Source organism: Anguilla anguilla, chromosome 10, assembly GCF_013347855.1.
Source record: "Anguilla anguilla isolate fAngAng1 chromosome 10, fAngAng1.pri, whole genome shotgun sequence".
NCBI lineage: Eukaryota > Metazoa > Chordata > Actinopteri > Anguilliformes > Anguillidae > Anguilla > Anguilla anguilla.
Genome location: NC_049210.1, coordinates 24,574,370 through 24,718,548, shown reverse-complemented (window position 1 = coordinate 24,718,548; position 144,179 = coordinate 24,574,370). Strand labels below are relative to the sequence as shown.

The 144,179-nt window shown below is 41.8% G+C and overlaps 1 protein-coding gene and 1 pseudogene across 1 annotated transcript; one reads left to right on the top strand and one right to left on the bottom strand.

Annotated features, from left to right (window-relative positions):
• Nucleotides 1–45,792: 45,792 nt before the first annotated feature.
• LOC118206544 lies at nucleotides 45,793–118,694 on the top strand (annotated as a pseudogene).
• Nucleotides 118,695–126,882: 8,188 nt separating this feature from the next.
• LOC118206915 (WD repeat-containing protein 5-like) lies at nucleotides 126,883–142,664 on the bottom strand. Its single transcript, XM_035380085.1, has 14 exons — nucleotides 142,472–142,664; nucleotides 140,781–140,914; nucleotides 140,419–140,527; nucleotides 139,942–140,015; nucleotides 139,682–139,771; nucleotides 138,864–138,953; nucleotides 138,632–138,715; nucleotides 135,172–135,227; nucleotides 134,861–134,907; nucleotides 133,994–134,069; nucleotides 132,569–132,602; nucleotides 129,439–129,513; nucleotides 129,130–129,217; nucleotides 126,883–128,895 (listed from the first exon to the last, which is right to left on the bottom strand). Exons 2-14 carry the CDS (start codon nucleotides 140,859–140,861, stop codon nucleotides 128,795–128,797), a joined length of 1,005 nt encoding a protein of 334 aa, XP_035235976.1. The 5' UTR covers nucleotides 140,862–140,914; nucleotides 142,472–142,664; the 3' UTR covers nucleotides 126,883–128,794.
• Nucleotides 142,665–144,179: the final 1,515 nt, after the last annotated feature.

The window sequence follows — 144,179 nt, the reverse complement described above, 5'->3', positions numbered from 1 at the left end:
CAGTCAGAAACACACAAAAGCCGCGTTTCCACCAAAAGTACTGGAACTTTTAGTCCCAGGAACTACTTTTCAAGGAACTAAAAGGTTCCTTCAGCCCATGGTTGTCTGCGTTTCCACCGCGGTCTAAAGTCCCGCGAAGATTAGGCAAATTAGCCCACTGACGTAGGAAAAGCGACATTGTGGTCGGTCCATCTGTCATATGATTTCTTCTGTAACCCCATACTACCACCGAAGTAGCCTACATTATTTTCTAATAACCGGGACAGCCCGGAGGGGTTTATTCCACTTATATACAACGGGTTACCAACAATGACTATATATGGTTACTTTTGCATTTATTGATTTCAAATATCCTCTCAAACACATTCATTATGTTTTTATGCGAACATTCGCTTTCATGTCTTGACATCCGAAGCGACAGAATGCATTCACATTTATATGTATAACTGGCAACAACAGCAGAAAACATGCACACGTTGTAAACAATTTGCTGTTTGATTACTTTCTCGTCGTCAATTCCATATAGGCTAATCGCAAAATGACAAGAATAGAACGAAAACTCGGACTTGCGTGAAAATTTAAATTAGTAGTGGTACAGCCACCGTTTGCTTTCCTTCGAAGTTACTGCTAGCCGAGCAGCGAAGTGTGCCCTCCAGATGCGAACCATGCACCATAAATTAGTCCATAGTCTTCCTGGTCTTTTCGTGGAATTGAAGAATGGCAGAGTAAAATTACAGCAGTCAGAAAAAGCTAAAGGGATGATTACTAGAATTAACCTGTTATTTTACCCTGACAAAAAGTACGGAAGGTGATTTCCAGTTTGCTTTTACTGTATCACCAATGTGAATTACGCAGAACTACCGCATACCTCACATAACTGTATCAAACGTTTTGAGTCAATTACAACGGGTTAACAAAGAAAATCCGGAAGAAAATATTCAGCAACCGAATTAATCCGTTTGAATGTTTTGGTACGTAATATGCTGTCCCAGCACGAATGCTTAGCATTTTATAAAACGAATACTAAAGCAAGAAAAGAACAGAAGAGCACACGTTATAATTCCAAGACGTTGGCAGGCTATAACCAAAACTAGGCTACTGCGCCGCATAACATACAAGTTTGATTTGAAGTTATTATGAAAATAAATCGGTTTGCGCCTGCATATTTTTAAACATGGCGGGTGAAAATAAACACAAAAAAATGCTGCGAGTACTCGACCAATCAGAAATGTTCAGCGCTGCAAGCTCCACCCAAAAGGTTCCTGTACTTTCGGAAAGTACTACCCCCCGAGCAGGAACTTTTTTGGGGGTAAAATAAAGCCCCCGGAACTAAATTTAGACTCTAGTTCCTGCGGTGGAAACACGGCTAAACACAGGCAAGCAGATACATACAAGTCACAAACAAACACAAGGAACCAGTACCTGAGTCAACGGGACAAAGAACTTAAATAGACAAGACACAGGTGAACTCAATACATAATCAAACGAGAGGGAAGGGATAACGAGAGGCAGGTGGGGATGATGATTAAATAACGAGACAGGTGGGAACAATGATTAAATAACGAGACAATAATGGAAAACAATAATACAGTTCACATGGGAAACCAATGAGGGAATGAACAGAAATACAAAAACTGAGAAGTGCCGCCAACTGGTGGCCTAAAAAGGAAAAATAGAAACAAAAAGACAGAACCATGAAAGATTAATTAGATTAACTCTGGGCTGACAATCAAGCTTAATGAAGATGAAGATCAAGAGTATGATCTTTTCACATTAGGGCACTTGCCAAGTTATATTTAATACAATGAGTAATACTCAATCGTGAAGGGCAACAGTTTTTGTAGAAAAATTGGAGATTTCTGTGTGCCCCATCTCACATTCTCTGATCCTTTTCTTGGATTTAGCCTTATTGGTAGGCTACCTTGACTAGCTGCAAACATTTATACCTGACATGATTTCAACAAGACCAAATAGTAAACAAGCATATGTAAAGATAAAAATATTTAGTTACAGTATGAATGAAATACCCCCAATCCCAGCATGCAGTTGGCAAGAGGTAGAGATACACCCTGGACAGGTTGTCAATCCATTGCAGGGTACACACACCATTCACTCACACACTCATAGACGAATAGCGTAACCTACATGTCTTTGGACTATGGGAAGAAACCAGAGTACTTGGAGGAAACCCATGCAGACACAGGGAGAACACATAAATGCCACACAGATGGTATTCAAACCAGAGACCTTTGCTGTGCAGTGACAGTGCGATCCACCACATCACCATACCATCACACTTTAGCTCCAAATGGCTGAAAATGAATGGAAGGCAAATTTAATCACAATACAAGAACAATTAGGCTGGTAGCCTATGGTTTCACAGAAGGATGTAGCTACTAATAATAAGCAGACTTACTTTTTTACCTTTCAGTCAATCTTTTCAAATTTGCAGAAATAATTTTTTGTGTCTATCATGTTAAATTATTGCATTAAATGATCATTTTAATCTAGCCAATTATTCTTCATGGAGCCCCTTTGGCTCAGGGGCCACTGGAAAAAAATTACCCCACATCAGAGAAACCATCTGTGAACTCTTAAGAACTTAAGAACATTGATGAAACATTGGTAACTAAAATAGACGACAGGTATTTTTTCACCCTGTCTGTCAGTTTGACAGGTTGAAATATATGTACTGTAAATTGACTCCCGGGTTTATATATATATAGAAGGTAAAGGTTTGCGACTGTTTGTGAGCACTCACTACACTTTAGCTCTGGATTTCAGGTTTGAACAATGTTTATAAAATATTTGTAGACAATTCCGTTGATAATTTAATAACTTGTTTTACTTTATTGTCCTGATTGATTAGATCAGATAAATGGGAGATTCTCACATTGCAGAACTATTTATTTTTCTCAAGATTACATTGTGCTGGATTCCTGTTATGGGCCTGCAGTTGGGGTTTCCCCAGCATTTGTGAAGGCAGGCCGCAGCCCCAAGGCATTAGTAGGGTGAACACCGTAGAGTTAATATTCTGAAAAATAGACTGCCCCTACATACATTACATTTGCCTTTTACCATGGTTTGGCACCAACACTTTCATAAGGAAAAGGCATTCAGAATTGTTTTGTTGTACAAAACATTTAATTTAACCCTCCTTGTCTGGTTGCATTGATTGTGTAGCCTCTATTGTTGCATCAGCAAAGCTAACACACCTGACGGAGATCTGCACTCTACTGAGTGCGCTCTTCTAGTTGAAATATGTTTAATTTTCCGAACCCAGTAGTTTTAACTTAACACCCTCGTTTGACGTCAAGTGCAACAACAGTTGAAACACCTCACTTATCTAACATGTAAAATATGTTTATTTGATTTAATTTGGTAATTATTATGAAAGATATTCATTATCAATCAAATCACTGAATTCATTAATAGGCAGAGCAAACTGTTTGTATCAACCTTTAACAAAATGTACAACTCACAATCAGATGAAAATTAAGAAATGTATTAAGTTACAACAAATATTCATGTCTAATCTAAAGACATGGTTCAACTACCTTAACCCCTTAGCGCACATGCCAAATCTTGCCAATTCTTGCCCATTTAGGGGGTACCCTATATAAAGCTTTATAACTACAGATGTGAACACCACAGAGACTTGAAAAATGGCTTAATGAAGCAAGACATTTGTACAATTTACAATACTAACGCAGATTAGTTTATATTCATAATTTTGAAAGAAATAAAGTGCCACAAATGCAATTGTCTACACAAAAAAATCAAAAATGAATTTGCACTTTTTTAGTTTGCAATGAAATACTGAGAGATCACATATATACAGAAGGTTAAACTATACATGTGCTGGATCAAAAACTTCTTGACCACAAGTTCATAAAATCTAAGGGTGGATATCAGTGGCGAACGGTGACCTTTGAAGCTGGGCATGCTACCTTGTCCCCCCTGCATGCACACACGAACGAACGAACGATCGACCACCCGCTTCAACCCCTTCCCACCACTGCAAATGACATGTTCGCACTCCTCACACACACACACTCTGATCACAGACAGCAGTACCACATAATAAACAAACATGAGGCCACAGCGGACCAGAGCACAAGTGGCGGCTGCGGCGGACCAGAACAAACCTCAGCAGCTATGTAACATGACACAAAAAATGCTCAAAAATACGTACAATTTCGTACCTTATTTGTACATGAAGTCCATCCTCCAACCCTTCTTTGTAAATTCTGCAAAGACTTTGTCATAAAAGCTGTCGGATGTCTTCATTCTGTGCAGCATTCTTCTTTCAATCGACATCATTGCCAGGCCAGTCAAACGCCGCTGTCCGACAACATTGCATTGGTAGGTCTCGATCCTTTTTAATGCCGAAAACGTTATTTCTACCGGCGCAGTGGTAGAGGGCACAGTTAGAAACAATTTGCACAGTCTGAATAGTTGGGCCATGCCATCACAAAGGCCATTTGAGCGCATGAAAGACGTCAATTCAGAAACATTTCTCTTTGCCAGTTGAGGTGATGCATACAATACTTTCAGTTCGCTGTGCAAAAGGACGTCATCGAAAAACTGTGCATAAGTTTCTATCAAAGAATTAAGTGCGCTCTCTGGAAAGGTCTGCTCATACAACTGAAATTTAGAAAAGTCCAATAGCCCAAGAAACTCCATCTTCTCCAGAGATGAAAGCCGCTTCTGCATTTGGAAATTAATAGTGTCCAACACATTGAAATAAAGATCTCGTTAAGCAGCCTTTTTGTCAGCAGAATCTCCTCTGCTTCTCTTAGCTGTGTTCTCTACCTGTTCCTCTACCTGTGCAAAAACACGGCCAAACTTTGCAATTGCTCTGTTGTTCTCTTCATTTGACTCACACAATACCCAATGTCCAAGCCCTTTGTTTGTAGGATATTGAAAAGTACGTCGGTGTGAGAAAAAACATCAGAAAAAAGCTCCAGGAGAAACTGGAATTTGGGATCTTGGAAATATTGCAAAAAACCCCCTGCTGAAAGAATGGACGTTTCATCCCAGTCCAATGGGTTGTTTTTTATGTAATTGAATAGTTCAATTAATGAATCAAGGTTCTCTTTTGCTGTGTTCACTAATCGAGACGTATAATTCCACCTTGTTGGAGCAGCTCTGCGGAATCGTCTCCTAACAATGTCATCCAGAGCCTTGGTGCGCTTCGCAGAAGTGGTAAAGAATGAGCCTAGGCCATTTAAAGCTGAAAAAAAATCTTGCAGTCTTTGATAGTGCTGCACGCTTGAGACAGCACTAAGTTAAGAACGTGCGCACAACAATGCACAAAACTGGCACAAGGGTATCGGTCCCTAACCTTGGCCTGCAAGCCATTCAGGTGGGCAAACATGACTGCGGCCCCATCATATGTTTGACCAACAAGCTTGTGGCCGCATTCCATTTCAGCTACGGTGGCAAAAACATGCTCCGCTAAGGCAGTGGCTGTTCGGTCAGCGCTGACATCTGAAAAACCCGCAAATCTCTCTTCCGCCACCCCCTCTTTGGTAACGTACCTCCAGACTGTAGAAAGCTGAGCGAAGTTGGACACATCTGTGGTTTCATCAATTAGTGTCGCGACAAAGCTTGCGTCTTTGATTTCAGATTTTATTTCATTCATTAGCACATTTCCCACAACTTCAATTAGATCAGTTTGGATGTGGCTTGACATGCCAGAGAAGACACTGCACGTCTCCAAATGATGGGCTAGCCTCTCATCATATTTCCGGAGTAGGTTGATGAGCTCAATACAATTACCACGATTGTCCGATCCTTCCCCCTATGAGTGTCCCCGGAATGCCTGCTCCTGGGTTCCGAGGTTCACAACGATGTCCACGAGTCTCTTTAACACGTCCCTGTTTTTTTATCGCGCTCGTTATGTTGCTCCGTGGCTATTTGCACGCCCTCGTTCAACTGATGATCGATTCGTGTGTTGCCAAATGTCTGAAGTTTTACTAGACAAAGTATGTGTGCAAGTGCACTTCGTGTTTTGTCATTGCTGTATGGAGATTGTTTAAATCGCCATAACCTGCCGTGGTCCAGACTGTGTGTTCTGTGGAAAAAAGGAGACATGGCCAACAGAATAGTGTGCTAACCTTTGGGCAGCCAGCTAGCCATGTATGTTTTTCATATGTGCTAGCTTGAAAGTGACGGACAAAATTTTTTGTTGTTTTTATGATGCCAAGCTTGGGAGTTGGACCTCCTTTAGCAATTATATTCCTTTTCTCTTCAAAAGTCCTCTGAGAAAAGGGCACAGAACGTAATGACTCTATGGAAAAATACGAATTGTCGCTCATATTGACAAGTTGTGTGACTGTGAGCTAACTGAACAAGACAAGCGCCAACTTACAGTAACTAGCTTAGCTAGCTAGATGGCAGTGTTGCGCATGTGTGTTGCCCGATAAGCTGGTTCACAGCCAGCTTTTCTGCCCACCAGCTCCCGCTCAGAAGATACTTTCGAATACAACTGAGAATCACAGAGCGCATGTGCGAAGTGAGCTGAACACAGCTTTGCCGTTAGTAGGATCGATATGTGGCAGACCGCAGTTGCCGTTTGAAAAGAAAATAATCGAAGACATTGAGAAACATTTAAATTACATGTCTTAATGTAAATAATGCTCATGTTACTTATAACAATGAATTGAAAATCTAATTTTAATATGTAAATTCTCTCGTAATTTTCAATGCCTTGGGCATGCGCCGCATTTATAGCTTATTATGACCGCTCGCCAATGGTGGATATGTAGAACTACTATAGATTTATGAAGCAAAACCTAAGCAGTGTACCCAGCATCTCCAAATCTATCCAAAATGTCTAAATTATGCATTGCTGTAAATCACAACATATTCACGTATTTCACTACAAATCAACTGTTTTTACTCAAACTCACTGTTGCATCATTTTCAAGTGGGAATTACAAGCTTTCAGTCAGTACAGTGGTCTAAAATATCTAGAGGTCCAGAAACATATCCAAAATCTCTCCAAAATATATAAAATGCTTTTTGTCCATTATAAAGCATATGAATGAGCCCCTTATGAAGGTTTAAGATGGAACATTGCTATCAGATTTAAAAAATAATGCAAAAATATTATCACACAATGCGGTACAGTACCTAAATGTGTAATAATTAACTCTTGTGTGTATTTCTATACTCTGCACTCTCTTGACTTAAAAAAAAAAAAAAAGTTCATTTTTATTTTTTTTAAGTGCCCTGAACTGATGTCCCCCTTACATTACTTTTGTTATGTAAGGGGGACATTAGCAGTAAGATTACATTAATTCTAGGCTGAGTTTTTCCCTATATCCTCATGCTAAAATCTACTGTAAATCCACATTTAAAGCTGATATTTAAAAAAATTTCTTCCTGGGGGTTCGCATCTTTGTCACCTTTTTCATCCCTGATGAGTTTGCAGGTCTGGATGAGACAAAGGACAACTTGTACCTGAATGATGGGAAGAGAAGAGTATGGAGAAGGGAAGGAACTGCTCATTATCCAAAGCATACCACCTCATCTGTGAAGCATGGTGGAGGTAGTGTTATGGTGTGGGCATGTATGGCTGCCATTGGAACTGGTTCCCTTGTATTTATTGATGATGTGACTGCTGAGCAGTGACTACAAAAGCAGCAGGATGAATTCTTAAGTGTATTGGGCTATATTATCTGCTCAGATTCAGCCAAATGCTTCAAAACTTCACAGTGCTTCACAGTGCAGATGGACAATGACCCAAAGCATACTGCTCACTGTCATGCTGTCTGTCTCAGATCTGCCCTGTCATCTGCTTCCAGTCTGCCTGTTCCCTCTGAGTTTCCAGGTGTTTCCGGAGTTCCCAATGAGTACCTGGACCTCAAGGAGGTATTTAACAAGGCCCGGGCTACCTCATTACCGCCGCATCGCCCATATGACTGTACCATTGACCTCCTCCCAGGCACTACCCCTCTTAAAGATCGGCTCTTCTCCTTGTCTGCTCCTGAAACCAAGACTATGGCAAAGTATATCAATGATTCCCTGGCAGCAGGGATCATTCGCCCTTCCTCGTCCCCTGCTGGAGCTGGGTTTTTCTTTGTGGGGAAGAAGGACAAATCCCTATGCCCTTGCATCAATTACAGAGGACTCAATGACATCACCACCATAAGAGCTGACTGGTACCTTGCATGGCAGCCTTGGTGTGTGAGTGTGTGAGTGTGTGAATGAGTGAATGAGAGGCATCAATTGTAAAGCGCTTTGGATAAAAGCGCTATATAATTGCACTCCATTTACCATTTACCATCAAAAACAGGTACCCACTCCCACTGATCTCATCTGCTTTTGAACTGCTACAAGGAGCTACTATCTTCTCCAAACTCGATCTCCGGAATGCTTATCAGCTGGTGAGGATCAGGGAGGGGGATGAGTGGAAGACGGCCCTTAATACTCCTAGCGGACATTATGGCTGTGTCCTAAACCGCAAACTTCCATGATCTACACTACTGTGCTCCAGAATACACACTCCAGGCAATGCTTGGGACTACGCACTCCGAACCATGGAAGTTCAGTAGCACGGAGAAACAGTTAAATGAGTGGGATGCACTTTGTGACGACATCTGACCCATAACCTTTAACCTTTGCCGTGACTATCGGTAAAATTCCGGTAATAAACCTGAGAGGAATTAAAGCCGCAAGCGGTGTTGGGAGGGGTCCAAGCATTGGCACCATCGCGCCCCCTATTGAACGATTTTAAAATGGCTTTGTCCTCATGATCATATACCTTCACCCAACATATCTACTGAACATCATGATGATTGTATAAAAAATGGATGACTTATGGCCAATTTTGTGCTAAGAGACGCTGTCGAATGACTTAGTTGCGTCGCCATGGATGTGTCCTGGTCGCTTCCCGTAAAGGCCTTTACTATGTCGTAACACTTAGATGGGATGTCGTAACACTTAGGTGGGATGTCGGGGCGACATAGCTCAGGAGGTAAGACCGATTGGCTGGCAGTCGGAGGGTTGCCGGTTCAAACCCCGCCCTGGGCGTGTCGAAGTGTCCTTGAGCAAGACACCTAACCCCTAACTGCTCTGGCGAATGAGAGGCATCAATTGTAAAGCGCTTTGGATAAAAGCGCTATATAAATGCAGTCCATTTACCCATTTACCCATGTCGTAACACATATATGGCCCGGCGTGTATGTACAGTTGCAGCGGTTCCATGCCGCAACTAAAAAAGGTGTCACACTAGTGTTGTCACGATACCAAAAGTTTGACTTTGATACCAATACCAGGTTTAGTATCACGATAATTGATACTGAAACGATACTGATTCAATACTCGGTACCTAACGATACTGAAATTACCTTAATAGATCAGAAACATAATGTCCACAACATTGGAATATTTTAGGGCTAATGTCGGGTTTATCTTGTTGCTACGAAATATTACATTACATTACATTACAGGCATTTGGCTGACGCTCTTATCCAGAGCGACGTACAACAAAGTGTATAACCATAACCAGGAACAAGTATGTCGAAAACCCTAGAGGGCAGTAGCCTACCGTTCCAAGTGCAGGGAACAACCGCATAGTTCAACTTGGACCCTGTAGGTTAAACTGATTAACACTAACACAAACAAGAACAGCAACAACGCAGTCTATGCAAAAATACAAGCAATAGTTAAGACGAGTGCATTAACTAAGTCACCCACGAAATGGATATCTAGTTACAACCCTAAGCTTACAGTCAATTTAGAGATTAAATTGAGAATACGATTTCTCTCAGCATAATGACGGATTTAAAGATTAAACGAACTCACCCGATATTGTCTTCAAATGGGTCCATGCCAAAGAAAAGTAATGATTCATCCTCTCAAAGCTTTACTGTAGCGTATTATTTATTTAGACATTGGCAGAGTACAGCATAAATTGCGTCTTTTGTGAATATTCAATGTTAGAAATTGCAGCGAGAAACTGCAGCTGTAGACACAATATAGTGTGTTATGTTATGGTAGCAACGGAACGAAGCGGACTACATATGTATTACCGTCATTGTTATATTATACCAGCATGTTTTCGCGCGTTTGCACAGAAACTCAAATACTATCAATAAAATGGTTTAGCTATTTCTCAGCATAATGACAGATTCAAAGACGAAACAAACTCACCCGATACTGTCTTCAAATGGATCCATGCTCAAGAAAAGTAATTATTCATCCTCTCAAAAAGGTTTTACTAACAAACTATTGGTAGCCTAGCATGCACTCTGGCTGGCACTGTCTTCCATTGCTTCCCTGACGTTCAGACCGTCCCCTCACTGATAAAAACTAGACCCTACAGTGTCGCATTACTTGCGTCGCCATGGATGTCGCTTGCCGTAAAGAAATTTACTAGATGTCGTAACGGTTTAGATTTGGAGCCACAGCTCTTCCGCACCCCACCTAATAAGAAAGTCCAAATGGCAGGTAAACAATATGGTGGACATATGTAGTCCCAAAAGCAAAAAAGTTGTAGAGCACATTCAGATGCATCGGTCGATGAAGTTTTGTGTTGATCTGACTTCCGGTGTGGGAGTTATGACCTTTTAAACAGGACCCTTTTGCTATAGCGCCACCATCTGGCCGACATGAGTTATTTGTAGTTCCTGAGTAGTGGGGGGCCATAGGAACCCACCCACCAAATTTGGTTGGTGTACAACTTATGGTTGCTGAGCCTCAGACATTTTAGCGGAGAAAACTTCCACGCCCCAACGAAAAGGTCAAAATGGCGGGCAAACAATATGGCGGACATAGGTGGGGCCAATGGCAAAGTTGTAGAGCACGTTCAGATGCATAGGTCGATGAAGTTTTGTGTTGAGCTAACGTATGGTGTCGGAGTTATGGCCTTAAATGCATAACCCTTTGTTATAGCGCCATCATCTGGCCGACATAGGTGATTTTTAGTGCCTGAGTAGTGGGAGGCCATAGGAACTTGGCCAAATTTGGTTGCTCTAGGACGTATGGTTGCTGAGCCTCAGACACTTTTAGCGGAGAAAAATAAGAATAATAATCCTAACAAATACAGTAGGGTTCCACCAGCTTCGCTGCTTGGACCCCTAATAATCCGAACAGATACAATAGGGTTCCACCAGCTTCGCTGCTTGGACCCCTAATAACAACACCAACCCGACCACCAGCAGCAGTGCCTCACTGGTAGAGCAGCTCAATCACTTCTTTGGCCGCCATGAAGTGGAGAGAGCAGAGACTGTCATGCCCACTGCTCCAGCTCCAGCTTCCGACAGCCAGACACTCATCATACAGACTGCTGATGTCACATGCACACTCCGTAATATCAACATACGGAAAGCAGCTGGACCGGATGGAGTTCCAGGACGGGTTCTCAGAGACTGCGCTGCTGAGTTTGCTGACGTATTCACAAATATTTTCAACCTATCCCTGGCACAGTGCACTGTCCCCACATGCCTAAAGACATCCACAATAGTGCCAGTCCCGAAGCAGACAACCATAACCTGCCTCAACGAATATAGGCCAGTCGCATTAACACCAGTAATTATGAAGTGCCTGGAGAGACTGGTCCTTAAGTACATCAAGGCTGCTCTCCCACCCACCCTGGATCCACACCAATACGCATACAGAGCCAACAGATCAACAGATGACGCCATTGCCACTGCCCTCCGCACTGTACTGCTCCACCTAGAACAACGGGGAGCTTATGCACGGCTGCTGTTTGTGGATTACAGCTCTGCATTTAACACAATCATACCGAGCAGACTGGTCTCCAAGCTGTCCAACCTAGGCTTCGAACACAACATCTGCCTTTGGATAATGGACTTCCTAGCAGACGGGCAGCAGTCAGTCCAGATGGGCCCCCACCACTCTCCCACTTTGTCACTCAGCACAGGGGCTCCACAAGGCTGTGTGTTGAGCCCCCTCCTCTACTCTCTGTACACCCATGACTGTATACCAACCCACAAAACGAACACAATCATCAAATTTGCGGACGACATGACAGTGGTGGGGCTGATCATTGAGGGCGATGAGTCAGCTTACAGAGAGGAGGTACAGACTGGTGCTCAGAAAACAACTTGGCACTCAACACCAAAAAAACAAAAGAACTTATCATTGACTTTAGAAAGAAGCAGGGTGACCATCCCCCACTGCACATAAATGGAGGAAGAGTGGACAGAGTCTCCAGTTTCAGGTTCTTGGGAACCCACATTTCAGAAGATCTCACGTGGACAACCAACACAAACACTCTGGCTAAGAAGGCATAACAGCGGCTTTACTTTCTAAGAACACTCAGGAAAGCCAACCTGCCACAACAGCTGCTAGTGTCCTTCTACCACTGCTCCATTGAGAGTGTCCTGACACATGGGATCCTAGTGTGGTATGGCAACAGTTCTGAGGCTGACAAGAAGGCTCTGCAGAGAGTTATCAACACAGCCCAGAAGATCACCAACACACATCAAGCCTGCCCTGGAAGACATCTACAGCTCCCGTTGCCTGCGGAAGGCATCCTGCATCTTAAATGACCCATATCACCCCGCCCATCACTTGTCCGTCCTTCTGCCCTCAGGAAAGCGCTACAGGTCAATCAAAGCACGCACTACAAGATTAACGAACAGGTTCTACCCCAAAGCCATCACCACACTGAACTCTGCACTGAAAGTACGCCCCCCATAGACAATATTTATTCATATTCATATTTATTTGTGCAATACCTATAATTATTCTGTGCAATCCTGGTATTTATTGTGAGCTGTATGTAGTTTTTATTATTCATTTTTTTATCTTTTATATTTTTATTACCTTGTTTTTATCTTGTATATTTGAGCTCCGCTCAGGCAGTGCGCCTGAATTTCGTTGTACACACCAGTACAATGACAATAAAGAAATTCTATTCTATATACAAACTCCTCACTGTGTACCATTTTCCTACGATATGTTTCAGTTTCCAATCCAAGAGAGTACACTAGACTACTGCCATACGCCATTACTGTTGTTTCTGGCAGTTTTCGCGAAAGGAATTGTGGGATTTTTCCCAGTCGGACCATGCACGGATGCACACTTAAATTTTTGATCAAACGGAGTGCGCATCCGGGTACTTTATCCGTGCTCCGCACTACCGAACTTTGGTTTGGACTCACACTCCAAGATGGAGGCATGCTTGCTATGCGCACTCAGAGCATGGAAGTATGCGATTTGGGACACAGCTTTCGAGTACCTAGTTATGCCTTTTGGTCTTACCAATGCCCCCGCAGTTTTCCAGGGGTTAGTCAATGATGTCCTTCGGGACCTGCTCAATGTTTGTGTTTTTGTGTACTTGGATGACATACTCATTTTTTCCAAGTCCAAACAGGAACATGCACGTATGCCGAGTCCTCCAGAGGCTCCTGGAGAACCAGCTCTTCGTAAAGGCTGAAAAATGCGAGTTTCACGCCTCAGAAGTGTCCTTCCTGGGATTTGTCATCAACGCTGGTAACATCCAGATGGATCCGGCCAAGACCAGGGTTGTCACGGACTGGCCTACTCCCCCCACTCACAAGGAGCTTCAATGCTTTCTGGGCTTCGCTAACTTCTACCAACGATTCATCCGGAACTATAGTTCGGTGGCATCTCCCCTCACCGCTCTCACCTCTCACCTCCCAGAATGTTCCATTTTGGTGGTCCTCCATGGCTGAGAGGGCTTTTAGTGAGTTAAAGTCACGTTTCACCTCTGCACCCATTTTCATCTTCCCTGATCCCTCTCTCCAGTTCATTGTGGAGGTGGATGCTTTGGACACCGGAGTGGGGGCAGTCCTGTCTCAACGGTCTGCTGAGGATCAGAAGGTTGACCCGTGTGCCTTCTTCTCCCAGAAGCTGTCCCCGGCGGAGAGGAATTACGACATTAGGAACCGGGAACTGTTGGCCGTGAAGCTTGCACTGGAGGAGTGGAGGCACTGGTTGGAGGGTGGCGTAGCAGCCACTTGTGGTCTGGACGGATCACAAAAATCTGGAGTACATCTGTTCAGCTAAACAGCTGAATTCACGTCAAGCCAGGTGGGCCCTCTTCTTTAGCCGATTTGATTTCTCTCTCTCTTATCGACGCGGTTCTAAGAATGTCAAACCCGAAACCTTGTCCCGTCAGTCCTCCATTCTTATATATTTGTATTATATAACCTTGCTTCCAGTCATCTGGTATTTCTCCAGTTTCGACAAACTGTCTGAAAATACCTGCCAGTGGTTTAAAGATGATCTCACCGAACTCTTTGTGTACCGTTGGGTATACGCCATCAGGGCCTTTGTCTTTATGTTATTTATCTAGTACTTCTTTATTCCCTATTTCAATATATGCTGAGACATTTTGAGTACAGAATATGCCTTTTGGCCTATTAGCAACCTCCTCCCAGGTAAAGCTCTCAGCAAAGTAACTATTTAACCCTCTGGGGCATGAGGGTAAAATGAGGCACACTGGTGATTGTGCCATGCTCTGACATTTGTGTAAATTTCATCAACTTTACATGCAGTTAGTGTTGTGACTACTATTTTTCAACACCAGGTGAGAATGGGAGGGCAAATAGCCTTTCTGTAATGAATATGCATTGGGTAGGAGGACCTGCCAGCTAAGTAGGCTATTCACACCTGGCCGCATGCCTCCCCACCACTCAGACAAAGACTCAGTGAGCCATTTAGAAGACGGAAACAAAGACATCTTTTGATTTTAGAACATTTATTGAAGCAAACTATAAGCATGGAAGATGAGATGAGACTGGTGTACTCTTGCAACACTTGCGTGGCCTCTTAGCTAGTGGTGAACTAGGCCGTGTTTCCTGATCAGCATCTCTGTAAATATGATAAAAACAAAATTGTTAGGAAATGTGACATCAAATCAAACTTTATTTATATAGAACATTTCCTTCAACAGGTGAAAATTAAATGTGCTTTACAAAAAAGGGGCAAACCACTAACTAATGAAAACAAAACTGAGGAAATGTGACATGGTTACATCACATACAAACAAAGAACCAAACAAACACAACCAGACGCAGAGAGGTAGCCTATAATTTTGAGAAGCAATGGATAGTATCGTTCGTAGTGTGGGAATTTACAAGCGCGCATATTAGTGAATATTCCTACAAACACGAGAATGTAATACAGCACACATTTACAAATAATGCAAGCTATCAACGAAACAACATTAGCTAAACTAAATAAACATTGATATTCCAACTCAACTACACGCAACTCATCAATAACAATGCCTCGATCTGAAGTAGGCTAGGTCTGTTTTGTCAGGGTTCTGTGTCTTCCCCCTGTCATTCCTGGTTGGGCCGCCAGATGGCGGAACCTCTGCTTTGTGTCCTGTTAATTGTTTTATTGTTTTCAATCACCCTATTATTGGTTGCGTATTGTCTCGTGTTCCCTTCCCTCTCTGTGGCCTGATTGTTCATTGTGCCCTCCTGTGTCTCGTCTGCGTCGTGTCTATTTAAGTCCCCCTTTTCCCTGACTCAGGTGCTGGATCCTTGCTTGTTTGTTGCCCGTTGCCTGCCTGTTGCTTGCTTGTTGCCTGTTTCCTTGCTTGCCTTATGCTCCTTGCCTGTTGCCTGCCCGTTGCCTGTTGCCTGTTCCTAGCCTGCTCTGTTTCCCTACGTTTTTGGGATTTTTGTATTTTTGTTTTCCTGCGTTTTTGAGGATTTTCTTTGTGTTTGTTATAACCGCCCTGCGAGGCTTTCTGTTCCCTTTGTTCCCCGTTTAAGTAAAGTCTTTGTTCTTTCTACCTTTTGGAGTTTTGTATTTTTTGAGTCCTTGAGTCATTTGAGTCCATTCCCGCGCCCCCCCTGACATGTTTAGCTAAGTGGTTATTGTATTGCTATTTCCCGAATTTACTTACAGTATGCTAATATTGATTGTGCGAGGACATCAGTTTTAAAAAACCATAGCCACGCCACTACACGCCAGGCATGGGCTATTTATTACCAATATGATCGAAAAAAATACAGTCTACCTGCTACTTCTAACACACAACCAGACGCAGAGAGCTTAGCCTAGGGGCAAACCACTAACTAATGAAAACAAAACTGAGGAAATGTGACATGGTTACATCACATACAAACAAAGAACCAAACAAACACAACCAGACGCAGAGAGGTAGCCTATAATTTTGAGATGCAATAGTTTGAATCGTTCGTAGTGTGGGAATTTACAAACGCGCATATTGCTGGATATTCCTGCAAACACAGAGATACGTTGCAATACAGTACACATATTTACCAATATGATCATAAGAAATATACTTACTCATGAAGTTGATCCTCAGCTGGATCAGTTCGCTGTTCGAAATGACACCGCTCTTCATCAATGTCGGCTTCCGGACGGACCATTTTCAAAAGAAGTGAATTAGGCTACACTTTGACATTCTATCCTGCTTTCGCAGGCTTGGCATTTCTCACATGGATCTCGCATCGCCCCTCCCCTACTCTCCTTCTATGGAGAGTAGTTATAATGTCGTTAACATGTGAATGCGATTTTGGCGGACTTCCTGCTGAGCGAAATTCACATAGTAATGAGTAAGGATTAACAAAGTATGCATGCTTTAATTAATCAAATTTAGAATTTTTAAAACAATTCATATTATTTGTCAATGGGCGCATTGGAAAGTCACGATTCTAAGGTTTCTGTCAATGTTTTTGTTGCGTCTGTATGATAACAACTCGTGAAGTTAATCATCCAAATAGAAACGAAAGTTCATTTAATCTTGTCGAGCTCCGCTGGCGGAGCTCCCGACCTCAGAGGGTTAATGCATCAACAATATCCTTATTCTTACAAAGCAATGCTCCTTCTGTATATGTACTGCACTTAACCTCCTCCTTTAATTTTCCTTCTGCAGTATTGAAAGAAACATTTAGGATTACCTTGTGCATCTTGGGCAATTTACCTTTCAAAGAGCCTTTTAAATTCTGTTACGACCTGGTCTAGGGTCAGGTCGTGACAGGGTAAAGGCTAGCCAGAGTTTGCGGTTCATCCATTTGAGAAGCAACATCTGTAAGCTCGTCTTCATGAGGTAGGATCTTCTGTGCCACCAACTCCTCATACAGCACCGACTTTATCTCCCTTTTGGTTTGCCGTGGCACCGACACACTAAAGAAGTCTGCTAAAGTAGCAGATCATCTTTCCGGCAACGGTCTAATTGTTACACAGTCGGGAAAATAACAAATTCGTCCAAATCAAATTTAGCCATGTTTTCAGTTTAGACGAGCCCCCAAATTCTGTCACGACCCAGTCTAGGGTCAGGTCGTGACAGGGTAAAGGGTAAGGAAATGGGAGTGTGGAATGGGAAGGGAAAACAAAAGCAAAACTGCCGACCGACTGGTAACTCCAGTCCTATCTGCCTAACCAAAACAAAATAACCCTCGGCTAGTCTTCGAAGGTTTACCGGGCTCGAAGCAGCGTGTAGTCCCAACAGAGATCAGATCTCCACCTAGGATCACCTTCAAAAACAATAAAGGAAAAATAACAAAACAAAATAATAAATAGTGTCTCGAGGGAAGGATACAATCCAGCTGGAACATTCTAAATAATTGGAGTCACTATACGGCGAGCAGAGGGGCAAACCAAAAGTCAAAGTCAGGGTGGGAGAACAGGGTCGAGCATGAGAGGTACACTGGGGCGAACAAAACAAAAGGGCTAGGCAATAATCAGAGTTCAATAGGACGACGAAATGGTCATACACAAAATCCGATAAACAAATCAAAAGGTCTAGACAATAATCAGAGTCGAACAGGACGAGGCAAGCGTCAGACACAAAATCCAATAGACAAACAAATCGAAAGGGGCTAAGCAAGAATCAGAAATCAAACAGAAATACGGTCATACACTGGTCAAATAAGCAATCAATAATCCACAATCCAAACAATCGAGTTCGCAGAACTAGTCTACCTCGATCAAAACAAACGACGGTCTTTTAAATAAACGAACCGAAAACGGAAATTGCCAATCTGCGGCAAACCGGAAGATAATCGAGGACAGAACAAAGATACACAAATGTAAACTAAAGTCCAATATCTTACGACAGGTGTCATAACAGATACCCTAAGTTCTTTTTGAACCTCAAGATGCATATTGTAATATTCAACCTTATTACTCTCAGCACTATCACTTTTATATGTATTATAAAGTTTATTCTTTTTTTCTCAAACTCTCTTGTATAGCTTTATTCATTCATTGCATTCACACTGCTGTCTGAAGCTTTTGGCCAGTAACATACGCTTATGTTAAGTCCTTTGTCATGCTCCCCCATCAGCTTCAGATATCCTCACTAGGCATGAGTAGGTCCATTTCTGTAATTTCCCACACATTAGGATTTTATTTTAGAGAGCTATACCCTCACTTCTCTTCTTTGATCTATCCTTCCTAATAAGTTTGTACCCCTCTATATTATATTGATGTCCATCCCTTTCCCCAAGCCATGTCTCTGTAATCCCAACTATATCATAGCTCCCTCTATTTAGAAGTTCCAAAAAATTTTTTTTTATGCTTCTGGAATTTTAACAAAAACATTTTGGGCTATTAGTTCTACACATCCTCTCCCATTATCTCTCTCCCCACTGCCCCATGCCACACTTAGTAAAAATTTGGTTTAATAAGATCTTATCTGTGCTCTCACTACTATAGGTAGCCTTGACATCTCCTGCACATCGCTACCCTTTTCACTCTCTAACCTCCCTGCCCCCCAAGTCCCTAGTTTAAATAGTGCTGTGCTACCCAAAGCATACACTGGCCCAGTGCAGTGGTAAACCCCCCCCCCCCTCCCCCCCGTCTGGTCCAGGTGCAGCCCATCACGCTTGTACAGGTCACCCCTCTCCCAAAAAGCAATCCCAGTGCCCCATAAACCTGTACTCTGGTTATAGCCACATGCTAAACCTCTAAATAAAACTGCTTCCCTCTGCTTGCATGTGGTACTAGTAGTATTCCAGAAAAAAATTACCATGGAGGTTTTTTTCCTAATCTTTTCCCCTAACTCCACAAATCTGTCCTGCAGAAACTCAAACCTACCCTTACCTATGTCACTGGCCCCTACATAAACCATGACCACTGGATCCCTCCCTGATCTGGTCAGGAGCTTGTCTGCATGCTCCGTGAGATCTTGTGACTGGGCACCAGGCAGGCAACACGCTCTACAAGACTCATTGTCCCGCGAACAGACTATGCTGTCTACCCCCCTAATAATTCAGTCCCCCACTATCACCAATTCACTTTTCTTGGAAGATATGGCCATCTGGGTGCCCTGAGGCTCATCAGTCCTCCCACTCTTGGGGTCAAGCGCCAAGTCCAATTCCTGTAAGGGCTGGAATTGTTTGGACATCACAAAGATTTTCACCTTAGGAGAAAGATTGTCTTACTTTGCTTATAATATGGATTTTGAAAACTTTAACTAATATCGAATGCACACTTAAAATCTATCGACAACCAAACTTTTCCAAACACTGGCAAACTCCTTCACTCTCCTCTCTCTCTGCCGCCAAACAGAAAGTGTGTAACAAGCAAGAGTAATGAAGCTATGACCTGTCATGGCAAAAACTGTAAGACCTTCTGCACCTTCGGTACAGGTAATTCAGCACTTCTCTGAGAGGTGCATGCTTACATGAGTGCCATGCATTGGATGGATGTTTTTCTTTTCTGTCATGCAAACATCAGATTTGATTAAAAATGACTGACTGAAATTTTAACTCAGAAAAAGTGGATTAGGACAATATAGCAATAAATATACCAATAAAAATAGTTTACTTTTTGTGTCTATTGCATGGCAAATACTAGAAAACAATTTTTTTATATTTTAAAAATGTTAAGTTCAGAAAAGTCTGTATTAAATATCTGTAATGAATCCTTTCCATTAAAGTAGTTAAATATTCAAAAAGGAATAAGCTTTGAATGGCCAGACCTGACTGTTCTGTAGGAAAATTGGGCATTAGGTAGAGAGCTTGTGAAGCTCATATTTATATGTAAAAGGGTCTCAGGACATTTGGTGTTATGTCGCCTGCCGCGCCTTCACCTTGTAGATCTTTTTATTTTGTACGAGCTTTGGAGGCGTGGTTTGTCAATCACATTTCTCAGCTGTTACCGGTTTCTCACTCAGCAGGCATTTGCACACCCTTCATTCATTACTGTTATTGTGTGCAACTGTTTTCCACTGTTTATATTCCCCGTTCACCAGTCACTCAGTGCGAGATTGTTGCCCCAGTTTACTGAGCCAATCAAGTGTTTGTTCCTGTTATTCTAATTGCCCGTTTCCCGACCGGCCTGTCTCGTTTTGACCCTGATTCTTCGCCTGCCGTTTATGTACCTTTGCCTCAGACTGCCCTGTACACCGACCTTCACCTGTTACTGGACTATGGACCTGCTTCTGCCCCTTTTGTACTATTGCTTCACTGCTTGATTTACTGGTTTACGAACTTTGCCTGGACTTTGATTACGAGACTCATTATTACTTTTTTTACTGTTGCATCGCTGATTGATTTCCTGGATCACAAACTGTTGCCTGTTATACTAACTACGAGTGTGCTTATTCCCCAAATAAATCTCCATTTTCACTGTAAACACCTCACAGCTAGACCAATGAGGGTTTGTAGCTGGAGGGGAAGGTATCGCGTGTTCTCCCTTGGCTGGTGTGATTCAAAACCGAGATGTTAGTTAGTTTTCATCTGTTCGCAAGAACAGGGCACAATTAGAATTAAGAATGCACTGGTTCCATTGCCACGGGTTAGATATGAAGGCGCTGCTTCATATCCCGCTTAAAACTGGCCTAAAACGGATCAGTAGCATTCAGGTTACTCTCCGTTCGTAAACGGGGCTATGCTGTCATCAGAGATATATCCGATCTGTCGCCGGACTGACAATATTCCAATGGGAGCATCAGAATATTCACAAATGCGCGGAACAACACATCAAATATATCAATGACCACAGCAAGAAAGCGTAAGAGTTACTAGGTTTTACCCTCGTATTAAATCTGACTCCATTTTATATGATAATTTAAAATTTGGGTTTAACTATACGTGGAACTTGGGAGTGGTTACACTCGACTCTATCTTGTGCCATTATTCCTCAATATATGCTCCCGGGTTTAGCATTATTGTTAAATCTCAGTTCGGCGAGGAATCCAGAGGGTAGGAGGCTGACCACCATAATACATGCCTTCCATGCCTGGCTTACATGGATAGTACATAGACAGTTATGAGCCCAGGACGGTGTGTATCTATCGGGCTCCTTCAGGCGAATTTGACAAGAACCGGCGTACTACGCCCATGGGTTCTCTTAAGCCAAAACACCAGAACCAATACCACCAATCCCTTAACAGGCAGATCGTGGTCACCTATCTAACTTGAAGACCCCACTACAGACGTTTACTGTACTAGACCCCTGATCAGTAGGTCCTAGTCAGAATTGCCCCCCTGAGTATTTAAACGGAATTTCGGCTGAAAAGAAGATAAAATGGATTAGAGTCATGAAGACCACGCAAGTTAAAATCAGAAGAATTTATTTAACAGGCAGGTAGGTTGTTATCTTTAAATTCAAATCAATTATAAATGTTAAACACAGAAATTCAGAGTAAAAGGGTTCTTACCAGCCTGTTTAGCTACACACAGAACATCGAGTATGCGCAGTGCGGGAAGTCGATTGCGATCTTCCATGGCTATCTCTACACAGAACACATAGCCTAGTATGTGCACTGAGGGAAGTCGAGTACGATCTTCCTTGTCTGTCTACACACAGCGCACATAGTATGTGCACGGTGGGAAGTCGATTACGATCTTCCTTGTGAATCTACACACACCACACAGATTATGTGTAACGTGGGGAAGTCGGTTACGATCTTCCTCGATTGCTTTGTCTCCCTTCCTTTTAAGCCAAATCCCGCGTTTGGTCTAGGCGGCATTGCCATAAATTAACCTGTCCGAATCATAAATCTCTAATTCCGGCCCCCACCATTTGGAGGAGGTTGTTAAAACAATTGGTGGGGAAATGGGGAAAAGGAGATGATTACCAGAGAGGACATTCCATTGTGTTAGTTTTTTCCTGAGTTATTGAAACTATGTTTTATTAAATTCTATTTGGTATGAAACATATTTCATTCAATTGCTATAATTTTCCTGAATATGTCCATACTAAACATGTCAAGTGGATGTAATATTATGGTGCAGTTGTCATGAAAATACCCTTTTGTTTAACCATTGTACATGCAATCCATGTTATTATTACATAATGCATAATACAATAATACAATGAAAACATGTGCATGGTTTGTACGGTTTTCTGGGGTTTGTAAATAGGATAAACAGATGATTTAAAGTCCAGATCCAGAAAAGAAATACAAAGTGGAATGTCAGAAGGGCCCAAATGAGGGCACTGTCCCGCCATGTGGCCGGTCATTTCACCCTTTATGACCCCAAAACACCCACACCCACAACCACAGGCAAAGAGACTAGTTCCCCTTATCTTGGTTGTGTCCAGGTGGTAACATTCCAGAGAGCCAAATGGCCTGCCCATTCAGAGGAAGTCCGAGTGACTTATTGTTTTACCACAAGGCTCTCGGGTCCTTTGAAGTACACGCTGCGTCCCAGCATGCTGGCTCGTTCAAATGTCAGCCTTTTCTGGGTCCCAGTATAATTTCCCTCTTACATCACTATGACCTCAGTTTCCGTCTGCATTTGGGTCCAAAACTCTCCAGTTCGTCACATTTGGTTTGCATCTGTGTCACAAACAATGGAATTCAGTCCATTTGTTTCCTGACAACTCTTAAGCCAGACAGTTGGTCACATCGCTGAGCCATTTCATTAATAATCACCCACAATCTCCTGCCCTCACTGACCCAGTGTCTCCATGTTTCCATGTTCACGGCGTGTCTGTGCTAGGTAAGGTCATGCTCACATGGGGTGGGAGATCTCTATCCACAGCAAGACTGCTGAAGGAGTCCTGTGGTCATGTGACCAAGTCATGTGATGTCAGCACATCATGGCATTGGCAGTTTGAAGGTTGGATGAAAAGGTTTTTTATGACATTGTGATGTGTGGAACTCCTTGCTCACCTTTGACCCTGTAAAGTGGGCTTTTCAGAGATTTAAAATTTACAATGAGAAAGAAAGAAAAAAAGGCTGGTCAATGATTTAATTCATGGAGAAGCTGGCCTCGTCATTGCCCTGCTTTGAGGTCATTTCAGTGGCACAATATCTTTGACAGCATCACTGTAGCTTTAACAAGAAAACCTGTAGAATATTCCCAATGCATCAAAAAAACAGTGGCAGTAATGAAAATACATCTTTGGAGAGTGAATGTCTCTTCCCTGACTCTGAGAGATAGAGAGAGAGAGATTTAAGTTGAATTAATTCACAGAAATCGATTATTTTCCTTTTAAATGTCTTCTCAATTTGGAATCACTCCTATGCCTTGTACAACATCATGAAGACAAACTGCAGAAATACTCCATTATGACTGTCGTACATAATATAGACCAATCAGTACTGTGGGAGAGCTTGTGCTGATTTCTGGTAAGGCACATCTGTGACTGACAACGACTAAAAGCCTGAAATCACTGGATGGAATTTACCAAAAACAAATTTCAGAGCGATAAACATCATTCCACACAGAAACATGCTACTATGACAATATGTGTATTCTGAGAATAAGAAATTATTGAAACTGTGGGGAATTTGGCTGATCACAAAGTTTATCTTTACAGATATTAAATTGCTTTCATGCGTTCTTTGCTCCTCCACAGGAGTGGGGAGTGGAGATGACATCACACAGAATCACAGATTTTGTGTGTGTGTGTGTGTGTGTGTATGTGTGGGTGTGTCACACCCACACACACACATGCGCCTTGTCTCTAAGGTATATTTATAGTCATGTTTTAAATAGTGCCTACGCCAGCTGACTCCTCCCCACTTTTGTGGCCCTACAGGGTTCCTGAGGCCTCAGTGCTCTCTAGGGTCACCTTCTCAGCGAAGCCGATCAGGGCAGGCCTGCAGCTCCCCCACAGAATGCTCCTGCTTCACTGGCATATGTCCGTTCCACCAGCACCGGCTATCCACAGGTAACCACTTCTCCCTGACCGTTGACCTTTCACCTAGTGAGCCCACTCTGAGTCCTCATGACTTACCTGTTTATTGAGTCCAGGTCTGTGCTGTAACACAGCCCACAGCTGCATGTTAACTGCAGCTTCATATGGCCAGGTAGTCCTGGTCCTTCAAAGCTGTCCAAGACATGAACTGTTGTTCCACAAGTCTGAAGCTCAGTATCTATAATTCTTTATTTATAAATTTATTTTTTATGATTCATCAATGGATCTGTCCGTGAGAGAGTTACACTTCAAAAAATAAGAGTACTTATTGGGTTGAAATTGTAAATGAAATTGAATTGTAAAATAGTTTACTGTTAGGAGGGTGCAGGGGTGATACTGGGGAGCAGCATTAATAATAACCTCATGGACTACATTAATGATAGAAATGGCAGAGACTGTATTGTATGTGGGACCACACAATCTATGAATGTTTGGCAATACAGAAAAAAGCAGCGAATACAAGATAAAGAATTTAAGACACAAAAGTGTATACTGATTTAAATACCAAACTCTCCACTATAAGGCTGTTGTAGACCATATTTCAATGTCACACAACCAAATAAAAACATTGGGTTTGTCATTCTGCTGCCAGCCAGGTATTGAAATGTCTGAAAATGCATATCTTTTTGGAGGATGAGATACGGTGAAGGGTTCAGTGACTTTGGTGATGTTCAGGACCATTTCTCCATCTGTCAGATCACCAAGAATCTTCATGTGATAAATTTAGTCTCTGCCCATTGGTGCTTTGTGGCATTCAGGGGCCTAGCATGGCTTATTTACTGATGAATAAATTAGATATTCAACAATTTTCAGAGTGATTAGACATGAGAAATAGTGCTTTAATAAAATGACAACTTAAATACATGCTGTCCCATTTAAGCCATTTGCTGAAGACAACTGCCATGCCCCAGCAGGTGAGTAGTGGGCTGATAAATGTATCATAAATCAACCAAATATTAGCCTAACTGAAATAATATTTTAGCTATAAATATGAATTATTACACAGCGTATGTTTGCATTTGTCAACACTCCCATGTAAGACAGTTAATTTTAACCTCAATATCACCGCCATCTCCAAGCCATTTCGCTGGTGGAGTACAATTGCCATGAACTCACCAAATACCAATTTTAGTTTAGCTACATTATGCCATCACTGTGTTGTGGATACGCCTAAAAAATAGCATACAAAATTAAGACCTTTTCTGCGCAAACATAATTCAATTTAAACCCATTGGATCCTGACACAAAACTCCTCATTCTATTGGTCATTTTGAGACATGCATGCTTTTTATATTTTCTTGGCTGTAGACTTTTGGATTGGAGCCCAAATTGCCCATATACTTAACATGGGGAAACACAATGATAACTTAGAAAAACTGGTTAGCTTCTCTAAGTTTGAATAATTCCACTGTTCTAAACAGAACAGTGGGAGACTGTTATGTCTAGTGCTGCAGGTTTCTGCCTTGCTACTCTCCCATGGAAGACCCTCCTGGGAAGATTCACCGCAAGTGTTCTCCATTTGGAGAGTCCCTAGATATGGTGTTATAACCCTTTCCAGACTGATATAGTGAGATTTAGATGAAACGGGGCTAGCTGCAATGAAGCCTGGCTGTGTTCAGTAAACTGAAGCTATTTATTAATTTAATTTGGTTAATTGGTTGATTGAGTAGCTAGAGGTCAGGTACTTTTTCACAGGAGTGGTATGGGTGTTTGATAACTTTTTTCATTACATAACTGAAATAATAATTTACAAAATGTGTTTTGGGTTTACTCAGTTTCCCATTTTGCCAAAAGATCTAAAATCATTCAGCGTGACAAATAAGCATCTTCACAGCACTGTTGTGTATACATACTTGGGCTATCAAAAATTGGGCTGGACTATCAGATTTGGCTCTTTGGCAGTCCAGAGGACTACCACATGCATTTATAATTCTTCCATCCCAGAATAATTCAAATAAATAGCTTCTGCTTGTATGCCAGTTAGCATCTGAACAGCATAGAATGTGAACAAAGAGGGAAATTATTATTATTGACAGAGGGTCTGAGCTTTTATCAAGCGTATAACTGTCAGGTAACCCCTGGTAATGTCTCATAGCCATCTGGTAAAAAGCCAAATTTGTAAAGCAATGATTTCATTAAAGACATGATACCCTGGGGAGAGAGATGCGACAATACCAGGGAACACCGTTGTCTGTCGCATAGAGAGAGAGAGCGCACCCCCACAAACATGAAATAAAATAAACTGACCACTTCACCCTTCCCCCTCACGGGTTCCAGGCAAAAACACTTAGCTAAAATTATAAGCTAAAATAACGAAGACAAAAGAAAGTAAAACGGCGCGTCCACTTTCCCGTGCGCCACTCTTAGCTGACCCGCCTTCCCGAACAGGTCTAGCTCCTCCAGCATCCCAGCTGAGGATTGCTTTCTTTTTCAGTGCTCAAAACAAAAACGAAACTAAAATCATAACTGGACTCTTGGCGTTAGGTCCCGGTCTTAGCCCCGAACTGTGGAGAGCAGCACACCTTTAAGCACCTGGGCTGATTAGTTAACACAGCCCAGGTGCATGTGCTCTCTCCACCAGCCGGCGCAACCGAGACCAATATGCCTCTCCGGCGGACCAACTGCCACGATAATGTAAAAATATCATATGCAGACAATACCCGGTGCGCCACCAGTGAAGGAGATGTAAGAGCACCAAATTTTAGCAGTTTTTAAAGGAATGCATGTCATTTTGCATGTGCATGCAATGTCTTCATTGGCTGATGGACTTTAAATGTCCAATGTGTGCTTGGAGCATTGCTGATGTAATCAGGCAAGAAAAAGAAGAAGTAAAAGGAGAAAATGCAAAATCCCCTAAGTTTGGAGTGTTGTGTGGATGCGTGAAGTAGTTTGTGAATTCTGTCCGTTGAAATGGGGTCAGAAGGTACAGAAATGAATGTTTTTAAGGGCTGACAGTCTGTGGTCATAGTGGTTATTTCTGTAGGGAACCCTGAAAAGTGCCAAACTCTTGGTGCTGTATAGGTATGGGGCATACCTGCCATCCCAGTCACGACTGCCGTGAAGTAAAAAAGTAAAAAAGCTCACGTGCACTGACTACTGCTTGCATATATGACTGAATGCAAGCACAATAGTGTATACTCGAATCATGGTTGGTTAAGTAGGAGTTCAGTGTTCTAGAACTCCATTACTTTCAATTACCAGTAGTGGTTTTTTATATTGGCATTACAATGTTCAATTAAGAACATTCTAATCACATTTTTGTGATCTCACACCTTTGATGAAGGAGTGTTTACAAAAGTACATGGAATTTCCTTTTTTCCCATGGTATCGAAATAGGTATCGAGAATTGTAGAATTGCGCTGGTATTGGTATCGACTACCACAATTTTGGTATCGTGACATCTTTAACGCACAGCACACATTCTGTGAAAACTGGCACATTGGACAAGGTTTTAACTCCTTTGTGCTGTGGTACACTGAGCCACACTTGGTGTCCCACTGGAGGTGCCACAGTCAGCACAAGAGCACAGTGCTGGAGAAGGCCTCTAGGCCAGGTAGTAGAGGGGAAATGTCTGCCAAGGGAAATCCTGGACAGCATTAGGACCCTGTGGGAGACGACCAGGCAAGGAGAGCACAGGTGAGGCCCCTGATACAATCATTGACAGGATTAACTCTCCAAACCTGTAGACCCTTGGCACGCCCCCACCACACCCTACGAGCAGCAGAGCAGCATTAACAGAACAAGCCAGGAGAGTTTAAAAAGGCCATATAAATCAGGAGTGAAGAGCATGAATGAGGGGACTGTACCACAAGGCAACTTTCCGTTCCTGTGTTCTCAACTACAGACCCGAAGAAGGAGAAGGACAGCTTTAGGCGAAGTTGGAAGCCGGGCACCTCCAGCATGTTTGTTTTGTTTTGTCTCTCTCACCTTGCCTCTCTCTCTCTCGCTGGTTGCCACAGAGCCAGCCCCTGAAGCCTGACGGAAGTGGTGATCCCCCAGAAGAAGTGCGACCTTAGTTTCCGTATTCCCCGTTCCTGTACCCCTACCGTTTATTAATAAATAACAACCTTGGTTTTGAGCACTAAAATTGTGTGACAGTCTGATCTGTTGGTCATTGTTGAGCTTGGGGTACCGCTGTGCACATACCAAATCTGCCAAATCCTTGCCGATTTAGGGAGTTCCTTATTAAAAGCTTTATAACTCCAGATGTGAGCATCACAGAGACTTGAAAAATGGTTTAAATGAAGCAGGACATTTGTACCATTTACAATACTATTAGATTCGTTTATATTCATAATTTAGGAAGAAATAAAGTGCCACAAATACAATTGTCTACGCAAAAAATATAAAATGAATGAGCTATTTTTTAAAACAGGTTAAACTATACATGTCATGGATGTATCTATAAAGCAAAAAGGAAGCAGTGTCTCCAAATATATCCAAAATGTCTAAATTATGCATTGCTGTAAATCACAACATAATCATGTATTTCACTACAAATCAAATGTCTTGACTCAAGAAACTCACTTTTGCATAATTTTCAAATGGGAATTACAAACTTTCCGTCAATACAGTGGTCTAAAATATCTAGGAGTCCAAAATCTCTCCAAAAAAGATTAAAATGCTTTTTTCCCCCATTATAACACATATAAATGTGCCCCTTATGAAGGTTTAAAATGAAACATTGACATCAGATTTAAACATAATGCAAAAACATTATCACACAATGTGGTACAGTACCTAAATGTGTAATCATGAATTCTCGTATGTTTTTCTGTACTCTACAGTATGTAATGTTTTCTTGTATGCGGATGGGATGACATTAAAACAATATTCAACCGTCCACCACGTTTTGGCAATGTTCCAGCTCACGTCACATCCGGTGCATTAAACATAAACCCTACTGAACTACCGACTGAGCTACCAACAGACGCTTATGTTACAGTGTGAAATATCTTCATTATAAAATACCACTAACCTATTTAAAGACACTCAATTTAAAAAATTACATATATAACCAAAATATTTTGTGCAGTAACACTTACATATTGATGAAGAAATTTTATCTGTGTTCAGTAGATAGACTAAGGCCCTCATTTATGAAACGAACGTACGACAGAACACTGGGCGTACAGTCATTTCCACGCAAAGCTCGGCATTTATCAATTTGGACGTGAGCGAAGGCTATGATCACATCTCAGGTCAAGTCTCAACTCGTGTACACAAGTTTTCATGTCAGCGTGGACTTGCGGTGCAGCATAGTAAATCTGGCTGAGTCAGAGAATTGTTATTAGACCATATTCTGACTGGCATCTAAGCATATGCAGCCACATATTCATCACTTAAAAATATGTAGCCTATGGCAAAATATTATATTTTGTAAAGGCCTACATCGACTGTGTCATATCCCTAACATAAATAGTTTTTTTCAAATTGTTTGAAATTAACGGGGTTAACAGTTTTTTGGTGTAGGCTATAAGATTAATTTCTCTTTCATTTTGAGATAGCATACTTGTTAGGCTACGCTACTGGTGACATAATTACAAGCAATTAGATTAGATGCTTATTCAGTCACCTATTTAAACAAGAGCTTTGACAGTCATCAAATCTCGGCAGTGGCAGATCTGGCTCTGTTAGAAGACCTCTACACACCCGTTATTAGTAGGCTATTAAATTTTTACCATTATCCGGCTCGGACACAGGTGTCTGTGTCTCCTCCGCCACCTGTTATGCCCGAAATGGAAGCAGACCCGATAAGCGCGGACACTCGCTCCTCAGTCTGCACCAATATAAGGCTGGAATCCAGCTGGCCTCCTCCAGTCAGCTGGGTGCTGTGCCGACGGGTTGCAACATGTTTTTTGGTGGCGAGTTTGAGGTCTGACCATTTTTTCTTCACCTAAATGTAAAGAATTAGGATATAAGCTAATTACTATATATATATATATATATATATATATATAGGCTATACATATCACGGATGTATAAATTAAATACTCCTTTTTATTTATTATTATTATTTTTTTATTAAGTAAGCAAAAACAAACAAAACAAAACGACAAAGGAGGAAACAAAGTCATAAAATAAAATGACCTAATCAAACCAGAACAAAACAGAAAAAGAGGAAAGAAAACCAATAATCAAACAAAGAAGAGAAAGAGAAAAAAAAATAAAAATAATTATATATATATATATATATATATATATATATATATATATATATATATGTATATATATATATATATATATATATATATATATATATATATATATATATATGTATATATAGTGGTTATCAATGCTATTAGCACGTGCACCCGCCAGGCCTCCCCCCCCCCCACGCACACACACGACAACCCCTCACCTCCCACCCCACAGCACAACCGCCATCCCCCCCAACACAACACCACCGGAGCCGATCGCAAACCCGCCGCCAACTCCATCACCTCCAGCTGCTTGGGCTTCATTGCCTGGGGTATTCTCAAGTTGCTATGGGGGGGACCCTGGAGAGTGGGAGCCTAGAGTCACTGGAGCCTGCGTGATTCCTGGCTTCCCAAGGGTTCGGCTGGCCTTCACAGGAGCCTGGATATAGCCGGGTACCCCAGTAGTCGGGTGCGGTGTCACGGGATCCTGAGTGATTCCTGTCTTCCCAGGGGTTGGGCAGGGCTTCACAGGAGCCTGGGTGTAGCCGGGTTCCCCAAAGGTCAGGCAGGGAGTCACGGGAGCCTGGGTGTAGCCGGGTCCCCAAAAAATCAAGCAAGGAGTCACGGGAGCCTGGGTGTAGCCGGGTCCCCCTAAGGTCGGGCGGGGAGACGAGGTAGTCTGGGTGTAACAGGGTCCCCCAAAGGTCAGGTGGGGAGTCACGGGAGCGTGGTTGTGGCAGGGTCCCCCAAAAGTCAGGTGGGGAGTCACGGGAGCATGGGTGTGGCCGGGTCGCCCAAAGGTTGGGCAGGGAGCCATGGGGGCCTGGGTGAAGCCGGATCCCCGGAAGGTCGGGCGGGGAGTCTGGGGAGATCAACAGGGAAAATCTGGGGCTCTCTTTCGATCTTCAGGTAGATCTCCTCCAAGTTTGCAATCAGCCCTGAGCGGGGTGCGCCGGAGGGGGCGGAGGCCGCACCGCGGAGAGGGTGGGGGGAGGAAGACGCAGAGCGAGCGAGCGAGAGGGAGAGGGAACGCCCGGCAGGCGCACGCGCCCACAGCACCCACAACCACCACTGCCATGTCCTCCAAAACTCTTGATAACAACAAAATAGTAATGAAAGTAATAACAATAATAGCAACAAAAGGAACAATAACAGCAACAACAGTACAAATAATAAGTAATAATGATATTGTTACAAGAAGTGATAAGAGCAGGTTATAGGGAGAGTGCATGAGGACAACAAAACAACAACACAAAAAGAAAGAGGGAAGTGATAGATTAGAGAATGCTGGGAGGGGTCTGAATGAGTGTATGTTTGTTGGGTGTAGGTGTGTGATGCCTGTATGTGTGCAAGTGTATGTCAGATTCTGGGAAACGTGTGTAGGACCAATTCAAGAGCTTATTTTTTTCATTTGCTGGTGCCCAGCTCTCTTTCATGAAGGATTAGTGGCAAACAACCTTACAGCCTCAGTTCTGCAAACACAGATTAATTGTTTTAGGCCATACTATAGGAATACTGGGACAGAACATTCATAATATATTGTGGAGAGGACACCACCAGATAAAGCCTGGGACACTGAATTTACCTGAATGTGAAGGAGGGCAGTATCTGCAGGGCTTTGGCTTTGTGACCATTAGAGTCCTAAATGCTGTTCCTGGATCAGCGAAGAAGACTGAGCTCCTGGGGACAGCTCATGTTAATGTAATATTTGGCATTAAAGAAGATAATGATCTTTTTGTGATGTCAATAAATCCCAAAATTCATAAATTGTCCATCTGCAGCTGAAGTCTGTAAGAATCAGAACAGTGGCCAGAGGGACCTGCCCCAGTCATCTGAAGAAGTGGATACTATTCTGGGGGTAAGAATACTTTCAAAGATGTTTTTAATGTTATTCCAGTGAAATTGGAAGCTGTGGTGCCTATGCTGCATCTGTACCATACATGATATTTATTGTATTAGTCTTAATTATAGTGTCTTTATGTAGTATCCTCACAGTTTGATTGTACACACAATGGCTTTGTCATAATGCACAAATGGTGACCATGGGGAGTGTGGTGGTTTATGCGGCTGGCACATTTCAGAGGTGAAGCCTCACTGGTATGACGCAAGAGGCGGACTATGGTCCTCTATCCCGGGCCAATCGGATCACACGCTTCTGTGGGGTTTTCAGCTGTGGTTTGCTGAGAAAGCAGGGCTGTGGAGAGGTGCATTGTGGGAGAAGTGTGCACAATGCAGGCCTTGTGTTGCAAAGTACAGGGAGGAATTGAAAAGATTATCCATTGGAATGTGAGGGGTGCCCTCGGAATGGAGTAGCCGCAGGGCAGCCAAATGGAAAGCAGTGCCGGGCAGACTTGATTGCACTAATGTTTTCCCGATGAACATGGTCACCTGGTTCATAACTGAGCCTGCACTTGCATTCACACTCACATATGGTGTACCTTCTTTACAATTCAAGCAACAGATGCCCCTTTTAAACATCTCCCCACAGGGTGGGCAAGTAAAGACTGTTGTTTCTTTTATAACTTTTGTTAAAGTGAAATTGTGTGTGGGTGAGGGAGGGAGTGGGTGTGGGTAGCCTGCATCCTTTTTCCTGGCCAGCCAGCACCAGTATTTTACACCTTTGTCAAACCTCATGACCACTCAAGATGTGGTCCTGGCACGATCAAGACATGTAATCGCACTGTTGATTCCAAGCTGCAATTAATTAAATCCTCCACAGGCCTGTTCACAGCAGGACAGCAGTGTATCAGTGTACTTGCATAGGGTGCTGTGCCTGAGGAGGTTGCAGGTTTGATTCCCAGGTGGGGCACTGATTACCAAACCTGCCTCAGTTCAAATGGTAAATGGACTGCATTTATATAGCGCTTTTATCCAAAGCGCTTTACAATTGATGCCTCTCATTCGCCAGAGCAGTTAGGGGTTAGGTGTCTTGCTCAAGGACACTTCGACACGCCCAGGCCGGGGTTTGAACCGGCAACCCTCCGACTGCCAGACAATCGCTCTTACCTCCTGAGCCAGTTCACACCCCTGTCACTGTGTTCCTCACTCTGCTTTGCTCACTCTGTATTTGCATATACAGGTGGTGTGTGCTGGGAAAAAGAGCGGGGACCACAACACATACGCTTGCAGGAGCTCCCAAATGTGTTAATGCATGACACACACATTACACACACCTCCAGAAATGGGAGGGCAAAGAAGTATCTGAACTATAGTATCCTAAGACCCAGCAACTGACTATTGTCTGGTGTCAGGGACATTAGACTCTGGTCTTAATCTCAAGAACCATATATTGTACTATGCTGAAACCTACACTAGAAGGGATGTCCAATAAAACAAATACCTTTTTTGAAAACATTTCTACTGCAAAATGTTTTTGTCATGCAAGACACTTGTATTATGTCAAAACATTAAAATACTCTAACTTGTTTTTCTGCTGGGTCTTATGAGATTTCACCTGGATTTACACCATAATATTTATGCCGTGAATTGAAGATTGAATTGATAGGGCATTTAAGTTTCAAGCTATAGTGCTGGAGGCTGTATAAGAGCAAAGTCAAACTAGGTTCAGTGTGCGATTTCAGTGCATCACAGATTTCTTTTTAATTAGTGCTCATATTCTGGCACAATCCTAACGACAGGGAAAGGAGCTCTTGCAATGTTTAGCAGATGCCATATGTCTGAAATATAGAAAATGATGGTTTTGGGATCAGAGAGAGCTCCCGATCAGGCCGCAGCGATCACAGGATGATGTCATTTACAAGCAACACGTTTCTAGAACAAAAACTCCTCCCGCACAGTAACCTAAATGCTGTGATTAATGATATGTTGCAGACATTAATCACAGTTTGTTCTATTTTCTTGCGAAATGTGAAGAGCAGAAGAGCATTCTGGAATGAGTTATGAAGTGCACGTGGGAGAAAGCACTGAAAATCACTGACCACCTTCCTTTGTACAAAATAAACAAACCATTTTGGAATAAAAATGTATTATTTAATTGAACCTAATACTGAATCTAATAATAGTGCTTGGGCAATCAGTCCATCGGGTAACATTCATTTAGTATAATAACCACTTATAGGGATAGTTCAGTTTCTGGAGTTATTATTTATTATATATGTGGATATTATTTCAGTTTTAGCCCAGACAGCTTTTGTGTGATGAACGATATTTAGCTTAATTATAGATGTTTCTTGAAGATCTGCCGGCTTCACAACGGCTTGTGTAGGGGCATCATTGGGGTCGATGGTGTAAAGAAAGTAAATACACATTAAATAACTCCAAAGCAACTTGTACTGTGACATATGCTATACATATCTCTTTATAATGTTTGGCCTTCAAAAATGATTTGACAAACAGCAATATGGAGCCGTCCAACCAGTACTACAGATCCAGTGTCTTTACCAGTGTGTGTGTGTATGTGTGTGTGTGTGTGTGTGTGTGTGTGTGTAAGAAAGATTGAGAGAGACAGTGTGTGTGTGCATGTGTATCAGAATCAGAGTCTGTAATCCTTTTATAACCTGCTGGGTTGTAATCCATGCAGAGAGCAGCAATTGTGAAATATCCCAGTGTTGTGGCTCAGTGCATGAGATACAGACAGGCTGTCACCTAGCTACCTTTTCAGATTCAAATTCAAATTCAAATCCATTTTATTTGCATGAAAAGAGTATTAAAATACATGATGGCAGATTGAGGATGACAACAGATAAAAGGATAAACCATGAAAGACACATAGCAGTTAACCCTAACTCTTGGCCCGGGCCTCAATTTACAAAAGCAAAATGCACCTCGATAATAGAATTATTAGAGAACATACTTATTAATTATTAGGAAACCCCAACTTATCCCTGAACTCTGATCTCATTAACCTAAGACAATGGTTGGTGTCACAGGGTTCTTACTCAGAATTTCAGTAGGCCTAAAATATTGTAAAAATATGGTTTATATATTGCACAATGTTCTGCTGAAACAGAATCATTTGTTTGTTTTGGAAATTGTTTTTTGGATATACCGTTTTTTCCCTTTCTTTTCTGGATGAAAATCTCTTTCCAATTGGCCAACTGACTAAGGAAGAGTTGTCATAAGAACATGTAGTGTATTTCATTCATTTTATTCATTTTTTGAGAGATTTTAGATATGTTTCAGGACCCGTCGATATTTTAGGCCACTGTACTGACGGAAAGCTTGTAATTCCTTGAAAACAAAAAGTGAAAATGATACAACAGTGAGTTTCTTGAGTCAAAACAGTAGATTTTTAGTTAAATACATGATTATGTTGTGATTTACAGAAATGCATAATTTAGACATGTTTGATGGATTTGGAGACACTAGGTACACTGCTTTAGTAGTTCTGCGTATCCACCCTTAGATTTTACTCACAAGGAGTTTTTGATCCAGTTATAAAGCTTTAAATAGGGTACGCCCTAAATGGGCAAGGATTGGCCAGATTTGGCATGTGTGCGAAGGGGTTAATATAAACAATAAAATATGGCAATATTAGTGGCAAGTTAGTGGCAACAGGACCAGTTTTAGCCATTTCGTGCCTTGTGTGAGACTACAATTCAGTGGCCCCCACCGCATGCATCATTTAGGTAATTAGCAAAAGGCTACATCCACTGCCAGCCCTAGCCCAACCCAACATTATAAATTATATGTATATTTTAGAAAAATTAGGGGAAACCCTGGCGGTCACAGGGCCCTAGGCAATCGCTTTTGTCACTTATTGTGTCAATCAGGCTCCAGGTACACCTGAATAAATATTTTCTAGGTAGCTACATCTTGCTAATTAATGACGTTGCTCCCAGCAAGTTACCTAACCATACTTGACCAGCTTATATTAGCTGATCAGTTGTACAAATCAAACCCACTTAACCAATAATTGAAGGACAAAACAAAATTGTGACATGAGATTTTATTGTTTTATTTTATTGTCAGTGTTGTAAAATTAACATTAGCTACAGTAGGTGCAGTGCTGACATGCTCACATGTTTCATGCCCAATGAAGCTGATATTGCATTATTTTGGGATATGGCTTATTTAGCTTCTGTGAAACATTGTTGAATGCTATAACTTTGGTGGTAGTTGGTTAAAGTTATAACTTGGCATTATTTTCATGTCAATTTGTTATGCCGAACAATTTTTAGAAATTGTGTTTTTACAGGTGTATAAAGTGTATGTACACATATGAGTAACTTGCCATTTTCTGTTAAAAAGTTTTTTTGTTGAGATATGAAGGTGCATTTATGCAGTTTTCTTCCAACAGGCTTGGTGGGAGTTAAACCAGGAAAATTAGGTCACTGTGTTTTATGCACAAGGATGGAGCAAATTAAACTTTTTTATTCTTTTGTATGTGAAAGCTGAAAAATTATAATAAATTCTATAACTGACATTGTCTGGAAGCTTCAGTGTGACTTTGGGAAACAACGGTATTGTGGTTTGAAATATGTTAGGAATTACTGTGCCATGCTAACTGTCACTGAAACATTCTCTCTGCAGGCTTTCAAATGATTCTGGCTTCTACACACTCGCTTTAGACTGGGAGTGTGTACAAAACAGTGACATGGACATACACATATCATAATATGAGTGGCAGCTCATCACCTGTCCACACATACACACACACACACACCATTAAGGCAGTCCATCGATGATCGAAGATAACAATGCTCCATAGGGTAGGGGGCAGGGTGGATGGTTTAGGGTCATCACTGCTTCTACTGACGTTGATGATATTTCATGTGGCTGTGAAGGTCGATCTGTGATTTGCAGACCTTACTGCAATGAGGGGAGGGGTGGTCTTGTCCAAATAAAACATATTAAAGAAGACTGGAGCAAGGACATGGCCCAGCTTAACTACAACTTCTGAAGGGGTCCAACTTCAGATCACCCATCACTACATGGGCTTTCATACCTACGTGAGACTGCTTAAGGTCTGTTAGGAATCTGGGCAGGAAACCCAGTCTGGTTAGCTCTATCCACTAGGGATGAGCACGAGTACCCTCGAACACTGTACAGTAATCTGGAAAAAAATTACTTGAAAATAAATTCATTCTTTATTTTTACATGGCAGCTTTAGCAATTTGTTATTTTCTGGGTAATTATGTTAGTTTCAGAAATGATTGCGATGCAGTCTTGTTATTTCAGCAGGGGTTCTGACATTAAATTGGTGGACTTTTTTTGTATCATGAGGTCAACATTTTTGACCTCATGATACAAAACCCAATCAACACTGATGGTCTTTGACCGCTGTCGATGAATCTAAGCAAGCTGGAGTGTTCATCAATGACATCAAAACAAGAGTTTAAAATAAAGTCAAAACTGTACATCACATTAAAGCTCCAGTTAAGGATTGTCTTTGGTCTGAAATACATTTATTTAAGGTTTAATTAATATTAATAATGTCGATTGCAACATTTTCCATTTTAATTACCTGCTATATAGCCTACAATAAAAACAAGAAGGGCTTTATGTTTAAGGTTGGGTGTTTGTCACAGAAAATATTGGGTAAAGTCAGTTGCAAAAAAAAAGTTGAAAAATCACAGAAAACTGAAAAAAGCAGCAGTGTTTCAAAAACAAATTTGTTAAATTAATAGATTTCATTTGGGAAACGATTTAAATAACATGCGCAACTGCAGCAACAGTAACAGTTGCGTGAAGTTTTTAAAAATCAGCATGCAGTTGCCACTATCAAAACAAATACTAGTAAGATGCATTGATAGACTGGTCCAGATTTAATCACCTTGGTCCATTACAGAAAGAAAGCATGCTTTTTTGCCTTTAACAATGTGAAACACGTGCACTAGGCCTCCTAAAATAATAAAGCATGGTTGGGCTACCGTGTGTTTGTTTCTATTTCTTTATTTCTTATTTTTAAGTTTGTTTTGGTACAACACATTGTACATTATGAAGTTTGAGTCTTTGATGAAGCATATTGTCACTGACACCAAAATGCGGGAAGGAGAGCTTGGCAACGACTCAAACATTTCATTACAACAACTAACCAGGGCTGGTTAGAATATTGCACTTTGAAATTACTCATACCCAACCGTAATAAATAGATATCCTTCATGCTTATATATTTCAGTAGGTATGCCATCAGGGCCTGTACTTTTGTTGTTCTTCAGTCTTTTGATAGCCTGGAAGATCTCAGAGAACTAGGGGAGGGAGTCAAGGAGTAAGGGAGGGAGTAAGAGGGGAAAGATTGGGTAGAGAGTCAAGTAAAGATGGGTTGCTGGAATTAAAATGGTTGAGGAGACAGTTGAAGTGCTCACCACGCCTCTCAAGGATCTTTTGACAGGAGCCATGCTTTCATCATCTTAAGCCATATAGATTTAAGTCCCTCACAGATCTCACCTCACCAACATCAGAGCAGAGATCCAAAGTGCACTCCACACCATGGAAGATAACTGGTGGCTTGGAAAGGCTAATAAAATTCAAAACCTTGCAGACTCAAACATTACATTACATTACAGGCATTTGGCAGACGCTCTTATCCAGAGCGACGTACAACAAAGTGTATAACCATAACCAGGAACAAGTATGACGAAACCCCTAGAGAGAAGTACCGGTCCAAGTACAGGGAACAACCGCATAGTTCAACTTGGACCCTGATGGTTAACTGATTAACACTAACAACGAGAACGGCAACAACGCAATCTATGGAAAAATAAAAATAAATAAAAATACAAGTAGTCGTTAAGACTGGCGCATCAACTAAGTCACCTATTAAACAGCTGCCTAGTTACACCCCTAAGTTTAGTCATTTACAGGGGGGGGAAGGGAGGGATGGGGAGAGGTGCAGCCTGAAGAGGTGGGTCTTCAGTCGTCGTTTGAAATTGTTCACAGTCTCAGCTGTTCTGACCTCCACAGGGAGGTCATTCCACCATCGTGGGGCCAGAACAGACAGGAGACGTGTTCTGGAAGTGCAGGTGCGAAGAGGGGGAGGTGCTAGGCGTCCTGAGGTAGCAGAACGGAGGGATCTGGCTGGCATGTAGGGTTTGAAAATCTTGTGAAGGTATGCTGGGGCTGATCCCTTGACTGCCTGGTATGCTAGAACCAATGTTTTGAATTTGATGCGAGCTATAACAGGCAGCCAGTGGAGGGTAGTGAGCAGGGGAGTTACGTGGGAGTGTCTGGGGAGGTTGAAGACCAGACGAGCCGCAGCATTCTGGATGAGCTGCAGGGGTCTGGTGGCAGATGCCGGTAGTCCAGCCAGAAGAGAGTTGCAGTAGTCCAGGCGGGAGAGAACCATTGCTTGGACCAGGAGCTGGGTTGAGTAGGTGGTGAGAAAGGGGCGGATTCTGCGGATGTTGTATAGGAAAAATCTGCATGCCCGGGTTACTGCTGCAATGTTGTTGGAGAGGGACAGCCTGTTGTCCATCATCACTCCGAGATTCTTGGCGCAGGGTGATGATGTCACTACGGTGTCCCCTAGGGAAATGGAAAAGTCGAGGAGGGGAGAGGATAGAGCAGGAATAAAGATTAGCTCCGTCTTTCCCGGGTTGAGCTTCAGGTGGTGATTGTCCATCCAGCTCTGTATGTCCCTCAGGCAAGCGGAGATGCGGGCGGGGACCTGTGTGTCCGATGGGGAAAAGGAGAGAAAGAGTTGCGTGTCGTCGGCATAGGAATGATACGACAAGCCATGGGCAGATATTACAGGGCCAAGGGATCTGGTGTACATGGAGAAGAGAAGGGGACCAAGGACTGAGCCCTGGGGAACTCCGGTGGTGAGGGGACGGGGTGGTGATACCTTACCCGCCCAGGCAACCTGGAAGGAGCGGTCAGAGAGGTAGGACTCAATCCAGTCAAGGACTGTGCCGCGGATCCCTGATGCTGCCAGGGAGGACAGGAGGGTAGAGTGGTCCACAGTGTCAAATGCAGCGGAGAGGTCTAGAAGAATCAGGACAGAGGAGAGGGAGGCTGCTCGTGCGGTATGGAGTGACTCACTGACCGAGAGGAGTGCAGTCTCAGTCGAGTGGCCAGGCCTGAAGCCAGACTGGTGGGGATCAAGCAGGTTATTCTCAGAGAAGAAAGCAGAGAGCTGGTTAGATGCAGCACGTTCGAGTGTTTTGGATAGGAAAGGGAGGAGAGATACCGGGCGGTAGTTCTGAATGACTGAAGGATCTAGTGTGGGTTTCTTCAGCAGCGGGGTGATGTGGGCCTTCTTGAAGGATGAGGGGAAACATCCAGAAGATAGGGATGAGTTCACGAGGGAGGCGACAAAAGGGAGGATGTCTGGTGTGATTGTTTGAAGGAGAGATGAGGGGATAGGGTCGAGGGCGCAGGTGGTAGGGCGGTGGGTGAGCAGAAGAACAACTCTCAAGCCTTCTTTGATGCTGTTAACAAAATTACAAAATTTAATCACATTTTTCAAAAATGTGAACAATGGCTAACTGATAGAAAAAAATAAAATAAGGCATATTAACACTAAACCTTAGGGGGGAGATTTGAATTCATGATCCACACACAAAAAAGCTCTGCAGGTCTGTAATTATTTGGCTTGAACAGGGTTTAGTATGAATACGTGTACTGTTTCCCCTTTAAAGCTATAGTATATCCCAACAAAAACATGGTTTAAAATACAAAAATGCCAAGTTACTCATGCATATAAAGCACTGTTCATATGTCATTAATTAAAACTTGCAAAATCTAGGCCTGCCATTAAAAGTACCGATTTCAAAATTAAGCCGTGACAACAAACATATTGACTATCTTAGATCACACAAATGAAATTCCAAAGCAAAGATACTCAATGTTTTCTACATTACAGTATTTCATGTAATTTGGGCGTGTGTTTTTTCATCTTACCATCTGAAGAGATTGTGATCATTCAAACATAATGTGCGAAATGAAAGTGTCAAATGTCAATTGTTTATAATGAAAATAATCTGCAATAAAGCTGTGATACACTTAAATGACTACACTATATGTTCAATTGTCAGTATCCAGTGCTTTTGGGTGTATGAAAAGCACATCATGAATAAAGAGCATTATTATTATTATTATTATTATTATTATGTTTATTAAATTGTGTTCACAAATATGTTTTTTTCCATTATTTTACACTATATAAGAAATTATATGAATATATAATGATACTATTGTATTTGACTAAACTTTATCTGACCCACAATCATACAGTACATTAATGGGACAAACATATGTTTTTAAGATTCAATATTTTTAATTTTTATCTGTATTTTATCTCTAGTGTAAATTATTGTATGTTTCGTTGTATAAATGTCTGTTTGTAAATGTGAATGTCATATGCTGCTGGAAAAATGTCCCCATGGGGATAATGAAGAAATCTGTTTATCTATCTACAGTATCTATTCTACAATCAGTGTTTATTTTAAGTTGTGATTCTTAGATCTTAGAATGATCTTAGATCAAAATTAAAATTTCTCTATGATCTGCCTTTACAGAAGTAAACCGTTACTAACACTGCTTCCAGATTCCATTTTACATGCCCATCCCACCCCATCACTAACAAAAGACAAACCAATAAACCAATAGTGTCATAGTACCTTTACTAGGTGGTACCTTTAGAAACACAATACTGGATTGGATACCTGTTTACATGATTGCAATTCTTTTATAATTCCCCTCTACCTTGAAAACATAGCACAGCACGGCTGACATAGACAAAGTTTAGTTTTTTTTAAGTTCCAGTTGAGTAATTTGGAACTGGTTTGGATTTGCCAAGTTCAACAGTGCTCAAGCGCAGTCATTTTCTAATAAGGTTCATAAAGTTGATACATCGAACGGCCTAGACTTTTAGACAGTGCTTTGTTTTTGTGTGTAACATGCTGTTTGTGTATGGACAAATGTGTTTTGTACTATGTTTGCTTGAGTAAATGATAATAATAATGCATCTAAATATATGAACCATAGAGAGAGACATGCATACACATGCAAACATTCAAACACATACATTCTAGCCCAAAGAAACACACAGGCATGGATTCAGTCATTTTTCCTTTACCATGAATTACAAATAAATGAAACTGTCATATTTTTAAATGAATCACGGTCACGGTACGGGTGCTGGGACCCAGGCGCAGAGTGGGGAAAAAAAACACGAAACTCAAAAAGGGAAAATTAACAAAGACTTTACTAACGACAGGTAAAAAAACAGGGAACAGACAAGGCCACAATGGGCAAAAACACAAACTCAAAAAATAATCTAATGAAACAGAAAACAACAGGAACTCAAAAACACAGGCAGGGCAGAACACGGGAAGGCAGAGCACAAGGGAAGGTCAAACAAAACACAAGTCAGGAACAAAATACAGGCAGGTACATACGGTTTGCAATAAATAGAATTCGGGAACAAACACAAGGAACCAGCACCCGAGTCAAGGGGACAAAGAACTTAAATAGACAAGGGGTAACAAGACACAGGTGAACTCAAAAAACAATCAAAGCAGAAGGAGGGGATAGCAAGACACAGGTGGGAACAATGATGGGATAACGAGACAATTGAAAACAATCATACAATTAACAGGGGGGGAGCAGGACACAACAGAAGTGCCGCCATCTGGCGGCCCAACAAGGGAAACACAGACGGGAAAACAGGACCATGACAATCACATGTTTTAATGGGTTATTGCATACACAATAGATTTACACTATATGATGAAAAGTATCTACAGTTGAGGCCAAAGGTTTACATACACCCAGGCTAAAGATATTCAAACTCAATTTTGTTGTTACCATACATGTCCTGTGTTAAGTTAATTCGGGTATCTACTTTATTTTTATAAGAGGTAATTTCAATATAATAGCTAAAAGACAGATTTATTTCAGCTTTTATGTACTATATCAGATTTTCAGTGGGTCAAAAGTTTACATACACTTTGTTAGTATTTGGTGGCATTGCCTTTTAATTGCTTAACTTGAATCAAACACTTGGGGTAGCCTTCCACAAGCTTCTCACAATACTTTGTCGGAATTTTTGCCCATTCCTCCTGACAGAAATAGTGTAACTCATGTTTGTGGGCCTCCTTGCTTGGACACACCTTTTCAGTTCAGTCCACAGATTTTCTATGGGATTCTAGTCAGGGCGGATGTGGACGCGAGGAATTGTGTGTTATGCATTCAAATGACAAAGCGCTTCTTGTCACATTAATACCAGTGGCTGCCCAAGGTTTGTAGAACGCCTAAGATCGCTGCTGTCACCAAGTTATCTAATCGCACAGATAAAGTCACTGTACGCAGTAACCAGGCTCTGCCAACTTAGCTCACCTGTGGCAACTAAGCCAAGTCCACAACAGTGGTGTAGCCAGAAATGAAATTGCAGGTGGGCCTGAATAAAAGTGGGTGGGCCACACAATTTATTCCATAAATAGCTCAATAGCATTTACAGTACATTACAAGCGTGAAAGTGTTCTGCTATGCATTGACCTGCTGTGTTACACTGCTGTTGTTTATCTATTTAGTTCTGCCTACTTATTTGGATGTTTTTTCGCCAGGTTTATTTGTAGTAATACTGATTTGTCATTACTATTAGACTTAAAGATTGTGTTAAACAACTAACATTAACGTAAACTAATCGATGTCCTCAAAACATATCGGCTTGAGAAGGTCTCAAATCAGCTGCTGAAAATGAATGAAAATTTGAGTCGAAATATAAAAGTACATGTTGCTATTTGATAGGCTATAGGCTACCGAAATTGTTACCAGAATTCCTTACCTGAAAGTTCGTTTTTTTCTTGGATCAGATAAAAGAATGTTTAAACCCACGAGAATCAATCAAAGCTCGTTGGCATTTTCATCCCTTTCACTTAGTCTTTCAATTTCATTCCCTAGTACTGTATTCATGGAATCCGCGCACTGAATTTGTATGAGCTTGATTGAATAGCTGTTGAATAGATGAAAATGCTTTCACTAGGCTAAGTAGGGGGAGGGGTATCGTATCAGCAGGGAAATTACGCTGTCAAAGTAACAACGGTGACATGTCCACGTGTCTTTTACGGAGTATTTCGTAGCTGAGGTAAGTTATATTAATTTTTATATTAATTTCCCCGACGTTACTAATTATTTGCATGTTGGTAGATGATCTACTGAGCTACCTAATATTAATTCAAAAACATGGCATTTGGAAGGTAGCTACAGTAGCTAAGTTAAAAAGTAATTAATACTAGAGACGCCACAGCAGCAATTTGACTGTTGTCACTTTAAAAAAATCAGTAAATGTGTGTGAAAACCATATGGCTTTTGGTGGCTTTTCATAAACATATGCATTGAGCATTCTGATTATAAAGTTATAAACACTTACTTATATGGCCATAAATGGTCGAATTGAACGTCATTTGTCTTGCCTGTGTGCTTATGGCAAATTCATCACTGTATATAATGGACTCCAATATTACCCAGATGCAGGCCCTCATGGCTGGGCAAAGCCTGCAATAGTAGTCTATTGTTATTATAGGTTTTAGTGCCAACTTTGTTGTCGTGTTGCTGTCTGAGTCATGAAGAGGGTTGGGTACCAAAACCCGGTTGCATTATAGCACCAGTTCCCATATGACCGGTATGTATTGGACTGAATTGCAATGCAATTTTAGTGCTGTCTTTATTCACCAACGTTACACTTGCTCTGTCGACTAAGTCAGTGACAGAAGGTAGCGTTATAAAAACTGCCAAAAGCAAAACTGTCTAAATTCTGGCAATGATGCCCTAGTAATGAAACGATATCATGTGGGATTTGCACATTTAAGATGTGCTTGGATCTGAGGATACATTTCAGAAATATAAATTAGCTTTCCACAAAGATTATACAACTGTAAAAGTAATAGTTGTAATTGTCTGGCAATTATTAGTTAGCAATCAAGCTAGTTTCCACACAGAACAAAGATGGCAACCACTAAGTTTTTAAAAACATGTTCTATTGACTGAAATGGCATCACATGTGCCCCTCATTATATTTCCATTTTGCCAGTGTATCTGAGTATCCTGAAATTGCATTCCCTCTATACTCTCTACTACCTTAGCCTGTGTTCCCTCTATACTCTTTACTACTCTAGCCCGTGTTCCCTCTATACCCCCAACTACTCTACTGTGCATTCCCTCTACCACTCTACTCTGCACTCCTTCTACACTCTCTGCCACTCTGCCCTGTATTTAATTATTTTTAGGTCAAGGCCAGTTTGGCCTTGATAAAGCAAAATCCTTATAGGGTACCAATGAATTCAGAAGGCAGCAGCATTTATATTGCATCCATTTATACAGCTGGATATACACTGAAGGAATGCAATGAAGTACCTAGCTCAAGGGTACAACGGCAGTGTCCTACTCAGAAATCAAACCTGCGCCATTTAGGTTACAAGACCAGTTCCTTACCCATTATACTACACTGCCGCCCCAGTGTTGTATATAAAGCTTACCGGAAGGATTTTTTAATGGACAATGTAGCTATACACTGGTGTATGCTTGATGTGAATATTTGAGAGCACAATGTAGAAGAGCAGGTAGACAATCATGCTACTAAGGGACAAGGATGTCATTTGGGCTATGGAAATCCTGTGAAACAACAGCACTTCGACATGCAGTGAAAAAAACACTCGAGAATTATTTTCATGAGTGGGGATCAGCAGATTCTCTTCTCCAAAAGGCACAAAGGCAATGCAGATTTAAAGGCAAGCCACAAGGTAGGTTGTTATTTTTAAAAGGGCATTAAGGCCGAAATGCAGGGCATTTACATTCTATGCCCCCTCTAGTGGTTTGGCCTACCCTGCACCACCTCTTTCCCTGCATTAATTACCTACGAACAACAAGTTAATTGAACAACAACATCATTGTGACGGTGTGGCTCTAAAAATGCATTATATTTAATTATGATTGATTCATGAAAGATGATATTCAAAAACATTATAGGATAAAACATGTTCCCTCAAGAATCACCTTGAGCCAATAATAAATAATTATTCTTTGATGTTTGTGTCTAAGGTACTCAGCACTCCACACTTTCATTGTATAAAATACTGTATATATATCCAGTGAAATGTATGGTCATGGGTATTATGATTCATGAATGTCTTTTATGTTTTCTCTATTTCATATTAAAGGAACAAGTGGAAAAAGAGGTTTGTTGATTCTGAAACAGTCTGTTCTTTTACTGTGTTTTAAAAAATAACTTGCAGTCTAAACTGCTGTCTAAATCATGTCTGTCTGCCATGGTTACACTAGAGTGGAAATTGCAAAAGCAGCAGGAAGAACAATAAAGCAAGATATAACAACAAATGACCACCAAACCCAACTGGGTTTCTCCATAAAGAGCACCCCAAGTCTCCATCGCTAAATGCTACATTGATCTCATCCAAGACCAAGCTCAGTCTCTTAGACAAACTTTGATTCACATGCGCGCGCACACACACACGTGTCTTTCTCACTGCTCCAATGGAATAAGTGCTAAGCAGCACTGTATGGGCAGTTGAATACAGGTGTCTGTGATCATTTCCCACTGATCTGGGGCCCAGAATATGAATGTAGGATCTCGCCACCACTTTTACTGACTCAGTCCCTCTGTGCACCTGATTTTATAACCATGATGGAGACAAAGATCACTTTGTGAAGCTGACACTTTATATTGTAAGTTATTTCTTGCGGACTTCCATTTGACAGGAAAATGGAGCACATGTGGCGATGCCAGCCCACTTTTACTACAGTGTAAGCCAACATTATTCATATTAAAATACCACAAATTTCATTTTTTGACCTCATCCTACTGCTGAAACATACTAACTAGGGTTCGTCCCTAGTTAGAATATTTGTATTTGGCGAACCAGAATTTGCAGAAAATTCTTTTCAGAATACTCTTTTTAAAATTTCTTAAACTCTCTGTCAGGGTTCTGTGTCCTCCCCCCTTGTTATTCTCTGTTGGGCCGCCAGATGGCGGCACCTCTGCTTTGTGTTCAGTTAATTGTTTTATTGTTTCCAATCATCTCATTATTAGTTGCGTTTTGTCTCGTGTTCCCTTCCCTCTCTGTGGCTTGATTGTTCATCGTGCCCTCCTGTGTCTCGTCTGCGTTCTTCTACTTAAGTCTCCCTCTTCCCTCACTCAGGCGCTGGATTCTTGCGGTTCTGTTCCTGCCTGTTACCTGTTTGTGGCTTTGTTACCTGCGTGCGTGTTCCTTGCCTTTCGTAGCCTGCCTGTTCCTTGTCTACTCTGTTCTCTGCATTTTTTGGGATTTTTGTATTTTTGTTTTTCTGCGTTTTTGAGGTTTTCTTTGTTTTTTCTTTACCGCCCTGCGAGGCTTTTTGTTCCCTTTGTTCCCCGTTCTTAGCATTAAAGTCTTTTGTTTTCCCCACCTTGGAGTTTTGTGTTTTTGGCACTCTGCTTTTGGGTCCATTCCCGCGCCCCGCCCTGACACACTCATTGCTCGAGCTCGACAGAGCCCACCATATTCTCACCCTGAAGCCTTGAACTGAGCAACAGCCACATCCAGTGATGGCGCGGTTTTGTAGAATCACATGGAGCAGGGAGAGAGTACAAACCCCAGAGACACAAAATTCACACCTTTCAGAATCTCTGTGCTTGTTAGCATCACCAAACCGAATTCAATGACATGTCCTTGCTTTACCATTCGTGAGTCTCTCTTGTCCTGAAGTACCCTACCTAGCTGCATGTCCTCACGCAGAAGTGTTGTTCTTGTCTTTAGGGCTTCATTTTGTTTGTTTTTCTTTTGGTGTGGATTCTTGCTTAAGTCTGAAATTTTTTTGTTGCCAAGAATCATACAGTACATTTTGGCTTGCCACTCGGACTTTGTTTTTTGTAGTTATGTGAGCTCTGGTTTTCATTTGATGGGTTTTGCTGCACTCTGAAAGGTGTCTTTCTCCAATGGTGGCCATTTACTTAGTTACTTCATCACAAATTAACCGGCAAAATAACACATAACAGAGGTAAAGGTTTTCACCTTGCCAGTTGGAATGCCCAAGGGGTATAATCATTCAGTTGAATGAATAAGGTGTTTATGTATGTCAGACAGCTAAAAAGGTCAGGGTTTGTAAGCACTCAGAGCTGGGTGGGACAGCCTTTCCATTCTGCTTTTTATGCAAAGGCATGAGGAGTGGCAATACCTTTTGTAAAGCACAGCAAACAGTCCTTCCTCCCTCCCTCCGATAGAGATCCCATTTAATACTTTTGTGGTGAAGACCCTGTGAAATTCCATTCTGGTGAAAACTCGGCTACACTTCGTTGAAAAGTGAAAGTTTTCTAGCCAACATAGGATGTAGCCACGCTATATTCAGGTAAAACCTGAGTTATATTGTACGTTAACCTAGTCTGTTTATGTCAAAACATTTCTCGACCTAGATTTTCGCCCCCCTTAGATGTCTAGATTCCGGCTTTTATCACTGGAATGGGATCTCATTGCAGGACGTGCCATAACAAAGAATAAAACCCCTGTCTGCATGGAGGTATTCATCTGTGGGTTCAGAGTTGGCCACACTATAAACTCCATCACAAGGTCTCTGCATAATAATTATAATGTTTGGTGATACCTAGTCATCAACAGTTTTGGCCATGAGACATTTCAGTTGTAGTGTTACCTTAACCACAGATACAACAACGATTGACCGCTGTGCCTCTCATAACTTTCCTTGTCCGCCTCCGTCCCCACTCCACCCCTGGTGAAATTTTAACAGTCACTGTTTTGAAATGTGGCTAAGCCTGAGAATGGCTGTGCTTTAAATTGGTCTCTTCCCTTGCATGCAGCTGTAGCCATAATTACACATCACAGTCTTTTACAGGGATACTGAAATCTGGCCCTCAAGGCCAGAAATACTGCTGGTTTTCTTTTCTACTTGATAGTGAATTGATTGATTGATGCCACTGCTTGGCCGGAGATTTAACACACATTGTGTCTCAGGTTTAAATCAGTCCTAATTAGAACAAAACAAAAAAACAAAAAACAGAAGGACAAGAACAAAAACCAGCAATACTGCTGGCTCTGCGAACCTGATTTGAGTGTCTCTGGACTAGTGGCCGACTTTTTAGCAGCTGCCACATTATTGCCTTGAGATTTGAGTGTTGAATTTTAGTACAAGAGCTTATCAGAATTAGTACATCTTTAAATGCATTCCATTTATTGAAGCACAGTTTTTTCCAAGGGGGATCTAGTTTTGGTTTGTGATATACACTGAGAGGCCAAACACACACACACACACACACAGTGTTTGCTGTGTGCTGCAGATCTGCTGTGCAACTCAGTTCCTGCTGTGCTGGTGAGCACACAGGTATGGCATGGTTTTAAGCTGCACTCCTGCTCCCTCTCTTTACCACAGAGGCTTTACCCCTCAACTTGCCCACAGATCTCCGGGGATAGACACACCCTCTCTGCAGCCGTTCCTCCTTAGCCCTGACTCCTCCTCCTACCTTTTTGCGCAAACCTAACTCAATATAAATTCAACGGATCCTGACACTACATTCTAAGATCTCATTCTGTTCTTTGAGAGAAGTTTTGAGTCTTAAGTAATCTGCCTAGTGGTGATGTTGTTTGAAGTACAGTAGACATATACTGGGCTGTAGCAGTTGTCAAAGATATATGCTGTTACACCTTGGTGGGCTGATTAATTTAATTTCCTGTCTCTTGAGGCTTTCAGCAAATGCAATCACTTCACAGAAAAATTAGTTCTTTGTGATTAATTACCATTAATGTGGTTACAGAGATACAACGAGTACCATAATTCATTGGACTGAGACACATTTTTTGTTATTTTGGTGGTTCTTTACTCTAGCACTTGGAGTTTGAAAGGACACAATGCCAATGAGGTTGAAGTGCACTGTCAGCTTTAATTTGAGGGTATTTTCATCCATATCGAATGAACCGTTTAGAAGTGACAGCACCTTTTGTACATGGTCCCTCCATTTTAAGGTACTACAAGTATTTGTTGAATTGGCTTCACAGATGTGTTTCGTTAGGCAGGTGTATTCATTTGTGTCGTTAGTGAATGCAGAAGAGAGCTGTTGATGTCTAGTCGTGATTGTAGACTTTGCAATTGCCTTTGGAGATTGTTGTTGGTGTGTGACAACATGAGGAAGACAGCAGTGTCGATGCAAATTAAGCTGGCCGTCATAAGGCTCAGAAATGAAAATCAATCAATCAGGAACATTGCAAAAACCCTGGGCATGCCCAAGTCAACAGTTTGGTTCATCATTAACAAGAAAAAAACAACTGGTGAACTCAATTATGTGAAAAGACCCAGTAGACCGAGGAAGACCACTGTAGTGGATGACCGGAGAATACTCTCTATGGTGAAGAAAACCCCCCTGACAACAGCCCAACAGATCAAAAACACTCTCCTGGGTGCAGGTGTAGATGTGTCAAAGTCTACCATACGAAGACTACACTAGCAGGACTATAGAGGGTACACTACAAGATGCAAACCACTGATAAGCCTGAAGAACAGAAAGGCGAGATTACAGTTTGCTAAAAAGCACCTAAAAGAGCCCCAAGAGTTCTGGAACAAAGTCTTGTGGACAGATGAGACAAAGATTAACATGTACCAGAGTGATGGAAAGAGGAAAGTGTGGAGAAAAAAAGGAAATGCCCATGATCCAAAGCATACCACCTCATCCATGAAACATGGTGGAGGGGGTGTTACGGCTTGGGCCTGTATGGCTGCCAGTGGAACGGGCTCACTTGTCTTCATAAATGATGTGACTGCAGACAGAAGTAGAACAATGAATTCTGAAGTCTACAGAAATATTTTATCTGCTCAGATGAAACCAAATGCCTCCAAACTCATTGGACGGCACTTCATCATGCAACAAGACAATGACCCGAAACATACTGCTAGAGCAACGAAGGGGTTTTTGACGGCCAAAAAGTGGAAAATCCTTGACTGGCCGATTCAATCACCGAATCTGAATCCAATTGAACATGCATTTTACATGCTGAAGAGGAGACTGAAGGCAAAAAGTCCCCGAAACAAGCAGGAACTGAAGATGACTGCAGTACAGGCCTGGCAGAGGATTACCAGGGAAGATACCCAGCGTCTGGTGATGTCTATGCATTGCAGACTTCAAGCAGTCATTGCATGCAAAGGATATGCGACCAAATATTAAAAATGATTACTTTATTCTACATTATGTTAAACTGTCCAATATTTTTTGATGCCCGAAAATGGGGGGGGACTATGTACGAAAGGTTCTATAATTTCTAAACAGTTCATCCGATATGCATGAAAATACCCTCAAATTAAATCTGACAGTCTGCACTTCAACCTCATTGTCATTGTATCCTTTCAAACTCAACGTGCTAGAGTACAGAACCAAAATAACAAAAAATGTGTCACTGTCCAATGAATTATGGTGCTCACTGTATTTACGGAAATTATTAGGGCTGTCAAGGTTAACGCGATAATAACGCATTAATAATAATACACTTTTTTTAACAAAATAAACAAGACAAAGTTTTCAAAAATTATACCATGTCGTTCTACAGTCAATATCTGGGACTAAATATTGAATAAATATACAACCGTACCATTGGTTTCACGCGTAGAGATGTCCCTTTTGTGACTGCAGTGGTCGCGTATTGTCTTGGACAATCCATTTGTGAAATATACGTGCATTTGTGATGCCTGGGTACCTTCCAAAATATCTGTGCGTAATACCACACCTGTTGTTTACGGCGTTGTCGCCCTTTTTAGTACAGTCTGGTTTGATTCACAATTCATTTATTCAGTTGGTGAGAGTATAAGCTTTCTAACGATGTATAACGTCTAATTTTGCTTTTGGAATAGCGTTTTATAGGTCAGCGTAACCAATTTTTTTCTCATCATCGCATTCACAATATTTCGATTAAGGTGTTTACATGAGTTGCATAATCCTGGTGCACACTAGAGGATTTTCAAATCTTAACCGATTTTAAAGACGTGGGAGACCACAGATATAACAACAGATTTAACCGATTTTTAATATTTTAATCGTTAGAACGCACACACCAGACGATTCAGTCAAGACGCAGGACCACACACTTGGCGTTTATACTAAACAATTTCACAGTGGCGATTCCAGGGACTTTTTTTTATTTCCACAAACTGATTCCCAGACCACACTGCCGGCAACGTCACAATAATTACATATATACATAATACAATAATATTGATACTTTTGTTGCTACGTGCGGTTGCCTAACCGCATCGAGTATAAAACAATTTCGTCCGCAGAGAACTTCTTCGGTTTCAGCAAGGCTAAAAAAATTTGGTTGGTGACGCTTCCCGGTCAGCTCGCTCTCATTGGCTATTGAGGGTTTCTGCTCAATATTCCATTGCTGTTCCTTTCACACTACAGGATTTCAAGTCGTAAATATCAAACATGTTTGATATTTACGATTCGAGATTGGGGAGACTCCGATCCAGTCGGTAACATTAAGATTATGTCTGTAAAGCCGTCACACTACAGGACCATTTAGGCAGATAATCGGTTCAGACTAGCCTCGGAGCAGGAACGCCCCCACGTGCTACATGCTACAGAGCATAGTCCGATTAATGGCTTACGAGACGCATGCCCACATTAGGTCCCCTACATCATACGCCCGACGTTCCCTCTGAAATTTGACCTGAAACCTGCTGCTTTTGAGCATCTTCCATTGGTTGCGAACTTGTTCAGGCAAACGCATATAACCTTCATTCAGTCAGCAGCCTTTTTGAAAACATCCCCATTGGGATGTTTGCGCCCATCCAAAAAACGTCATGATATCCATTTCCCTCAAAACACGGAGCATGATGATAGTTTCAGCCTCAACCCAAAAATGTTCTTCTGGACTTCTTTTTAACGGCGGCAGTCATGTTTTCTTCTGTAAACAAGAAAACACTCGGTGGGAGCTAGGGCATGCGTCGTCAAGCCGTTTGACTGACGTAGGTGTCGCAAAATGCTGCGAAAACTCCAATAGGACGTTATAGTGCGATTAAGGTGTATACATGTCTACAATGCACTTCAATAATGCAACTAAGATCGGAATACTCTGCATGTCTTTACATTACATTACATTATAGGCATTTAGCAGACGCTCTTATCCAGAGCGACGTACAACAAGTGCATAGGTTTCATGATGTAGAGGCGCAAAAGAAACACTAGAGTGAAGTAAGGATCGTAGTGCCAGAAGTGACCACATCGATCAGGACTCCAACCCTGTAGAGTAAGCTTGTTCAGCAAGCAAGAATCCTACCAAGTACAAACTAGCACTGGAATCACACCTAATCATACAAAAACAATCCTGCCAGATACACTAATATAATCAAATTATACTAGCTAGGTACAGTGAACTGAACTATAGGCTAGGGAGGGGTGGGGAGAGGTGCAGCCTGAAGAGATGAGTCTTCAGTCTGCGTTTGAAAGTGGTGAGATTCTCTGCTGTTCTGACCGTCACGGGGAGGTCATTCCATCAGCGAGGGGCCAGGACAGACAGCAGACGGGAGCGGGAAGTGCAGACGCGAAGAGGGGGAGGTGCCAAGCGTCCAGAGGTGGCAGAACGGAGAGGTCTGGCTGGTGTGTAGGGTCTGATGATCCTCTGAATGTACCCTGGTGCTGACCCCTTAGCTGCCTGGTATGCAAGCACCAAGGACTTAAATTTGATGCGAGCCATAACAGGCAGCCAGTGGAGGTCAGTGAGCAGGGGGGGTGACATGGGAATGTCTGGGGAGGTTGTAGACCAGACGCGCTGCAGCATTCTGGATGAGCTGCAGGGGTCTGATGGCGGATGCTGGCAGACCAGCCAGTAGCGAGTTGCAGTAGTCCAAGCGGGACAGGACCATCGCTTGAACCAGGAGCTGGGTTGCGTAGGTGGTGAGGAAGGGGCGGATTCTCCGGATGTTGTACAGGAAGAACCTGCACGTTCGACTCACCGCCGTGATGTTCTGGGAGAGGGACAGTCTGTTGTCCATCACCACTCCAAGGTTAATTCGATTATTGCTTACTCCAACTATGACCTTATTCGAGTTAAGGTAATCAGAAAATGCTGTTTTCATGGCAGTGCCTTATTCAGAGTATTGTCTTAATTGGGTTAATATCGGAATATTTCTGTCCGTGTAAACAAAGTTAGTTGGAATGTTGCCAAAACGTGGTGGACGGTTGAAAATTGTTTTCATGTCGTTCCATCTCCATACAAGAAAACATACGAGAGTACAGAAATGTATACAAGAGTTAATTCTTACACATTTAGTTACTGTACCACATTTTGTGACAATATTTTGCATTATTTTTTAATCTGATATCAGTGTTTCATCTTAAACCTTCATAACGAGCTCAAATATTCTTTATAATGGACAAAAAGCATTTTATTCATTTTTGGAGAGATTTTGGGTATGTTTCTGGACCCCTAGATATTTTAGACCACTGTACTGATGGAAAGCTTGTAATTCTCACTTGAAAATGATGCGTGAGTTTCCTGAGACAGTTGATTTGTAGTGAAATATGTGAATATCTTGTGATTTACAGCAATGCATAATTTAGACATTTTGGATAGATTTGGAGACGCTGGGTACACTGTTTAGTGAACTTGTGGTCAAGACGTTTTTGATCCACAACATGTATAGTTTAACCTGCTGTATATATGCAATCTCTCAGTATTTCATTGCAAACTAAAAACGAGCAAATTCATTTTTGATTTTTTGCCAAGACAATTGCATTTGTGGCACTTTATTTCTTCCAAAATTATGAATATAAAATAATCTGCATTTGTATTGTAAATGGTACAAATGTCTTACTTCATTTAAGCCATTTTTCAAGTCTCTGTTGAGTTCACATCTGGAGTTATAAAGCTTTAAATAGGGTACCCCCTAAATGGGCAAGGATTGGCCAGATTTGGCATGTGTGCTAAGGGGTTAAAGTATATGCGACAAAGTATATGCGACAAAGTATGAAACGTGGCTGCTTTCATTTACATAACATTAATATGTCACAAACATTATGGTGCCCTGAAATGGGGGCCTATGTAGAAAAGTGCTGTAATTTCTACATTGTGAAGCCAAAGTGTACAAAATAAAAGCTGAATATGTGCAGTTTAGCCTCATGTGAATTGTTTGATTACAAATCTAAAATTGTGGAGTACAGAGTCAAATCAAGGAACAATATATCTTTGTACCAAACAAGCTTACTGTATGCTGCAGTATATTTTTCAATATATGGCAATATGCAATGGTTCAGCTTTTTTTGTCTGGAGCCGTGGCTCATAAGGCTGGAAGTCTGGGACCCATAAATGTTTTAAATTAATTGGAAAAAAACTTTTAGAATACTCATCTGACGACAGGATAAGAATTCATGGCGTTAATGTCAAGATTTTACATGACATTGATCTTGGAATTACATTTGCTATTTTTGCCAGTTTATAGAATGCATTATTTTTCTGTATGTAATCATATTCTCTTTGAAGCACCTGTGCTTCTCTGTATTTCTTTTTCTGTCTGTGGGTGCAGATTGAAGTGTAATGTACGTAAGATTTCCAGGTGCCTGGTTTTGGACCCGTATGTCCTTTTTTCAAATTATTTCAAATGCCCAGTTTGTGGTAGTGACTGGACAGCATAAATGTCCGGTCTGAATACTTGATTGATATTTGACGGCTTGCATTAAAATTTCTTAAGTAAAGTAAAATTTAAATTAATTAAAGTAAAATCAATTTCTTTTGTCCCCCCTGTTATGCTGTTTTTCCTCCTTACTCAAACTAAATGATGTCAGAAATTACCAACCATTTGGCAGTTGCAGTATTGCCGTTGAGTATCAGTCATGTAGGCACGAGTGAGAGCCCTACTGGTGTCATAAAAGTGCTTAGATTAGTTCACCAGACTTCTTGTTTTTTGTTGAACCTTATGTTCACTTAATGTTTTAAAAACAGCATGTTAGAGACAGGAGTTACAAGCAAAACAGGGAATTTATTGCCATTATTTGCCATTTTGATAACATCTTATGAGACCCACCATTCATCATGCCAAACTAACCCATGTGGAAAAGACTCCGGTTGGCAATGAACTACATAACCTAGTCATTAATGTTGACCTTCTTTAACCCCTTTGCGCACATGCCAAATCTGGCCAATCCTTGCCCATTTAGGGGGTACCCTATTTAAAGCTTTATAACTCCAGATGTGTGCGTCACAGAGACTTGAAAAATGGCTTAAATGAAGCAAGACAGTTGTACCAATTACAATACTAACTTACATTATTTCTTCTTAAATTATGAATATAAACTAAAGTGCCACAAATGCAATTGTCTTGACAAAAAATTGAAAATCAATTTGCTGTTATTTAGTTCGAAATTAAATACTGAGAGATTGCTATAGATTGATAAACTATACATGTCCTGGATCAAAAACTCCTTGACCACAAGTGTGTCAAAGGGTGGATACACAGGACTACTAAAGAACTATGAATCAAAAAGTAAGCAGTGTACCCAGTGTCTCCACATATATCCACTACAAATCAACTGTTTGACTGAAGAAACTCACTGTTGCATCATTTTCAAGTGGGAATTACAAGCTTTCCGTCAGTACAGTGGCTTAAAATATCTAGGGGTCCTGAAACATATCCAAAATCTCTCAAAAAATAAATTAAATGCGTTTTGTCCATTATAAAGCATATAACTGTGCCCCTTGTGAATGTTTAAGGTGAAACATTGATATATGATTTTAAAAATAATGTAAAAACATTATCACACTGTGGTACAGTATCTAAATGTGTAATCATTAACGCTAGTATGTTTTTCTGCACTCTACAGTCTGTGATGTTTTCTTGTATGGGGATGGGATGACATTATGTTCAACTGTCCACCACGTTTTGTTCCAGTTGAGGTCATATACGGTACATACATTAAACACAAACTACAAGTAAACCAACGAACGCTTATGTTACAGTGTGAACTATCCTCATTCTAAAATACCACTAACCTATTTAAAGACACTTAATTTAAAAAATAATGTATATAACTTAAATATTTTCAGCAGTAACACTTTCATTTGGATGATGAAATATTTATCTGTGTTCAGTAGATACAGGCAGAGACAGAATGAATCCTGTCGCTCCCCAGTTCTAACTTAGCCCAGAAAACAGTATATCAGCTAGGTCTATCAGCAAACATATGCCTTAGCCACGCTCAGAATTTCTCAAGAATAATAGTATTTTCCAAGAAATAACGAAAGTCATCGATAAAATTTTGCCAGGTGCAGTGTCTTTTACTGCTACCACAGACTAAATGCGTAATGCAGCTGCAATGAGACTAAACCTTTGCTTACGCTGAGCTATAAAAAAACACTTTTCCAAAAGTAAAATTAGACACATTATACATCGTTAGAAAGCTTATTCTGTCACCTATTGGAATGATTGTGTTTCGATCAAGCTAGATTGTACTACAAAGGAAGGCAACACCGAAAACATCATGTGTGGTATTACACACAGCTATTTTGGAAGGTACCCCGGCGTCACAAATGAGCGTGTGTTTCACAAACGGATTGCCCAAGACAATATATGACCACTCCGTCTGGAAAGGGACAAAGGTCGTATATTTATTCCATATTTAGTCACAGATATTGACAGTAGAATGACATGGTATCATTTTTGAAAAATTCATCTTGTTTATTTCAGAGCAGCGTTTTTCACAGCTGTACTGGCATACCTTCGGGTATTGTTGGCTTTATCTTGTTACTACGATGGAATACAAATTTATAGTGGTAAAATAATGTTTTCATGTATGCCCAAATCGACACTATTGTCCAGTGTGTCATGCGTGGAAGGTGTAGTTACAGATGAGACTGTAGGGAGGGGGTGCTTGGTAAATGCACGACCAGCGTGACAATGGTGGCGCTGCGAAACTCTGTATTCGGCATAGTTGTCCTGAATTGTCTACTAATACATCTAGAACACTGAGTTTGTGTTTTCAACTCAATAATTTGGTTGCAGGAGCACAGCATGTCTGAATTGAGCAATCTAGGCACGCCGGCGTGCCGACCACTAGGGGCTTTGCACTAAGAGGTTAAGGTAAGATTTAAACTAGTCTGGCTGCAGGCCGATGAGTACATTGGGTGTTCCTTGTGATGAAATCCACAATAGGCCTAGCTATCAGTGCACAAACTCTAGTAAATATCAACATAAAAATGGCAGAATCACAGCCTAAGGAAGCCCACTGGTTCTGCTTTTTTTATTGTTACTCATACTAGCATGGGTGGATTTGACCCAGATTGTAGCCAGGTTGCTCAGCACACTCACCTGTCCCACCCTCTCTGTATCCCAGCATGCACAACTCCAGTCTTACCTCTAACCTGTAAATACACCATCTGCGTCCCCTGCACCGTCGGTTATCCCCTTTTTCCGGTTCCATTGCGATTGCAATGTATCAACTTCTTATTGGATAATTTGTGCCACATGATTGTGTACTTTGAGAGTTTTCCTCTTGAGGTAGCAGTTGTGAATTACACAGATAGCGAACATTAGCTAGTTGGTGGATATGTGTATAAACCTAGCGGTTTTTCATTAAACTCCAAAAGAAAGCCAGCTGCTATCTAGCTACAGTTCCTGTTTAGCTATTTGAGCATCCATTCAGGTTTAGATGACTACTTAGCTTGCCGTGCTATAATTTTAGCCTAAAGGCTAGTAACGGCAATAAATCACGTGATAACGTTGTATCCCGTAAGGGGTCGACACATCGCAATTGCGATGGAACCGGAAAGAAGGGTTTGCAGGGGTCGCAGATGATGCACTTAAACCTCTCACTGTGTATCCCAGTAAAAGCCACATTGCAACCTCAATTGTCCTTCTCTTTATGTTTCCTGGCATGCACCATTCCTCTCCATGTACCCCAGCATGCAGTGCACTGCAACCTTACCTGTCCCTCCCTCGCTCTGGGTTCCAGCTCAGCTCCCCCATGAACTCGGTGAGCAGCTCAGAGGACATCAAGGCACCCCTAGGTCTGAACGGGGTGAAAAAACCTTGCCCAGCCCTCCAGCAGCCCCCTCTACCTCACTAAACACATTTGTGCCATCTGCGGGGACCGCTCATCAGGTGGGTGCCATACAACTGAGCCCTAAACTCTACCTCACCTAACTACTCCCCACCAGCGCTAAACAGTACTTGTTTAGTCTAAGTCAACCCTTTCTTATGTGTGTAGGTGTGAATGTGCATGTAAAAAACACTATTGTGTGTCTAGGTAATAATTGTATTGTGTGTTTCTAAGTGTGCTGGTATGAATGGGCATGTAAACACTGTTTTCTATGGGTTTAGACAATCGTTGTTTTCTGTGTATTTAAGTTAACACTTTAGTAAGTAAGTGTGAATGCACATGAAAACACTGTTGTGTGCGTGTGCAGGTAAACACTATGGGGTGTACAGCTGTGAAGGCTGCAAGGGCTTCTTTAAGAGAACCGTGAGGAAGGACCTGAGCTACACCTGCAGGGACAATAAGGTCTGTCTGATTGACAAGCGCCAGAGAAACCGCTGCCAGTACTGCCGCTACCAGAAGTGTCTTGCCATGAGGATGAAGAGAAAAGGTACAGCTCACCACTCACTAAGCACATACCCACTTCACGAACAAACCTCACTCTCGAGATATGAAATGTGCATGTTATTCAAGAATATTGCAAATCTGAAGACACATTTTCAGCATACAAAAATGCTCACACGTACAAAGCACTGTCTATAAGTCGTTAATACAAACCTGCAAAATCTAGGCCCGCCACTTTTGGCAATCTAGTGACCACAATTTGCCATGCATAGCCCACAGCGGCAGTTCCTGTGCGCCGTGGGAAAAAGGACCTTCCCTAAACTGTGAAGGGAAGCACAGAATCATCTAGATTGATTGTATACTGTAGCATTAAGCCTAGGCAATTTGCTGGAATTAAGGAGCCTAGCCCAAACCATGAAAAGCAGCCCCAGACTAAGAGGTGTCCTGATACTTTTGGTCATTTAAGCCGCGTTTCCACCAAAAGTACTAAAAACTTTTAGTCCCAGGAACTACTTTACCAGGAACTAAAAGGTTCCTTCAGCCCATGGTTGTCTGCGTTTCCACCGCGGTCTAAAGTCCCGCGAAGATTAGGCAAATTAGCCCACTGACGTATGAAAAAGCGACGTTGTCGTCGGTCCATCTGTCCTATGATTTCTTCTGTAACCTCATACTATCACCAAAGTAGCCTGCATTATTTTCTAATAACCGGGACAGCCCAGAGTGGTTTATTCCACTTATATACAACGGGTTACCAACAATGATTATATATGGTTACTTTTGTATTTTGTATTTTTTTTTATCGATTTAATCACCTGGAATTGAAATATTCTTCTGCAGCCGTTTAGGCATATTTTACCGTTGACAAGCGAAACTGTCGTTGGTAGTTGAACTTGGACCGTTGTTATGCAACAAATAGGATATAACAGGCCAATAGTCAGATTGTAACTGTTTTATATATCCTCTCAAACACATTCATTATGTTTTTATGCGAACATTCGCTTTCATGTCTTGACATCCGAAGCGACAGAATGCATTCACATTTATATGTATAACTGGCAACAACAGCAGAACACATGCACACGTTGTAAACAATTTGCTGTTTGATTACTTTCTCATCATCAATTCCATATAGGCTAATCGCAAAATGACAAGAATAGAACGAAAACTCGGACTTGCGTGAAAATTTAAATTAGTAGTGGTACAGCCACCGTGTGCTTTCCTTCAAAGTTACTGCTAGCCGAGCAGCGAAGTGTGCCCTCCAGATGCGAACCATGCACCATAAATTAGTCCATAGTCTTCCTGGTCTTTTTGTGGAATTGAAGAATGGCAGAGTAAAATTACGGCAGTCTAAAAAAACTAAAGGGACAATTACTAGAATTAACCTGTTATTTTACCCTGACAAAAAGTGTGGAAGGTGATTTCCAGTTTGCTTTTACTGTATCACCAATGTGAATTACGCAGAACTACCGCATACCTCACATAACTGTATCAAACCTTTTGAGTCAATTACAACGGGCTAACAAAGAAAATCCGGAAGAAAATATTCAGCAACCGAATTAATCCGTTTGAATGTTTTGGTACGTAATATGCTGTCCCAGCACGAATGCTTTTTATAAAAAAAAATGTATAAAACGAATACTAAAGCAAGAAAAGAACAGAAGAGCACACGTTATAATTCCAAGATGTTGGCAGGCTATAACCAAAACTAGGCTACTGCGCCGCATAACATACAAGTTTGATTTGAAGTTATTATGAAAATAAATTGGTTTGCGGCTTAAACATGGCGGCTGAAAATAAACAAAAAAATGCTGCGAGTACTCGACCAATCAGAAATGTTCAACGCTGCAAGCTCCACCCAAAAGGTTCCTGTACTTTCGGAAAGTACTACCCCCCGAGCAGGAACTTTTTGGGGGGTAAAATAAAGCCCCCGGAACTAAATTTAGACCCTAGTTCCTGCGGTGGAAACGCACTGAGTTCCTCAAAAGGTTCCTAGTTCCGGGGTAAAGTTCCTGCGGTGGAAACGCGGCTATAGTCTATCAAAATTAGGTCAAGTTATAAGAATCAATATTGGCCATCTTAGCTCACACAAATTCAGCAAGCTGTATTTCAAAGAAGCTACCCAATGTTTACTAAATTATTTGAAGTAATAATAAGTTAAAAAGTAGTTAGTAGAAATGGCACAGCTGTCAATTTGACTGTTCTCACTTTAAATGGAAAATTTCCATTTTATTTTATATTTAACGGACAATAAAGTTTTCTATTCTATTCTATTCTATTCTAAGAAAATCATTGTACTCGCTGTGAAGAAATCCATAGCCTATGACTCCCCTTTGTGACTTTTCCTAAACATATGTATTGAACGTTGTCATATAATCTGTGATATAATTGTGATATAATCTGAACATCTTTATGTCATCATTTGCACGTTCTTTCAAAGAAGGTAGATGATAGTTTCAAGTTTTAAGAGTGCTGTTTTAGCAGCGGTATCATCAAAATGTGAACAATACCCAACCCTAATCATGAAATGCTATTATGTGGGGTTTGCATGTGAAATGCTATAGAATGGATTTCAGAAATATAAATGTGTTTCTGCAAAGATCATACAGTTGTAAAAGCAATAGCTATAATTTTTTAGGCAATTGTTAGTTAGCATGCAAGTTAGAGATTTGCTGGCGTCTGAGGTGGTGAACCCATGCCTCTCACTCATCCAAAGGTCACTATAGACAGACATGCTACCAGCGAGCTACTAGCGAACTAGCTAAGGGGACTAATTTAAAAAAAAAATTTTTTAAGTGTGATCTTCTATAAATATCTATTTTGCATGTATATTTAATGTTTTTATTGGCTGATGTAGCTAAATGGCCAATGGGAAGACATATTCTTTGTGGGCCTGGAGCATTTGTGATGGTGCAATCAGCAGGAAAAAGAAGAAGAAGAAGAAGATGAAGGACAACATGCAAAATGTGGCTTTATTGTGTGGACATGTGAAGTTGTTTGTGAATTCTGTCTGTTCACATGAGGTCAGAAGATAGAGAAATTAATATTATTAAGGACTGAGAGTCTCTGGTCATTGTGGTTATTTCTGTTGGAAACCCTGAAAAGTGCAAAACTCTTGGTGCTGTATAGGTAAGGGACATGCCACCCGGCTAAGATGTATATTATAGTATATTATAAACAATTTCAGCGTAAATTTGTAGAATAGAATCTGTATTTAAGTTGTACCTGTCCAGTGCACTTTGTGTGATACTGCTGTAGTTAGGAAGTGACAGCTGTTTTAGAACCCTACTATATGTTTTTTATTGGGTTGTTATGGATTCTTATGAATATTATTTGCTTAGTTTGTAGAATCACTGTGCATGGGTACAGGCAGGGGGGTGGGGGGGGGGGGGGGGAGGGGGGGGGGGGGGGACATCAGGCATGCTCCTGGCTTGGTGATCATGAGATCCCAGATCCAGACTATTAAATTAGTCTCTACCGGGGAATGGATGCTCAATTATCCATCCATTATCTGTACCCGCTTATCCTGAGCAGGGTCGCGGGGGGTGCTGGAGCCTATCCCAGTGTGCATTGGGCGAGAGGCAGGAATACTCTCTGGACAGGCCGCCAATCTATTGCAGACTCACACACTCATACCAATGGGAAATTAGAGTCTCCAATCGGCATACCTGCATGTCTTTGCACTGTCAGAGGAAACCAGAGTACCCGGAGGAAACCCACGTGGAGAACATGCAAGCTGCACACAGAAAGGCCCCAAGACGAGATCGAACCCACAACCGTCTTGCTGTGAGGCGACAGTGCTACCCACTGCACCACCGCGTCGCCTGGATTCTCAGTTAAAGGACTTAATCTTAGTTTTATATTCAGCTAAATTGAACAGAATCAGCTCTGCGATAGATTTGTGACCTGTCCAGGGTGTATTCCTGCCTCTCACACAATGCACACTGGGATAGGCTCCAGCACCCCCTGCGACCCGAACCAGGATAAGCAGGTATAGATGATGGATAGATGGATGGATGGACAAAATCAGTGGGTTTTCATTCTTTGCCATAATTTACATAACTTGAGTAATTTGTTCTACCATTTTCATGTAAGAATTTAATCTTTAAAGTAATTAAAAGGTTACAAAAGTTTACACTGATGTTAACAGTCTGCAGTATGAAGGCTGTAGCATGTTTGATGATGCAAATGAAAGCCAGTTATATTGTGGCTGTAGATTGTGTAAGCCAGCAGTGTGCAGGTGATAGCATTTGTGTAAACAAACAGCATGGGTCAGTAGAACAAACTGTTGATGATGTCATATATATGCAGAAGGGAAGGGCATGAATATGCATGTTGTGGGCGTGTTTAAAGACCAGCCATAACCAGTAACCATGACCAATATTGTTAACCACAGTGGTTCAGAAGGAGTGGTAGTGACCAGAATCAGTCTGGTTAATCACAGTGATTCAAAAGAAGCGGTAGTGACCGGAACCAGTCTTGTTTACCGCAGCGGTGCAGGAGGAGAGGCAGCGGGGGAAGGACCGAGGTGTTAGCGAGGTGGACTTTGGCTGCAGCGCTAACGAGGACATGCCCGTAGGGAAGATCTTGGAGGCCGAGCTGGCTGTGGAGCCGAAGACTGAAACCTACATCGAGGGCAACCTGGGGGTCCCTTCCAGCTCGGTGAGTTCCCACTGCTCCGCCCATACCCTAACCTCCTGCCCTGCCCACACCCCTGCAATATGGAAGATTCCATAGCATATCCATGTGTATGTAAAGGTACGGGATGATGCTTTGCCTGTTCAGATCTGCAGCAGAGATGAGATCCTAGAGGAACTGAGAGAGACAGAGGGAGAGGAGGTTGCTTGGCTTTTTTTTTTTGTTTTTGAAAGAAGCAGGAAGAGAAAAGTAAAGGAGGAAGAAGTAATCCCATGTGAAAAAAATAAAGTATGCGTAAATATACATAAGGTTTGTGTAAATTACAGTGAGTGATGTTTGGAGAAAAGCCATATTTTTCCTGGATTTGGCTCTGTACTCCGTAATTAAACAATTCAAGTTGTTAAAGTGTAGTTTCTTAGCTTTTATGAAATGATATTTTGGTAACAATTTATTTGACACTTCACTTATAATGCCTTCCTAACAATGTCATAAGTACTGTATGACTTGTGTTATTATGTGTCATAAGTCATTATAAGAAATTTAGACTTTGTCAACACAGTGTTTTGTCATATACATTTTTGAGTGTTATGACAAAATATTGTGATGTAATGTTACTAGTGTCATTTGGCTCTGCACGCCATAATTTTAGATTTCTAAACAAACAATTCAGATTTGGGTAAAGTGTAAGGGTATTTTTATACATTTTAGTCCACCATGTAGAAATTAGAGTACATGCTTAGTCCCCCATTTCAGGGCACCAAAAGGTTTGGGACATACAGTGGGCTCCAGAATTATTGGCACCCTTAATAAAAATGAAGAAAAAACGCTGCATATAATAAATGACACATACTAATCTGTCACGGAACAGGTAGGTGGGACCCAAACGCAGAGTAAAAAAAAAAAACACAAACTCAAAAATGGAAAATTAACAAAGACTTTACTTACACAACAGGGAACAAAAACCAGGAAACCAAAAGGCCACGCAGGGCACTTCCAAAAAAAAAAACACAAAACAGAAAACTCAAAATTCAAAACACACACAGAGCAGAACACGGGCAGGACAGAAACCAGGCAGGAACGAACAGGCAAAAATACACAGGCGGAAACAGTCAGAAACACACAAGCAGGACCAAAGCGGGCAGATACATACAGTCAGAAACAAACACATGAAACGCAAGGAACCAGCACCCGAGTCAGGAAACAAAGAACTTAAATTGACAAGGGTAACAAGACACAGGTGAACTCAAAGAACAATCAAACCAGAAAGGGAGGGGATAACAAGACACAGGTGGGAACAATAATAGAATAATGAAAACCAATAATACAAATAACTGAGGGAGGGAGAACGAACCGAAACACAAAACTGAAGTGCCGCCATCTGTCGGCCAAAAGGGGAAAAACAGAAACAGAAAATACAGAACCATGACAATAATCTATATGGTATGGTCAAACATATGGGAAAACTATATACTTTTATTTCAATACATTTACTCTCATGCCTCAAAGTTTTTTTATTAAGTAATCTATTTTTTTCTGAAAACCATAGGTGCAATAATTATTGGCACCCCTAACAATTATTTATTAAGTAAAATTAAGTAAAATCAAACAACATGAAATTGGCAATACAATTTTACTTAATTTAGTTCATCTCAGTCTAAAGGAACTATATTGTGTCATTCCATCACTTCCAGTTTCACTAGAGAATAAAAATGAAGTAACAAGCATACAAAATCCCTTTGTCATCCATCAGCATTGGAAAAGCCAAATAACTGTAAATTCAGAAGAGACCGATAGTAATTTACCGTTACAAGTCTGGTAATGGGTACAAAAAAAGACATAAACGGTTACCATTTAGCACTGTAAGGGCAATAATAAAAAGGTGTAAAACTTATGGAATGGTTGCAAATTAGCCAGGAAGAGGAAGCAAGTGCATGGTGTCCCCACGGACGGTGAGGAAGATGGTGAGGGAGGCCATTAATAACCTAAGGATCACTGTTTAAGAATTGCAGAGACTGGTTTGTTTCTTGCGGTCAACAAGTCTAAAAAAAACATAAAATGGTACCTCCATACCAGCTAACTCTTTGGAAGGGTGGCACGAAGACAGCCCTTACTGAGCACAATAAACAAAACCAAGAATCTGGAGCTTGCCAGAGTGCTATTGTCAGATGAGACCAAAAAAACGTTTTGGCCATACACACCATCGACATGTTTGTGTCATGGTTCTGTGTTTTCCTGTCTGTGTTTCCTTGTTGGGCCGCCAGATGGCGGCACTTCTGTTTTGTGTCCTGTTTAATTGTATTATTGTTTTCTATTATCCAATTATTGTTTTCTGGTTGTCTTGTTTTCATTGTGCCATCCTGTGTCTCGTCTGTGTCGTGGCCTATTTAAGTTTCCCGTCTCCTGAACTCAGTGCTGGATCCTTGTTGGTTTGTTGGTTGTTTGGTTGTGTTTCTGATCATGTTCCTGCCCTGTTCTGTTTCCACGTGCTTTTTGGATTTTTGGATTTTCTTTGTTCTATGTTTCTGAAGTTTTCCTTTATTTTTGAAGAGTTGCCCTGCAAGGCCTTTTGTTCCCTTTGTTCCCCTTTTGTTTAGTAAAGTCTTTTGTTCTTACCTTTTTTTTGGAGTTTGAGTTTTTCCCCCTCCGCATTTGGGTCCTAACCCTCCACCGCACCGTGACAGAAGGTGCGGTGGAGGGTTAGGACACTTCTGGACCCAGCGGAGTTTTTTTTTTTTTTTTCTCTTCCCCCCCCCTTTCCCGTTTCAGGGTTTTGCTTTTTAGCCATGCCACCGGTGTGGAGCAAGCCGGTGCTGGCTGGGGGGACCTCCGGGCCAAGTCCTGATGTTGGACAGGCTCCCCTGTCCAGTAGACAGTGGGCGGACAGACTCTTTGACACTTGCCAGGGGCCGCGCCCACTTTTGGACTTCACGAGGGAGTTCCGCGCTGTAGCCGCACAGGCGGACCTGCCCCAGCCTATAGTGTGCCAGTTGTTCAGGGACAACATAAGGGACCCCCTCCACGGCGGGCTAATGTACTCTGGCCTGGAGGGGTGTTGTGACTTTGAGGTCCTGCTTGCAACGGCACTCCACTGGGAGGAGTATCTCCGGGGGGCCGCGGATATGCCCCCTCTGGCGAAGAGGTACTCCCAGCCCAGCGCACCGGAGCCCGTCGTCCCGCAGGGGCCACAGCCGCCTGCTCTGCCCGTTGTTCCGCAGGGTCCGCCTGCTCCGCCCGTTGTTCCGCAGGGTCCGCCTGCCCCGCCCGTTGTTCCACAGGGGTCGCCTGCTCTGCCCGTTGTTCCGCAGGGGCCGCCTGCACCGCCCGTCGTCCCGCAGGGGCCACAGCCGCCTGCTCCGCCCGTTGTTCCACAGGTTCCGCCTGCTCCGCCCGTTGTTCCGCAGGGGCCGCCTGCCCCGCCCGTTGTTCCGCAGGGGCCACTGCCGCCTGCTACACCCGATGTTCGTGCTTCGCCCGCGCCTCGAGCCCCGGAGAGGCCTCCAGAGCCGTCCAGAGCCCTGGAGGGGCCGCCTGCTCCGTCTGTTGTCCCGCAGGCGAAGCCACCTGCCTTGCCCCCTAGTGTCCGCGCCTTGCTCCCTAGTGTCCGCGCCCCCCCTAGTGTTCTCGCTCCCCCCAGTGTCCGTTCTTCCCCTAGTGTTCTCGCTCCCCCTAGTGTCCACGCCTTGCCCCCTAGTGTCCGTGCTCCCCCTAGTGTTCTCGCGCCCCCTAGTGTGGCCAAGCCATCGCTGCCCCTACCCAGTGCCCAGAGACCTCGCCCTATCCATGTTCCTCACCGTGGGTCTGTCTGTGCACCTGCTCCCTTGTCTATTTGTCTGCCCACTTGCCTGTCTGCCTGTTTGCCCGCATGTGTGTCAGCCAGTACGTTGGCCTGTTTGTCTGCCCCCCAGGCCGTCGGCCAATCTGTTCTCCCGCCTGTCTGCCTGTCTGTCGGTGTGTCAGTCTGCCTGTTTTTTGTCATATCTGCCCATTTGTCAGGTTTTGTGTCAGAGTTCACCCCTCTCCTTCCCTCTCTGTCTGTCCCTCAGTATGTCTGTAGGTCTTGCCGTGTGCCTCCCCGCCTGCTTGTCCCTTTGTCTGTCCTTGTAGGTCTCCCGGTGTTCCTGTGTCGGTGTCAGTTTGTTTCTGTCGTGTCTTAGTCCAGTCCAGGTTTCTGTTGTGTCTTAGTCCCGTCCAAGTCTCCTGTTCCTGTCTGAGTCCAGTCCTGTTCCTGTCTGAGTGCAGTCCAGTTCCTGTCCCAGTCCTGAGTCCAGTTCCTGTCCCAGTCCCAGTCCTGAGTCCAGTTCCTGTCCCTGTTCCAGTCCTGAGTCCTGTTCCAGTCCTGAGTCCAGTTCCGTTCCTGAGTCCAGTCCTGAGTCCAGTTCCGCTCCTGAGTCCAATCCTGAGTCCTGTTCCGTTCCTGAGTCCAGTCCTGTGTCCTGTCTCCAGCTCCCACCCTCTGTTCACTCCCTCCCCGGGTCGGCCTCCTGGGACGTCAGGAGCCGTCCTTTGGGGGAGGGGGGGTACTGTCATGGTTCTGTGTTTTCCTGTCTGTGTTTCCTTGTTGGGCCGCCAGATGGCGGCACTTCTGTTTTGTGTCCTGTTTAATTGTATTATTGTTTTCTATTATCCAATTATTGTTTGCTGGTTGTCTTGTTTTCCCTTCCCTCTCTGTGGCCTGATTGTTCATTGTGCCCTCCTGTGTCTCGTCTGTCGTGGCCTATTTAAGTTTCCCGTCTCCTGAACTCAGTGCTGGATCCTTGGTGGTTTGGTTGTGTTTCTGCTCATGTTCCTGCCCTGTTCTGTTTCCACGTGCTTTTTGGATTTTCTTTGTTCTATGTTTCTGAAGTTTTTCCTGAAGTTGCCCTGCGAGGCATTTTGTTCCCTTTGTTCCCCTTTTGTTTACTGAAATCTTTTGTTCTTACCTTTTTTTGGATTTTGAGTTTTTCCCCCTCTGCATTTGGGTCCTAACCCTCCACCGCACTGTGACAGTTTGGCGGCAAAAGAGGAATGCATACAGGAGAAGCACCTCATACCTACTGTCACATATGGAGGTTGATAGTTTGGAGATGTTTTGCTGGAAGTGGTCTTGGGGCACTATTTTAGATCAATGGCACAATGAAATCAACAAAGTACCAGGACATTCTGGCAGAAAGTTTGGTTGTCTCTGCTAACATTACATTACATTACATTCATTTGGCAGACGCTTTTATCCAAAGCGACGTACAAAAGTGCATTTTCATGATCGTAGACAACTGCTGAACACGGGTTCAGTAAGGTACAATTACTTATTTTGTACAGCTATTTCTAGCCGAGAACAATGAACACTATCCTGGTCTAACATCTGCAAAGCCAAACTAGGCAGAAGAATAAGCTACAGTATTAGGACAAATACAATTTACCAAGAAGTTCAGGGATGGGGCAACATGTAACAAGTGACAGGAAAAAGGTTTTTTTTTATTTATTTATTTTTTTTAATATATATACGGCGTGGTGGTGGTTATTCTAGGTATAGTCTGAAGAGATGAGTCTTCAGGCCACGGCGGAAGATGGATAGTGAGGGGGAGGTTCGGAGAGGGAAGGGGAGTTCGTTCCACCACTGGGGAGCTAGGGTGGAGAAGCTCTGTGATCCCTTTGGGCGGGTGGGAGGGGTTACAAGACGCCCTGCTGCCGCAGAGCGGAGTGGTCGAGCAGGCACATAGAATTGAGTCATGTCCTGCAAGTAGATGGGGGCTGTCCTGTTGGCGGCAGTGTAGGCAAGGGTCAGGGCTTTGAATTGGATCCTGGCAGCGACCGGTAGCCAGTGAAGTGATCGCAGCAGAGGAGTGACGTGGGAGAATTTGGGGAGGTTGTAGATGAGCCGGGCAGCGGCATTCTGAATCATCTGTAGTGGCTGTATGGCACAAGCTGGCAGGTTTGCAAGGAGAGAGTTGCAGTAATCAAGGCGAGAGGTCACCGTAGCCTGGACAAGCAGCTGGGTGGAGTGCGTCGTCAGGTATGGTCGAATCCTCCTGATGTTGTATAGGAGGAATCTGCAGGACCTTGATGTTGCCTTGATGTGCTCCTTGAGGTCCAGTTGGTCATCCAGGACCACCCCCAAGCTCTTGGCGGAGTGAGAGGCAGTCACTGTGGTGCCATCAACCGTGATTGAGAGTTCACGAAGCAAGGAGGTCTTGTACGGGAAGAAGAGCAGCTCAGTTTTGTTGAGGTTGAGCTTCAGATGGTGGCTGGCCATCCAGGTGGAGATGTCAGCCAGGCAGGAAGAGATCTTATCATTGACCTGTGTGGCCGAGGGGGGGAAAGAAAAGAAGAGTTGTGTGTCATCTGCATAACAATGATAGGAAAAACCATGTGAATTAATGACTGAACCAAGAGATCTGGTGTATAAGGAGAACAGCAAAGGACCCAATACAGATCCCTGCGGCACTCCCGTAATAAGTGGATGAGAAGCAGAGGCAGACCCCTTCCAGGTGACCTGGTAGGTCCTATCTGCAAGATAGGAAGCGAACCAAGACAGGGCAGTCCCGGCAATTCCCATCCCAGCCAAGGTGGAGAGGAGTATTTTATGGTTGACCGTGTCAAAAGCTGCAGACAGGTCAAGAAGGATCAGGACAGAGGAAAGGCGTGAGGCTCTTGCAGTGGCAAGTGCCTCCGTCACAGCTAGGAGTGCAGTCTCTGTTGAGTGCCCAGATCGGAAGCCAGACTGGTGAGGGTCTAGCAGGTTGTTCTGATGGAGAAAAGAGGTTAATTGTTTAAGAACTGCTCGTTCAAGGGTTTTGGACAGAAGGGTAGAAGGGATACGGGTCGATAATTTGTTACATCGGAGGGGTCTAAGGTGGGTTTTTTGAGTAGTGGGGTAACACGAGCCATCTTAAAAACAGAGGGAACATGACCAGAGGAGAGAGAGGAATTAACAATGGAAGACAGATAGGGAAGGAGCTCGCTGGAGATGGATTGGAGATGCTAAGAAGCTAGGACTTAGTCATAGGTAAATTGTCCAGCAGGACAATGACTCCAAGCATACATCAAAATCTAAACAGAAATGCTTAAGTGGAATCAACATCCATGTTTTCCAATGGCCATCTCAGTCTCCAGACTTAAATTCCATCAAAAACCTGTGGTCTGAACTGAAGAGGGGGGTCCATAAGTGCAAATCCAAAGATATCAATGATTCTGAAAAGTTATTTTATTTATTTTACTTTTTTTATTTAACCTTTATTTACCCAGGGTAGGTTCGCTGAGCATGGATGCTCTTTTGCAGGAACACTCTGCTTCACACTCATACACATTCACACCTGGGAGCTGCCCAGTACAAGCACAATCCTCTATTTTTGGTATTAAACCAGGGGTGCCAATAATTGTGGAACCTGTTTTTTGGGGAAATATTTTTATTTATTTAAAAAATGTAAGACTTTGGTTGATTACAATGAATCATTAATAAGATAAGAGACTTTATTTTCCGGAAAGAAATTTGTCTTGAACACATACAGTATCTGTTGTTAAAATACGAATAACATAGTGCATACATACGGTACATACACAGGCTGTCACCCATACACATACACACACACAATATCTACAGTACATACACAGATTGACATCAACCAACAAATTGCACACTGCCCATTGTACAACACCCCTGTAGTCATCATAATGGTGTATATAATATGTGCAATAAGAGTAAAGCAGCCTCATCAACATAACGTCATCATAAAGTATACATGTGTACAGTTACAATTTAAATTTAAATTTAGGTTGAGCTCATAGGACTTGTTGTAACTATCCCTTACAATAACCAGCACTCCCTTGACTTCTTGAGTGGCGGTAGGGGTAATCACTTCATTGGGGTCATCAGGTGGGCAACCTCCTTCTCTGGTGTTTCGTTGATAAGCCCACGACACCTCCAGAGGGCTCAACGGCGACATCTGGCGTACCAGGTGTGCCCCTCTCTGCTTTTACCCCTTCCTATAGGTTGATGGTCACTTTGCAGCCCAGATTGGGTCCTTTCTCTTCAACCAAAGCCAGTTGCTGCTACACTCGGCAGCCTCCGACAATGACCTGGTGGCTTTCCGTAGGGCCCGCCCTCAAACTCCCATCTCTTTCAGGAGCCTGGTGATTGATTTGGCCACAGAACCTCTGCAACCAACCTCCACTGGGAACACTCGTGCTCTCCAGCCCCGCTGCACTGCTCCAGCTGCCTATGTGGGCGTATTTCAACCTTATCCGTTCATACGCTTCATCCACTGCAGCCTCCCAAGGCACAGTTAGCTCCACAATGCATATGGATCTCTGTGAGGTAGACCACAAGACCAGGTCCAGCCTGAGATTTGTTGTCATGATCTCTGGCAGAAAGATGAGCTTCTGGTCTAGATCCACCTGCATCTTCCAGTCACGGGCTGTGTCCAGCAGGCTTGATTCTCTCCTTGTAGTTGGAAGCTTTGGGAGTTGTCCTGCTGGTACGAAGGCAGTGGTGTTAGAGAAGCCAGTTGTTTGGGGAGACAGGGCGTTGGGAACAGTTCTCCTTTGCTCTATGATACTTGCCAGTTGCCGGAGAACCTGATTGTGTCTCCAGGTATAGCGACCTTGGGAAAGACTGGTTTTGCAGCTGGTAAGGATGTGCCTTAGAGTTGCTGGTGTTTTTCAGAGCGGACATGATGGATCTTCTCCAAACCACTGTTTTAGGTTCTTGGGAGTGGGAAGCACATCATAGGTAGCTCTGATGATGAAGCTAATTCTGCCTGCTTCCATCTCCCACAGATCCTTCCAGGTGAGTTTGCGGTGCTCCAGGTTTTCCCATGTTGTCCATTGGCCCTGTTTGACCTGTGAGACTGCCCTTGCACCTCGCGTTGCCTCCTTTTGCTGGCGGACCTCAGCAACTACCAGCTTTCATCGCTGGGCTGATGTTGCTTTGTGCCAAGTGGGACGACTTGTCACGAGACCAAAACCACCTCTCCCATGCTGCACCTGACCTACAATGTCTCCGTGCCTGAGAGCAGATTTTGCTTGCTTTACAGCCTCAGACGGGGTCCACTTCCTCCCAGTTGTCAGCCTGGGAGCAGTTGCTCGTATCCCAATGTCTTGAGACTCAACTAGGGTCATGTCCAGCCTCACCTTGGTGCACTTGTATTCTTCAGTGAGGCTAGAGACAGGCAGTTCCAATGCACTATTCCCATACAAGCCGATACTGCTGAGGCAACGCGGAAGTCCAAGCCATTCTTTATGTAGGAGTTGATTGTCCTCTTCATCTTCTCAACTTTGGTGATGGGAATCTCATAGACTGTCAGAGGCCACATCAGACGTGGAAGCAGTCCAAACTGCAGGCACCACAGTTTCAGCTAGCCAGGGAGTAAGGTCTTGTCTATGCTGACTAGTCCTTTGATGGTTTCTTCCCTGATCTGGATGCTCTGGTCTGTGTCTTTGAGGCTTGCATTGTACCACCGCCCCAAGCTCTTGACAGGCACTTCCGACACCTTTGGAATGGGTATGTCGTCGATGTGGAATCTCTGGTCTGTAAGTTTCCCTTTAACAATAGATATGCTCCTGGATTTGCTGGGTTTAAACCTCATTTATGCCCACTTTATGTTTGACTGAAGCTTTTCCAGCAGTCGCTTTGTACATGCGACAGTTGAAGTCAGGGTGGTCCTGTCGTCCATGTAAGCACGAATGGGAGGTAGTCGCTCTCCAGACTTCAGGCGTTCTTCTCCTACAACCCGTCTGGATGCTTGGATGATTAGTTCCATTGCCATGGTGAAGGTAGAGGGGAGATGGTGCAGCCTACCATTATTCCTACTTCCAAAGATTGCCATGCTGTAGTGTACTCTGTTGTTGTGAGACAGAACTGCAGATCTTGGAAGTAGTTTCTGACCAGGTTTGTCATGGTCATTAGCACATGGAAGAAATCAAAGGCTGTCCAGAGGAGGGAGTGTGAGATGGATCCAAAAGCATTAGCTAGGTCAAGGAATAAGACATGCAGATTTCTTCCTTCCTTTTTTGCGGCTTGAATCTGGTGTCATATCATGCTTGTATGTTCTAAGCATCCTGGAGAGCCTGGTATACCGGCTTTCTGCACCGACATGTCAATCAGATTGTTCTGTTTCAGGTAAGTTGTCATCCTTTGAGCAATGATGCTAAAGAAGATCTTTCCTTCAACATTCAAGAGATTGATTTGCCGGAATTGTTCGATGTTTCAGGCATCCTTTTCCTTAGGGATTAATACCCCCCAATGCCATACTTTTGGGATAGTTTGTTTCTTCCATGCCACCTTCATTTGTTTCCAGAGAAATCTCAGGACATCTGGAGTGTTCTTATACAGCCTGTATGGAACTCTGTTTGGTCCTGGAGCTGAAGCCATCCTCGCTCCATCTTGGAGGGCTGTCATTCAGCTGGTGTTCTGGTTGAGGGATGGATGGCATACCTGGAGGTATGACTCTCTGCTCCTGTCTCTGATCATCGGTGTGTGTGGTTTTCAAGTGGTCCTCAAGATCCCTCTTCGACATTTTAAGTGATCCAGATTTTTATTTTGTGAAGAGTCCTTTCACAAATCTAAAGGGATCCTGGTAGAAAGATGTTCATGCCTTCTTCTTCTTGCGTCGAATTCTGAGGTTTTCTGCCCTCCGCAGTGTTGCCAGGTGATCTTTTATGTCCTTTTGTAAGAGATTGATTCCCACTCTCCCCTCCAGTGATGCCTTCCTCCACTGTTTCTTCAAGTTCCTTCTCTCCCTAACAAGGCGTTCAATTTCATGTTGCCTTCTAGACTTTAGAGGGGGTGTTGTTGCTTTCTTCCCTGCTTCTTTTGTACCAAACCTTTCTACCCCGTAGCTGTAGATCAGGTCACTCATTCTTTCCAGCTTCTTCTCTGCTGATCCCCGCAGCCCATCCAGAACCCAGGTCCGTATTGACTGTTGTCCACTCATCTTTGTTGCTGGACTTCGGCCACTTCACTTGCGGTTTGTGGCCTTGCATCTTCTTCTCTGTAGCAGGCTGCATCTGTCTGGGTTCCAGATCATATGTGCTTGAATTAATCTCATCGGCCAATGGGGTATTGATGCTCAGCAGACTTTGGGTTGTGTCCTGCTGCTGTGCTTCACTCGACTGACTCAAGAGATAATGATCAATGCGAGGTCCCGGCCTCAGTTCCTTCAAGCACTGCTTTCGGCCTTGATGTATTCTTAGGCCTCTGAGAGATGTTATCTTGGACCAACCACAGCTACATATTCGGAGCAGTTGTCCAGAAGCTGATGTTCAGGTGCTGTGCCGATTATCTGATTCGTTGTCAAGTTCATGCCAAGGTCGGTTACTGGGTTGTCAGCCGATGAGTCTTCTTCTGCCCCCGCTCTCGCAGACTCAGGGGGTATTTTCCTTCTTGGATTTTTCGTAGCCATGAGGGGTGACTCCTATGCACCTATCAAAGTGACGGAGCCTGCCGTCATGAATAGCTAGTCCGTGACAGCCCCGTTGGGGTCTTTCCCTCCTGTCAGCTGTCTTTCCTCGCCGTCACATGGTCTTTCCCAAGTTGTCAGCTGCACTTTCACAGCAGTCACTGGATTTATCCAGTGTATCAGTTGAGCTCATGGGACTTGTTGTAACTATCCCTTACAATAAATTAAAAGCAGCGTTACAGGGGTTAGCTTCTGGCTAACTTGCCATTTAGGGCTTTGATGGACAGGGGGACAAAGGAGTTCTTAAAGCGGTTGAGCCTGCACTGGGGGAAGTGTCTGCCTGAGGGAAGAAGCTGGTACTCAGGGTGGAGGACATGGGTGGGGTCTGAAATAATTTTTTGGGCCTGTCTGATTGTTTCATCAAAGACAGCCTGGAGTGTGGGATGCTGCCTGACTCCCATGATTTTTATGGCTCTCTGTGTTAGCCAGGTAATCTGGGCTTTCAACTGTACACTGAGGTTTCCGAACTAGGCTGAGATGCCATACCGCAGGATGCTCTCAACTACAGCATGGTAGAAAAGAAGCAACACTTTCTAGTTGACACCAAAGACCCTCAGCCTACGAAGGAAGTGTAGCCGCTGTTGGAGTCTAGTGCAGACATTTTCTACCTGAACACTCCATGTCAGTTTGTTGTCGATGTGTATGCCCAGGTATCTGTAAGAGTCAACCTGGGCTATGTTCTGGTCATGGATAACCACTGGTGAGTGGTCTCCAATGGATTTGGGGTCGAACATCATCTCCTCTGTTTTCTTAATTTTGAGGGTGAGGAAGTGTTGGTCGCTCCGCTGGACAAAGTTCTGAATCTCATGTTTGTATACAACTGTATCTGATGTGTCAGACATGAGCCCCAGGATAGCTGTGTCATCAGAAAACTTAATCATGTAATTGTTAGCTGCATGTGCATTCATTGGTGTACAGGGTGAACAGGACTGGGGAACTAACGCACCCCTGAGGGGCACCGGTGCTGATGGTCAAGGGTTCAGACAAGGTCCTGTTCACCCTGACCTGCTGGATGCGGTTGGTCAGAAATGAGTGGTACCACTTAATAATGAAGGGGTTGACATTCATCTGCTGCAGTGTTTTCAGGAGAACATGAGGCTGCAGGGTATTAAAGGCTGAAATGAAGTCTACAAACAACAGTCTAGCATAGGCCCTAGGATTCTCACGGTGTTTAGTCACTAAGTGTACTATACTGTTTGTAAAATAGGGTTAGAATTCGAAGGACCATGTAAATGTATTAAATTTAGGTGCTGGTTTCTGACCAGTAGTAAGCTCCACAGGTTGTCTGATTAGAACAAAGCAAGATACAAGATATCCGCTGTTCAGGAGATTTATTGAAGTCCTTTACACCCACATCACCACTCAATAATTTCTTGGTTGCTATCTTCTATAGCCATGTTACTGTGCCTGTAAGCGTACATTGGGTTTCTATCTGTGTGTGTATGTAGTTCTATAATAAATAAAAGGAAATACAACATGTATGTAATAAACATGTAACTGAGAGAACTAGGATAGCTAAACACGTAAATAGTAAATAAGGTAGCCATGCAACATGAGCTAAGTAAGGCTTTACATGAACCAAAAGGTACTTAACAATAGTAAGTAATAGCACTTAGCAACATATCAGCATACACAGATTACAGGTATCAATTAGATATTACATAGTGCTAACTAAACAGTAATTTCCATGTTAGAATGCTAATCGCGATGCTAACAGTAATTATGCATTACATCACAACCAAATAAAGATAGTGTTAAAGTGGCAATCTCAAAGATTTTCATTAAAATAAACGTTTGTTAAGTCACTATATATCGCTGAATTAGGTAACATAATGGTGATTGAGCCTATTATTATATTCATTTATATTGTTATTATTATTATAATTATAATAATTTATGATTAAAGAACTGGGTGTCTGTGGCGACATTTCCGGAAAAAAAAATCACAAGCGGCGCACAGTGTGAGCGGTGTAGGCTACTGTTTTTCCGGTGTCTGCTAGCGTTACAATAACAGAGAAAGGGGGGGGGGGGGGGGGGGGGCGTTATGGAACCCTAAAAAGTGTTTTGTGTTACATGAGAGGTCATATTATTTGTTGATGCAGATTTCGTATTACATTTGATGACAATGTAAGGCTACTAAATTACATAGCTATTTGCACAGCTAACGCCAGCTACCGGACCGTATCAAGAATGGCAACATTAGTTTAGACAACGTTGTGCACAGTAGTCATCTCTCATAACAGGTAACGTTGGTTTAGCTAGCTAGCTAGCTAATGTAATTAACATAATCTAATATCAGCTAACAATTAGAAAAAAGCGCTAGCTAATGCCACTGACCAGTACCGACCTCGCAAACGTCTCTCGAATGCAATGCTACCTTGTTGCAACGTTGCAATGTGGCTAGTTCAGATCAATGATTTGCAACGAGACTGGATGCAACTTGCAAAATTCCAAGACGTTTGATTGTAAATGTTCTAAAAACTGCACTTGGTGATTTGACAAGGTTGGTCTTTTGAGACCCTAGGCAAAGGCTTCTGACGCTCTGCAACTAACAGCTCCGATTTACTAATAGTTCACACCGCTGCAATTTTCTCTGCAACATTCTAAAACTGTTTCGTCTCGTTGCTAATCATTGATCTGAACTGGCCTTAACGTTACCGTTATTTACATTGCCGTCAAGTTCATCAATATATTATAATGATCGGAATAAAGCCGTCTTTACACAGAGCAGGGTATAGGTGGAGCAGAGCCGGGTCTGATTTCTGTGTAAAGAAAGAAAACGAAATAAAAGAATACGGCAGTATGGATTAGCGTTGTTATTATTTTATTACGCTTCCTTATATGTTCCTTCAGCCTTTATGCCCTTTTTGATGAAATCTCCTTTGTTTTTGTTTTATTCTTCTTGTTCTGATTGCTAATTTAACACCCAGCTCAGCTTTATTCTCGAACAGTTTAGCTAGCAAAACCAGAAACACCAGGGGTAACATTTTTCAAGGCAGTTGTTTCAAAAATACCACACAACAATCATTCACGAAAAAGACTGCTTATTGTGCACAAGATACATAATTGTACGAGCCACAGCGAATCCCGCAAATTCTTCTCTGCAGTGTAAAGATGTTCATACCGGGCAAAAGGTGGATAAAGAACGTTTGCAGAAATTGATCATCACTAATTCTACCCCAGGTTTGCTACGGCATTTTAACCCGGCTCGGCAGTGTAAAGACATCTTGAGTTAGCCTAATGTTAGACAACGAATGAGTATGTACATAACGTTACTTTTATAACAACCGTTTTTTATTCAGTAAATAGTAAGTGTTATAGTTGGCGTGCCAACTGACTGACGTCACACAGGCGACACTGGTTGGATCGGGTTGGATCTATGGGAAGTGAGGTCCAAAAACACACCTGCAATTACCGCTTCTCGCCATTGGCACCGCCATAGAGAACGAAACTGAAATCTTCGAGATTGTCACTTTAATATTAACTTTACGAAAATTAATTATCCAATCAATGTTTCTGTGCATGGCACGTCATGAGAATGTTGAAGTTTCACCTGTTTATTCATATCATGTTGGTATTTTAAGTATAGGGCCATATAATACTAATCCAATTTGTGAAAAAAAATAAGTTTTTTAAATTTATACGTAGTGGAGCTAACTGAGGATATGGCTTTTCTGACTGCACACCCTGTAGAAATTAGTCCGTTTGTGTGTGCGTCAATGATCACACTGACTTGGAACAAACCGCCGGTTTATTAAGAATATAAAACCCGTGTGAGCAAAGCCGACGTGGAGTGAGTCTACTTGCATGACCAAACTAGAGGGAACTAGAGCACATTGATTGGCCTAGCCATAAACACACATACAGGTACGGTGGCTCATAATGAACAAACATAGCCAAATGATCTACACCCCCTTCCTTTAGCTCACACCTCCTATATAAAACAAAATAGCACTGGGTAAATATCAACATTACCAAACATTTCTTCTTACCATGTTGTTTTCCGATTTTCGGTAAACAACCCAATAATGATATTCTTGGTTAAACTTAAGATTATCCAACAGCAAATCAAGGTGGATGAACATATCACTTTAACAGGTAGGCCTATTCATAAGGCATACCCGGTATAGAATTAATTGTGATCAATTTCCACAGACGCGCTTTTGCCTTTCATCTACGATCATTTTTGCACTGCAGAGAAAAGTCAGTGGATATGCTGCTACAGTTGCCTATATATTGTGTGACAAAAACAAATTAACATTAGACCTTTGTTTCAATAAGAACAAAATAATTCACCCATATGTTGCCTATATCCTTTTTACTGGGCTTCCGAGAAGTCCCAGACTATGGCTTATATGTCCCGATTGATGCTCTTTATTTTATCTTTTGTAGTCTATATGTACGTATTTATTGAAACTATCACAAGGTCTCGTCTTGACTCTTAAAGAGATTCGCAGATTATTTTTAGTAGGTATAGCTTCCTCTTCTGCAATATTAGATTGATGTAAAATGATTATGACAACACGTGTTATATTAAAACGTCATTCATAAGGTCCAAAAACACACCTGCAATTACCGCTTCTTGCCATTGGTACCGCCAAAGAGAACGAAACGGAAATCTTTGAGATTGCCACTTTAAGTTGCACCAAATATATTGTACATCAAACAATATGTAAAGAAGTAAAATGACTTACATTTTACTGTATGCACAACTTAACACTGACGATCAAATGCACAACAGAAAAGGAGCTACAGGGGTGACTTCTTCACATTCAGCATTAACACATTATGGAGAAAAACTAACATGTGCTTTCTTGCGGTCCTAACAACTACAAAGCCCCTTCCTGGAAGTGGCCAAATATGTGCCTGACTAAATGTCCATTAGGGGCACTATAACTAAATACAGATGAGTAAGCTGGCCTTTTGTACACTGTTGGTTGCATCATCAGTGCCTCTCTGGTGTGTATATGCGAACTGATAGGGATCTAGCTGTGGGCCTACATCCAGCTGTTAGTTTGCTCACCATGAGCTTCTCCATACACTTCATCACAACAGAGGTTAGAGCAATGGGTCTAAAATCATTATTCTCCTGTGGACAGGGTTTCTTAGGGACAGGTGTGTTGATTGCCTTTTTCCATTGTGTTGGTACAGTGTGAGAATGTAGGGACCTCTGGAAGATGAGGCGCCAGGCAGGTGTCAATTCATCTGCACATGTTCTTAATACATAAGCAGAGATACCATCTGGACCTGTGGCCTTGTTGACATTAATTTGCTTAAGGGCCTTGTTGACAGATTTAGGGTCAATCTCTGGCCTGTCAACATCATCAATAGCAATACCATCAAACACCATGTCACATTCAGCAGAGAAATCATAATTGTCAAACCGCTTATAAAAACCATTAAGCTCATTAGCTTTAGCCAGTTCACCTACAAAATGCAAAGATTTCTTTGTGGGTTTCATGTTGGTGCCTGTTTTCATCGAGTCCCATAGTTTTTTAGAGTTCATAGTCTGCAGGTTTTCCTCTATCGCCTCCCTATGGTGTTCCCTTGCTTCTTTGAGCCTCTGGTTCAGCTCCTTTTGTACATTTTTTAGTTGTAAGTGATCATTGGTCTTAAATGCCTGCTTTTTTCTGTTAATACAGTCCTTCACCTCCTTTGTGATGTAAGTTTTGTTGTTTTGGGATCACAGTGTCAACACAGAATTTTAGGTAATGTTCTGTGGCATTGTCCAGGATCAGCTCTCCAGAGAAGGTACAGTCTATGCATAGAAAGCAACCTTTCAGTGTTTCTATGCTGTCATCTGTCCATGCATTGATAGATTTAACCAGGGGTTTACTGCTCTTTAGGGCTGTCTTGTATGTGGGGATCAGGTAAACAGTGTTATGGTCAGAATTAGACAGGGGTGGTTTAGCTATGGCTGTGTATGCATGTTTTACATTACCATAGAACTTGCCTAAAGTCGTATTCTTCCTGGTATCACATTTAATATATTGTTCAAAACCTGGCAATGCAGTGTTTAAGTTGCAGTGATTAAGATCTCCCATAATGAAAATCGGGGCGTTTGGGGTGCGCTGTAGTTGTTCATGAACACAGTCTGCCACCTGTGTCGCAGCCCTCGAGGCATTGCCATTGGGGGGTACATAAACAGAGCAGATGAGGATATTACCAAAATCTCTGGGTAGATAGAACGGCCTGAGACTCACACATAACAGTTCTACATCAGGGTTACAGATTTTCTCCCAGACTGTGTGCTGTCTGCACCGCTTGTCATTTATGTACAAGCAAAGCCCACCCTGTTTTCTTTTCCCTGACAGCTCGCTTCTGTCAGATCGAATGTGTGAGAAGACAGTCAGGGATCTCTGGGTATAACCAAGTCTCGGTGACAAGCATGATACAGGACTCAAGGTACTCAAAGCATGCCCTTGTTAGGAGTCAGAGTTTGTTCATCTCAGTCCTGAGCGACCTTTCGTTACTCAGGATCATAGATGGCATGGGCAGTCGATTGCCTCTGCTCCATAGCCTGTCGTACGCCTCCTCTCCGGCCTCTTTTCCACAATCGCTGCCGACGTGAAGCTCTAATATCCTCCGGCAAGTTTTTAATGAGCGATCCGGAGGGATCAAGCACATGTTGGAAAATAGAGCTTATGTCAATATGTCAATTATTTTTTAGGTTAGCATTTTTTTTTAGCATTTTTTGTGCATATTTATCAAGGGTGCCAATAATTCTGGAGTCCACTGTATTACTGTTATGTAAATGAAAGTAGTCAAAATTGAGATGTGGATCCACAGGTCAATCTTACATATAAGTCACGCTTTCCAAAAAAAAGAAAAAAAAACTTGTGCAAAGCATGCACTCATGTTTCCTTGCTCAAGCATTCTGCAGGAGCCTCCTAGCTTCTCACTCCTAGCTCCTCCATTTAACGGGTTGGAATGTTCTTGAAGATGGTGGACCTTGATCGTTTTCTGGGTCAGGCAAGGACTGAGGACACAATGGGTGCACCCCAATATTTTTCACTCCTCACCTCCTTTCCTCTTTAATGTTACGACCTGGTCTAGGGTGAGACTGTAACAGGCTGAATGATAAGGAAAATGGGTCGGGAAACGTACTGAAAACCAATCAGTAACTCTGGTCCCTATTTGCCTATCGAAATCTAACTGAATGCTGGCTAGTCTTTGAAGGTTACTGGGCATGGGGTAGCTTTGAACACTGAACTTCAGACAGTTAACTGATAGTCGGAAACTAGAAGCCTGAATAGTGAACCCCCTACTGAGCGTTATGTCTCCACCCAGAGTAGCAGTAGAAACAATAAAGGAAAAATAACAAAGCAAAATATCAAACGTATGTCCCAATGGAAGGTTTTTTAGTCCAGCTGGGAACACACTAACTAACCGGAGCATGATATGGTGAGTAGAGGGCAAAACAGGAGTTGAGGTCAAAACAAGCATACGGTCAAACATAAAATCCAATCGAGAATCAGATTGAAGAGCTGGGGTCGTAACAGTAATTACAAAATGGTGGATCTGCAAAACCTGCGTCAATCTGTTTCCTTTTAGGTGTCATTTGGACATATTTATTCGATACATGGCTAAGCATAACTATGTGCCTATTCATGTAGGATCTGTGTTGGACATTATTACCCATTATTAGCCTGCTGGCTAAAGCACTGAAAGCTAAGTAGTTAGCTAAAGCAAGTGAACTGTAAAAAGGTTTGTATGGTAGGCTTAGCACAAAGATGAAGCTGCCAGTGCAACTGGGGTTATGACTAACACTTGTTCAGAAACCGCAATTACTATGATAACAGACATTATCACTAGTCTAACATTTCAATGGCCACTTGACTAGCTACAAGCTAGTTAGCAAGGAAAATGCTTTTGCTAAAACGTGTGACATTTCCGCAGTATGAATTGAGACAAATTTAAAATGGCTTTATCCATCCATCCATCCATCCATCCATCCATTATCTATACCTGCTTATCCTGAGCAGGGTCGTGGGGGGTGCTGGAGCGTGCATTGGGCGAGAGGCAGGAATACACCATGGACAATCTATCGCAGGCACGCACACCCAAGCCGAGATTCGAACCCATGACCTTCTTGCTGTTTGGCGACAGTACTACCCACTGCACCACCGTGCCACCCAACATGGCTTTATCATCTAGGCAAATTCAACTTGCTAGATGATAAAGCCAGCTTCAGAAAGAAAGCTGCATACAAGGCTACTAAGTTAACTAACGTACCAGTACATGTACATACACATGCATGAAACTATGTGCCAAAGTACACAATCATTTGATTGCCTTGTATCCAATGATGTATTTAATGATGGTTTATGACACATAAAGGCACATCGTGTATTATGAAGTGCTTATGGGAAGTGCTTCAAGGAACCATAGCATTTGTGACAAATGGATTAACAGGTTTTTTTGATTAGTCGTGTGTTAAAATGCTTCCTTAGTGCAGGTATAAGAGCTTTCAGTATCTAGTCTTGATATTAGGCTTTTGATTGCCTTTGGTTATTGCCATTTGTCATGAGAACCAGAGTTGTGCCATTGAAAGTCAAGGAAGCCTTTATGAGGCTGAAAAATAAGACAAAAAACAGTCAGATATATATGCCTGTTTGGAATATCATTAAGTACAAGGGCACTGGTGTAGTAAGTAATTGAAAAGGAAGCCCTCTACAGGCAATAGCTGAAGAATGATGAAAACACCAAACACCTGCCCAACAGATCAGAAACACATCAGAATTCAGGCGTGGATGTGTCCATGGCTACAGTCTGCAGAAGACTTCACGAACAGAACTACAGAGGTTACACTGCAAGATGCAACCGGTAGTTAGTCACAAAAACAAATGGCCAGGTAACAGCTGGCTAAGAAGTACATAGCCTGTAGAGTTATGGAAAATGGTCTTTTGGACAGATAAGACCAAGATTAACTTGTATCAGAGTAATGGCTAGAGCAAAGTGTTGAGGCCAAAAGGAACTTCCCAGGATAAAAAAAACACCCCTCTTATTTCTGAAACATGGAGGTGGGAGTGTTATGGTTTGGGTATCTATGGCTTCCACAGGCACTGGCTATCTTATCTTCATTGAAGATGTAACTTTTGATAGCAGCAGAGTGAATTGTGATGTACACAGAAGCATATTATCTGCTCAAGTTCAAGCAAATGCTTCCAAACTCATTGGGCGACACTTCATCCTACAACAAGACAATGATCCAAAACATGCTGCTACTAAAGCAGCAAAGGAGTTTTCAAAGCCAAAAACTGTTCTTGACTGGCCAAGTTGATCACCTGATCTGAATTCAATTGAACATGTGCTTCATATATTACGATAAATATAGTGTAGGTTTAGTGGTCTGTCCCAATGTGGCATGTATTGCACTGTAAGTAGGCACTGAATTAGGGCTGTTTCACTGCATGCATCCTAGCATGCTCACTAAATGGAGCCAGTTTGCCCTGGCTTAATGGCGCCTACTATTTCAAAATGATAAAATGATACCTACAACATTATGGCCAGTGGATCAATTTTTAAAATATAAACATGGTAAGGAAAAATAGTTCTCCCCACCATTGTTTTTGGCTCCTATTCTCCCCAAGGTGGTTGGGCAGCTTGTCTTACATTTTAGAAATCTGGGATTAACAAAAAGATTAGTGGGACTTTTTTCCATAATGTGGTCAAATTTGTCACAGTGCAAGAAAGTGAAGCTCTGTCACGTCCTCCTGCACTTCACAGTGTAAGCTCAGCCCATATTGGCAGCTCTATGTAGACTGCATGCTCGTTGTGTCTGTACCGCGGAAAGATCTGTCCCTCAGTTCCATGGTCAAGTACTTTGGCGATATGCCAGCATCTCTTCTCCACAAATGTTTGGAGGGAATATTAGCTTTGTACTTGTTTTGTACTGTTTCAGGAGACTTTTAGACGCAAACCTATACCTGTGTCTAAATATACACTACATTTCCAAAAGTATGTGGACGCTCCTTCTAATTAGTGGTTTTGGCTATTTCAGCCACACCCATTGCTAACAAGTGCATAAAATGAAGCATACAGGCATGCAATCTCAGTTGACAAACACTGGAAGTAGAATGTGTCATAGAATGTGCCGTAATTTTTAACTCTGCTGAGGTCACTCCACTGGCTACCGGTTGCTGCCAGGATCAGGTTCAAAGTCCTGACGCTCGCCTACACTTCTTGGCTATGAATAACTATACAAAATGAGTATTGTACCTTATCGAACCTGTGTTTTGTAGTTGTTCCAATGACCTTGATATGCACTTTTGTATGTCGCTTTGGATAAAAGCATCTGCTAAATAAATGTAATGTACTGAAGAGCTCAGTGATTTACAATGTGGCAATTTCATTGGATACCACCTTTCCAACAAATCAGTTTATTAAATTTTTGCCCTGCTAAAGCTGCCTCAGTCAACTGTGAGTGCTGTTATTGTGAAGCTGAAACTTACAGGAGCAACAACAGCTCGGTTGTGAAGTGGTAGGCTACACAAGCTGAAAGAACGGGACCACCAAGTGCTGAAGCGTGTAGTACGTAAAAATTATCTGCCCTTCTTTTGCAACACTCACTACAGAGTTCTAAACTACCTCTGGACACAGCATTAGCAAAATAACTGTTCATCAAGAGTTTCATGAAATGGGTTTCCATGGCCGAGCAACCATATACAAGCCTAAGATCACCATGCGCAATGCCAAGTGTCAGCTGGAGTGGTGTAAAGCACACTGCCATTGCACTCTGGAGCAATGGAAATGCATTCTCTGGAGTGATGAATCACATTTCACTACCTGGCAGTCTGACAGACGAATCTGGGTTTGGCGGAATGTGTAGTGCCAACTGCACAGACCTGAATAAATGGTAAATGGTAAATGGACTGCATTTATATAGCACTTTTATCCAAAGCGCTTTACAATTGATGCCTCTCATTCGCCAGAGCAGTTAGGGGTTAGGGGTTAGGTGTCTTGCTCAAGGACACTTTGACACGCCCAGGGCGGGGTTTGAACCGGCAACCCTCCGACTGCCAGACAATCGGTCTTACCTCCTGAGCTATGTCGCCCCTGTACTAACTGTAAAGTTTGGTGGAGGTGGAATAATGGTCTGGGGCTGTTTTTCATGGTTTGGGCTTAGCCCCTTAGTTCTAGTGAAGGGAAATCTTAATGCTACAGCATACAATAACTTTCTAGAGAATTGTGCACTTCCAACTTTGTGGCAACAGTTTGGGGAAGGCCCTTTCCTGTTTCAGTATGACAGTGCCCCGTGGACAAAGCATGGTCCATAAAGAAATTGTTTGCTGAGTTTGGTGGGGAAGAACTTGACTGGTCTGCACAGTCAAGCACCCCATCAAACATCTTGGGATGAATTAGAAGGCCGACTGTGAGCCAGGCGTTATGCCCAACATCAGTGTCCAACCTCACTAATGCTCTTGTGACTGAATGGAAATGAATCCTTGAATCCATGTTCCTAAATCTACTGGAAAGCCTTCCCAGAAGAGAGGAGGCTGTTACAGCAGCAAAAACGGGTCCAATACTCCGTATTGATGTCCATGGTTTTGGAATGAGATGTTCAACAAGTACATATGGGTGTGATATTCAGGAAATGTAGTATATGTAAATGTGCGTGTCTGCCAGACAATCAATATGCATACATGAAGTGAGCTGCCAGTCAGTAACTTTCCCTGGATTGTGTCAGAGAAAGACAGAGTGTCTTTTCAGTGAGATATTAATATATGCTGTCAGATCAGTTTTACACATGGAAAGCAGGTCAAGTGACATGTGAGAATGCTGATTAGAGTCACTGGGACTGTGATACACTAGAAACAGTGTCAGTTTGTAAAGCAGTTTGCTGAATTTCACACAACATTTTACTGCATATATCCAACATTTTTTCTGTGTAATGCAATTCAGTCATTGCATCAGATGAGTACATTTCATGTGCAACGGGCACAGGTGCCTAATTGACTACAGAATTCACTGTTGCATGATGAGACTGGGTTATGCAAGTTCACTGAAGCATTCACCAAAAGCTTCTGTTTAAGATTCAGCAGAGCTGGCGGTCTGCCTTTGGAGATGTCAGGTATGCTGTCCTTACTGTGGGAGCTGGCCGATTGTATAAGCTTGCCAGTTTAGACTAATCTTCTCTGGGGAGCCTCATTTGAAGTTCTGATCCTTGAATATTTCTGCAATGCAGTGTGAATCCAGGAGTGAGGGTAACTGAATTCACTATGAATACCAATGAGCTACTCCACCCCACACTGTTAGAATACAGTGTCCAGCTCTTCTCCACCTAATCAGAATCCAACCACATATTCTACTTTGTCTAGGCAGAATGCAGATTCATTATCTAGTCCACCCATTCAGAATACAGATTCCAACTCTATTTCACCCAGTCACCATGCAGCCTCAAATTCTACTCCATTGCAACGGAATACAGACTTTATGGGTACCATATCTATGGCTCATTGCTTTCGGTTTTTACTGACTTTTACAAAAAAATACCTGGATTTTTTAAAAAGGAGCGGATTGGTTTAAACCGCTTTTAACCCAGATTTAATGTTTCCATTCATCAAAAAAGTTCTTCCAGTTTGTGTGAAATTGTAAAAATTGTCCTCTTGTGGCGAAATTAGGTATGCAGGTCAGCTCAGAACAAGCTTCCAGAAATATAAAGTGGAGAGAAAATGATGAGAAAACACAAACAAGCTTCTGATTATGTGATGGAAAGCAGTAAGTTATCAATGTTCGGAATTAAAATCTAAATTTCCCCCTGATTTTTGCAGCATTATTTTATGATACAATTTTCAACCAGATTTTTTCTTTAGGCTATTTTTTCAACCACCTTTCACATGTTTTTAATATTAAAAATAAACACAGATGCATTCCCAGATTTAAAAAATAAATTAAAAAAAACCGAAAACAATGGGGCTCATTCACCAACCGTTCTTAAGAAGAATGTTCTTCTTAAAACCCACTTACGCAGTTTTCACGAAGATTCTGACATTCACCAATGTTTTCTTATTTGGGATTTGTTCTTAGGTAAGAATAGAATCTACGCACACTCAAGAGCACACTTACGCACATTTGAGTGCTGGCGTTTGTGCAAAATAATTGGTTATTGCGTTTTCTTCAATTCTGCAGTTGTATAATATTATAAGATTTAAATTACAATAATATTTTTATCATTAATATTTTTAAATAATTATTTTCATTATTTTACAAAGCATTATGGTCTTTTAAAATAAATAAACACTACACTAACACTTCAATTCACATCAGTTATGTTAATTGGGAACCATGCCATCCAATAATCAGTAACTGATCACGCTATTTATAGGCCCAAAGTAGGCCTATTTATGCACCCTAGGTCTACTCGCACAATGGTATATTTAGTGCTGCTGCAAGATGTTGCAGATTGTGCCCTGAGGAGGGAATGCATTTTCCAGGACCATGTAGATCTATTTGCAGAGAGTGAGAAGTACCTCTTGGGACACTTTAGGCTAGCAAGAGCTGTCCTCATGGAGCTTTGCAATAGTTTGGAGCCAGCACTGCGGAGCCATACCAGACGGTCTAACCCTGTACCACCACACGTGCAGGTACTCTCCACCTTGGGCTTTTTAGCCACTGGGACATTTCAGAGGGAGCTAGGAGATAGGGTGGGCATATCACAGGCATCCATCAGCCGTGCTCGAACACGAGTCATGGATGGAATAAATCAACTGGCCACACAATACATAAAATTCCCCTATACAGCAGAAGAACAGGTCCCAGTCAAGAGAGGATTCCATTCTATTGCTGGTCTACCCAATACTATCGCTGCAATAGACTGCACGCACGTGCGCATTAGGGCACCCTCTCCAGATCCGTTCCCATATCTCAACCGCAAGCAATACCACTCCATAAATGGGCAACTCATCTGTGACTCCCAGAACCGCCTTCTGAATGAGTGCTCCCGCTTCCCAGGAGGTGCTCATGACACCTACATTTTACAAAACAATTCTGTGGGTGTGCGTCTCTAACAAGGAGCTGCTGGAGACACATGGCTCATTGGTACGCTGTAATATGTCACTGAGATTGCTGAAACCACTTGAAGAGACGACAAGGCAAAAGAGTTCAAACTGAGGCTTTACTTGAGAAAATGAAAATGAAAAAAAGGCAGGGTTTAAATACTCTAACTAATGAGGGTAACAAGTCCCAGAACGAGGCACAGGTGTGGCACAGGCTTCTTCGCTGGTACACTCCCTAGGATGAACTGCACTCTGCTGCCACCTGTCTCCTGGGATGCCTCATGACATATGCATCTTTGAGTAATTATAAATTCCAGCAACAGTGGGCTTCTATTCCTATAATGACTTGTTTATTGGGAGATCGAGGATATGCCCTGGCCCCCTGGTTAATGACACCACTCACCCACCCTCAGACTCACCAGGAGGTGTCCTTCAATCAGAAGTACGCACGTACTCGCTCCACCATCGAGCGCACCATTAGCATCTTAAAAGGACGCTGGATGTATTTGGACACAGCAGGTGGCAAGCTGCTTTACAAACCGGAGAAGGTGTGTATAAAGAGAACAGCTGAGAAATTGTGTTTTATTCTTGCAAAAACATTCGAGAGCCTATAGACTACCTCAGCCAAATTCTATTATAATTTTTTGCATTTTATAATCTTTGGGCATCTTTTCATCGTTTTAGATTTGTAGGATAATCATTGCCTGCTGTGTCTTGCACAACATCGCCAAGAAACGTGGTGTACCACTTCCCCTTCAGCCACCACAACAACAAGAGGATGTGCGTCCTGACCACTCCTGGGCCCGGACAACAGACTTGCTGTCCAAGTTTGACAGCAATTAATTGCTCATTTGTAAATAAAGGCTTTAAAATTAATTTTACTTTTACAGTGTGATTATTTATAGTTTACAATTAATCTCAAGAAAAAAACTCATCACTTTAAAAAAATCAAACAGGTTTCAGTGCATATCTTAATTTTTTTTATTTTGTATTAATTTCTTTAAGTGTCTTGGAGATTGTGGCCAGTGTTGAGGCTATCTGTGTAAGCGTTTGGGCCATTCTCTCTTGGTTGTGCAGGACTGCATCTGAGATCAGATGTGGGGCAGTTGAACGGGATTTGGGTGCACGCATGGAAGTACTGCTACAGGAAGGTACTGGCTGCAAGGTGCCAGGTTCCGCCTCAGAGGGTGGTTGCCTCAGCGGGAGTTCATCTGTAAATCAAACCATTGTAGTGACCTTTTATTTTTGGGGGTTTCAATTATGCAATGTTTGGTCTATACTGCAAAAGCAAATGTTTCAATTTTGAATACAAACTAAGCACTTAGGTAACACTTTTTAAATGCCAAAACAGAAAAAGGCCTTCACTCCCAAAATTTATTTGAAACTTTCAGAGTGCTGGACCAAAAAGTGTAAATCAATAAAGTTGAAAAAAAGGGCTGCACTTTGCATAATCTGATTTTATTTTTTGTCAGAACGTCTAGCACAGACGCGTTTCGGCGCAGTGCCTTCTTCAGTGTTCTTATTTACAAAGTGTTCATTCAAGATTTAAATACCCACACCCATAGACACACCTCATGATCAACCAATGATAATTCATCAAGTGTCATTCAAGGCAATGATTATCTCCACCCATAATGCCAATCTCATAATTGAACAATTATGTTGACACATACTTGACAGGCTATCACATAATAACATCAACACAGATTGCTGAAATATCAACATCATCAGATGGACAAGAAACAGGTTAGATTTATAAAAATAAAAATAAAAAACGATAGATTTATAAAAAAACAGGTAAGAGACAGGTCCTCATTCATACCATTAGGTGCGACCGCATTTAAAGTGAAGATATACAAGGCCTCCCTCTTCAAAAGGTGGTTCTCATGATCTCCGCCTCTGGGATACTGATTAACAACCTCCAGGCCCATGAACCTCAATGGGTTGGCTGCATGGCCTGCAGCATTAAAATTCTAGTTTTGAGTTGTCGTTTTGTTTTCCCTACGTAACATAAACCACAAGGACACATCAACAGATACACCACGAATGTAGATAAACATGTTACTCTGCCCTTTACCTTAAATGATTTATTGGTATTAGGCTGTATAAAACATTTTTCTGTGAGCATGTTGTTACAAGTCACACAATTGAAACATTTAAAATTACCCTCCGGTATTTTGAAAGGAAAGGGTGATGGTGTAAGGGCTGGGGAATAAGAGCGTACTAGGCGGTCTCTCAAATTTGGAGCCCTTTTGTAACAAAATCGCGGGGGATCTTGAAAGGCATAGCCAACGTTTGGGTCACTGCTTAAAATATGCGGTCAGACCACGCCTGGGTCTTAAAAAATGCGCCGCGGTGGACGAGTCGGTATCAGTGCTCAGGTCTCCTGAGGATGCGCTGCTTGGGGCATTATGCTGACGTGTCGTTCTGCTGTGTTGTTTGCCTTGTAGCCAGGGATAAACATTGTCATTTCGGTAATCTAGTGTGTCTCTCCGATATTTGTCCATGGGACGAAATGACCCTGAGTTTTGCAAAAAGTGGTGTGGCATATTGAACAAGTGTTCCCTTGACCTGATGCTACTGGCCATGATTCGTCATGAGATTACTGATCTTGAGACACAACTCAAGAGCAAGTTCTCCCCAGTGCAATTAAAAGAACTTTTGGATAAGTGTGAAGTGTGAAGCGAACCTGAACGCTTATAAGACTGACACACAGCGGATAAAAATGGACAAATGCCGGAGAGACACTCTAGATTAGCGAAATGACAATGAGCACTGATACCAACTTGTCCACCGTGGAGCATTTTTTAAGACCCTCTGACCGCTTATTCAGTTCTAGTGGCAGAACATGGAAGCACAAGACACGGAGGGGAAAGAAAACACGCAAGCGGCCGGGGACACACGACAAACAGGCCTGGCCCATGGCATAGGCGAATGCTAGTCCATCCATAGGGGCGCCCCAAATGAGGGAAGAAAAAAAACTTCAAAATTTGACTTTTACTTTTTAAAAAAAAATTGAAATATTAAACAACAACATAACTACATAGCCTATTAAATAGGCCCTATTTTCTGGGTTGCTCGCAGCATCACACCCGCCCCCCCCCCCCCCCGCCCCACACTCTTAGTTAGACTTACCTGATTGTGGGGGATGGGCAAGTTATCTGAAGTAGTGAGTGACGCTGACTGTGAAACGTGATACGATTAACATCAGTAGCCTAATTCAAATATATATATCATGTCAAAAAACCAAAGCCCTCTGGTGCCCAGGGAAGAAAAAGAAGAAGGAGCAGAGTGTTACTATCTTACTTTGGACGATAGTAGCGTTTGCTAATTTAATAAATAGCTACAGTTAACGTCAGTTACTCCCACCTAGTCCAGAGACTATTTAGGTGTTTGGGGAATAACTTACAACTTAATTTTGTTTGGGGAATAACCTACAACATAATTTTGAGAAATACACTTTTTCTTTTAAGTGCGCTGCACGAACCAAAACTGTGGTTGGTAGTTTTATTTGCACCATTGTTAAGCAAAAACCTCTGGTCATTAATTCTATGAAACCAACGATTCTATCAAGAAAAAATAGTTCCTTCTTGTTTTATACCGTACAATTAGCACCAATTTTGGTCATTTTTGTCATTACATTATTTAAGAAAACTACATGAAACCATAACTCAATCAAATTAATCTCCCTAGCTCTGTCTTGCTTTTTAAAATGTTGCGGTCTCGCAGTGTAGACATTGCGTTTTTCCAAGACACTCTGAAACCAGGTTTGAATGCCAGTTAGCTTTATGATATTAAATATTAAAATTTTGCGTTTTAGATCAGAATGGTCTCACAGCATGCTTGTTATGCCAGCTAACTAGCTAGCTGACTATTGAATTGTATTCAAAACAGCGGTTACTACAAACGGAATCGTTCACAAAGATACGGATGAAAATGCGTCCCGTAGCCATGAATTAAATACGGAACACCTATTCTACTGTCCAAATAAGGGACGATTTCGTATTTTGCTGGATGGTTGGCATCTCTAAATGAAGCCAGTAACTAGAACCGTGATTCAATGTTACCATCTATTGCAAAATTGGACATTGAAAAGGGGAGGGGACGTAACAACAATTCAAAATCGAAAGAATAATGCTGCTGTTTTAATTGCTTTAGAATGCTGGATTTTTGTAGCACATTCATTTTAGAACTGTTAAAAGGCCAAGGTGTCCCTTTACTGAGAAATAATGCCTACCCTTGGACTAATCAGAATCGAGTATTCAGCCAAGCCGTTGTATAAGTCTAGTTAGCCAACGTTAGCCCTGCTTGTAATAGTCAATTACAATGCTTTTCCTTTTCCATCCCCTTTTGTAATTAATAGTTGTAAGCCTTTGAATTTTCATTATTGATGAGTCTTATATGTAAGCTAAAAGCTAAAACCAGCTAAAATCTTGCCTAGGGCACCAAATTGGTCAGGGCCAAATTGTCCTCTGAGGACAAATCCAACATCAACAACAAATATCTTCTAAACAGCTAAGTGACGATCAGCTCTCTATACTATCCAGGGGTGTCATGGTCCTGCGTTCCTGTCTGCGTTTTCCCTGTTGGGCCGCCAGATGGCGGCACTTCTGTTTTGTGTCCTGCTCCCCCTGTGTTAATTGTATGATTGTTTCCAATTGTCCAATCGTTATTTTCTGGCTGTCTCGTTTTCCCTTCCCCTTCCGTGGCCTGATTGTTCATGGTGCCCTCCTGTGTCTCGTCAGCATCGGTTCTATTTAAGTTTGCCTCTCCCTTGACTCAGGTGCTGGATTCTTGTGGTTATGTCTGGTTGTTCTGTGCTCCCCTCCTCAAGTTCCTGCTCCATGCATTCCTGTCTATGTTCTGGTTTCCTTGTGTTTGTTCCTGACTTGTGTTTGTTTCCGACACCGTATGTACCTGCCTGTGTTTTGTTTGACCTGCCCTTGTGCTCTGCCTGCCCGTGTTCTGCCCTGCCTGTGTTTGTGAGTTCCTCTTGTTTTCTGTTTTATTTAGATATTTTTTGAGTTTGTGTTTTTGCCCATCGTGGCCCTTTCTGTTCCCTGTTTGTTTGCCTTTTTTGTTAGTAAAATCTTTGTTAATTTTCCCTTTTTGAGTTTGTGTTTTTTTCTATCTGCGTTTGGGTCCCCCCTACCCGTACCGTGACAAGGGGACTCTCTTTTGTTCCTGCCAAATGAAATGACCCTTTCACTACGGAAATAGAAATGTTCAAATTTTTCAGATTGATTCACCTTAAGGCTTTCTACTCGAAAGGGACTGACAGGTACTCGGTTGCACCTGTAACTGAATCTGAAGAACACTCCCCTGTTGCTAGAAAGACTCTTTTTAAACCAAGAAGCATCTTTCTTCCTCCTGTTCAGAATCCCTCAGTAGAAACATTTTGTCGTTTGGTTGAGCAAGAAACATTTAGCTGCTTAGAGAGTGGTGACTACTCAGACCTAACCTCTTGGTTTCTGTAAAAAAGCCTTGAGTGAGTTGATGTTGGATGATGATATTGTGATAAAATCTGCTGACAAGGGGGGTTCCATTGTCATTCAAGATAAGTCTGCCTATGTCCGAGAAATAGAGAGACAGCTTAGCGATGAAACTGCATATATGCATTTACCTTCTGACCCTACCACTAAATTCAGTGATGAGATAAAGTCCAAGTTGAAGAAAGCATTGTGTGACTCGATCATTGATGAAAATGAATATAAATACCTATTACAGACCAACACGGTGAGACCAGTCATTTACACTCTTCCTAAAATTCACAAAAGATTAGATTATCCACATGGCCGCCCAATTGTGTCTGGTAATCAATCTATAATTGAGCCACTTTCACAATTTGTTGACCATCACATCAAGGTATTAGTGTACAATTGACCTTCTTTTCTAAAAGACACAACTGATTTCTTGCATAAATTGAAAGATAAAGAAGTTGCAGCAGATATACTATGCACAATGGTTGTGACCAGTCTTTATACAAACATCCCACACCAGGAAGGGTTAACAGCGTTAGACTATTATTTACAGGAGTTTCAAGTGCCACACGGTGAATTCCTGGTGTCACTGACTAATGATGTCCTGACAAAAAATTATTTTATGTTTCAGAACAAATTTTATTTGCAAATTCAGGGAACAGCAATGGGTTCACCCATGGCACCGAATTATGCCAACTTGTTTATGGGAAAATTTTAACAGGACTTTATTTATTCGGACAATCCATTTCGCCAACATCTCAAGGTTTGGTACAGGTACATTGATGATATTTTCTTTGTATGGACTGGCATGGAACAAGAGCTACATAACTTCAATGATTATGTTAACACCATATTGCCCTCCATCAAATTTACATTAAGTTCTAACAATTAAATCATGGATGTGTTGGTTAAAAAGACAGGTAATGTGATACACACTGAAATTTATCGCAAGGAAACAGACCGAAATGCGTTCCTAGATTACCGTAGCTTCCATCCAGCATCATTAAAACGGAGCTTACCTTATAGCCAACTCCTAAGGGTGCGCCGCATATGTAATAGCGACAAGGCATTTGAGAGACAAGCAGGGGAATTGTGTCAGAGATTTTTAAACCGGGGATATAGCAATGCATTACTGGAGGACTACTTAGATTGAGTGCGTAATATCCAACGCTCTAACCTTATGAGCCGCGGAACACGAACTGCAAACACAAACACCCCAGTAACATTTGTCTCTACTTTGGACACATATCTGACCCACTGAAAAATGTTGTGTGGCGTCATTGGCATATTTTAAGCAGTAACCCAAACGTTGGCTATGCCTTTCAAGATCCCCCGCGATTTTGTTACAAAAGGGCTCCAAATTTGAGAGACCGCCTAGTACGCTCTTATTCCCCAGCCCTTACACCATCACCCTTTCCTTTCAAAATACCGGAGGGTAATTTTAAATGTTTCAATTGTGTGACTTGTAACAACATGCTCACAGAAAAATGTTTTATACAGCCTAATACCAATAAATCATTTAAGGTAAAGGGCAGAGTAACATGTTTATCTACATTCGTGGTGTATCTGTTGATGTGTCCTTGTGGTTTATGTTACGTAGGGAAAACAAAACGACAACTCAAAACTAGAATTTTAATGCTGCAGGCCATGCAGCCAACCCATTGAGGTTCATGGGCCTGGAGGTTGTTAATCAGTATCCCAGAGGCGGAGATCATGAGAACCACCTTTTGAAGAGGGAGGCCTGGTATATCTTCACTTTAAATGCGGTCGCACCTAATGGTATGAATGAGGACCTGTCTCTTACCTGTTTTTTTATAAATCTATCATTTTTTATTTTTATTTTTATAAATCTAACCTGTTTCTTGTCCATCTGATGATGTTGATATTTCAGCAATCTGTGTTGATGTTATTATGTGATGGCCTGTCAAGTATGTGTCAACATAATTGTTCAATTATGAGATTGGCATTATGGGTGGAGATAATCATTGCCTTGAATGACACTTGATGAATTATCATTGGTTGATCATGAGGTGTGTCTATGGGTGTGGATCATGAAATGTGTCCATGGTTTTACAGCTAGAGCTTCTAGATAAAATGTACTGTCAAATTGTATTAATTCTGAAAAAGCAGCTTACCTTCTGATTCTGAGATAGGAGATGGCACAGGAGATGAAACTGCTGACACGGGGCCCAGGTCTGTGCCCAAATGCTCAGCTGATGGCACACCTGAGAGTGATGTCTCTCCAATAATGGCCCCGATGCGCTGGTTCAGCTCAGATAACTCTGGGCAAGCCTGTCCCCCTCCAGTGGTCAGCATCTCTCTTCTGTGTTTGGCATATTTTTTTTGCTTCAGATTTGATATCAATTTTTTTTTTTCAACCGTTTTTTTTTTTACTTCATCAGTTGTGCGCCCTTCTCTGGATATAGCATTCACTGAACGAGTAATAGCACCCCATGCATCTTTTTTTTGTGTTATTTTATATCCACTACTGACGCTACTAAATATGACAGCTCGTTTGCTGTTTGCTTCCTGCAGCAGTACCTCCACTTCAGAACTACAGAAGTTTTTCTTACGTTTGGAGTCCGGTGCTCCACCGTCTTTAGATTTTCGTTTGGGCATTCTTGACTTCTCTCTCAACTTTTCTTTTCAATTTGTGTGTGTGATTTCTGTGTGTGCACACGGCCCTGCAGTCTCGTGCCCTTTTATGGGGATTGGCGGGGCGTTTACCTATGCTAATTAGGAACAACTGGCACGCGCTTTCAATTTACGAGGACAATGGGATTCATCATTATAAGAACACAGGTGCGAACAATTCTGCGGCTTAAGAACACGTCATGAATCTAACGAAGACTTTTCTTAGGACCTTTCTCAAGAAAACATTTAAGAAAAAACTTAGGAAGATATTGGTGAATGAGGCCCAATGAGCCTTGACCATACCTAACAGAATAATGCCAATTATATCTGACCAATAAATAGCCTCAGTAGTTTACTAGGCTGACTAGTCACTCATAAATTAAGAGCCCTGTTTCCAGTTGTGGGCTCCTTGTAACATCAATATTCTGTGTGACCGCATCGCTCTGTGTCTTCACAGCCTAATGACCCCGTTACCAACATCTGCCAAGCGGCCGTCAAGCAGCTGTTCATCCTGGTGGAGTGGGCCAAGAGAATACCACACTTTTCACAGCTACTGCTCGACGATCAGGTTATCTTGCTACGAGCCGGTACTCAAGATTTACCTGTATTTACATGTCTCTCTCTTACTTACACTCTCACACATACTCACACGCATGTGTACAGACACATACATGCACACACGTAAATCTGGTCAGGTTAAGCACACCCTTCCAGTTCACTGTATTCAAAGTATCTCTGACTCCATGAAAATAAAAAAGCATTCTAGAAATCAAGAGGCAGTTTCTGTGTATTCACAGTAAAGATCACCATATGCCATCACTGTAAAGTTGAAATATATTTGAAAAGAATGGATTACTGTGCAACAAAATAACAGTAAATAAAACTTCCAGTGGGTAAGCGAGTCCAAAAAAGGGCCAATTGTAACAGTAGCCTGATAATCCAGAAGTAGCCCCTTTCTTTGTTAAAAAAGACTCCTTTTATGTATTGATTTACAGCCCATATTTTATTTCTGTAGGAATACTTCTGTGTTCAAATGAGGGGAAATTGCTTCAATCACCTGACCAGGTTGAGGTCCCTTTTATTTCCATAAATCCTACAGATTTAAAGGCAGGGCTTAATCGCCCTCATTATATATTAAATATTAAAACCGCCCTCAATATTAAAATTCAGCTGGGTTTTAGGTCAAATTGGCCTCACAGTGCTGGCTAGCTAGCTAGCTAACTATTGAATTATATTCAAAACAGCAGTTACTATAAACACAATCACAAATAAACAGAAGAAAATGCGTCCGTGGCCATGAGTTAAATATGGAACGCCTATTCTACTGTCCAAATATGGGACGATTCCATATTTTGCAGGATGGTTGGCAACCATAAATGAAGGTAGCTACAGTAACTAGAACCGTGATTCAATGTTGCCATCAATTGTGAAATTAAACATTGAATATATATCAGAGGAGGCTGGTCCATAGAGGCAGAGGAGGTTGCTCCTCCTCTATTTTTGAGAGGCAAGAGGGAGATCTAAATATAAAAAAAGTAATTGGTTGAAATAAACCATTACGAAATCTCAGTATCATTTATAAAATATTTTTTATCTCTTCTTTGGAAAAAATCCATCATTGAAATTCTGATTAAAATGCTTCAACAGCGACACCTGCAGGGCAGGCAAGAGGGGAAAGGGCAGTCTGTGTGAAGTGGTGGTGGGGGGCAGAGGAGGATGGGCTCCTGCTGTCCTCCTTAGGGCAGGATCTCTGATATCAATTTAATGTACTTCATTTTTTTCGTACTAATCTGTTATTGGCCAAAACACGTAAATTGATGCTCCAAGGGAGGACGTCCTCCCTAACAAATCAACAACCAGAATACAATATTGACATTGTGTTGGCCCAATGATAATTTCTAAATTTCATCTTCAATTCTCTACCAGTGTATTGTATTATAACATGCAAATTGCTAACTACTTTTAAACCACATCACTAAAAAATTACATTTTATTTAAGCCTTTTCAACCAGAGGAGACTGGTCCATAGAGGCAGAGGAGGTTGTCAAAATTTCCTTTTTTCAGATTTATGTTTCCCTTTTATATCGAGCAGCAGCTAGCTACTTGTGTTAGCCAACGCAACAGTTAGCTTGTTGTAGCAGCCCTGAAGGACTGAGCTAATGGCAAGAATGAATTTTGAGGAGAGTGGTGCTGCTATTGCTAACGAGGCAATTAATGTGTGAGTGAGGGGGTCACAGAGAGGCATAGACGCAGACACAGAGAGTGGGATGGGGAAGAACATCTTGTAGATTATTTGTCGTCACAGCCATTCCACAGTTTGGATTACGCAGCAGGTGAGGATCAAGACTGCTGGACGACCAGCTCCACAGATAACTATGATCAAAAATGTTCATTCTAGTGACACATTCTGCACACACGAGGTTCATTCCCATCCAGAGCTCGCAGTGATTAGATGTGTCTTTCCCTCTCATTCACATAGCCCCTTTTTTATATTCATCCTTTGTGTTGTAATATGATATGTAAGGAATAAACCACGACGGGCTGTCCCGTTATTGGAAAATAATGTAGGGTCGCTTAACCAGGCCCGAAGTAGGCTACATTATTTTCCAATAACGGGACAGCCTGGAGGGATTTATTCCACTTTTACAATAGGTTACCAACAATGACTATATACGGTTAGTTACTGTTACGCTCGCGTGTGAGATGCGGGCGTGCGTTTTTCTCCCCTCTTTCGTTCTGCTCTCTCTCGGTTGCTGTCATTTCCGCAGGAGTCCGTGTGCCGCCCTTCGTTATTCCCATTGGTTATCCCCTCTGTCAATCATCAGAATTCTCCCGCTCATCCCCCCCATCCGCCAATCAACTCCCTCCTGCAATCATGTCTCCTCCAATCATGCCTCAGCTCTCAATTTAAAATATCCCCATTTCGTTCCTGCAGGAGCCTTCCGTTTCCTCATTTGTGCTGTGTGTTTGGGCAAATGGTAGGTTGTGTGTTATTGGAGAGAGTTGTGTTGTCTAAAATTTCGTCCTCCCTGGTTCACTTCAGAGACGTGTTGACACGTAGAGTAAGGGCTCTGTCTAAGCACATTAGTTTAGTGGTGGTGTCGCCCCCTGTATTTATGACTGCTGGTCGCAGTTAGATTAGTTAGACAAGTTTTGTTTTTTGTATTGTTAATTGGTTAGTTATATTACAAATTCGTAGTTAGGGTATTGTGTTTGTTATTTTCGGCACCACTCCCTTTTTTTTTACTGGTCTCGGTTGTGTGTCTTGGCGTGCTTTATGTTTGGAAATGTCTGTAAATACTTGTAAATAGCCCCCCCACACACAGTAAAATCCCTTTCACCGTAGTCCGCCTTGTGTGTCTCTCATTGTTCTCACAAGAAAGCTTATATATTTTGTTACATCTCCTGGTGCCAAACATCATTTTAAATATTGCACCCTTAACCCCTAGAAGGGTCGTAACAATTGGGGGCTCGTCTGGGATATAAGCAGCTTGTGAGGGTAATTCCTTGTGACTATTAACTGGAAAGTGTATATATATTATTTTTTTTTCCCTGGGAGTTTTGGCTCCGGTTTGTGAGATATTGGTTGTGTAGTGGCGTTTTACTGTCGCCTGTTGGCGGAAACTGTATTGATACTTTGTATTTCGTATTGGTATATTGGAAACGGTATTTGTTACTGTGTCATAGATTTAGTGTGCATGACTCTCTCTCTCTTAGTTTATGGATTCTTGGTGTTGGCTTGTGCCCGATTTGTGAAAAGGTGAATGTATTCGAGCCGTAGCAAAGGCTTCACTGAGTTGCATAAGAATCCACGCGTTAATGAGTTTCTGCTTCCTCCGTCCTTTTCTACCTTGCGTTCTCTTTTGAGGGAGGAATTGGTCCTACTCGCTCGTCATTGGGGTGAGCCTAGAGATTTGTGTACTGGGCGATACAGTGTTTTTGAACTTCGGCAGCATCTGACTGAGCTCGCAGTGGAGCGAGGGATTTTGAAAGTGGAAACGATGGCCACAGAGATGACGGAGGCTGATTTTAAATTAAGACTCGCTGAATTGGAGTTTAAGAAAATACAGCTGGAAAATGACAAGCAGCTTGAACTTGCTAGAATTAATGCCAAGCTCAAAGAGCGAGAATTGGCTTTAGCTGAGGTGAAACAAAAGGATGCGGCACAGCTCAAAGACCGAGAATTGGCTTTAGCTGAGGAGAAACAAAAAGACGCGGTGGCCTATCGAAATCAGCGCTTGAGTTTGGTTACGGAAGGAAAACTTGATGCCTCTGTATTGTCTGTTGAAGGGGAGGATTCTCATTCACCTGTCCATAGTAGCGCTGTGCACAATCTGAAATTGGTTCCTAAATTTAATGAACGTGATTTGGATACCTTCTTTATACTTTTTGAAAGGCTAGCAGCAAACCGAGAATGGTCGAAGGCTGACAAAATTCTTTTGCTCCAGTGTGTTGTAGTGGGAAAGGCTCAAGAGGTATTTTCCGCCCTTGATACGGAAACCCTGGCGTCCTATGAGCAAGTCAAGGATGCAATTCTGAAGGCTTATGAATTGGTCCCCGAAGCCTACCGGCAAAAATTCAGAACATTTAGACGAGGGGACAAGCAGACTCATGTGGAGTTCGTGCGAGATTTGGTAATCCAGTTCGATCGCTGGAGGAAATCCTCCAAAGCCACTTCATACGGGGAACTTTGTGATTTGTTAGTCCTAGAGCAATTTAAAAACACTGTGTCGGAGCAAATCGCTACTCATTTGAGCGAGCATGGTGTACTTAAGCCCATGGATGCTGCGGTGATGGCTGACAATTACGCACTGACCCATAAGCATGGTTTTGGCGGTTTTCGGCCCCGTGCAAATAGTCCCCATACCCAGAGTGAGACGCTTACAGGCTCGGCACACTCTAGATCGCCAGTCATGAACCAGACTGGCAGCGGATTTGTAAATCCAAGAGAGGAGCGATTGTGCTTCTTTTGTAAAAAGCCTGGTCACCGTATTGCTGATTGCAGGGCATGGCAGAGCAAAAATAAAACATCCCAAGCACTCAAGCCCACGGGTTTTGTTAGAACAGTCTCCCAGACATCTCCCCTGATTGCCCCTGAAAAGAAAACTGACTCTGGCTATGAGCCGTTCATTTTCAAGGGTCTGATATCTCTCCCTGGTGCGCCGGCTGATCAAAAATCTGTGCGGTTTCTCCGAGATACTGGTGCGTCACAGTCGCTCATGTTGGCTGATGTGTTGCCCGTGTCCGAAGTAACTTCGTTCAGGGAATTGAGATGGGGTATAAATCTCGTCCGTTACACAGAGTGCATGTTGACACGGAGTTGGCCTCAGGATGTTTTAATGTTGCTGTGTGTTCTGCTCTACCTGTCGTAGGTGTGACGTTTATTATGGGAAACGATATTGCTGGTGGGAAAGTGCGTCCTCTCCCGGAGGTTGTAGAACAGCCCAACACATGTCTTATGTCCCAAGCCATGTCTGAGGTGTTTCCGGCCTGTGTGCTCACTCGTGCCCAAGCACGGAAGCAGGGGGAAGATATTAATTTACCGGAATCTGTGTTAGCACCCCCTTGTGATGTTGATGAGTCAGAAACTGAGTCTCAAGTTTTACATAGCGAGATGCTTAAAACTGAGACCTTACCGAGTGAGCTGGAGGAGGCGAAAGAAAGGCAATCGATTAATCCACAGTCAGAATTGCCCTCTCTTGTCACTCGTGAAAATCTTGTTTCAGCTCAGCAGTGTGATCAGTCACTGAGTCAGTGTTTTGACGCGGCTGTCACACCCGAAGCGACCAAAAAGATGACCGTAGCTTATTTTGTGGACAATGGAATGTTGATCCGGAAGTGGTCTTCTCCTCTTGCTGCTGGTATGGAGTGGAGCGTGACTTATCAGATTGTAGTGCCCGTTGCTTACCGACCGCAAGTGTTATCCTTGGCACATGAAAACCCATGGTCTGGTCATTTGGGAGTTACAAAGACGTATAACCGTGTGCTAAAGCATTTTTTTTGGCCTGGACTTAAAAATGCTGTAGCGAAACACTGTAGATCATGTCATGTTTGTCAGATCACTGGAAAACCTAATCAGGTTATTCCTCCGGCCCCTCTCTGTCCAATTCCTGTAATGGGTGAGCCCTTCCAGCACGTAATTGTGGATTGTGTGGGACCCCTCCCGAAGGCAAAAGCTGGTCAACAATTCCTCCTTACCATTATGTGTATAGCGACCAGATTTCCTGAGGCTATTTCTCTGCGTATAATTACCGCTAAAACGGTGATTAAAGCACTGACCAAATTTTTCTCTATATTTGGTTTTCCAAGGCACTAATTTTCTTTCCAAGCACTTTAAACAGTTCTTACATTCTCTGTCCATTACGCATCGAGTTTCTAGTGCGTATCATCCCGAGTCGCAGGGTGCACTGGAACGGTGGCACCAAACACTCAAGTCTGCTCTCCGCAAATACTGTCTGGAGACGGGAACAGGTTGGGATGAGGCTGTGCCCTTTGCATTGTTTGCTTTGAGAGAAGCGGTACAAGAATCGTTAGGGTTCAGTCCAGCTGAACTGGTGTTTGGACATGCTGTACGAGGTCCTTTGAAGGTTTTAAAAGAACAGTTTATGTCTGATGACTCGTCCTCCCAGTCTAATGTGTTGGATTGTGTCAGTCAGTTTAAAGAGCGGTTACACGATGCCTGCTTGCTTGCCAAAGAGGCGCTTTATTCCTCACAGAGGACTATGAAGCGTCGTTATGACGAGAAGGTTGTAGTGCGCTCTTTCAAGCCGGGAGATCAGGTCCTGGTGTTGCTGCCTATTCTTGGATCTGCTCTGTCTGCTCGCTTTTCTGGTCCATACACTGTGGAAGAGAAATTTAGTGAAACGGACTATGTAATTCGAACACCCGACCACAAGCGCCAGTCTCGTGTTTGCCACATTAATATGCTTAAAACATATCATGTTAGAGAGACACGCCTGTCGGAGGACGGGAAGGAGGTATTACCTGTTTCTATTGTTAGTCCTGCCCTTATAACCTCCCGTCTATGTTGTGCAGAAGATGAAGATGGTCTTGTGCTTCGGAACGCACCTCAACAGTGCGCTAGACTAACAAATTCTGAGTCCTTGTTAAACTTGTCTTCCCATCTGGCTCATTTATTAGATAATCAGTGCTGTGATATCGTTCAGTTAATCGGTGAGTATCCGGCACTTTTTGGTGACATCCCCTCTCAGACAACTGTCTTGCAGCATGATATTGTTGTGAATGGCTCTGTTCCCATTAGACAACATCCATACCGTATCAATGCTGTAAAACGGGATGCTATGAAACAGGAAGTGCAGTATCTCTTAGACAATGAATTGGCTAAGCCCAGCTCCAGTCCCTGGAGTTCACCCTGTCTTCTTGTTCCAAAGCCCGACGGTACAGCACGTTTCTGTACAGATTTTCGCAAGGTAAATGTGATTACAGTGCCAGACTCCTACCCTCTGCCGAGGATGGAGGACTGCATCGACAACATTGGTTCCGCAAAATTCGTGACAAAACTCGACCTACTTAAGGGGTATTGGCAGGTTCCTTTGACACCCCGTGCCTCTGAAATTTCTGCCTTCGTCACCCCAGATGACTTTCTGCAATATAATGTTTTGGCATTTGGACTTCGCAACGCCCCCGCCACCTTTCAGCGGTTGGTGAATACAGTCCTAGCTGGTGTACCTAATTGCTATGCTTATTTGGATGATTTGGTTGTAAAGTCGGACAGTTGGTCCGATCACATTCAAGTATTGCGAATAGTGTTCGACAGGTTGGGCAAAGCAACGCTCACTCTGAACCTGGCCAAGTGCGAATTTGGTAAAGCGACCGTAACCTACCTGGGGAAACAGGTGGGTTGAGGTCAGGTCCGTCCAGTTGAAGCGAAGGTTGCTGCCATCGCTGAGTTTCCTGCGCCCACCACAATGCGTGAACTACGCCGTTTTCTCGGAATGGCAGGTTATTATAGAAGTTTTTGTAGAAACTTCTCTGTGGTTGTCGCCCCTTTGACTAGTGCCCTCAGTGTGACTAAACATTTTGAATGGACCCCAGATTGTCAGCACACCTTTGAAAGTGTTAAGGTGTTGTTATGTAGTGCCCCTGTGCTCGCTGCCCCAGACTTCGCACTACCGTTTCAGTTAGAGGTTGATGCGAGTGCCCTGGGAGCTGGTGCCGTGCTTCTGCAGGAAGGTGCGGAAGGAGTTGATCACCCTGTCTGTTTTTTCTCCCGGAAGTTTGATAAGCACCAGATACGATATTCCACCATTGAGAAGGAGGCGCTTGCGCTGCTATTAGCATTGCAGTTTTTCGAAGTCTACCTTGGCTCTAGTTCTGTGCCCATTGACGTCTACACGGATCACAACCCATTGGTCTTTTTGTATAGGATGTACAACCAGAACCAGCGCCTCATGCGTTGGTCTCTGATTGTACAGAATTACAACATTGTGATTAAACATAAGAAGGGGAAGGACAATGTGGTAGCAGATGCGCTATCTCGTGTTTAGTGTGTGCATGATACTAGATTTGGGATATGTATACTGTTGTATTGTATTCCCGTCATCATGTATTGAACAAACTTTAACTAGTTTGTTCTTGTGTGGGGGAGTGTTACGTTCGCGTGTGAGATGCGGGCGTGCGTTTTTCTCCCCTCTTTCGTTCTGCTCTCTCTCGGTTGCTGTCATTTCCGCAGGAGTCCGTGTGCCGCCCTTCATTATTCCCATTGGTCATCCCCGCTGTCAATCATCAGAATTCTCCCGCTCATCCCCCCCATCCGCCAATCAACTCCCTCCTGCAATCATGTCTCCTCCAATCATGCCTCAGCTCTCAATTTAAAATATCCCCATTTCGTTCCTGCAGGAGCCTTCCGTTTCCTCATTTGTGTTGTGTGTTTGGGCAAATGGTAGGTTGTGTGTTATTGGAGAGAGTTGTGTTGTCTAAAATTTCGTCCTCCCTGGTTCACTTCAGAGACCAGTGTTAGGTAAGTTCTGGGGGCCCCTATACACGTGTTGACACGTAGGGTAAGGGCTCTGTCTAAGCACATTAGTTTAGTGGTGGTGTCGCCCCCTGTATTTATGACTGCTGGTCGCAGTTAGATTAGTTAGACAAGTTTTGTTTTCTGTATTGTTAATTGGTTAGTTATATTACAAATTCGTAGTTAGGGTATTGTGTTTGTTATTTTCGGCACCACTCCCTTTTTTTTTTACTGGTCTCGGTTGTGTGTCTTGGCGTGCTTTATGTTTGGAAATGTCTGTAAATACTTGTAAATAGCCCCCCCACACACAGTAAAATCCCTTTCACCGTAGTCCGCCTTGTGTGTCTCTCATTGTTCTCACAAGAAAGCTTATATATTTTGTTACATCTCCTGGTGCCAAACATCATTTTAAATATTGCACCCTTAACCCCTAGAAGGGTCGTAACAGTTACTTTTATATTTATTGATTTTTATCGATTTAATCAGCTGAAAGTGATATTCTTCCGCATTTGGGCATATTATTTTACCGTTGTCAAGCAAAACTCTGGTTGGTAGTTCCATCTGCACCGTTGTTAAGCAAAAACCTCTGCTCTGGTCGTTAAGTCTACGAAAACAATGATTCTATCAAGAAAAAATAGTTCCTTCTCGTTTTGTACCATACCGTTAGCACCAATTTTGGTCATTTTTGTCATTACATTATTTAATAAAACTGCATGAAACCATAAGTCAATCAAATTCATCTCCCTAGCACTGTCTTACTTTTTAAATGTTGTGGTCGCACAATGTAGACATAACTTTTTTCTAAGACCATCTGAAACGGGTTTTGAATGCCAGCTAGCTTTATGACAGGTTCGCCATCACTTGTCACCTAGCCGATATTAAAATTATTGGATTTAGGTCGGAATGGTCTCACGGCATGCTTGTTATTCCAGCTAGCTAGCTAGCTAGCTAACTATTGAATTGTATTCAAAACAGCGGTTACTATAAACGCAATCCTTCACAAAGATAAGGATGAAAATGCGTCCCGTAGCCATGAGTTAAATACGGAATGCCTATTCTACTGTCCAAATAAGGGACAATTCCGTATTTTGTGGGATGGTTGCCATTTTTATACAGTCTATGGATGGCTGGAATCCCTAAATGAAGCCAGTAACTAGAAATGTGATTCAACGTTGCCATCAATTGTGAAACTGGACATTGAAATGGGAAGGGGATGTAACAACAATTCAAAAGCGAAAGAATAATGTTTCTGTTTAAACTGCTTTAGAATGCTGGATTTTGTAGCGCATTGATTTTAGATTATTGCTACATTTGAACATAACATAACTTGAACATAAGAAAGTAGAGATAAGTAGCCAACTAGTGTAAAATAACATGACGCCATGGGTTGGTTTTCTTCCTGTCCTCCCCAATTTTTTGAGTCACCAGCCGCCACTGATATATATGTAACAATAATTCAAAATCGGAAGAATAATGTTGCTGTTTAACTGCTTCCAAATATTGGATTTTGGAGCACATTGATTTTAGAACTGTTAAAAGGCCAAAGTTTCCGGTTATTTAAAATGAATGCACACAATTGGACCAATCAGCTTTGAGCTTTCAGCCAAGCCGTTGTATAATTGTATAGCAATGAGTTACTGACGGTGTGTGTTGGTAACATTGCGCTTGGTGATTTTGTGTTTTGGTTGTGCCGGCGCAGAGTCCTGACGGAGCTGGTGTCAAAGATGAGAGACATGCAGATGGACAAGACGGAGCTGGGGTGTCTAAGAGTCATCGTCCTCTTCAACCCAGGCATGTACTCTTTTGCCTCACTGAGACACTCCCCATCCACTTTGAGAAGGAGAGAGAGTGAAAGAGAGTGAAAGAGAATGAGAGATAGAGAGAGAGAGAGAGAGAGAGAGAGAGAGAGAGAGACAGCTGTGCTAAAGAACAGAATCATTGTCTATGAGTTTCTGTTAACCACAGGTACAAAAAAGTTACCCTGCTCACAGCACATTGTTCTGCTGTTGAATGGCTGGACCTAACACACGTCATCCAGCCGACCAATGGTGTACCTTTATCGCTCAGTCACATACATTCGTGTTTGTACAGCTGGCCCCGCTGTTGCGGTCCAGCCAAAAAGGCATCAGACACATATTCCAATCCATTGTTCAGCTTAGCAGAGAATGCACATTTCAGAGCGCCTCAGAGACAGAGAATAATAATACATATTTCAAATAATAAACGAAACAAAAAATGAAATATCAACTCGTCATCCCTGCTACCTGCGTGCTGCGCGTACCGTATTATTTATTTAGACATTGGCAGACTACAGCATAAATTGCATCTGTTGTTTATATTCAATATTCGTAATTGCAGTGAGAAACTTCAGCTGTAGGCTTTGTTATATTATGGTAGCAACGGAACAAAGCGGATTATATATATATATATATATATATGTATACACACACTCACCGGCCACTTCATTAGGTACTTGCTAGTACCGGGTGTGGTCTTCTGCTGCTGTAGCTTTTTGAGGTTCGACGTGTTGTGCGTTCAGAAATGCTCTTCTGCATACCTCGGTTGTAACGAGTGGTAATTTGAGTTGCCTTTCTATCAGCTTGAACCAGTCTGGCCATTCTCCTCTGACCTCTGCCATCAACAAGGTATTTTTGCCCAGAGAACTGCCGCTCACTGGATATTTTCTCTTTTTCGGACCATTCTCTGTAAACGCTAGAGATGATTGTGCGTGAAAATCCCAGCAGTTTATACTCAAACCAGCCCATCTGGCACCAACAACCATGCCACATTCAAAGTAACTTAAATCACCTTTCTTCCTCATTCTGATGCTTGGTTTGAACTTCAGCAGATTGTCTTGACCATGTCTACATACCTAAATGCATTGGGTTGCTGCCACATGATTGGCTGATTAGATATTTGCGTTGACGAGCAGCTGAACCGGTGTACCTAATGTAGTGGCCGGTGAGTGTATATATACTGTATATATTTACAGTCATTGCTTTATTATACCAGCGTGTTTTCGCGTGTTTGCAGAGAAACTCAAATACTATCAATAAAAATTGTTTAGCTATTTCTTAGCATAATGACGGATTCATAGACTAAACAAACTCACCCGATATTGTCTTCAAATGGATCCATGCCAAACAAAAGTAATTATACATCCTCTCAAAAAGCTTTTACTAACAAACTTTTATTAGCAAAAAAACGAAATATCAACTCGCCATCCCTGCTACTTGCATGCTGCGCGCAAAGTACCGTATTATTTATTTAGACATTGGCAGACTACAGCATAAATTGCGTCTTTTGTTTATATTCAATATTAGTAATTGCAGCGAGAAACTGCAACTGTAGACACAAGAAAGTTTGTTATGTTATGGTAGCAACGGAACAAAGCGGACTATATATAGGCCTGTATATTTACCATCATTGTTTTATTATACCAGCGTGTTTTCACGCGTTTGCAGAGAAACTCAAATACTATCAATAAAAATGGTTTTGTTATTTCTCAGCATAATGACAGATTCAAAGGCTAAACAAACTCACCCGATATTGTCTTCATGCCAAAGAAAAGTAATTATTCATCCTCTCAAAAAGCTTTTACTAACAAACTTTTAGTAGCATGCACTCTGGCACTGTCTTCCATTGCTTCCCCGACCCTCCCGTAAAATCTAGTATATGGCTGGACCTAACACACGTGATCCGGCTGGACCTAACACACGTGATGGTGTAACTTCATCACTCAGTCAGATCACTCAGTCACAGACATTCACGTTTGTAGGGCTGGCCCCATTGTTGCGGGCCAGCCAAAAAAGAAGTAGGTCCACATTCCTTAGTGTAAGTAACTTTAATTTTACATGTTCATGTACATGTTACTTTCAAGAACAGCACAGAGTATGAGCAAGATAAGCCAGCATTTGAGAAACAAAGGCTCTCTTTGGAGAAGTCTGATCAGGCCAGTCTTTGAGAAACAGGCCAGAGTTAGAGAAGTCCAACTAGGTCTGTGTCTGTGGAACAGGCCAGTGCTGGAGAGGTCCAGTCAGACCAGATTTCAGAATAAAAAAAGGCCAGAATTGGAATGCTCCAGCCTGGCCAGTGCTGTAGAAACAACAGCCAGTGTAGCACAGCTCCAGCCATGGCTGTTATATCAGGGACATTATTAGAAGACCACTCTGTTCTGCATGTTGGGATACTGCCTTGGTGAGAAATTGATTTCAGTGTCCTACTTTCCAAACTAAGAGTTTCATTCAAAAGTTTGAAGGCTGATGAGCTAACCCCTCTTTGCCCTCTCAGGAAACATTAGCGCTGTGCATATGAGGACAGTATGGTGTGAAGATAAGAGCCACCCTCCCTGTCTTGTCTCAGCTGGAACTGAGAGGGGATTGATGTGTTAATATTGGTCTTTAAGGGCCCCTCTGGCTCCTGTACAAATCCTGGCATGTTGCTTCATCCAAGCGTAACTGTGTGCAAAGAAACATGCTTATGTGTCCATGGGAAAATCACCTTTCATTTATACCTGTTCGCTCAGGTTTTTATTTTTCCAGCTTATAGCAGCAACAGGACTAACCCCAGGGTCGCCAGTACTGTTATCCATACTTACTGCTGGGATTGTCCTCCCCCATTCTGGATCACTTATTCTGGTCACTACCACTCCTGCTGAACCACTGTGGTTAGCAATACTGGTCATGGTCACTATTTTTGGTTCTACTATTGCTTTGGTGTTACCCTCAGTCCAAACATCTTTCAACATGCCCACAACATGCGTATTTATGCCCTTTCAATCTGCATGCATATGACTTTATCAACAGTTTGTGCCCCACACTGTTTGTTAACACAAATACTACTGACTGCTCACTGCATGCTTACACAACCACCATGTAACTGGTTTTCACTTGCATTATCAAACATGCTACAACCTTCACATTGCTGGCCTTTAACCTGACTAAACTTTTGTTAGTTTTTAATTACTTTAAAGATTGAAGATTTCTGTGCTTACAAGAAAATTGTTGAACTTATCAAATTTCTCGAGTTATCAAGATAATGCAAAAAATGAAAAACCACTGATTCTGTTCAGTTTTGCTAAACATCAAACTAAGATTAAGTTTATTAATTTAGCATCCCTCCACTTTGTAGAGACTAATTACTTAACTGGCTGTGGGGTTGGGATCTGGGGTCTCATGATCACCAAGCCAGGAGCATGCCTGTTGTCTTCCATACCCCCCTTTCTCTCTGTCTATCTCTCTGCCTATACTGACACACAGAGATTGTACAAACTCAGCACAGCTAATGAAGCTCATTAGAATCTATAAGAACATAATAAAAAACACATATAGTGGGGTTCTAAAACAGCTGCCACTGCTTCTTAACTATAGCAATATCATACAATAGTGCACTGGACAGGGTACAACTTAAATGCAGATTTTATTCTAAGAATTTACACTAAGCTTGATTGCAATATACTTGAATGGCATGCACATATGAACACATCTCGAGAGTGAGGTTTTGTTCGTGAAGTGGGTGTGTTCTTAGTCTCTTCATCCCCATGGCTAGACACTTCTGGTAGCGGCAGTACTGAAAGCCGTTTCTTTGGCGCTTGTCAATCAGATAGACCTTATTGTCCCTGCAGGTGTAGCTCAGGTCCTTCCTCATGGTCCTCTTAAAGAAGCCCTTGCAGCCTTCACAACTGTGTCAGGGAAATGAAAATAAAGCCTTACACGGGGCACCACTTATGTTGGGATTATATTTCTATATTCTCACATTGGGCACCACTTACGTAGGCAAAGCGGTATAACCGCACAATTAAAAATCAGTCTCATAAAATGACAGTTATCTAGACTATTCGACTGTAAATCTGGAACTTCAATTAATAATCAAAATTGCAAATATTAAGGATCCAATATGTTACATCCCTGTGTATTATTTAGAACATTATTATTATTAAGGGATGTTACTTTTCTGTGTTTTTGGCTGGGTATTGCTGGTTGTTTGTGTTCCCCTATACAGGTGGTGATAAACATGTATCCTGTTGCCGGGTGACCTGACTAGGAGGATGCGCGGTGACGAGGAAGCCGGTGTTGTCGCTCGGAGACCGGACCAGATGCGGCCGTAGCTAAGGATGCTGGCGACCGTTGCGGAGCAACGGTTAGAAGAAGATGCAGGTCTATATAACAGCTGGACGCCGTCATCACAGGAGAGCCATCTTTTCGTCTGCTACTGGAAGCCACGCTTGACTTCGCTCTGCTCCGAGAGTTCTATTCCAACCTTAACAGTTTTTAATAGTAGCCCAGGATTAGATTAGTCGCGCTGTATCCGGCAGTACAGTACTTGACCAGCAGAGGACGCTAACATCACGTAATCCCTGCGATTGGATCTGGTGGAGAGGACCGGCCTCACGGAGGACTTGGACCGCTGTACTGGCTACCCGGTGAGGCTCAATTAAATAGCCTTTGTGTCACGGACATTTTAGCTAGGTTGACACTTTTAGTTTATAGGAAATCATTAAGTTGTATATAATAAATAATCATTTTCTCTCTTTAAACATCTGCGCGTTGGTTGCGTTAGATGTGTAGATTGGTTGTGGTGGTTTAATGTTACGAACCGTTCCACCCTCTTTGTTATTGCAACACTGAAGGGTATTTCCATTCGTAACACAATAATTAAATCAAAGATTTACAATAACCTGAAGGATATAGTTCTGGATAGGCTATTTTGACTCAGATTCTCACGTTCCAGCAACATCAAAACAGACACGGATTTAATACAATGATTTATCAAACAAACGTACAAACAGAACATACACAAACTAATCTGAATGGGGAAACTGCTAAATACGGGTAGGTTGGGGTGCGTATGCGGTTGCGTATTCGCACGTGTCCCTTTGTCTGTGGACAAAAGGCGGAAGGGTAAACGGCGGATGGTCGCGTATGTGTGGGGTACAGTGTAACCGACGTGGCTGAATAACTTAGCTCAGCTACGAAGGAGTATTGCTCCCGGTAGTGTCGGAGAGTGAAGGGTAACTTCAGCTGTTAAGCAATACATGCAACCAAGCTAGTTATATACGAGTGTGGTGTCGTTAGGGTTGTAAAGTTAGTCGGGGAGAAAGAGAGAGAAAGACCATGCACACGATTGCCTTCCTAAGATTACATTGCCAGTGCAAATTACTATAAAAGACAAAACGGAAACACATAATGTCACATTAAACTCAATGCAATCTAAGCTAAACTATTGCCTGGAAAGTTTGCTCAGTCTTAATGTCCATCCATTCACGCAGGTAGCTGCCTCCAGTGGTCGCTGTGGGGTCCTGGAGAGAACAGTCTTGGCGTTGTGAAATTGTGGAGGTCTCCAGATGTGAGGCGCACAAGCCGAGTCCTGGTTCCGTAGCAATGGCGATGCGGTTTTCCCCCCCGGTCAGTCGTCAGCAAGGTTCTTCCTGGAGCTCATCGTGGTTAGTCGCGCAGCATCAGGCGTGCACTGGTTTCCACACGAGATGGATCAGGCTTAGATGCCACAGGCGAGCTAAATCGGCAGAGCCCGGTTGCTGCGTACAGTGACTTTATCTGGGCGTTAGATAAATTGGTGACTGCCGCAATCTTAGGTGTTCTGCAAGCCCTTTGAATTGGAGTTCTACAGAGTTGTGAGAACTCGAGTTAGGCCCATAGGAGTTCCACAGTATGTGGGCACAAAAGGGACAATGGGTGAAGGTGCAGGAAGAGGTAGTGCACAAAGAGGGAGAGGGTGCAGGAAGAGAGAGGGCGAAAAGAGACAGTGATTACTGTCCCTAACTTTTATACCTTGTTGGGGGAGGGGGGACCCGTGGAGTGTGATAAGGATCTTGAATGCGGCGCGCACTGAGGATGTCATCAGATGCGCGTCAGATGCGCTGCATGTTCTTAAAGAAAGTCATTTCCATTTGGACGCCACAGACTGACCAAGTGTACTTACAACTGTACACCCTGTATTGTTTACCTGTATACACACACACAACAGTGTTTAAATGAGCATTTGCACCTACCTACTCACTCTCACTAAAGTGTTAACATAAATGCACAGAAAATGATTGCCTAGACCCACAGAAAACAGTGTTTACATGCTCATTCATGCCTACACACTTATAAAACTGTTAACTTAGACACACAATACAATGATTAACTAGACACACACATGTAGTGTTTTTTACATGCACGTTCACACCTACACACACAAAAAAAGTGCTGACTTAGACACACAGACTGAACAAGTATTACCAAAACACACAAAACAATGCTTATTTGCAGGCATGGGCACATACACACATGCATACACACACCCTACAGGCAGCACTGGTGGGGAATAGTTAGGGTGGAGTTTTGGGCACAGTTGATGAGCGGTCCCAGCAGATGGCACAGATGTGTTTAGTGAGGGAGAGGGGGCTGCTGGAGGGCTGGGCAGGGAGCTTCATCACCCCGTTCATATCCAGGGGCAGCTTGATGTCGTCTCTGTCACTCTCTCTCTCTTTCACACACACACACACACACACCTGCAAATACACACCTGAACCCTGCTGTAGGGTCATGCAGTTTGTGTAAGCTATTTGGGTAATGTTTTAAATAAGTGCTGCAATCAGTACTCTCATATGCAAGTAACATTTTATATTATACTGTGTATAAGCTGGTACACTGCAATAGTGTAAGCTGACTGTCTTCCAATGCTCTCTCTGCAGACTCGAAAGGTTTGTCAAACCCCAGTGGTGTGGAAGCGCTGAGGGAACGGGTATATGCTTCACTAGAAGCCTACTGCAAACATAAATACCCCCAGCAGCCTGGCAGGTGAGTTTCTCTATTTCCGTAGTGTATCTCAGTCTCTGTACCATATTTATGTCACTCAGCTGAGTGTCTCTGTCATACAGAGTCTGTTTAGAGAGTCTCTATGTCTGCCATCTATCTCTGTAGATCATCTCTGTGTCTAGAGACTCCCTGCAGACTAGAGAGGGAGTCTACAAGTATTTTTCTCTATAGTGTCTGTTTTTTCCTGTTCTGTTTTTGTTAATAATGAAACTCTTTTAGGTCAGTCTGTTTCTGGTTTAATTACATTTTTTAAATTTATAGTTGAGTTAAGGGTCAGAGGTCACCACAGTTCAGAAGTCATCTCAGGGTTCTCTTTTTTTCTTCCTTGTGAAACCTTGGGAACAGATTTGCCAAACTGTTGCTACGGTTACCAGCTCTACGGTCCATTGGTTTGAAGTGCTTGGAGCACCTGTTCTTCTTAAAGCTGATAGGAGACACACCCATTGACACCTTCCTCATGGAAATGCTGGAAGCACCACACAAAATGACCTAATACATGAGGTGCAGCCTAACTTGAGGCTCTTCCCCCAAGCAAGAGACATTGCCCCTCCTGATAGACAGACTGTCTGATGACATCACACTGACTGTTACAATCAAAGCTGGACTGCCATCATCATTTCCTCAAATGTTTCTCTGGGCTTGTTTTACATAGTGTGCGTATGTGTGTGCGTGTGTGTGCATGTATGCGAACGTATGTCTGTGTACATGTGTGTCTATATAAATATGTATTTAGTGAAAGAAGCAGTTGGATTCCATCAAGACACTTTTGAAGATTCTGAATGGGAAAGATTAACTACACAGACATGTTTGCAAACATGCAGTTCATCATAATATATTATGTGATAATTACATTTTATGCAGAGAGCCTCTCTTTCTCACTCACTCTCTCTCTCTGACTGGTAGGTCAGATCTCATGTGGGGTGTTAGAGGTTCACAGAGCTCAGTCAGCACACCTTTTATGGTTCCAGGTATACAGTATCATGAAACTTGCCCTGCCTGACCCCACCCCTCAACAGTGCTTAGGTTTGGGTGGGGTCAAGGGGACAACAAGCACCCCAATACCTCAGTTGCTCCCGGCCCCTGAACTTTGGCCTCTGTATCCCTCTCACTATGGAATTCATTACACTCATTCAAGCAGGAAGGCTCTGCATTATTTATACCTGATTATGTCCCTGTATATGTAATTTATAAGATGTTGCATATTTAAGTATGCAATATAGATTAAAATGATTTCAGTGTCAGAAGCACAGATGTGTGGTTAGAGATATCCCTCAGGGTAGTTGGAGGGAGAGAGGGCCATCAGCAGACTCACTGCTCCTGAAACAGAAATATCTGGGCCATGATACTTAACTCTCACCTAGCAGAGATGTGAGTAGGCGTGGGCTTTACCATGTTACAATGGATTGCGATTCCAGTCCCTCGGTGAGAATTTCACTTAATGAAGGAGATGGACAGGAAGTTAGTTGGGGTAAACCTACAAGCTATTCTCTGGACAAAGCTCAGTGTCATTTCAGAAAAAAAATTATTCTTAAAAAAACAGTAAACCCACATTCATACAAATCTAAGTAGTCAGGCATACTTACACACTCACAAGCACACACACAATTCCTCTCTGGATGATTTTGCTTTCAGGTTGCTGCTGCTACAAAACTATGCATCTCGCGTTCCCAAAGATCATCCATGGCGTAATATTTATTGGGAGGAGCTGTGAGGATATGCAGCGAGACTAAGGGACACTACAGCACGCCTAGCTGGTCTCAGGGAAGCAGCAGGACATGAGAGCGCTTACACTGCCCTCCAGTGGGATGCATTCAACAATACAACTTCAATAGTACATTATACACATACATAACTTTAATGACACTGCAAACGGTTTCTCAGTCAGAGATACTATATTATGATATGATGCACTAATCAATGAAACTGTTCTTTTACCTCAAGTTGAAAGTCAAATGGGCTTCTGAAATGGAAGCTTTAACAAAGTTCATGATTTTTTTATATGCAACCTGTGAATTTAGTAAATCATTTGAGCCTTATCATATGTTTACATATCCATTAGTAATAGATATACAGACGGGTGACAAATTAAAGGAAAAACCAGCAAGTGTCTTAGTAAGGTGTTGGGTCACCACGAGCCACCAGGACAGCTTCAATGCACGTTGGCATGGATTCTGCAAGTTTCTTGAACTCTACTGGAAGGATGGAACACCATTCTTCCAAAAGATATTCCCTCATGTGGTGTTTTGATGATGGTGGTGGAAAGTGTCAGTCCAGAATCTCCCATGGGTGTTTACATCATTTTCATACTTAACAAACCATTCAGTGACCCCTCATGCCCTGCAGATGGGGGCATTCAACCTGGAAGAGACCATTCCCATCAGGATAGAAATGTTCCATCATAAGATGAAGGTGATCACTCAGAATAGCTTTGTATTGATTTGCAGTGACCTTTCCCTCAAAGGGGACAAGTGGACCCAAAGCATGCCAGGAAAATGCATTTGAGCAACCGGACCCCCTCAGCGTAGGGGTCAAGCATTCATGCCTGTATCATTCTCCTAGTGCCACACATGCATTCGCCCACTTGTCAAGGATATGGTGAAGGATGACTCATCTGACCATTTCACTTTTTTCCACATCTCTGTAGACCAGTGCCTATGGTTTTTGTAGCACTTAACTCAAATGTGCATTCATCTTTGTAATGAGGGGTTTATGCACTGCAACCCTATATTATACCACTCTATGTAGTTGGCAACAGACTGTTCTTGCTGACACAGTCTGATCTCATCCTGCATTGATATTTTCAGCCACCTGAGGAAGAGTTGCTCTTCTGTTTTTCCTTATATATTGCACTAATGCACAAACATCATGATCACTGAATGCGCGCTTTCGACCACAATTTCCGACCCTATTTACTGTCTTTCCAATTGATCTAAATGCAGATGTCACTTTAGTCACTGTTCCTATTGAAGCACAAGCCAGTTGAGCAGTATTTGTGACTGTAGGACGGAGTGTAGCACAGTGGGTAAGGAACTGGACTTGTAACCGAAAGGTCGCAGGTTCGATTCCCGGGTAGGACACTGCCGTTGTACCCTTGAGCAAGGTACTTAACCGAAATTGCTTCAGTATATATCCAGCTGTATAAATGGATGTAATATTAAAAAATGCTATGTAAAAAAAACTTGTGTAAGTCGCTCTGGATAAGAGCGTCTGCTAAATGCCTGTAATGTAATGTAATGTAAAAGCTCCTGCCTTCCAATAATGAACCCACTTCCAAAGTGACTTAGATCTTTTCCTCTTGCCATCTTGATCCAAATCGAGGTCAGCTGGGCCTGCTCAGCATTTTTATACAGGCCACAGAGCATGATAGGATGTTAATTGCTGAACGGACTCATGTAGTACACTTGAATGGAAGCATTTGCATTTGTTATGTTTTGCAACTCATTTATTCAGTTTTTCCTTTAATTGGTCACCTGTCTGTACATATCCATAGTAAAAAGAACAATTACACCATAAAATCTTGTAAAGCTGTGAATAAAAGAAATCGGAATTTACAAGATTACTGCTTGAGTTTAGTTTGGCATCATGGATAAACCTATTCCCAAAGCCAGAATACTGTTGATCTAAAGCTATTCCTCTCTTTGATCCACTCTACATTGGAATATTTAACTAATACTGTAAAAAAAAGACAATTCCAGATAAATAAGGCCTTATTCAGCCTGTCAGATTAGTTTGCCTGTTTTAAGATTTTACTGAATATGACCGTGTTCAAAATATCTTATCTGCAGTCTGGCTAATTTGATTTGCCCCCTTACCTTCTGTAGAGAGATTTGTTATGAGTAGCATGGACATATAACATCAACAAAATTAAAAAGTATATTTCCATAAAATGGTTGCAAGTAAATAATAAGCCATACACAGCACACTGAATGGGAAAGCCAAACAAATTCAGTGGTGATTGATGACTGAAATAAATGCTTTCTATACAGTATAAAGCTATTTTATCAACAAGTGTGCATGTATATATAAATACGTGCTTGTTCAATTTATCTTGTATATTCCATTTTCAGTGAAGAGGATGAGAATGAAATATGGCTTGTCCAGGTCAGAACAATCCACTACTGTGCAGCTCAGTGCCAAACATATTCTGTTCTGTAATGTTTTTGAGGCTTTCGTTGTAGGCTTTATCTCTGGGAAATATAGTGAATATTCTCACCATTTAAATATTGAAATAAAGACTTAAATTGAAATACAGACAGCAAGCAGGCGTCCCCCCTGGAGCTTCGCCCCTCGAGAAACTGCAATTCAGGAGCTTCTGGCAAACAAATCTTCAGAAATATAGGCGTTACTAGACGTTTGTACTATAGAAGTTTGTAATGGTCTTCTTCGAGCTTTAACAAGATTGGCCAGCTGTGGGTCCTGGTGCCTAGAGAAGCACTTGTGTGCAGGTTCTTGCTATCTGCAGCACAAAATATTATCTCGGTTTCCTTTGTCCTTCAGCTGATTCATTGAAAGTTATGATAGTCAGGATTGTAGTTCTGGCAGAACATTGAGAAGAAAAAAAAACACTAAAGCAAAAATATATATTTTTGTACAAATGTAATTTTATCATTTGCTTTTATTCCCAATTGCCATTTATAGTCTACCTTCATCCTATGGAATGTTGTAGCCTACATCATTTGTGTACATGATTTTAAAAGGATACAGTACATTTAAAAAAACAGGACAGTGCCCTCTACTGTTTTGATCCATCACTTGCAAATGGAGGAGTTTGTTGAAAAAATGAAAGTTGTGTTATTTGTACTTTCTTCTCTGATGTTCGCTTATCTTTGTGAAAAGATTAAAAATCAGAAAACGAGCGTTTTTTTTGCTTTCCTCCAAGTTTTTTTGCTGAACACCCCCCCCCCCCCCCCCCCCCCCCCAGCTTCAGCCTTCAGCTAGACCAGCTGGGCACCCCCGCCTCCTGCCACTGTTGATTTTCCATAACAAACCGGTGCCTGCCCACGGCAGATGGGTTCTCCCTCTGAGTCCGGTTCTGCTCAAGGTTTCTTCCTGCTATCAATCAGGGAGTTTTTCCTAGCCACTGTTGCCCTAGGCTTACTCTTTGGGGGCCGGTTCTCTGTAACGCTGCTTTGTAAAAAAAAAAAAAAAATTTGAAATTTTATAAAATTTTTATTTTAAAAGCGCTATACAAATAAAAATTGATTGATTGATTGAAGTTTGTCCGTGCTTCACCACAACTCTAAAGTGGATATGAATTCCAGGTAAAGAAGGCTGGAAGACATCAAAAAGAAACCACAGGGTCAAACTGGAGCGTTGTGAGGTAGTTTACAGAAGCATCTTAAAATCTTTTAAGAAACCGTTTTATTTGATTATGAGCCAACTTGGACACACTCCATTGAGGCATAACATACTTCATTGTACATGGCGAACAAAACTTTATTGTACAGAAATTTCAAGATTGCTGACAATCGAAATTAAACCTTGCCCTAGCCCAGGGCTTCCCAAACTTACCAAACTCTGTCCTGGGGCCCCCCTTTTCATTCAAATCAGTCGCAATCCTTTCATTTTAACAAGCTGTTAGTTTTTCTTAATTAGGTACTTTTCTAATTTGAGGACCTTCTAATTTCACATAATTAAGAGTGTATATTTGCTATAAAATATCTTGGAGAAAATGAGCGATCTCTGGTAAAATAAAAACATGTGGATAGGCTACTTATTTTGAACGCAAGATAAAGTTTGGGAAACACTGTAGGCTTATATGGTAGCAATGTCTAAGAATAGCGCTATTATTCGTAAACATTTAGCGAGTTTGTTTTCTTTATAGAAATAGTACTATAATAGTGTATTCCATGCAAGCTCAGATTAAAAAACTATTTAGGCAATATGGAACACAGAATAGGGGAGAGTCGGTATAAATGCAAGGCATCATAAATGTAACACAAACTATGTTTTTACACAGCTGTATCAGTAGCCATTTCAGGTTTCTATATGCGCAATTCAGTCTTCTCCCGTGTGCCAAAAGTATGGTGTAATTCAACAACTTTAGTGGGAAATATTTCAAAAACAAATTAAAAGAACTGTTTTTGAGCAAGGTAAACTGTTTAGTTCTGGAAGTAATAAAAGGAATTCTTTTTATTTTAAATAAATCAAATCATAAATAATTTTCACTAATTATTTGTCCTTGAAAAGCTAGTATGGTTTTCAGCGTGTATTCTAGCAGTAATTAGATGCTAGGTGACTAAAACACGACGTCCCTGTCTGCATAACTGTAACAGCTGCAACAATTGCCACCTCTGAGTTGCTATAACAAATATGCTTTCTGCAAGTCTGTTTAGAAAGCATTTTGTATGTGTTTACAGAATTCTCTCTAAACAGAAATCGAGAGAGGTTGGTGGATTTGGAGATTAGAGACACTAAATGGTACTGAAAACCATGTACGTGTAGTGTCCTTTTGGGGAGACCTTAGGCATTTAAAATGGTGTTTAATATTTGTTAAAGAAATGAATTGTACTCATCAATGTGCTTAACATTTTAAATTAGTTTATTGTTTAATGTTAAATGTGTTCAGCTAATCTTCTGGATGCTCGAAGTGGTTAATGAAAAAGAAAACGCTACCTGGTCACATAAATTTATAATAATCACACACTAGATTGGTCTGTATAGTAGGCGATTTGCTTTAAAATAACTTACTTGTATGATAAGAAACAAACAAAACCAGATTTACTTATCGACTTGGATGCTACCATAACTCACTACACCTTAAATTACTAATCTGCTTGCGCGTCAATATTTGCCCAGTCTTTTTCATGAATAACACTCCATGCTTCATAATCTGATGAAGTAACTGGTCTTGCGTTACCATTGGAAATATGTTAGCTTGATTTACAACAGCATGCGCAGAAAAAACACCCATACCTGCATTATAGGGCGTTTTCATTGACTGTTTCAATTATTCCGCCCCTCTGTTACAATTATAAGGACTAGGTTCTATGAATGCGGCATAATAAGGCGGCAGTGTAGCACAGTGGGTAAGGAACGGGGTTTGTAACTGAAAGGTCATAGGTTCAATTCCTGGGTAGGACACTGCCATTGTACCCTTGAGCAAGGTACTTAACCTGCATTGCTTCAGTACATATCCAGCTGTATAAATGGATACAATGTAAAAAGTTGTGTAAGTCACTCTGGATAAGAGCGTCTGCTAAATGCCGGTAATGAATGCAACATTGACTGCTTGTACTCGGTTTCAGTTTTATCTGACTCGATTAATGTATGAACGTAACTGAAACAGGTAATGACTACTGACATGTCAAAGCTGTTTGAAGTAAAATTTCATTGTGCTAGGCTAACTATTTTCTGAGTAACTGAGAAAAATACAAAACCTGTTACATTTATACTGACTTGCTACATTCCCTGCCTCTGATTGCCTGGGTAGTGCAGGTGGAGTTAGTTACCTAATTGCCTGATTGCCTCCACCTGCCTGTGGCCCAACACAAGCCCTGCTGTAGGTAAATGGTAATGGTAAATGGACTGCATTTATATAGCGCTTTTATCCAAAGCGCTTTACAATTGATGCCTCTCATTCGCCAGAGCAGTTAGGGGTTAGGGGTTAGGGGTTAGGTGTCTTGCTCAAGGACACTTCGACACGCCCAGGGCAGGGTTTGAACCGGCAACCCTCCGATTGCCAGACAATCGGTCTTACCTCCTGAGCTATGTCGCCCCATCAGGCTGAGGCTGAGAAATTCTTTGGGGCTAGATTACACTGAGACTCCTGGCTGGCAGCATTCCCTTTTGTTTGGTCCCTCTTCCCCTTTAGTGTTTTTAGTTGTCCAAGTTCCCTATTTTCCCTTTTTCTTTTGGGGAGGGAGGTCTGGTAGTCTAGTTTCTTGTGGCTTTATTGTTGTAGTTTAGTTTTTTCTGTTTTTTAGTTTAGGGAGAAGTCTTGGGTCCGATGGCCCACTGCGTGGTTGGCCCGGGCTTCTCCATCCTTTTGTTCTTTTTGGCCAGACCTCCCTGCTCTTATTGTTTCCTCTTTATGAATATTTTTGTGTTTTGTTAAATTTATTTTCTTGTTTATTTTAACTCGGTGTGGCATCCTTTTAATACGTTTCTGCCTCATGGTAGAGCCAACTGTGTTTGAGGCCGTAACACTCTCCTACCTTAACCTCTTAGTGCAAAGCCCCTAGTGGTCGGCACGCCAGCATGCCAAGATTAGCCTACTGAACTCAGACATTCGTGCTACCGCAACCAAAGTAGGCCTATGAGTTAAAAACAGAAATGCGTTGTTTTAGTTTCATTAGTAGACGATACGACAACTATGCTGAATACGGAGTTTCACAGCGTCACCATTGTCGCTCTGGTTGTTCATTTAACACGCACCTCCTCCCTGCAGTCCCATATACAACTACAGCCCTCACCCATGACATAATGGACAATATTGTCTATCTTGGCATTCATAAAAAATATTCTTTCATCACTAAAAAATTGTATTTCGTCATAGCAACAAGATTATCCCGACAATAGCCCTAAGATATGCCAATACAGCAGTGAAAACACTGCTCACTGAATAACGAAATAAACGAGAAAAAGTTTTTTTTAAATACCATGTCATTCTACAGTCAATATCTGGGACTAAATATACAACCTTACCGTTGGCTTACCTTACACGTAGAGATGTCCCTTTTGAGAGTGAGTGGTCATATATTGTCTTGGACAATCCGTTTGTGAAATATACGTGCATTTGTGATGCCTCGGGTACCTTCCAAAACAGCTGTGCGTAATACCACACGTGTTGTTTACAGTGTTGTCGCCCTTTTTAGTACGGTCTGGCTTGATTGACAATTAATTTATTCAGTTGGTGAGAGTATAAGCTTTCTAACAATGTATAACATGTCTAATTTTGCTTTTGGAATAGTGTTTTATAGGTCAGCGTAACCGAAAATTTTCTTAACATCGCATTAGTGATGGGCAAAGCAGTTATTTTCAGTGTACTGAATCATTAGAAAGTGCCATTCAAAAGATTTGTTCACCAAATCGTTCAGTGCTCGACCGGAGCCAGTGGCGTCAGTAGGGTTGGTGTCACCTGGTGCGGTTGATGGGACGGGGGGCAGGGAGAAACTGGTATATCTGATAGGCTATACGTTGGCTAAGTAGATAGCGTACATCGTTTTCTCATAAAATGTAGGCTAGCTGATAAAATAGTAGGCTACTTCTTTCAGACGTTAAAAAAAAATCTTATTTCATTGAAAATAAACAGCACACTCCTCGCTCCTTGCATTCGCTACCAGCAAGAGGAACGAAGCCGTGTATACGAACTGTACCGTCAGTTCAGTGTACCATCACATCCCTAGTACGTTCAGTGAACAAATCACTGATAGTTCTGCAAACGATAGTCAGTCAGTGAACGACCAGTTCACATTCGTTCGCAACTGACTTGAAAGCTCCACTGAACTGACTGAGAAATGATCGGATCGTTTCAGGAAGTGATTCAGTTCAATTCGTTCACCCAAAAGATTTGTTCTTTTGAACAAATCGTTCGCGAATGACACAACACTACATCATATTCACTCTGTGGTCGCAGTAAAAGACGCTGCACCTAACGAAACGTGCTCAACGATTTTTCATAATTTCTTGGAAAATACAATTATTATTGAGGGCTTCTGGCCATAGCTAAGCCATACATTTGCTGATAGACCTAACTGACATCGTTTTCTGGAGAAAAACAGAAGCTAATAGAACAGTATCATTGATTTACTGTCTCTGTCTCCATCTACTGAACATAGATAAGATTTCATCATTGCTATGAAAGTATTACTGCTCAAAATATTTTGGTTATATACATTATTTTTGAAATTAAGTGTCTTTAAATAGGTTAGTGGTATTATATAATGTGGATATTTCACACTGTAACGTAAGCGTTAGTTAGTAGTGTAAAAAAGTTTTTGTGAAGCATGCAACAGTGATGACGTGAGAGTTGGGCGACATAGCTCAGGAGGTAAGACCGGTTGTCTGGCAGTCGGAGGGTTGCCGGTTCAAACCCCGCCCTGGGCGTGTCGAAGTGTCCTTGAGCAAGACACCTAACCCCTAACTGCTCTGGCAAATGAGAGGCATCAATTGTAAAGCGCTTTGGATAAAAGCGCTATATAAATGCAGTCCATTTACCATTTACCAGTTGGAACATTGCCAAAACGTGGTGGACGGTTGAAAATTGGTTTCATGTCGTCCCATCCACATACAAGAAAACATACAAGAGTACAAAGTATAGAAATACATACAAGAGTTAATTATTACACAATTAGGTACTGTACCACATTGTGTGACATTATTTTTGCATTATTTTTTAATCTGATAGCAATGTTTCATCTTAAACCTTCATAAGGGGCTCATATGCTTTATAATGGACAAAAAGCATTTTGTTTATTTTTAGAGGGATTTTGGGCCCCTAGATATTTTAGACCACCGTACTGACTGAAAGCTTGTAATTCCCACTTGAAAATGATGCAACAGTGAGTTTCCTGAGTCAAAACAGTTGATTTGTAGTGAAACACGTGAATATGTTGTGATTTACAGCAATGCATAATTTAGACATTTTGGATAGATTTGGAGACGCTGGGTACACTGCTTAGTGTTTGCTTCATACATCATAGTAGTTCTACATATCCACCCTTAGATTTTATGAACTTGTGGTCTAGAAGTCTTTGATCCAGCACATATATAGTTTAGCCTGCTGTATATATGCAATCTCTCAGTATTTCATTGCAAACTAAAAAAGCAAGTTCATTTTTTTTTTGTCTAGACAATTGCATTTGTGGTACTTTATTTCTTCCAAAATTATGAATATAAACTGATCTGCATTAGTATTGTAAATTGTACAAATGTCTTGCTTCATTTAAGCCATTTTTCAAGTCTCTGTGGTGTTCACATCTGGAGTTCTAAAGCTTTAAATAGGGTACCTCCTAAATGGGCAAGGATTGGCAAGATTTGGCATGTGAGCTAAGGGGTTAATAATGAGGAAGTTTTGAATTTCTTAGATTTCTGTGCTTACTAGATTTGTCAAATGTATACAGTTCACTCAATTTTTAAGGCAGGACACCGTACATTCTCAGTGAAGTGAGATGGCTGGCTGAGTAGCCGGCCGGAAGAAAAACGTATATCTCAGGGATTCCCAAAACAGGTGCTGGGGAACCTCCGTGAATTCTGACTTTTGTTCCATGCAGTTACTTAAGATCAATTCAATAATTTGGTGGTGAAACTGATTTCAATCAGTAAGGCTTGTTTACATTTTATATTTTAACAATTCATTTTCCACAAATGGTTTAAGCTTCAATTATCAGTCCATATATTCAGCATTTATAACTCACTGATTTCAGGTCCATCAATGAATTAATCAGTGCAAAGTGTGACCCTTTGAAAAAAAAATTTGCCACAGCACATTACAGAAAATGAAATCAAATGTCAGATATGACTGCTTTGAAGTCATTACATGATGACGGCATAAACATTTTTTGTAACTATACGTATACGTCTGCAATCCCTCACTAAACATGTAAAGTGTCTAAGTAAAAACTATTAACAGCCCTCAACCAATTGGAATTTAAGGATGTAATAAAAGCCAATGTACACAGATGTTCTCTCCCTGGTCTAGGAACCCCTTAACTTGGCCTAGTATCAACGTTTTATAGTCCCGCACTCACTGTAGTTGCTTGTACTGTCCGTTTTGGCCTTGAAGTTTAAAGAAAAACGTGATGTTGCAGAGCTTTAACTACACACGACTTCAGACTCAGCTGATTGTTAGCTTAAGTAGAGTATTCTGCACAAAACAATCACATGCACAGTGGACCCTCACAACATTGCGCACCATGTTTTGGTAATCATGGCATTGTCACTAGGTTACTGCCATCACAGCAGAATAGAGAATGAAAGGTGGTGTTGGTTGATACTGTAACTGTGGAGATATTACTAAATGTAGCCTAACCGCTGCATTTCACAGCAGTGGCTGTTTAAAAACAAATGAACGGTATCAGGCATGGAAGCAGTAAAGTGTTACCCTTTCAGCACCGGGACAAGCATGCTATCAAAATGCCAGCTCAGTACAGGAAAGAAGAGGCTCCTTCACGGACAGATGTGTTTGTGGGAGAAATATGCATCACGAAAATAAAATAAAAATGCTTTCAGCAGTTAATACAACATATGTGATGGGTTTAACACAGAATTTCAGAAAAACAACCAGACTGTTTAACATCACACCGCTGTTTAACAGAATACTTTTGGAAGGTAGACTATGTGCTATAACAAGACAAGGACATGTATATAAAAAGGTGTCTGGCTACCTTATCTGCATGGATGCAAAAACCATCTTGTCCACTCAATAGATGCATGAAGTCCTTCTGCTTAGAACAAACTCGGCAAAAACTACTTGTGTGCGTAAATTATCCAAACCACCTTATTTTGGGGCTATAAACCAAATTTCTCACCCTATTATTGGCCACTTTCACCAAAAGGGAAAATCACGAACATGTATTCAAGTGTGTGTGTATTTTTCGCTCCTTTCCCTTCTAATTTAACCATAATGTGTTGATACATAGGAGTCTCCATTCCACAACCCTGACATTCCAGGGGGTTAGGGATTAATTTTATTTTTTTGGGGAGGGGAGTGTTGTTTGATCTGTTGTGAGGAGCGTGCAGACCTGTTAAAGGGGTGTACCTCTCACCTGCACCAGCCTCTACTCCACGTTACAGCAGGCACAGCTATCCAACCACTGAGATTAGCACAGAAATGTCTTAGCACTTGCAAAGCTAACAATGCTCAAACGGCTACAGTCTTGCCAATGCAAAACTGTGCAAGAAACTGTGTTCAAGGTTCAAGCCAAAGCTAGCCTATTTCATCAAGAGACTGATTACAACTATAATTGCTTTTAATGAAACACAAAGATCAAGTTCACACTGTTAAAATAAGGCCTGAAGAGATGTGGGGGGGGGGGGGTGGAGTGGGATGTGAATGGGGTCTTTTGAGGCTTGCTGGAAGCTTAGCTTAGCTGGTGGTTCCGTTCAGCCCGGACTGGGTTCTGCCCTTCCTTGGGCAGCCTGGCCCATATTTTCTAGGGCTCAGCCTCATTCCGTCCGCAAAGTCCTCTTTTCCAACAAAAAATGTAAATAAAATCCAGCGGATTCGAGGGGCTTAGCAGTCGCTCTTCCACAGCTTTATGGTTTTGTCGTTTTCCAGCGCTGCAGAAGCGATGATGTTCTCTGTGGGGTGGCAGGCAGTGGAGATCACCACATCTGCACACACCAGGAAAAAAACGCAGTAAGTGTCAACCAGAGAATTTACAAGAAAATAGAAACATCTGCCAGCGTCACTTTCTCTCTAATCACAGCACTGTTGAATACCTCAACACCAGAGAGCTTGGGCTACTAAGAGGATTTTTTTTTAACTTTTAAATTGGTTGCCTTTCAATGGATGCTAGCAGACACCCTTGAGGGTTTCACTTAAACTGAACCACCCTCTTTTCTCACCTGTGTGTCCCTGCAGTTTCTGTACAATTTCCTTTGTCTGCAGGTTCCAAATGTATACCATGCTGTCCTCTGAACCAGAGACGATCCACTGCAGTGAAACAATCACACGTGTCCGTAGCCAATAAAAAAGGACACACACCCCCTCTGTCTCCCTTTCTCTCAAAACCTGAAGCTGACACATGCATGCACGCATCTGTGGGTTTTTTTTTTTTTTTAAAGACACAAAACCCATTTAAAATAAAAAAAGGTTACAACAGCACATTGCTCAATATTCATTCAAGAGTATAATAACTTAAGCAATTCACTCACCTTCCCTCCAGTAACAGAGAAATTGGCAAAGACGCAGTACTTCTCATTTTTATGGCCAGTGTAGGTTTTCAAGCACTGCAAAAGACAGGTATTGGACAAGGGACATACCCAGATGGACTGAAAACAACCATTATCCTCACCATTTATTTTCATCAGCTGAAAAGGGGATTAGAAGATTAAATGGAACACAGAGATGTTATAAAAAAAAGGCACTTTGTGCCAGGCATGTTGCAGTAATCTGTGCTGTTCTAGGTAGCCACCACATTTAACCACACTTAATCTTATAATAATTTTTCCAACTGGTCTAATGTATTATATTTTTATTTTTTAGCTCCAGCAATATTTCAACACAGTACTTTAATCTTGTGCATCTGGAACAGGAACAACTAACATCAAACGGATGTCAGTGCCATTGACAAATCAGAAACGAGAGCTTGACAAATCAGAGTACAAGTCAGTCATGCAAGGCTACAGCAGAAATGCCAATGCTTGCACAATGACAATGAAACGGTCTTATAATTAAATTTATTGTGTATCACAGTCACGCTGTAAACAAAGTGTCAGTTCTCATGAAGACTTTATATAGAATATGTAATGCCTTCATAAACATGACATAATGGCTTCATAATGAGATATTATGTAGACTTCCCACAGGTCCATTTGGATTGTTTCATAACATGACGTGACATCATGAGTTATTATGCAGTTAGCCTAGCATCCTAGCAACAAGCATGTGACACTGCTGGTTATGTCACATTTGGCATAACATAAGGTGTAGTGCTACCATTTATGAAACATGACATTTGCAGGGTTTCCGCCAGTGTTTTGCAAGCCCGCCGGGCCTAAATTGACCCCCCGCTGGGCTTAAGCATCGGGGATTTTAAATGTATTTTTAAGATGTTTTTTAAGCTACAGTTACAGTGGGGCGGCTCGGTTGGAAAGCTCACCAGCGACATCCGCTGGTTAAAACGTGAACGCACTATAGGAAAACAGCAGGTCTGTTCTTTACCCTCATTGTGCATAGAGTGACATTCAACACTTTATGCTTCCAACTATCACAAGCTAACGGTACCCAGCAAGGCACCATTTCTTTAGTAGGCTAACTAACCTCATTATAAACTGTGTTATCACTTCATCTTGTCGGTAAGTACATTCTTTTTATATTAACTTAAGCAGTGTGGAGGTAACGTTCGATACATTGTAACATTACATGATTTATTATTGCCATCGAAATAACGACTTCACTTGTTTATTAATAATGTTAGCTTGATGACATTGATGTGCACGACAACGTGGTCATTTAGCTAACTTAGCTAGCTAACCAAACAGTCAGTAGCACAGATACATAGATATTTTGTTGTTGAAATGTGCCCAGCAAAGAGAGCAAACTTATTTTTTGTCAGTGGCATTTCTTCTGACATCTACGACGGCAATCGCAAACACAACATTTATTTTGTATAGCTATTTCCATGGATAAAATCGCATTTATTATTATTAATTATTGGTGAAAACATTTACTTCATATCCAGGGAGATAGCCAACTACTTGCACATTACATGACACGTGTAGCCATTTAGTAATACGATCGCATTTCAGGCTAAAAAATAACCCGTTAATCCAGAGAAATTGCTGAGTTGTCTTAGAATCTTTATCGCAACAGAATGTATCAAGGCTGGCAGCCCGGATCAAATTTGTTGTGACAGCTGCTGTCCAAAACAAACACCTGAGAGAGGCTGCCTGCGTATGTGCCTCCCCCAAGGCATTACGTAACTGTTTTCAATGCGCATCTGTCCTAAAAACATGCTGGCTTCAATAAGCGGAATCGATAAGCTCGAAGCCACACGATTCCGATGAATAGGACAACTTGGAACCGGTTCGCGATTCCCATCCCTATTTAAATGTGCCCAGCATTCCGGGGCTTGTTGTAAGATTCAGTAGCCAATCAGGACTTTAATACAAGTGTTTTGTAGAGAGCGATAACTTTGATATTATTTATTTTAATTTATTTTGTTGTTGTTGAAATGTGCCCCGCATTCCAAGGCTGTAAGAATCAGTAGCCAATCAGAACGTTTTTTGTAGAGTGCAAAAACTTTGATATTATTTAATTTAATTTAATTTCTTTTGTTGTTGTTGAAAACACAGCATTCCCAGTCTCTACATTGTTGTCAGATTCTTTGTAAGACTATGCTATGCTGCAAATAGTTGATTTTTTAAAATGTGGTCGAATAAATGACTTATTTATAACAACATTCACATTACGTAGTGATACTTTCAAATCACCGGTCAGCTTTTAGCACTGACTTAATGTAGGGCCCTATGGAATCTGTGTTATAGCTTTTTTAAATTCTCAATTCCGCGATTCCGTCTGTGATTATGTTATCACAGAAACTATAGGGCCCGACCTTAATGCTGCCATCAGCCTGTCGCTGGCCTGCGCCGGGCCCCCATCAAAAAAGACACTTGGCCCCATGAAAAGATACTTGCCACCGGGCCTAACAACTTTTCTGGGGGAAACCCTGCATTTGCTTATTTAATTATGATATATATGCACCGATTGGTGCACTGCTAATATGAATCTCATAAAAAACATGTTTTCAACGTACACAAATGCCAAGTTACTCACACATACAAGACATACACTGTCTATAACTCATTCATTCAAACTGGTAAAATCTGGGCCTGCCATTAAAAGTATTGATATCAGATGCTGTACTACAAACAACATAAGCTATCTTGCCTCGCTGAAAGGCGTAACTTGGCGGGATGGCATACCTGCCATCCCAACAGCACTCAAAGAAGTCATTTGTGTGGGTCATATTTGCTCATTATGAGCATTCCCAGAAAAAAACAGAAAACATATGCAGCAAAGCTGCACAGAAAGAAATGGCCCTTATATTGCCATCTTTGGTGGGTATTTGACCTGCTGGCGGTTCAAAATATATATGCCTCAAACTTTTTTCTGTTTCGTTATAGAACTTTCATACATTAGGAGGTGCTTAAGGACATAATTTTAGGGAGACTCAAACTGGAAACTTACTTTTTTTTTTTCACTGAAACAAGAGTTACATTCAGTAGAAAAACAATCAGGTAAAATTTTATCCCATGGCATTTCTATTGTCAAGCGACTCACCTTTCCTTTGCTGTAGTCCCAAAGCTTCAGTGTGCTGGCAAAGGAATAGAAGAGTTCAGTCTTAACAACGACAATGTGCATTCATATATAATCCATAACTGGGATGAAAATTAAGGAATTTCCTTGATCAATGTCCACTAACATTAATGATCATGATTTATTAATCATTAACAAAACATCTCATTATAGATTATGACATAGAAAATACAAAATGCATGCTTTCCCTCAGTCAAAGCTTAACTGAAACATCGAAACACATCTGAGTACAGGCCAAGCTATTTGTCATATCAAAAAAAAAAAAAACTAAGCAACATAACATAACAAAAAATAAAATTATGAAGGTGGTTTAGGTACATTTTAATAAGGTTCAAGTAACTCTCTTCCCAAGTGAAATAGCACACCAGTGATCATAATATTAGCTTGCTGTAACAGTTCCACAGCCTGCTACAACAGCCTTAATTATGAAATAATTAAAAGGATCATTGGGGTGTTATCCTTCAAAATTGCATTACAGTATTGCACACAGCCATTTTTCCCCATATTGGACTCATTTGCCCACTTCACGGTTGAGTGGTCTTGCTCTGTGTAAATTAAACATTTCTTTGCATGCTACACAAGGTCACGGTGCACCAGCTTGTGTAGAAATTAAATTTTAACTTAATTTCACCAAAACACCCATTGATACATTTGAGACCAAAAATGGATCAATTTGATAATTTAATTTTACTCAAATCTGTAACGGAAAATAATCTATCATCAATTAATCATTAACAACCCTCAGTAAACCCTCATAAATCATTCAAACCATAATCATATTCACATTATCACCATCCTCAACTGACCCACATTCAATTCCTCATCTAAACGTATCTAATCAAATAGATAATGATAGCATCCACATCATCAGCTAAACCACAATCACCCCTCGTCTAATCTGCAGCCACATCCACATGCACACTCAGTATCGAGTCCTCACACAATCCAGTGACATCATTATCTGATCCACATCTGCATCCAAATCCTCAAATAATATGCCTTCACAATCACATCCACATCCAATACATATGCATGGCTGCAATCATTCCACTTTCATCTAATTTACAGTCCTGCTTAGTCCACAACCACATCCTCAATCACCATCACACTCTCATCCAAGCCACATCTATGTTTAACGCACATCCACAATCTAGTTACTATCATGTCCTCACATAATCCACAATCATATCTAATCCACATCTAAAATCTCTATGCTATCCTCATGTAAAACACACACACAAATAAACCAAATCCTAACCTAAAACATATAAATAATCCCATCCTCATTTAATTCAGAATCACATCAAATCCTCATCATTTCAGGATCATTAACATCCATTCTGTTTTGCAAGACAGATGTCATAGGACAGACTACGGGCAGTTACTCACTTGTCTAGGGTGGCTGCCAGGATATATTTTCCATTGGGGGAGAACTTCACAAATGAGACGGGAGGATTGTCGTCATCTGAAATCAACACGGAAATCAGCTTCAGTAATCCAACAAAGAACACAAACCATTTCTGTACTCAGTTAGATTTTAGGACTCAAAATTAAAATTGTGAAAATTGCAGGGCGCCCTGTCTAAGTGTAAAATCGAGCATAAAAGAGCATCACTTATGTAAGCAAACACCCAGGGCTACTACACTTTTCAGAACAGACCAATTAAATACATGCTTTTCAATATAGACTAATCAAATTCACACTTTTCAGCAGAGACAATTCCACTGAGTACTGCTCTTCACAGACAAATCAAATATTTTCACTGTTCAGCATAGACCATGTGGCATAATTTCTGGCCCATAGCACATTTTATTAGCAGACTAATACCATCTCGTATATTTAGAGGCAGCTGAGTTTTTGTACCTTTAGATCAAGGGTACAATGTCAGCGTCCCACCTGAATACAGAGGTGGAAAAATCAGGGGTCACAAAGTAAAAGCCCTGCCATGTGTTTCTTCCACCCATGATCTCGGCCAGCTGACTTCACTAATTAGTTATACCTCCTGGCTGAAGAACTGTGCTAATTAGCAAACTGCGGTCATTAGAACAAAATACCAAGAAGCACTTTAACTTTATAAACTTGAATTTTCCACCTCTATCTGAACAGGAGGACCATAAAATATTGGGGTTTTCAGCGCCTCTAATTCATCAGGACGAAACACACAAATTTCACACAGGATTCACAGCATATTATTATTGCTGCCATCAGCACACCAGCTGCCTCCGAGTGAACTTGACCGTTAGTGACGTTTCTTACCGATAAGCGTTTTGAGACACTGTCCCGACGCTGTGTCCCAGATCCGACTGTAATAGACAAAGAGGGGAGAAGCTCTGTTTCCATGTGTCATGTATCGCAAGAACACAGCTGTAAAATGTTCTCCCTAACATTAAATCCTTTTCTACTTGACCCCACCCCCACTCCCCCCACCTCCAAGAGTCTGCACCTCACCACTGATCACAATTTCAACCCTGTACATCTTGTTCAAAAACACAAATGAATGAAAGTTCTGATCAAGCCCTTGTGATGGGAAGTAGAAAACCAGCAAGTTTGCAAACGGCAACCCTCACCAGAGGCCATCATAACTGCTGGACACGATCAGGGAGCCATCTCTGTTGAAATGAACCTGGAGGTGACAGGAGATGGAGGAGGAGGAAAGAAGCCAAGTAAGAAGTAAGACAAGTGAAAACCAGTCAGACAGGTTTGGACAGTGTTCAAGATTATAGTCAAACCAAAGCATTTGTATTATCCACACCTGCAATTATTACTCTTTAAAAAAGCTTAACTTATTTTTTTAAATTTTGAGGTGAAGTTATGTCAACTAACATTCATTAGTTCAAACCTACACATCATAGTGAGAAAGTTAAAACTCAATTTTTCTAACAAAGAAATATCATTTTTTGAATTAATGACTGTTAAAAATCTAAGTTCAAAACTAAAACATTTAGTGAAATAAGAAATTTTGAGTATTCTGAATGTTTTTGTGTACAAGCTTCATCATAACTAGTATCAACAAAGAGTCACTATAAGCAAGTAAGGCTGTCAAAAGTGCCATGAAATTGAGTTTGAATATTAGCTTTTGTAATTAGAGTTCGAATATATTCGAATATCATTTGCCTATAATACACAAAAATAAGCTGCTTATTGTCGGGCGCAATATGCACGTGACGCTCCCTCCAAACTGGCCTGGGCGTTATTTTCCACAAGCAGGCAGTAGAATAGAGGACATTGGTGAATTTTCATACTAGGTTACTACATCTGGGGCCTCATTTATAAAACGTATTTTAGATCAACTTTGTGGCGCGTATGTAGAAAATCACGTCAAAGTAGTGATTTATAAAATTTCAACAAGACTCGATTTGACCGTGGAAAGGTTGTGGCTCCACGTCAGGTCTTCACTTTGCGTATGCACGCAAGTTCATTTTATAAATGAGCCCCCTGCAGTTTCTATAGCCTAATGCGCAAATGAATAAAGCACTTTCTCGTGGATGTAATTTGCCACAACTCGGCATTTATTAATTACAATAATAGGGAAATTATTGTTTATAGGAAATCCCTGTTTATTTCTTAACACAAAAACTATTCAAACGCCTAATACCTGTGGCCTAAAACAACATTAATTACTTACTCTGTTTGGTTTGTTTAACTTCCTTCATCATCCAATTTTATCTAAATCTTCAGAACAGAAAGGAAACATAGCCTGCCATGGGAACATTATTTAGCCTAAATTGTTAGCTGACCAGATCTGTTGAACGAAGTGAAAAAAGAGACTGGCTTGCGAGGCTGGCTGACCAGTAACGTTAGGTGTCCATGGAGCTGAAAGTATCATGATTATTGGCAAGGAAAACCAAACGATCCACTTGCTCTGGATCCAGGGCAGAACGTTTTTTGTTGAGGAAGTAACGTTAGCAGAGGAAACATGCATGAACATGATTCGCCGCATGAAATTAAAGTTACAATCTCAAAGATTTCCGTTTCGTTCTCTTTGGTGGTACCAACGGCGAAAAGCAGTAATTGCAGGTGTGTTTTTGGACCTCACTTCCCAGAGATCCAACCAGTGTCGCCTGTGTGACGTCAGTCAGTTGGCACCTGGGCCACGCCAACTACAACACTTACTATTTACTGAATAAAAAATGGTTGTTATAAAAGTAACGTTATGTACATACTCATTTATTGTCTAACATTAGGCTAACCTAAGCTGTCTTTACACTGCCAGCTGGGTTAAAATACTGTAGCAGACCTGCGGTAGAATTAGTGATGATCAATTTCCACAGACGTTCTTTATCCACCTTTTGCCCGGTATGAACATTTTTTACACTGCAGAGAAAAATTTGCGGGATTCGCTGTGGCTCGTGAAATTATGTATCTCGTGCACAATAAACAGTCTCGTGAATGATTGTTGTGTGATATTTTTGAAACAACTGCCTTGCAAAATGTTACCCCTGGTGTTTCTGCTAGCTGGTTTCTGGTTTTGCTAGCTAAACTGTTCGAGAATAGAGCTGAGCTGGGTGTTAAATTAGCAATCAGAACAAGAATAATAAAACAAAAACAAAGGAGATTTCATCAAAAAAAGGACATCAAGGCTGAAGGAACATATGAGGAAGCGTAATAAAATAATAACAACGCTAATCCATACTGCCGCATTCTTTTATTTAGTTTTCTCCAGCTTGACATCTTTACATCAGACCCGGCTCTGCTCCACCTGTACCCCGGGTTAATGCTCTGTGTAAAGACGGCTTTATTCCGATCATTATAATATATTATAATATATTGATGAACTTTATGGCAATGTAAATAACAGTAACGTTAAGTCCAGTTCAGATCAATGATTTGCAACAAGACGAAACGGTTTTAGAATGTTGCAGAGAAAATTGCAGCGGTGTGAACTGGTTAGTTGCAGAGCGTCTGAAGCCGTTGCCTGGGGTCTCAAAAGACCCACCTTGTCAAATCGCCAAGTGCAGTTTTAGAATGTTTACAATCAGACGTCTTGGAATTTTGCAAGTTGCATCCGTCTCGTTACGAATCATTGATCTGAACTGACCTTTAGTTAGCTATTCGAGAGATGTTTTGCGAGATCGGTACCGGTCGGTAGCGTTAGCTAGCGTTTTTTCTAATTGTTAGCTGGCATTAGATTGTGTTAATTACATTAGCTAGCTAGCTAACGCAACGTTACCTGATATGAGAGATGGCTACTGTGCGCAACTTTGTCTAAACTAATGTTGCCTTTCTTGACATGGTCCGGTAGCTAGCGTTAGCTGTGCAAATAGCTAGGCTCTGTAATTTAGTAACGTTACATTATCATCAAATGTAATACGAAATCTACATCAACAAATAATATAACCTCTCATGTTACACAAAAACTTTTTAGGGTCCCCCCCCCCCCCTGTTATTGTAACGCTAGCAGACACCGGAAAAAACAGTACGCCGCTCACGCACAAGTGAGTTCAAGAGCGAGCCTGCTGCATTTGCTCTGTCTACCCTCCCTGCGGACCAACCACTGATGGGTGATGGAAAACGCATCACTAACTATGCGCCACTTATGACTTTTTCCCGGGAATGTCGCCACAGACACCCAGTTCTTTAATCATAAATTATTATAATAATATAAATTAATAGGCTCAATCACCATTGTGTTACCTAATTCGGCGATAGATAGTAACTTAACAGACATTTATTTTAATTAAAATCTTCGATATTATTACTTTAAAGCCTGTATATTCATGTTAATTACAAAATGCGGGATCCAAAAGTAATATTCGAATGCTCAAATTTAGGTTCGAAATTAAAAAAAAAAAAAAGATTTTCGAGTGGTTTTTGAACTTCGAATATTTTTTGACAGCCATATAAGCAAGACGAGCATACAAAACAAGAAACATTAGAAATGCAACTGGGAAATATAAAGAATAAAATGCTAGAATGGAAACACGATCGATACATAAGAGCCCGCAGGCCTGAATGCAGCAGGAGGCAACACAAGCACACAAATGAAACAGCACAAGAAACGCATGTGACAAGTCATGTGACACTCACTGCAGAGACGGGGTCAGAGTGTGCGGGCAGGGTCTTCAGACATTTCCCCGTCTTTACATCCCAGATGCGCACACTCTCGTCAAACTGCGGAGAAATGCAAGTGAGGTGTCACGCGATGTGCCCAGCTTCCAATGCACTACTCCCTAACGGCATTGAGCTTGCACGGTTTCGAAACAGTAGAGGATGATGGTGCTGATCGATAAAACTGTGATGCAGTCAAAAATGGACTCACCGATCCCGACACAATGAGGTTGGACTGGGGGTTGAAGTTACAGCAGAACACGTAGTTGCTGTGGCCCTTCAGCGTCTTGAGGCACTTCCCCTACAGAACCATGAGAGCTTTAAAACGCTTGTTGGATCACTTGTATCTTGACATACCTGTGTGTCTATGCCTGCACGCATATCTTCACGCGTCATTATTTTACACCTTATTTTACACCTTTGCCCTAAGTCGGGGCTACCCAACCCTGTTCCTGGAGCTCTACCACACAGTCGGTTTTCGTTTCAACCCTAATTCGGCACACCCGATTCTACTAATTAGCAGCTCAAGGAGATTACCTCCCGGGGAATGGGGTGTGCCAAATTAGGGTCGAAACGAAAACGTTCAGGGTAGCAGATCTCCAGGAACAGGGTTAGGCAGTCCTGCTGTAAGTTCACTTACATATAGTGCTTACATTCGCTAGTCTGGGAATGTTCTTTAGCCAAGCATAGTACTGTTGCTCATGTAACTCTGGTGGATACATTGATACACTTACGGAGGTATGTTCTCTTTCAATGCAAGTCCTCCTGGAAAAGCGTGTCTGCTAAATAAATGTAATTTGATGTAATGCAATCATGTGTCCAGACCTGTCTGTTCAGCTCAGAATGAACAGAATCTCAAAGCACTGATTTGGAGTTCAGCACATGGATGCTCTTTTACCAAAGAGAAGGGAGCTCCCACAAACTCCAGTACGATCATTGCTGATTGACTCTCGCTTGATTTAAAGATTGTAAAATAAAAGCCTTTGTAGATACTGCCCCGATTAGACCGCCTGCTGCAGAGTCGCTCACCGAGCTCACGTCCCATATCTTCAGGGTCTTGTCGTCCGACGCAGAAACCAGGAGGTTTGAGTCGGTGGACCACGCAACGTCCGAGATACCCTGCAGGACGCCACGGGTAGAGATTGGTAACACAGCATTATGTGCAGATCACACAACAGGTAATTGTGATGACAGAATATAAATAAGCCAAATCTCTGGCGCTTATCCCCACCCAAAACAGACAGACCAGGTAAAACCGAGCAGCCGCAGCTTGACATGAGCAGACTCACCAGCTTGTGTCCAGACACCGTTTTTTCAAACTTCCCATCGTAGGCTCCCCATATTTTGATCAATTTATCAGCAGCTGTTGGAATAAAGAGGTTTACAGTTTCCTGTCCCTCAACATTATATATATCTAGTCTGTATATAAACCCTTTGCCCTTGTCTCAATCAAAGCACCAAAAGCGCACTCCACTTAAGCTTCTCCAAAAATCATAACTATCATTGTCTCTAAACGGGACATTCACTGTGGAGGGCTGGCCTGGTTTTGACCTAACTCCACAGACATAAGGGTCAGAAGTTTTATCTGAAGTGGTGCTACAATGATGCTACAAATGGTGCCTGCTGTCTTTTTTGCCTCCTCAGATTGTGGACTCAATTTCTGATCCAGTTCTAAATAAGACAGTCTAACCCACAATTCAGAGCATCCACAGGTACAAAAATACAGCAACAAAGGCATGTACAGACGCACGCATGCACACACTTACAAGAGCTGGCCAGCCATTCTCCACTGGGGCTGAACTTGACTGAGGAGACAGCCTTGGTATGGCCAGCGAGCGTGAACTTCAGGCAGTAGTTTGGCTTCACAGGTGCTGACTGCATGTGAACAGTACATTAAATTAACATACGTGTAAAACCCCACCACACAACTGACCCACACATTCCCTCTCATGCAGATTTTATGCATGCCCTCATTCCTCCGATCAGGGAAGTTAAATTTAAACTCATTACCAAATCCTGGAATACATACGTAGTAGACCTGTCATGTATCTCCTTTAACCCGACATTACATTTGCAACTGCTGCACTCTGGGTGATGGCGGGGAAGGAAATTTTTGTTACCACGGTACCTTGCTCTGGCCTGCTGAGGCAGATGATGCAGATGCCGTTTTAGCCGCTTCAATCTCTGGCTTTTTCTCCTCCGTTGCCATGGTAACAAAGTAGGTGGATCAGAAGGGACTGGATGCCAGGCAGCACTTTCAGACTAGCAATCAGGGAGGAGATAAGCATATGAATAACATAAATTAAACATGAGGAAATGCTTTGATTTCAGCAACTAGAAAGGAGATTAAGGCAAAAGGGGATCTGAGGTTACCTTCAACACTATTTTAGTGGTACAAACATTATGCAAATACACAGAGTCCTGAAATTAAAACTTTGGTCTGTCAGTAACTATGGTTGAATAAATACACAAAATTATATGCTTTACTCTAAAGCACAAAATGTAGTTCTATAAGTAATGAACTGCACATAAATAGATATAACAAGCACAAAGCTCTGCCTTTGCTCCCTGCCCTCATGTCTCTGTCAGATTTAAAAATGGCCACCTCCTGGCACCATTCTAGCATCTTACTTCCAGCCCTTCATCACCCTCCTCCTGTCCAAATTGCCATCTCTCAGTTATTGAGGGGTGTTGTAATCTTATAAACTCACCAGGTTGCAGGCTCCTTTGCTTCAATAAATGTCTGTAATATGAGTTCACTCTCTGGATCTATTATAATAGATTTCACTTAATTTTTAAAAAGACTATCCTTCACCTCTGTAGTCTTAAGATTCCTCAGAGGTGGAGTCATCAGGCAATCTACATGTCCTGCCATCTGGTACCTAAATAGACCTCTGCAGTCAATAAGACTCTTATGAGTCATTTCACTGCCCACATATCTGTGTCTATCTTCCCAGACTTAATAAAAATACAAAGTTACACATATATATATATATATATATATATATATATATATATAAGCTTTAGCTTTATAATTACAATTACGACATACAGCAAACTACATTAAATTATGTTTGTGAGGTCCAATGTAACTTGTTGATACTGGATGTAGATTTCAAATATATGGCTGCTACATATTAGCAAGCTAATGTTAAACTACTACACTTAAAATATCAGTTAGTTAACATTAGCTTAATCTCAAAATAGCACGTTTATATGCGATTGGCAACGTTCAATTGCTCTGCATTAATGTGTACCACAGCATGCAGCTAACGAACGAGAAAACAAAAAGCTAACATAGACAGCTTGCAACTTTACCATGCAACGAAGAAACGTTACGATTGAAGCTAGTGAGCAGGTCTAACTCGAAGCCATTCATTTCGGATATGGCGAATGTGAAAGTAATCACATAACATTTACTGGTTTAACTGAATAGATTGGTGAATTATAATGGATTCAGACTAGGGCCTGTAGCCTGGAAATTTAGCACGCTAGTTAGCATCCATAGCTAACGTCCAGGTATAACCCTGTTTCCGCAGCTCAAACCTATATTGTAGGCAGCTAACGTTAGCCAGCTAATCTATACTTTGTTGCTCACCATGTTTCATTACTCATGCTACATTGGACAGTTCCTAACCTAGCTCAGCCAGATTCGCGGATTCTTTACCATTCTTTTTCCAAACCGTCTGAATTAATTTTGTCTTTCAAAACAATACCTTAATAGCTGAGCAACCGCAGATTAACAGCAACTAGTTGGCTACGTACATTACATTAGACGAAATTACTTGCCCCATTCAAACGACAAGCGCACCCACTTACAGTGTGGTCAGTATGTTAGGTGCGAAGACGTAGCTCGTTTATTTTTCCCAAAACATTGAGTTTTTCCACAGATTAATTCTCCAGAAGAACGTGAAAGGCGCCTCGTTGCAATTACACAGATAGCAACGAGAACTTGTGTACAGGATTGAGGCTTTGCGTTCAGGCGCGGAATGTGGCGAAAAGCACAATACTGCGCATGTGCCATTCAAGATCATTCACAAAACATACGGCAAGCAAGGAGAGACACGGGACCAATGAACTGAAGTGCATGGGGCCTACGGTCTATGCATGGGACCCTCAAATGCAGTGGTGTCAAACTCGTGCCATGGAGGGCCGTGTGTATGCAGGTTTTCATTCCAACCAATGAATGCTGCCTTAATTGAGTCCAATTACTCATTCAGCCATATGCGTTTAACTGCATTGAAGCACAGAATATAAGAAAAATTTTATTTAGACAATGCGGGTCACCATAGACGTCGGGTCACCATTGTGCACAAACCTGCATCCCTAATTCAGCAAATAATTTAACTAATTATATAATCAAGATCTGAGGCTGGAATGAAAACCTGCATACACACGGCCCTCCATGGCACGAGTTTGACACCACTGCTCAAATGAATTAACAAGACTGGGATATTTTTAAACGGCCTATGGGTTGAGGTAACATCAAATTCGTATTTTTAATTTATTGTATATAATTTATCACACATGCTGGCTAGCATACCTTCAATGTGAAGTCATTAGTCAAAAGTTGTTACGGTTTGAAATGTGGAAGATTTTATCAGGGACACAATGTGATTGGGGACGTTTTTATTTTAAAGAAGGTGGACATGATGGTAATGATATATAGATAAAAAAATGACATAAGCATAAATAAATAAATGCAGAAATAAATAATTAAATACATAAATAAATGAAAAATAAATACATTTTGGTAATGAAAAAGGCTATTTCTGTATTTTTACATGTATTTATTTATTTATGCATTTTTACATTTATTTTTGTATTTCTACATTTATTTATGCATTTATTTATGTATTTCTACATTTATTCATTTATTTCTTTATGCATTTCTACATTTATTTATTTATTTCTGTATTTCTACATTTATTTACTTATTTATTTATTTCTGTATTTCTGTGTCCGTATCAGAGACTGTAAAAAATAGGTCCGTATGTTAATAAGGTGGGCAGTCCTACCTCAGTCTAAAGCCGGATTGGTTATAGCGGTGTGATCGGATCTACTACTACTGCCTTGACTTGACAGGTACACGGGAGCTTTGCCTTCAGCTCGCTACTAGCCGCTTAGCTAATTTGAAGTTGTTACCACTTAGTTTTATGTAGCCCGGTGTTATTGTTGGAAAGTTTTGTACAAGGCATTGCCAATGATTTAAGATCATTAACGAACAATTTTGAGAACAATGCACCCAATGACTAGGCTACCTTCGGTTTCGTCTGGGAAGATTAATGGAGGATTTGGTTAGTGATGTTACGTTCGCGAACGATCAGATTCTTTTCAACGACTACTTTGGTACAAACAAAGGGAACCGAGTCATACTTGGTGAGAGCCGTTCTTTTTATCGTTGTGCCCAAATTTCACTGCCTGCCCTAAATCCACTCCCCTTTACGTGAACACACGAGTCTTGTTATGAATCTAAATACCGCGTGCACTTTATTGTTTATGTCAAAAGTATGAATGGCTCTAAATT

What these genes read in the sequence shown, in the direction of transcription:
- LOC118206915 (XM_035380085.1), bottom strand. Translation starts at nt 140,861, where the DNA reads ATGGCAACGGAGGAGAAAAAGCCAGAGATTGAAGCGGCTAAAACGGCA. An exon ending in AGAATGGCTGGCCAGCTCTT is followed by an intron (nt 140,016 to 140,418) that starts GTAAGTGTGTGC and finishes TTATTCCAACAG; the next exon opens with CTGCTGATAAATTGATCAAA. An exon ending in TCTCTGTTACTGGAGGGAAG is followed by an intron (nt 129,218 to 129,438) that starts GTGAGTGAATTG and finishes GTTTCACTGCAG; the next exon opens with TGGATCGTCTCTGGTTCAGA.